This window comes from Lontra canadensis, unplaced genomic scaffold (genome assembly GCF_010015895.1).
Source record: "Lontra canadensis isolate GAN:19392208 unplaced genomic scaffold, GSC_riverotter_1.0 scaffold29, whole genome shotgun sequence".
Classification (NCBI taxonomy): Eukaryota; Metazoa; Chordata; class Mammalia; order Carnivora; family Mustelidae; genus Lontra; species Lontra canadensis.
The window spans coordinates 2,185,217-2,294,343 of NW_022631023.1; the positions used below are offsets into that span (position 1 = coordinate 2,185,217).

The 109,127-nt window shown below is 58.6% G+C and overlaps 1 protein-coding gene across 3 annotated transcripts; it reads right to left on the bottom strand.

Annotated features, from left to right (window-relative positions):
* Positions 1-15,350: 15,350 nt before the first annotated feature.
* On the bottom strand, positions 15,351-96,145 carry AGPAT3 (1-acylglycerol-3-phosphate O-acyltransferase 3). Of its 3 annotated transcripts, none has more exons than XM_032865224.1 (9): positions 96,017-96,145; positions 31,929-32,155; positions 25,646-25,815; positions 24,716-24,877; positions 23,718-23,871; positions 23,105-23,207; positions 20,649-20,724; positions 16,339-16,537; positions 15,351-15,808 (listed from the first exon to the last, which is right to left on the bottom strand). In XM_032865224.1, the coding sequence occupies exons 2-9, from the start codon at positions 32,104-32,106 to the stop codon at positions 15,720-15,722; spliced, it is 1,131 nt and encodes a 376-aa protein (XP_032721115.1). In that variant the 5' UTR covers positions 32,107-32,155; positions 96,017-96,145; the 3' UTR covers positions 15,351-15,719. The 3 variants fall into 3 exon arrangements, with proteins under 3 accessions (XP_032721115.1, XP_032721117.1, XP_032721116.1); XM_032865226.1 differs by lacking the exon at positions 96,017-96,145 and adding an exon at positions 59,893-59,911; XM_032865225.1 differs by lacking the exon at positions 96,017-96,145 and adding an exon at positions 37,881-38,034.
* Positions 96,146-109,127: the final 12,982 nt, after the last annotated feature.

Genomic DNA, 109,127 nt, shown 5'->3' on the forward strand with positions numbered 1-109,127 from the left:
ATGCTCTGGGCTGGGTTTGGACGGTCAACTCCCCCACCCTGGATTCTAAGTTTAATGCAATCCTTACAATCATTACTATCAACAGGCTAAGTCTTCCTCTGCCTAGAATGGCTAATTTCAGATATGATATTAGAAATAAAGAAAGTGTAGCCAGGAAAATTCTGGGAAGGAGGAGTCATGCTCACACTCTACAAGGCAGCTCTCGCTGAGAGCTGAACAAGTTGGGGGTCGTGTGGACAGTGTCCTGCCCACAGGCCAGCAGAATGACATCATGAGTGAGAAACAGGCCTGAGTACATGTGGGAATTTAGATCAGGTTGGAACTTAGGTCGAAGGTGAACGGGGACCTAAATGAAAGTCTTTGGGAAGTGTTAGGAAAGCCCAGCACTGAGACGTTGAATAAAGAAGTAGAAGTTTTTTTCTGTTCTTTCTCGACTGTTTTCAGGAGTAGGGCCACATTAGTTCAACAGGACAAGACCTTTCTGCCCATTTATCCCCACCACCGCCCAGGCTCCCCGCGTAGCAGGACGCTTCTGTTTCAGCCCAGCGGTGTACCCGCCGGATCGAGTAGTGTTTCCACGTGCTTGAGGGTTTACACGTGTGTAGTTCGTTGAATCCCAGCTTGTCCCCCACTTTACTGCTGTGGATCTCCTTATCAAACGGAATTGATGCTCATCTCATAGGGCTTTGGTGAGGCTTATCAGATATTTGAAAACAAGTCAACACCAAGACAGGCATTAAATACATTCTGTTGGGACAACTCAGTATCCAACTGGAAGAAGATCCCGTTAAATCCACGCTCCTAACTCTGCCCCAGAGTACGGTCCAGGGAGATCAAACATTTGCATGTAGAAAGCAAAGCCATGAAATTATTAGAAGAAAATACGGTGAACTCTTCTACCCCTGGAGTGGAGAAGGCCTTCCTATGATATGTCAAAATCCAGAGACCAAAACATAAAAGAAGGACAAGTCTGACCATAAAAATAGAAACATATGCCAGGAGAAAAACATCATAAACAAAGTCAAAAAATAAACAGGTAAAAAAAAAGGGGGGGGAATATACATCACAAAGAATGAAATCTTCATAATAAACAATATATAAAGAGTTACTGCAAATCAAGAAGAAAAAAACCAACCCAATAAGAATAGGTAAAGACGTGAGTCCCCCCACCTGCGGCTTCAGGTCAGATGCCAATCACCATCAGCAGGTTCCAGGGTTTCCTCCACTTCCAACCACCCGCTACAAATCAGGGCTCCCAGGACCCTCCTCTGGTCGGACTAATCTGCTAGAGCAACTCACAGATCTCAAGGAAACACATTTGTGGGTTCATCATACACTAAAGGATGTGATAAAGGGTGCAGGTGAACATCCAGATGGAGAGGTATATGGGGTGGGGCTGGGAGGGTCCCGAACACAGGAGCTTCTGTCCGGTGGAGTTGAGGTTCATCACCCTCTCCATGGGGACCTGTGCAAGTTGCAGTGTGCCGCTGCTGAACGCATGCGTATCCCTGGGGGAGAGAGGAGTGGGACACCTGCAGACAGGCCGGATGTTGGAGCTTCTCCCAGTGTCCAGGGCTATGGGGTGAGTGTGTTAAGTACTCAAAGAAATGAAATGGGCTGTTGAACTCCTCCTGTCATTTGAGAACGCTCCTGGGAAAGGGGTGACTGTTCTCATCGGAACTTTATGCGGAGATATTGGAACTAAATAAAACCAGCTGAGTCTGAGGGTCTTTACAGTAAAGAGGTGCCTTCAGGACTTTCTTAAAACCAGGTAGGCCCTTTCCCTGGAGGTTGGGCCCCTGTGTCCCTGGGGGACGAGGCCTGAGGCTTGGTAATCATGGGAAGGGCTGCAAGCTGAGTCTTCTCAGGCCACAGTCCCTTGCACTTGGGGGTCCTGGGCCGTGGAAGCCCCTCGACTCCCTTGCGAGCCTGTTTGCTCTGGCCTCGGTTCCGCCACCTGAGGTCCAGCCCTGCGGGGCAGCGGGGTGGGGGGGGTGGGGGGGGGGGGGGGGGGGGGGGGTGGGGGGGCGGGTGCTGTAGCATGTTCCGGAGTCAGCCTGCAGACAACCCTACGCGGCCCTGGCCAGGGCCTCCCAGGGGCCGCAGGAAAGCAGGCGCACACATTCCCATCCCCCGAGAGCCCGCGCTGTTTGCAGGACCACGTGCAGGCCCATGAGATGCAGGTGGCCGGCTCCGGGGCCAGACGGTGGCCGTGACCTTGTCAGCCTGCTGAGCCAGGTCGGAGTGGACTCCTGTCGCAGGAGAACACGACCCCCTACTCATCTGGGCCTCCGTTCCCAGAGTCTGCTGTGCGTTGCCCCGGCTGGACACCCAGACCCCGGAGAGTGGGCGTGGCTGGGAGCGGAGGGAGGCCCCGCCCTCCTGGGGGTCCAGGCTCTGCGCCAGGCACTGGGGTGCCCACAGCGAGCGCTTCTGCGCGGGTCCCAGCGAAGTCCTGCGGGAGAGCAGACCCCGGGCAGCTGGGGCAGCCGGAGAACTCTCCTCCTGGGAGCTGTGGCCCCAAGTGCGCTCAGCGTCCCACACTCCGGGGCCCCTCGGGGTTGCAGGAGCCCAGTCCCGCGGTCCGAGCTGAGGCCGGCGCTCACCGGGAGCCCGCTGGAGAGCGGGAGGCGGGACGCGCCCCCGCGTGGGTTACTGATGAGCAGAAAATGGGCAAACAGAGACCTGGGCCTTCCCAGCCGCAGGATTCGTCCTGATGCCAAAGGCCGGGTGCAGACCCAGCCTGCGACAAAGCCCCCCGCGCGGGGGAGGGGCAGACTGAAGGAGAAACTGACTCCAGGCCTCCCTGAGCCCTTCCAGAGAGATCTTGGGGATCCATCCTCCCAAGGACGCTGAGGAGCTGGCAGGAGCCGTGGTTATGCATTTTTAAGTGGCCATTAGTTGGGGCCACCTTCTAAGTGGGTTATGTGGTCTTGGAAGCTCCGCCTGGGGGGCAGGAAGGCCCTGGGGTGGCGGGAGGTGGTTAGACCTCCACTGAGGATGGCCTCGTGGGCCGGATCCCCAGGTCCCTGCCAAGAACAGGACACTCTGCTTGCCTCACTCTGATACACGGTGTCCCCAAATGACTTCTCAGGCCCGGCTGGGGAACTAGCCTGAGCGTCTCCATGAGCTGCGCTCGCGGCCTGGTGCCCTTGGGCCCCTAAACGGGATTTGACCTGGGGCCCCAAATGAACTGATCTCACTCCCTACACACTTGTGAATCTTAATTCTGCAATTTGAAAGTAAATTTCTAAAGTAAATTCTGCAAATTTAAAGTAAAGTAAATTTTAAAGATGCTACCGGTTGCTTTGTCTTGGGGTCCTCAAGTTCCCCTTATTTTAACAGAATTTTAATTACAAGATGTTTCTCGGATGTGAACGAAAATGTCTTCAGCCAGTGAAGGGTTCCAGGCCCAACACTGACAGGTGTGCCCTCGGCCCTCTCTCGGAGCCTGTCGCTGGGGCCTGTGTCACCCCGCAGCCGCTGTGCTGGAAGTCACGCCCAGGACCTGGCTGTAAACGTGAGGGTCTCCCGGTTCGCCCATGAGTAAGGGGTTTTGGGATGTGGGGACTCCAGGGCTAACACAGAGACGGTCTCGGGAAAACTGGATGATTGTTTACCTTAATCGAAAGGGAAGTAAGGGCGCCTGGGTGGCTCAGTGGGTTAAGCCTCTGCCTTCAGCTCAGGTCATGATCTCAGGGTCCTGGGATCGAGCCCTGCATCGAGCTCCCTGCTCAGTGGGAGCCTGCTTCCTCCTCTCTCTCCCTGCCTGCCCCTCCTCCTGCTCATGCTCTCTCTCTTTCTCTCTCTCTCTGACAAATAAATAAATAAAACCTTAGAAAATAAAATCGAAAGGGAAGGAGAGCTGCGATGGGCAGGCATCTTGTGCTATGGACAAGCCCTAATTAGAATCAAACGGGACCTGAGACTCAGGGCGGTGGTGAAGTTTACTAGACAAGCCCGAGGGTCTTGAACTCCACAGCCCCCCGACCTGGGGGCCAACAGGAGCAGCCTCCCTCCCCCCCATAAGGGAAAGCATCCCCTCTTCCCTGGAGAGCCACAGAGACCTTCAGCTGGTCAGGCGTCTCACGAGGCCCCCCATCCCACTGGCCTCCACGCTCACAGAACTGTTGGGAGGAGAGTCGGGGCACAGGGTCCTGGGATTTTGGAGTGACGCTTCAGAGAGCTTAACGGCATGTGAAAGCAGCCCCTGCGTGCTCCTGGCTCTGGGTAGCTGCCGCGGGCCTTGCCAGGGAGTAGCAAGTGCGATCGGAACCGGCGACCCTGGGCGAGGTACGACAAAGCCTGGGTTGCAGTTGGGCAGGAGTGTGTCATGTGAGGGCAGCGGGGCATCTGCGATCAAGCAGGGACAGGCTGGAGACCCACAGACGGAGGTCCACACCCTTCCATCGCCTGTGCCGCCCTCATGCCTGCCCCCCAGCGCACACCTTGGCCTCATGGCGTGCCCGGCGCACCTGTCCGCAGAAAGAGCCTCACAGGTCTGATTCACAAGAGGCTCCACTTCATAGGGTGGTGCCAGCCACGGGTCCCCTGCGTTGTACCCCAGCCCGATCCACGTGTGTCCCCAGAGGCCCCTGGAGCGAGGAGGCCCTCCCGTGGGCAGGGCTGGAGGGGACGGATATGGGGGAGAGCCACATGCGTGGTTTGGCTTACTGGTCACGTGTCTGGAAGCAGCAACACTGGAAGACTTTGGGGGAAAGGAGTGGCAGGACGTCTTTGGGGACGTGAATCGCTCTAGGGGGTGGGGAAATGCAAATCAGAAGCACAGTGAGACCCCACCTCACTCCAGTCAGAACGGCTGAAAGTGACCAGTCGGGAAACGGCAGGTGCTGGCGAGGACGTGGAGGAAGGGGAGCCTCCTGCACTGCTGGTGGGAACGCAGGCTGCGGCGGCCGCTCTGGAGGACAGCGTGAGGGTCCTCAGAAAGTTGAGACTAGAGCTGCCCTACGACCCAGCCATCGCACTACTGGGTATTTACCCTGAAGATACAAACGTAGTGATCCGAAGGGGCACGTGCACCCAAATGTTTATAGCAGCAATGTCTACAATAGCCAAACTATGGAAAGACCCTAGGTGTCCAACAACAGATGAATGGATAAAGAAGATGTGATATATATATACACAATGGAGTACTATGCAGCCATCAAAAGAAATGAAATATTGCCATTTGCGACAACGTGGATGGAACTAGAGGGTATCATGCTGAGAGTAAGTCAATCAGAGAAAGACAACTATCATATGATCTCCCTGATATGAGGAAGTGGAGATGCAACATGGGGGGCTTGGGAGGGTAGGGAGGGAAAAATGAAACAAGATGCGATCAGGAGGGAGATAAAACATCAGAGACTCTTAATCTCACAAAACAAACTGAGGGTTGCCAAGGGGAGGGGGGTAGGAAGGATGGGGTGTCTGGGGGATGGACACTGGGGAGGGTATATGCTATGGAGAGTGCTGTGAAGTGTGTAAGCCTGACGACTCCCACACCTGTACCCCTGGGGCAAATAATACATTTTATGTTATTTTTTAAAAAAGAAGAAAGAAAAAAAATTTTTTTTTTTTAAGATTTTGATTTTAAGGTTTTTTTTTTTTTAAGATTTAAGAGAGAGAGAGATCACAAGTAGGCAGAGAGAGAGGCAGAGAGAGGAGGAAGCAGGCTCCCAGCCTAGCAGAGAGCCCAATGTGGGGCTCGATCCCAGGACCCTGGGATCATGACCTGAGCCGAAGGCAGAGGCTTTAACCCACTGAGCTACCCAGGTGCCCTGAAAAAAATTTTCTTAAGAGAATTCTTATGAAGCAATAAGAAAAAGGCCACCACCACAGTGGGAAGCAGAGGGAAGCTACAGAGCATCTCCCAGAGGGGACCCCAACACTCACATGCACCTGTCACCCTCCTGTCCCCCAGAGCAGACAAGGAGGTGAGGGCTGAAGCCACGTCCGCACTCAGTTTGGACATGGGAATGGCACACACATTTGAGGAAACAGAGGTAGGATCTGGGAGGCCCCCAGACCCCGGCCCTAAGCTCCCACACAGAGCACTTCGGATACAAGGTTCCCGGCTGCATGGCCCAGAGTGGCAGGCGTCCGGCAGGACTAGGGATGGACTCCGCCACCATCATACCAAGAAACTCTATGGCAGCAGGATGACATGCAGCTCCCTGTGTGAGTCCCACGGCGACTCTGGATGAGCCGAGGGCGGCGGGACGACCGGTCCACGTGCTTCCGTGTGTATCCCGGGACACGATCCAGGAGGATGGACTGAGGCTGCCGGGTGCCAGGCTGACCGGGGAAACTGAGTGCTCAGGCTTTCCTCCCGGGTTGTGATGACACTGAGGTAAAGCCCAGAAGTTCCCAGAACGGCACGGGGCCAGCGACGTCACTGCTGTCACTGCCCTTCAGGGATAAACACACCGTGGGAGGGAGGATGGAGAGACGCGTGCGCATGTCACATGGCAGGGCAGGGCGTGTGAGGCTGCAATGGCCTTGGGGATGGGCCCCTGGGGGTTTCTCTTACTATTTTTGTTTGAGACTTTATTCATTCAAGAGAGATGCACAGATAGAGACAGAGAGCAGGGGGAGAGGCAGAGGGAGAGGGAGAAGCAGGCTCCCCACCGAGCCAGGAGCCCGACATGGGGCTCGATCCCAGGACCTGGAGACCATGACCTGAGCGGAAGGTAGACACCATCTGAGCCCCAGCCGCCCCCTCACTAGCTGGACATCTCTGTGACTGCTCCAGGCACCGGAGTCCGTGGTCGCTCACGTGTGCTGCATCGTTTTCACTTTTTCCTTCTGAATGTTCCTCTTGGGGCTTCTTTCCAGCACCATCCCTGCCGCCCCACCTCGGCCTGGCCCTCTAGTCTTTAGGGGGACAGAACCCTCCCCAGTGGGGGGGACGGCCCAGGTTGAGTGTGCTGTCTAGGGACTTGGGTTTCACCGCGACATTCCCCGCCCTTCCCTGTGCCGTGAACTTCCTAAGCCTGTTCTGGCAGCTTCCATGCAGGTCGCCTTCCCTCCGTCCTCCAGTCCCCAGCTCGGAGTCCTGCACACGGACCACGCCATGGGCACTCAGGGGACACTGGAGGCAGAGAGCCCTGGGCCTTGTCCCCCTTGCCCCTAGGTGCCGGCCTGGGAGAACTTGCAGAAGGCTCCCGGGCATCGGGGACCCGTCCAGACACCGCGCTGAGACGTTGCCAGACACAAGCTCAAGGCTGTGTGTCCGGGATGACCCAGCTCCTCCGGAAATGCTCAGGGCTGCACGGAGACTTACTGTGGGGCCCGCCGAAACCTGGGGTAGGCAGAGGGGGCCCTGGAGCCCCTCTCGGACCAGTTCCCCAGAAAACTCTGTGTGTGAGAGAGAGAGGGAGGGAGGGAGGGAGGGAGGGAGATGGAAGCGTGAACGGAGAACAACTGTCCTTCCGGGCGTTCTACAGGTGACCACCCGCTCGCAGGCGGAGTCTGGACAGTCAGATAAGGACTGGAGTTTACACCACCCGCAGGTCCTGCTCTGGCTTTCCTGGGCACGTTTTAAAATGACCACTCAGGCCCCCGGGGGCTCCGTTGGATGAGCGTCCGTATCTTGGTTGCAGCCCAGGTCGTGTCTCGGGCTGGAGGACGGAGCCCCACGCGGGGGCCCCGCGCTCAGGGGACCGGCTGGAGATTTCCTTTCCCTCTCCCCCCCCCCGCCCCCCACCTGCTGGGTAAGAGGTGCTGGTCCTCTGCTGTCTGCCTCCTGCCCACGCGTGACCTGGGACCGAGGCGAGCCCTCCCCGGTTCATCCAGCAAATGCGGCGAGGCTCTGTTTCAGGAATAAACCTGTGGCTCCACTTCCTTCGTGGGGCTGGACTGAAAGCGCCCATCCGGACAGTGGCCCGTGGGTCTCAGGTCCCCGAGGGCTGCCGAGGTCAGGGTCTGTGCTGCTCCTTCCGCAGATCATAATTCAACAGACCAGCTGCAGCCTCATGACACACCTTGCGATTCTAAATGCTTCTCTGCTCTTCGAGACGCCCTCCGTTCCCCGCCCAGAACCGGCCCCTCGAGGACGAGGACCCGGGAGCAGCTGTGCCTCCCACAGCCGGGGCTCCTGCGCTCTCTTCCGGCACCCCTGGGAGCGCAGGCCGGACCCCGTGGGCGCCTTGCTCCCAGTGCACCACGGCCTCTGCCCTAGGGGCCCAGAGCTTGCTTTCTCCTCTGGGGGGTGGCAGGTAGCCAAGCCAGGTGGCCTGGTGGCACGGACCCCCCGCCCCGGCCCACACGCCGCCGTCTGTGCCTCTCCTCTGCACGCCCGCCCCAGAGAGTCTCTGCCTCTGTTCCAGGGAGGCGGGGCTCGGGTCACCCTGGGGCTCCCCACTCCCGCGGCAGCTCTCCAGGACCAGCCTTCACCGCCTCAACTGCCGGCCAGCTCTGCGGCTCTCCAGCAGTGGCCCCGGCTGGCTGCTCCTTGCCTCCTCCCTCTGCCGCCCCCCCTCCACCAGCCTGCCCTGTCCTGCGGGGAGCCCCTGCGTTGACTCTCTCCTGCTGGGAAGGGGCTAGAACCACAGCAGCCAGGGTGCCTCCCGCATGGCCAACTCCCTGCTTCTCTCTGAGCTGGGGGATGTGGGACAATGACCGGCTAGGCCGGGCGGCCTCAGCAGGCGCGCAGCACACAGGACCCAGGACCTGCTTGACGGCTGTCACCTGAGGTCCGTCTCCCATCCCTGGCTTCCCACAGCCCAAGACAGACATCCCAGCTCAGCTGTGCTCTGAGGAAAGGGCGGCCTTTGCCCTTGGACTGTTTGCGTGCAGGGGTGGGAGTGGGGAGCGGCAGGGGCGCGGCGTGTTCGGCTCACCCGTATTCCCTCCATGACAGGAGCCCCTTTGGGATTCTTCCAGGCTAAGACCAAGCCATGATCTGTTTCCGCGGTTGTAAACAGAGGAAGAAACGCCTGCGCCAAGCCCCAGGAAAGGGGGCTCCCAAAAGTCAAAGCAGGGGACGCCTAGTGGCTCAGGCCATGCTCTCAGGTCCGGGGATCCAGACGCTTGTGGGGCCTCAGCCGGGAGTCTGCTTGTCTGTCCCTCATGGCTGGAGTCCTTCACCGGGACACTGCGCACATCTGAGGGCGGTGCCTGGGGCTAGGGTCCCCGGAGGCTCTCCGGTCCCGCACGGTGGTTGAGAGCCTGGCCAGGCCGGGTGCGCTCCGGCCGTGCAGCTCCCGGGAGTCCTTACGGGTCTCTGGGCCCGGTGTATGCGCTCCCCGCCCCTTCCCGTGATGGAAGGAGAATCCCTCTCCCAAGATGCCCCCGAGGGACCCTTAGATCCTCAGTGGTCTCGCAAACAGCGTGGAGCAGGCTATCCTCGCCCCCAACTCTAGTCTCGGTGTAAGGTCACTTAGCATGTGCTTGTCTGTAAGGATCCCCCCAGGCTCCCGCACACAGCAGCCAGCTCCGGGCGCTCTGGGACCTCAGGGAGCCCCTCCTGTGCCCGTCTAGGGCCTCCCCTGCCACACTCATCCCTCGGGAAGGCCGTGTGCAGGACTTACCGGACCCCGCAGGTGTGATCGTAGGGGGTCGGGCCCCCCTCCAGACAGTGGAGGGGATCCCTTCAACCACCTGCCAGATTCTCCCGGGGGCAGAGCTGAGAACGCCGTGCCCCTAACCCCCAGTCGTCCCACCTGCCGGACACCCCATGCATTCCTTCCGCCCGCTGTCCCCAAAACGTGCTCCTCCTGGGGGTGTTCCCATAGCTGCAGGGTTCTGCCCTGGACTGGACAGGGCTGGAGCCGGACCTGATGATGTCACCCACTTCCTCGGAGACGCCCTAGGACCGCTGGGGCTCTTCCCTGGGTTTTTAGCCTCCGGGGAGCACTTTTGTCAAGAGGAGCTTCTGTTTCCGGAAACTCCCCTGCTGCGCAGGTTACCTGGACGGCTCAGCCGTCCTGGGCGTTCTGTGAAACATGAGACGACGTGAAAAGAAGGATGATTTCCAGAGCATAAAGTTGTGATTTCCTACCATTTCCTAGTGGGGTTGCTCCTAGAGCAGCACCCCTGCTTCCTCTTACAGCCTGGGGTGTGTGTTGGTGTGTGGACATGTGTGCACCCTGGTGTGTCCATGCACACACAGATGTGCATGAGCAAACACACGCGTGTACCTGTGTCTGCGTGTGCTGGTGTGTTGCACGTGTGTGTGTGTGTGTGTGTGTGTACATACGCCCCCCCCAGCTTCTTACGTCAGGTGGCCAGGAGCTGGTGCCGACGAACGGGGTTTCCTCCGCAGAGCCAAAGCAGAGGTGGGGTGTGTCCCCAGAGCAGGTGCGCCTCCTGATGAAGCATGGCCCACCCCCGGGTGACCCGGATGTGAGCGAGACTCTGTGGAGTCTGAGGGTGCCTTCCACAGCTGCCCGTTTCTGCCAGCGGACAGTCGTGCTGCACCAGGACCCAGCACACGTGCGGAGGGGACGAGGGCCTGGCCCAAGCCTGCCATTCCCAAGCACCAAGAGGTACAGGGCCCTCGGGTTTTGTCTCCTGGGAAAAGAGCATCCCCTCACCCCAGATCCCACCCTCTGTGTGTGTGTGTGTGCGTGTGTGCTGGCACACGTGTGCTCTGAGGACCAATGTTTTTATTTTTTAGAGGTTTATTTATTATTTGAGAGAGAGCGAGCATGCGGGGGAGGTGGGCAGAGAAAGAATCTCCAGCTGAGCGTGGAGCCCAACGCGGGGCTCGATCTCACGGCCTTGAGCTCATGACCTGAGCCGACACCTGGAGTCGGAGGCTCAACCGACCGAGCCCCCCAAGTGCCCCTCTGAGGACAACATTTTTAAAAACGAGTCTAGACGTGGGACTTGAGGGAGAGCCTCTCTGAGCCTGGTCTCAGGTGGCCTGAGCGGAGCGTGGACGTGGCCCTGTCCCCGCGGCCACGGCCACACGGGAGCAGAGCAGGAGGCACATCACGGGCGCTGCTCCCTGAGCACAGGTGACACCAGGGTTCTTTCAGCTCAATTTATTTCCACAAGACAGAAGTGAGAGCCTGGGTAGCTCTCGGTTCTAACAAGAGTTCTTTTCTTTATAAAGAAGAAAAATTGTTCCTTGATTTTCTCCACAGAATGAATTTGTTGTTACAAAAAAATAATTTTTGATATATACATGCCTACTTTGGAAAACCTTTTTGTTCTTGATGGCTTTTAAGACCCATGTTTAGGCAGAGGGCCACTGGGCACGTTCCCCGGCTGATTCTCCCCTTGCCCTTGCCGGATGGCCTCTCTCCTTTCCGATTTCCCCTTCCTAAAGCATCTTACATGAAATGGAGAAGCTTGGGAAGCGTGACCTGCAGGAGGCCCCCCCGAGGGGGCGGTCCCTGTGGGCGGGTGGCCCGGGGGCCCCCGCTTCCCGGGGGGACACGGGCACGCTGGAGACAATGTTTACCCTGTGGATGTTTCCTCCCTCTCGGCGACAGCAGCAATGTTAAGAGACACACATGGCGCCTGCAGCATTTTATCTAGAAAGTACCACCGTCAGGGCAGGTGCAGACACGCCCACGTACAAAGCGATCGCCACAGAGCATGGCGGACACAGCCGGTTGTTCAGGACGCAGACTGGTAAAGTCTCAGGTAGCTCGCCCATCCCCACCCCACCCCCACAGGCTCCCATAGGCCAAAAATACCTCTATCCTGGACTACATAAAGCTTGTGAGTAGCAAAACTTGTAAAAATGAAGTGTACAAAAGGAAACGCCCATATAATACATTTGCACCCTGTAGAGAATTCATCACTCTTTGAAACGGGCCAACAGGCAGGCAGGACCAATCTGTCAGTTTGGGAACAGAGCCCCGACGTCCATCACACGCACCGAGCCGGAGGTCCGCGTGGTTTTCCAAAGAGAGAGGCTCATTCACAGTTACAGTACTTGGAGACCGTTTCCGTGGTTCAGAAGCCAGTGGCATTTCCCGGCATCTAGGTGAGTCACATTTGATTGTCACAACGTACAAATCTCACGGGTCTGAGACAATACATACAGGCAGACCAGAGGCATTTCTTCGTGGCCTCAAGTAGCTCAGTTTAACTTAACACGGCTTAGTGCATTTCAGGGCCTTATCGTTCGACGTCTGTCCCATCACTTTTGAAACAGGAAGTTAAGAAACTGAAAAGTTGATGAGAAAAGAAAACTCCAGGAGGACGTGTCATTACAGAGCTTAAAAATGTTAAGCAATGCCATTGTCTTTGAAAGGAACATTTGGTTGCTGACCGGGCTGGCTGGTGTCCACTTCTCTGGCCATCTCCTAGGTCCCCTAAAAGTACTCTTTTCCTTAACGTCCCTGAGCAGCTCATGGGGATGCCACCAATTTCACGGAATTGGATGGCAGCAAATGCTCATGTTAAGACTGAGTTCATGTGTGTCCACCCCTCGGCCAAGCAGAACACAGCGTGCCATGTTCTACCCCCACCCCTTCCCTGCGCTGGGGTGTCCCGGCCCTGACAGGCGAGGGTGTGGAACCCGCCCCGGGGCCCCGGGCGCTCACAGAGGCTCACTTTCCATCAAGAGCTCACTCGCTGGAGAAAGGAGTGGGCACCTGGGCCACGGACACGCCGTGTCCAGAGAGGAAGCGGGTAGGCACGCCAGGCCCACTGCTGTCACCCCAAGCCTGGTTAGACTGGGGAAGTGTGAGAAGCCACGGGACGCCACAGGATGCCACGGGATGCCACGGGACACCGAGCGCTGCATGCCGGGAGAGCATGCAGGGGTCGGTGAGAACTTGGAAGCGTGAGCTGACGTACAAGGTTGGACAGCTCGGCTGAAGATGAGCGGGCTGGAAAGATTCTGTGTGGCTTGTCCTGTCCGTGTCCCAGCAGAGGAAGCGACATGGGAGTGTCACAGCCCGGAGATCGCCCCGAACGGCGTGCCCCACTCTTGGCTCAGCTCAACTGCGATGCTAACTAAACGCGGGGAAGGAAAGGTTCCTGTGCCTTGGAGGGGGCGTAGGAGGGACAGACGAGGGGAGACTCTAGGTGGATCGGGGACCGCACGTGCGTTGTTTACAACTAAGTGTAGTTTACATTGTTGTTTTATGTTGCTGTTTGTGGTTTGTACATTCGGAACTCCTCTCTTCCGCTAGACTCTGTGCTTCTTGAGGACAGGGACTGTGGGGACACCTCAAGGTGGGCTGTGCTGCCACCAAGCACCGGATGGCCAGGGTCACTTCTTGCTTTGGATGAACTGCAAACGAGGACATGCTTTCTGACCGGCTAAGCCCTTCCCCAACACCTCCTGGCCTGCCGGCAGTGGGGACGGTCACTTACACTGCTCTCTCGGAGTCCCCAGGTGCTGGTAGTGGCCACAGGCAGCTTTGAAGTCCCTGGAACTCCCCAGAGGGAGATACACAAGCTGGGGCCCTCCGCCCCAGGGGTAGTGACGACCTGAACTGCACTGGCTGGGCAGGTCCCAGGTGCATGCGTGGGAGGTGTCTGGGGGCCCAGCATGGGTCTGAGCCGAGACATGAGCCACCAGCAGCCCCCAGGCTCTGAGCTCAGCCTATGGGGCACCCGCAGGGGATGCCCAGGGCCCGGTGCCTGAGTGCGCCCCAACCACGGCCAGCCCGCATGATCCAAGCACTCGGCCTTAATTTGGACATTGACATCAGCAACAGAGAAGGCTCAGTTGTGGGGCATAAGGAGAAAAGAAAAGCACTATTCTGATTGATTTAAAAAAATTAAAGGAGTTCCCCTCTCCGTTTCCCTTCTGAGGTGGATGAAAAGAAACCCATCCCCCTCCAAAAACAAACAAAACCCCCAAGCATTCATGGTGTAGACTTTATTGCTCTCGAGGTCTTGGCACTAAGTGCGCAAGCTCATCTGTTAGATGGGAAGGGAATCGCTGAGATTTCACACCCACGGGCCCTGGTCTCCATGCCGGCGGGACTCTGCGCGGCTCGCTCAGCGACTCCGGCGGGCTCACCGGGCGCGCAGCAACCCCGAGGGCAGAGAACTCATCGAGAGCTAGGGGTTAACGGGTGGGAGATCTGAATCTGCGTCTTGCAGGTGACGCGTCTGGGCTCCGGGACATCCGGGAGTTAGTGACACACACAGACGGGCACACTGTGGAAGGGAAAGCAGCCTAAGGCAGTCCCTCCCTGCAGTGTGGGGTCTGAGCTGGGAAGGAGGGGAGCTGTGCTTGAACACAGGGGGGGCTGTCCTGCCTCTGCCTCGTGGGGGCGGAGCCCCACCACGCCCTTCACCACAGTGACCACCCAGAATCCAGCAGTGCCCCCCTAGAGCGCGTGTGCTGTCTCCAGAAACCCTCCCAAAACACAGACTTTGGCCCAATGCATAGGTACTCGCCCAATTTCGTTTCTATCGTTCCCACGCCTCTTTCCTCCACCTCCTCTCCTAGAAAATTCCACCCGCCTCTCTTGGGAATGCTGGTTCCAGGCCACCAGAGCCAACACCGCTAGTGTTCCTTCCCTTGCTAAACAGGGCAAGGGGAGTGTGACTTGGAAACAGCACGCCTGAGGCTTAGGAAGGAAGTCCCACGCGGGCAGGGCGGGCAGCCCTGGGATGCTTGAGCTGAGCCCGGGGAGCCGGCTGCGGGGGGCCCCCCACGCTCCTTCTTCCACCAGCCCAGCGGCCCTCGCCCCACGCCTCCGTCTGTGGAACACGCAGCTCCCCTGGGGCAGCAGACCCACGACAGGTACGGGGAGACACCCCACGGAGGGGGTGGGGCAGCTGAGGGTGAGCAGTACCCCCAGGCCCCCGGGGTGACGCCGGCCACACGGGAGCAGGCCACCCCTGGGACCGGGGCCTGCTTGGGAAAGGGAGGCAGGCAGAGTGCAGGCGAGGCTCCCCACGGCTACTTCTCATCAGGGAGCCGAGAGCCGCCACCGATGGGCCTGGGCCGACTAAAAACAAAACCTCCAGAAGCTGAGGAGCTCCCGGTGAGCAGTCCGCAGCCAGAAGAGGTTTGCTGGTGGCCACCCTGTACACCAGCATCCAAGGGCCCTGTGGGTGCCGGGGTGCAGCCCCGTGGAGGCCACATGGGGAAAGAGGGACGGGGCTCCAGCAACCAGGGGAAGGGGCCCCTTAACTATAAAAACAGACGCAAGGTACCTGCGCACGGGGTTAGGGAGGAGACGGGAAAGCAGGGGTCTGACCGTGAAATGGGGCTACCCGTCCATCCGACACTCGGTGTGCTCAGCCCCCGGAGCGCTCTGCGCGCCCAGCTCACGGGCGAGCGTGGACCAGCCGCGCTGGGCGCTCTGGGGGCCTGGGACCTGCATGTCCCCCTTCCTGAGAGGACAGGGAAAGTTCTTCGAGGGGACGGGAGGCGGCGAAGGGCCAGGGTGAGTTCCCGAAATAACCGATTGAAACAAAAATGGGATCTAAGTTTAAGCAGAGAAAGCGTCCAAAGGCCCCCTCTGGCAGCAGAATTCTCTGGAGATGACATCGGGGTGGGACCCGTGACCCGGGCGTGGCCACCCTCCGCCCCCGCACACACACGGCCCCTGCGCCCGGCTCCGTGGTGGACTCGGCCCCCACGCAGGGGTGCGGCCAGAGTCTTCCTCTGCAGGGGCCTCTGTCGGCTTCGCTCTTGGCTCAAGGTTTCCTGGTCAATATTAGTCACCAGTTATTAAGAAAAATCATTTCTAAGGGTCTTTTGTTCCGATGTGTGTGTTGTTCTGTGTCTAATCGAGTTAATGGACACCACCGTCAGGTTACGTGTGCGCCATCACCGCCGGCAATTACTCCTTTTTCTTAAATTCCTGGTTTCCGTAGCTAGAGCCTTTTTCAATTTCAGTTACTCCTATCAGCCGGCGGACTCCAAAGGACGCTTTAAGACAGGAGAAAGGCAAGGTTAGACCGGCCGCTTGGCCGTCCAGTCAGAAAACCTGACGGTGGGGTAGGGCGGTCCTGACCTTTTGCCTCTGACCTTCCATGGGGTGGGCAAGCCAGCCCTCTCCCTGCTCCCTCCCCACTCCCACGCAGGGCCAGCCTGGTCTGGGGGGCACAGGGGGTGGGCCTGATGGGAGAGAGCCTGAGTGCCCGACCATCGACCATCGACTAAGGCTCCGGGGGCATCCTGAGGGCCCAGAACTGTGCACAGGACTGTCAAGTAATGGCCTTGTCCTCGGAGACCCCCAGACCATCTTGTAGACCCAGGAGCCGGCCCCCAGCAGCAGCACACGATGCAACAAGAGCCGGTAGGCAGATGGCCCTGGGACGCATGACCCTGCGACATAGCAGACAGAGGCCAGAAAGACTCTGGGGGGACCCCGCTCCCAATGGGCCGGCCACCTCGACGGCTCCCAGGCTCCAGCACAGAAGACCCCCAGCCGGAGCCGCGTCATTCACATTCGTTACCTGCCCCGACAAACCCCAGGAACGTCAGGATCAGGAGGGGCGAGCCACTTGCAAAGACGCCCAAGACACAACTGAAGAGAGGAGACAGGAGGACGGTGGCCCAGGACAGGAAGTTCAGGAGCGTCCAGGGCCGGCGCGGGGGCTTGAACTGCTGTCCTGGGAACGTGCCCTTCTGGTTGTACATCTCTTGCAAGGCGTCCTGGAAGAGTCGGGAGAACGAGCTGCCACTGGCTCAGCCCCACGTCTACACCTGGGAGTGGCGGAAGGATCCTGCTCACAGGTGCTGGGGAGGGTCCGGGAGGTGAGATCAGCTCGCCCCCTGCCTTGAGGATGGACCCGCCACAGTGCCCATGTGGGCTGTGGCTTCTTCCAGGCAGCAGCTCCGTACCCTTCAGAGCTGGGACCCAGGCCGGGAAGCGTAGCTGGTACACACACATGCGTCCACCCGGGGCACACGGGGCTCGCGCACGCTCGGTCTGGCTCGCTGAGAGGACACGCTGGGCCCAGCCTGCCGAGAGGCTCTCCCGGTTCTCAGAGCTCATGTCCTCTCCTTCTCCCGACTCCCCACCTGACCCACCTCCCCCCTCCCCTTGCAGGGTTCTGCTGGGACAGACAGGATCTCAGCCCCCAGCCTCATCTAGCCGGTGCCCCTCCCTGAAGCCTGCCAGGCACTCTGTCACCATGGCCCAGACTCACATGGCCAGGGAGGAAGAGCCCTGGAGTGAGGACTCCATCCCGCTTCCCTCCCTGCCCCACTGCCCGCCACTCCCTGATTGTGCAGCGGGACAGAGGGCAAGAGGCCGGGAGGCCCGGGACCCCCCCACTGCCCGGCCCACACCCCCCACGGGTCCACTCCCACATCTGCGGAACAGGGGAACCAGAAGGCACGATCTCTGTGGTCCAGTTCCAGGTTATGCCTGGCGCTAACGGGAGCTGTCGATGCGTCTCAGAAGCTGTCGCATCCGCTCAAAGCACTGAGTCTGGTCACAGCTGGGTCTGCACCTTGCCTGAGCCTGAGCACGAGCCCCGAGTTGGGGGTAGACTTTAGATTAAAATATTAAGTTAAAAAACGTCTGGGGGGCTCAGTCGGTTAAGTGTCCAACTCCTGGTTTCAGCTCAGGTCATGGTCTCAGGGTGCTGGGATCGAGCCCCGCGTCGCGCTCCTTGCTGAGTGTGGAGCCTGCTTAATATTCTCTCTCGCCCGCTGCCCCTCCCTCCCTCCCTCCCTCTAAAATAAATAAATAAATAAAATTTTAAAAAAGACCTTCTTAAAAAAACCTGAAAGGAGTGAATTAAACCTATTTATGTCCGTGTTGACAGATATAAACACGATAGTGACTGACAAAAGAAAAAATAGAGCACCTTAACGTCCTTAACGTAAATTAGACCATAAGTGACACAAAAAACGACTAAAACTGTTACCGTGTATTTCAATAGTATAGAAAAACATGGCAAATAATAGAAAAACACGCCCCAGAAGTCATCTATGTCAAAGCTTGTCCCTTGCTACATCTGTGTTAGACGATTCTAGAAGGTGAACCTTAGGGACAGAGATGAGCCTCCTACTCCGGCACCTCCAGAGGCTGCTGGGTCCCGGCTGGGCCCTCTGTCCTCCCTCCCCCGACACGTTGCAGGTGCACCCAACAGGCGTGTGCGTGGGAACACAGTCCCCACGTGGCCCGCACGCGCACCACTGCCCGCCGTGTCGGCACACTGCGTCCGCACGATCTGGTTCTGCGGACGAAATGCGGTTGTTATTAGGAAACACTGTCCTGTTTCCTAATAAGCGGTTACGTTACTTCTCCCTTCTGTTGAACAACACTGTTGCACACAATTGTCTATCGTAAGCGTTTTAAACCCTCATAAGCTGCCTGGCTTTGGAGATGGACAGTCTTCTGCAGCCTCCTGTGTTCAAGATCTGTCTGCCTTTCTCTCTACCTACACGCGAATGCTTAATTTCTTTCCCAATAGGCTTTATTTCTTTTCTGGAGAGACTCATCTTCTTGGAAATCAGACATTTTATCTGAGATTTCAGATGCAGGAACATGGAGTTAGTGATAGTCCTCCCATGTCCCTCGCTCCTTGGCTGGCTTATCTTTTCATTTCTGTGGATGCCGTCCCTCTTCTAATGGGACAGCCTTGCCCACCGTTTTCTACTTTGTTAGTATTTTTATTTTTATGTTCTTAATTTATTTTACTTTTTTTTATTTTGTTAGTATTTTTAAAGGAAAAACATTTGGTACAGTTGATAAACGCTTTAGTAGCTTTGCTTTCTGTTCAAATGATGAATGCTATGTTTATTATCTTCTTTGTTCTATTCTCTCTGGGTTTACTCTCTTTTTTTTTTTTTTAAAGATTTTATTTATTTATTTGACAGACAGAGATCACAGGTAGGCAGAGAGACAGGCAGAGAGAGAGGAAGGGAAGCAGACTCCCTGCTGAGCAGAGAGCCCGACACGGGGCTCGATCCCAGGACCCCGGGATCACGACCTGAGCCGAAGGCAGAGGCTTTAACCCACTGAGCCACCCAGGCACCCCGGTTTACTCTATTTTTAATATGTGTATGCAATGCATACGTGCATGTCAGTGTGTGTGTGTGTGTGTGTGTGACTATTAGGATAAAACGTGTGTAAGGCGTTTACAAGAGGTCCCAGCACATAGTAAGGTGTGTCTAATGTCAACTTCACGGTCATTCCGTCGTGGGAATGACTTCTCTTCTCTCTGGTTATTCTAAGATCTCACGGTCTTTTGTGTTCTGCAATTTCACTGATAAGTAGGGGGATGGATTTCTCTTTATTTCCCCCGTTCCAGACCCGTGTTTCTGGAGCCCGATGGATTCCAGGAGCTCGAAGTTGTCATCTCTGACACCTGCACTCCACCACTCTTGTCCCTTTCTGAACCTGTCAGTAGTCACAGAGCAGACCTCTCGGTCTATGCTCAGCATCTGCTAAACTTCCTTTCCTGTTTGTGCTTCTGCTGTGCTACCTTCTGAGTAATCTCTCAGTCTTCCAGGTCACTCTCTCTTCCGCTGTATCCAATCTGTCATTTAACCTACTAACACTTCACCGTCAGTGACTTGGTTTTTGCTGCCTGTAAATTCTACTTGGTTCTTCTCAAATCTTTTTCTCCGTGGGCGTTACTCTTTTCAGGTCCTTCTTCATCCTCAGTCACTTCAAACGTACTGATTTTAGTCTCCGCGGATCCACTGACTCACGCTTTTGGGGACTTTACGTCCTCCGTTCTGTGTCTGCGGCGCTGCACACGCGCTCTGGCTCTGTGCTCATCTCCCATGGGATTTCACCCGCGGAAACCTGTGTTTACCTGCGTTTCTCCAGCCCTTTGTGTGCTTTTCTCGGGAACTCTGGAGTGGTTTGTCTAGAACCACTTGTTGACATTTTGGCTCTTCTCTCCCTGAACTATGTCGCTGGGATAAATTCAAACCCCAAACCCCTCTGAGCACCGACCTGTGATTACGAGTTATCGGGGAGACCTTGTTGAGACCAAGAGGAGAAAGGGGTGCGTCAAAGTCTTTTTCCTGTGCGGGCAGGTAGGTTTCTTTTAATTCACTGTGCGAGGGCAACACTCTCGAAAGTTCCTGCCTGGAACGAGGTCAACCTTTATCTTCTGTTTCCGGGTGGGCATTCAAACTCAAGACTCCAGGGTAAGGGTAAGGGGACCAGCAAACGCCATTGGAGGGGTGGGACATTCCCAAGTTCACAGGCTCACCACCTGGTTTTCAGCTCTACATTCTTTTTGGACTCTTAGAGATGTCCCTTATTTTCTTAAAAGCTCACCCGTGCCTTTAAAAGGGTATCTGTTGTATGTAGAAAGGACCTTGTCATTCTCTAAGCGCAACCAACGCTGAAGATGAAGATACTGTGTCATGTGTGTTCGTGTGTATAAAACAAGCTGGTGCAAGTTTCAGGGCAGGGCGAGCTGCGGGGGGGCGGAGAAGGGTCGTGCTTGGCACACGGATCTCTTCACGTTACCTACACTGCGTCTCCTGCATAAATCACACACACACCATGTCAGGCTGTAGATCTATCCACTATTACGAGAAAACACGAAACCATCTGATAAAGTGTTGCCAGCCACAGTTGTACGTCATCCTTTCTACTTTTCTCTAGTGTGCTGAGTTCTCACAAGTCAAGAAACATGCAAGATGCTGGAAAGAAGGTGGAAAGTGGTTGAGAGCCGCATGGTTCTCCCTCTCCAGATGTCTGCGTGCACGCCCCGCCTGCCCCGGGAGCCGCCCCTCCGAAACCTCTTCCTGAGACCCCCGGGAGAAGAGGAGAGCCGCATGCCTTTACCTTCTCCTGGTACAGTTTATGAAGCCACTGGGCCGCTTCCTTCTCATCCAGTGGGATCTCTTCCAGAGGAAACCGCCTGTTTGGGGAAGAAGATTGAAAGCCAAGTGGCCTACCCGTGGAGGGCATCAAACAGGAGAGGGGGGTCGTCGCTGGATGGGGGGGTGGTATGCTGGCCCCGCCTTTCCTGGTCGTGCCTCACTCTCAAGTTCCAAGGTCACACAGACAGCAAAGACATCCACCCTGGGCACAGAGGAACCAGGCCCTGCAGGACCATGGGGGCCACGGAGGGAGGGGTGTTCGTGAGCACTGTAAGGGAACAGATCACACCCCCATTTCCACTGAGAAGGGTGCACATTTGTAAGCTGTGGCAGGAGTTTTGGTCTTTCTTAATAGTTCATTCTTAGGAAATAATCAAATCTGACAGTGTCTTCCATCAGGCCAAGAGGATTGTGTATTTCACCAATGAGATCTACTTGCTCTGAATATGAAAAGCAAGAGAGATTCAGAACTTTAATCTGAACTCACAAACAGCTGACTCCGGAGAAGACACAATTTATTTATAACCCTAATCACCAGGGGATTACCGGCCCAGGAGCGCAGGTGTCTTCCTGGGGGACAAGCAGGGCAAGGGCAGGAAGGGCTGTCCACGGCAGCCGCAGTCCCTGAGGCCGCCAGCAGGGGGCGCGGGGGACATGTGTGAGGGGGAATGACCTTGGCGGTGTTCTTCCCCCAGGGCGGCCCACCCCTGGGAGCAAGGCTGGTGCCGCTCTCACGCAGCCTCTGGAGAGTGCTGGACGTCCACGGGGAGTGAGGGAAAGGCGGAACCCTCGTACACAAAAGTGCTCTAACTCCGCAGACCCACGGGCGAGGAGACCAAGTCTGGAAGGGTGGTCTGCTGAGGGACGCTGCCCACAGGCTTCCCACCCACCTGACCACACTCCTCTGGTTCTGGTCTATGTCCCGTCCTGGCCACACCCAGGCTCTAGTGTCAGTCAGCTACGCGCAGTACGAAGGGTATAAATTAAGAATTTAAAAGCATGATGCAAAACTAAACTATGAGCGTCTGTCTCCCGGAGCGGACTCAAGTCCCTTGAAGGATGCTGACCCCACCCGAACTCGGGAAGCCTCAGGCCACCACCCCCGGATGCCCCTGGCCTTGCCCCCAGCTCAACTTCACCAGCAGGGGAATAGGAAAAGGACTCCAAAGAGGAAACTTCCATGAGCCCAAGAAAACTTTGGCTTGTTTGATGAAAAGCATGTTCTGGACTCTCCGGAATATTGCTTTCCTCAAAATTTCCCAAATGGTAAGTATCACAAAATGGCACATTGACACTTTTAGACATTCTAAGAACATGTCTGTTAAAATAAGTTTAGGTAAAGTATAGTTTCGGGCTTTCCGCAACAAAGGGGGAAATGAACAGTAAGGCTCAGGTCTTCTCCTGCCGGAGGTGACGGTCCCTTGGAGGGGCAGTGCCACCATTGGGGTGGCCGTGAACACAGGCCTGGAGCCGGATCAGGAGGGTTCCCCCAACCCTGCTACCTGCCGGCTAGGACCTGGGCCCCCCATCCCCCGAACACCCCGGGACCAGGGAGGGTGAGCACCGGCACAGAGCCCACCACAGCTGTCACTGTCCTGGACCACAGCACACACTCTCGTCCGAACCACAGCCAGGGCTGGAGGCCGCCAGGACCAGCAGGTCCCAGGGAAGCTGCCCGGTCCCTGCTGGCTCCAGAGAGCTAAGGGCAAGGACCCCGGCTCTGTCCCTCCTCTAAGCCAATCCACTGCAAGCTGCAGGAGGAAAAAGCCCCCTGGCTCATTCTTAACATTCACAAAATCACTCCTGCATTGGGGGGCGAAACTGCTTTAGATGGGGTCACGTGAGGAGGGCCTCTGAGAGCTCTGGGGGCCAGGCTGAGTGGGGCAGAGACCCAGTCAGAGCTGGTGGGTGACAGACAGGGGAGCTGACCCCACACGTGGCTTAGGCACACACCGGCCAGTCCTGCCTTCCTGCACACAGTGAAGGAACCTGGAGGGGTGGGGCTGGCAAGTTCAACTGAGCCGATCCGGACCAGAGGAGGACCTGGAGGGGCTGCCCACCATTATGCTTTGAGCTGAGGTCAAAGTCAAAACCCCCTACTATTAAGAACCCCAGGCGCAGGGCTGGGACAGCTCCCCCAGCTCCCACTTCTGCCTGTGGGAATCTGAGTTGTGGTCCAAGCTGGAGCCAAGCCCCTTTTAAGGGGCCTCTGTGCTCCCTGCGGCAAGAGAGGCTGCCCCTCCCTCGGGGCTTCCAGAACATTCTGCCTTCACCCCGCACCCACCCCTTCACCTTGTAGGAGAGCTAGTGCTTGTCGTGTCTGTCCCCGCGTGTGCAGTCCTGGGGTGCAGGCTGTCTCCAGGCTGCATGGCAAGGGGCCGGTGCCAGGGGCTGCGGACGTGGGGAGGGTCGGCTCACCTCACACACATGTCGGCCTCGTACTTCTTCCCGTAGAGGATTCCCAGCAAAGACGGGTTCTTATTTCCTCGGAAGTTCAGCGTGACGTCATAGACCGCTGCAACTGCAGGGATGGGGGGCGTGAGACCGGGGCCTGCGCCCGCACCCATGCCCACACCTGCACCCCGCTCAGCCCCGCAGCCCGCTGGGCCCCGCAGGCTCCTGTCTGCAAACATGGGGGCGCTCAGTACTGCATTTACTGACATCTGTGTTCAGCTTTAGGGTCTGGCTGCTTTCTGTTTGTTTGCCGTGTTTTGTGTCCTATCTCTGACCTTGCCCCCTCTGACATTCATTAGATGGACGTATTATTTCCCTTTATAATAAGGTTTTCACTTACTTAACTTTTTCACCCCATTAATCTGTCACCTGTTCCATCAACCAGCCTTCTGTTGCCTCAGAGACGCCAGGGCCAGCCGACACATGGTCACTGTGCTCACCGGCTCCCCGTCCCAGCCCCTGCTGCCCTCACTCTACACGGCCCGGCCGTCTCTTGCGTAGCTTTGGACCCATGACTTCCTGGTCTCGCTGCCCGCAGAGCCCAGAGCACGCACGGCCATCCCCGGCTCGCCCTCACCTGTCCCTCGCAGGCACTGGACCGCCGTGGTGAAGCCCTTGGTACGAGGCAGCAGGTGGTACTTGAGGACGGGGAGCCCCTTGGACAGGGCCACCTCCATGCTGACGCGGTGCTTCTTCTCCGTGAAGCGTGTGCCCTCACAGTACAGGAGAAACTGCCACACGAGAGGGGACAGGGTCACCGCAGGCCACGGGCTCACAGAGCGCGTGCTGCTCAATTCGCAGCGAGGACGGAACACTCCAGTGACTGGTGGGGCATCATGTACAACGAGACTTTATTTCGGGTGCGACCCACGCTCCAGCCACGCACCGCCCCTCGGGGAACAGCTGAGCTGTGACACTGATTCTCGAGGACCGAGAAAGACCACTCTCCGGAAGGAACGCAAACAGGAAGGCGCCCCGGGAGAGGAAAATCGGAAGTCTCTCATCCCTCTGCCTCCCCGTGGGGATTAGAAATGCCACTAAGTAGCCAGTTCTCAAAGACCTCCTGCCAGAGACCAGAAAGCTCAGAAAGAGAAACAATGTTCAAACCAACCTACTGCCATTGTTTCCGATGGGGGGGTGCGTCAGACTCCTGGAAGGGCCTGGAAACACAGGCGGAAGCCCCCGCCCCAGGGGCCTGAGGGGTGCTTGTTCTGAAGGGCAGGCTAAGTCTTCTTTGAAGTACAAGTTGATCCCCAGAACCAGAGGGTCCCTGGAGTCTGCTCTGCAGCCTGGCTCCCGAGAAGCCCCCCCCCACCCAGCCAGGAGCCGGGCAGGTGTCCCGGGGCAGCGGATGCAGGAAGGGGGGCTCGCTCCCTCTCCAGGTGCCTTCAGTGGGGCTCTGGGTCTGCACTGGGGCAGAGAGAAGCGGGTGAGCCGGGAGGGGCCCCCCAGCCTGCAAGCTCCGAGGGGGAGGGCCCGGCCCCACTGTGGCCTTGCTCCCGGGGTCGGGTTCTCATGGGCTGCGGCGCGTGCGCATCACGGAGGCTTGCGGGGTCGGGAGGCCAGAGCACTCACCCACATGTACTCCGGGTAGTCGGACAAGCGCATCAGCCCCTCGATGACGGTGTCCCGGTCCTCCTCCCATTTCCGCTTGCAGAACACGATCTCCAGGAAGTACCACGTCCAGCCGATGAGGGGCACGTAAAGCAGCTCCCTCTTTGCGAGGACTTTGGAACTCTGGAGGGAGGAGGCAGGTGGGAGTCAAGACCCTCGCAGGCACCCCTGGGACTGGCTTGGTGTTTGGTGACTTCGTCGTCAATGAGGCGGCCCTGCTCTGAACGTGCCTGCTGATTTCCGCATGACCCCAAGGGGCAGGCATGCCATCTGACAGACAAGGAAACTGAGGCACAGGCCTGGCGGAGGGAGGGGTTGCCCGCTCTGGCCGTGAGGACCGGGGCTCCCCGAGGGTGACCTGGGATGGCCCAGTACGGCTGCTTTGTCTGCAGTGCCTGCTTGGCCAGCCTCAGGCAGCCCTGCCATTTCCCTGCGACCGCTCGTCTGGCCAAGGGAGCTCTGGGCTCTCGATACGCAAGGTTCGCTGGAGGCAGAGCAATAAGCCTGAGCTCAGGACAAGCTCTGGAGAGCTGAGGGCTGACCTGACCTCAGACTCTGGGCTCAGAGGACTCAAGGGCTACACCGGAAGGGAAGAAAACCCCAGACCCCATGTTACTCACCCCCAAAATCCCCCGGGACTCCACACTGTTCACCCCTCGCACCTCCCCAGGGCCCCCATGTGCCTCACCCCGAGCACCCCCCAGGACCCTGCATTGCTCATCCACAGAAACCCCCGGAACCCCCGTGTGGCCCACCCCCAGCACCTTCCCAGGACCCCACACTGCTCACCCCCAGCACCTTCCCGGGGCCCCGCGCTGCTCACCCCCAGCACCTTCCCGGGGCCCCGCGCTGCTCACCCCCAACACCTTCCCGGGGCCCCACACTGCTCACCCCCAGCACGCCAAAGCGCTCACACATGGTCCACCCGCAGAGGAAGTCAATTTCGAAGTTGTGGTTGAGGATGATGACCACGTGCTCCTTGCCGAAACGGTCGACCGTGGCCTGGTCCGTGAACAGCGTGCATTCCGTACAGGACCACCACTCCAGCAGCATAACCAGCTCTGCAGACACAGGGGAGTGGGGTCAGCAGGTGCGGGGGGGCTGGGCTCGGCTCCAGGCCCCCCGCTGTAGGAGGCGCCAGCCAAGCCCGTGCTCAGGGGACTTTACAGGACGTTCATCAGGGTGGGACTTCCGGCCCAAATGAGTTTTGATGGTTTATATTTCATAAATTTAATTTTCCAAAGTTATAATGATCTTTTCTAAGCCCAAGTCAGGGAGAACACAAATGGAAAGCAGAAGTGGAGGAAAACCATCATCTTAGATGGACGCCTTCCTGTCCTATTATGATTCCCACAGGTGCTGTGATTCGAGTGACAATCACATTTTATCCACAGAATGGGAGGACAAAGGTGGGTGCACATACACAGCCAGCCCCAGGGCCACTGTAGTCGGCAGTGTGGCAGTGCCCACCGTGGCCAGGCATCCCCAGAAAGGTGACCCCACAGACCGGGAAGCATGACCTTCAGGCTCAGGATCACTGCAGGGAAGCCCTGTTGTTTTTGTGCTGGACACCAGTCTACCCATCTTCTGATGGGACCGGCCCTCAGGGATGGAGGCCAGGACCTGAAGAGTGGGTTCCACGCCTGACTACCTGGGCCTCAGTTTCCCCATTTACAGAAAGGAGGAAATAGTGCTTCCTTACAGGGCCTCTGGACTGCACGGGCCACAGCTTGTGACGTTAACATCCAAGAACCGGAGGACTGGGGCGGGTCTCTCTTTCCCGGTGGGCACCCCCACCAGCCCGGGCTGAGGACCAGCCCGGGCCCAGGTGAGGGCTGCCTGGGCTCTGTTCCCGACATGCTGCTGATCAAGGCTCCCACCTTTCTTGTCTGTGAGATGGGAGAGGGACGGAAGGTCTGTCCCAGACAGAAGGTCTGCCTCTCGATGATACCTTGACACTCACCAGTCCCTTCCACCCAGGGGAAGGCAGGGTCAGCAGAAAAGACCACCTGTCTGAGGCAAACTTGGCACCAATGACTCTGCTTAGCCTTGGATGATTTTATCCCACGTTCTTGAGCCTGAAGAAAGGCTCAGGCGTGGGAGACAAACGCCCCTAACGGACACTTGTCCCACAAGCCCCGAGAAGATGCTCGGTACCATCAGTCATCAGGATGGGACCAAACCACAGCGGGACACCCCTCCCTGCCCCTCGGGAGGGCAGTCCCTGGCCACGGATGGGGGAGATGGCACACCGCCCGGCACCACTGGGAATGCACGGTGGGATGGCTGCTGGGCACTTTCTCGGTACTGGGGGTCCACATGGTGCTTCTGGACAACCCAGCGATTCTACCCCAGATCCCTGTGGGAATCCATGTGGCCCGGAGCCATGCGGCAGCCAAACAGAAGAAACCACCCAAGTGTCCACAGAGTGATGCATGGCTGGGTGACCACTGTCTGGCCACACCGCACTATGTGACCCAGCCACGACCTGGGCCGGCCCAGAAAACAGCGTGCTCAGGGAGAGGCCGTCCTGAAGGACTGACCTCTAGGGACCGTATACTGTGAAGGGGTGAATTTACTCTCAGGAAAGCTGTTGAAAAGAAGAGGAAGGAAAGCAGAGGCCACAAGGCCGCTTGTGCGTGTAGAAGTGCCCCCTGCTGACAGGGCCCCCGGCCACCTGTCCCAGCGAGACACGGAGACACGGAGACATGGCCAGCAAGGAGCCCCGCTCCCGCTCTCCCCGCCCCCACTCTGGCTCTGGTTTAATTCGATGGCAGCAGCCGGGGCAGGGCCTGGGCAAAGTCACAGGGTCACAGGGGACCATGGGGGAGGCTGTTGCTCTGAAAGCGATTTGTGGGGAACGGGCCAAGGTTTTTTCCATTATTCTAGTACGAACACTTGTGACGCACCCTCTTAACACGCCCTCAGTGCACAATCCTGTGCCGTTTCCGCTGGGCACAGGGCTGGACGGCATCACAAACCCTGTGGCTCTCCAGGTGTGGCCCATTTCAGGTCTCTTGGATGCGGAACAGGGCAGGACATGTCCTGGGACCGGCTCACCCACACAACATCCTGAGGTCTCGCCTGCATGGTCCCACGAGGCAGGAGTCCCCGTGTAAAGGCGGGATATTGCCCGCTGCAGGCTCAGACCACGCTGTCTCTACGTGTTCATCCACTGCCGGACAGGTGTCCCCACCACGGGCTCTTGGGAATGATGCTGCCACGGACAAGGGGAAACTCTGCTTCCTTATCCCTTGTCTGAGAGGCCCCAGTAGGGCCTTGGCCTCCTGACTCAGGGCCACCAGGGGCAGGGGTACAGGCTGCTCGGCGGCCCCTCGCCCGCTGTGCAGCCCCACCTGGAAGAGGGACGTCTTGGCTCCCACCCCGCAGGAGCTCCGGGGCCCGTTGGCCTCGCGGGCAATGCTGAGTGAACACGGGCTCTCCCAGCTGTCCTGGTGTCTCACCGAGGTGCCCAGAGACCACAGATGGAGGGAGGGAGAGACAGACAGACACCCTAGATCCCCTACAGACATTTTCACGAGGATGAGCCTGAGGGTCACCTGTGGGGAAGCTTGGTCTCCACTCGCAGAGGGGAGGATGGGCCAGGGGTGGCCCTGCCCATCTCACCAGAAGACCAGCAGCCTCCCTGTCCGTGGAGTGCGGTGACATGCAGCCGCCGACCTGTCTTCCATGCCTAGGGTCCTGGCCCAGCGGGGGGACATTCTGAACAAGGGGTTTGGCTGGCTCCTGGGCCCAGCACTCATTTTCCCGTGGGGCTTCCTTCTTTCCGAATGAGCCAGTGCTCTCTCGCAGCCTCTCACCCGCTGCCCGCCACCACTCTCAAACGCCCCACATTGACTCGGTCTGGACAGTGCGGCTGCGAGGGAGGCGATGCTCTTTTCCAGCCCGGAAGGTTCGGCGTGGCCGGGTCAGTGGGAGCCCGGGGCCAGACGGGGGTCACACTGGGGATGCACTCAGGGCGCCAGCGGGGGCAAGGGGGGGGACGCGCCAGACCTCACACCGTGGGAGCAGGAGCACGTGTCCCACTAGACATGGGACGCTGGCTCAGGGTCACTGAAACGCTGCTGTGATTGTCGCCTCTCGGCCATCTGGGGAGCCTTCCCCTCCGTCCTGGCCAGAGGGGATGCCTGTGCAGCACCCCCACTCCAGCGGGCCCCTGGGGGCTCCCCCAGCCTTGCGCTCAGCAAGGCCGGTGCTGCTTGGGCTCGGGGCCACTCCCCGCACGAGGGCCGTGCTCCGGGCTGCTCGCCGACCGCAAGTGCCTTTCCGTGCTTTCACCCAGTTCGTTGTCTTTTTTACAAAAATGGATTTGTCTTTGCTTTTTTAACCCATCTTCCTCCAAGAGTTCTCCCGTCGGGCTGGTGCGTGTTTCCTACCCAGCTGTAGTCAGTGACATCTAACGGCGCGACAGTCGCTCTCCTGGCCACACCGGAAGGAGAATAGGGACCAGTGGGGCTGGAACTCTCGCTCGCCCCCCCTCCCCCGCCCCCACCCCACGCACCAGGCCTCCCCCGCTTCCGCCTCACAGGCCGGCTCGGCTGTCACTTCACAGGCTCGTGTGGACGTAGCTGCTCCCGCTTCCCCGACGACCGTCCTCCCGGCACCTCAGACCCTGCCTTGATGACGCAGCTTCTGCTCTTCCTGAAGAACATTCTCGGGGCGGGAATGTCGGGTGTGCGTCTGTGGGCCGTGAGCGCCACCACTCTGGGCCGGTGTCGGACTGCTCCTATGTCACCCTCGCTTGAAGGACCGCCGTCGGTCCATCTGTCCGTCCCACCGGCACTCGGGCTTTCCTGTCTGGGCACTTCTCACCTGCTCTTTGTCTCCGCAGTTTGTGGCCTCGTGGGGCGGGTCTGAGCGTGCGTATCGCTTGCTTTCCCTGCTGGGGACCCGCTGTCCTCTGGGAGTCACGGCATCACCACCTCGTCCCCCAGGGGGACCCTCTCCTGGTGCCACCTACCATATCCCCTCCGCAGACCTGGCCGCTCCCCCTTCCTCCTTTCAGCCCCACGTCACCCTCCCCTCCTGGGTCTTGGCCGCACACTCGCATCCGCTGTGCCCGGTCTCCTGCCACGCCACGTTCATCCACGTTCAGCAACTACAATTCTCCCTTACGGAAGTGTCACTTGATTCTTCTTGTTGCCGTCCAGCAGTCTTTCGTCTATGTCTCCTGCATGTTCCTGTCCCCCATAGCCAAGGGGACAGGAAGACATTGCTCTGTCTTCATCCGTGAGAGTCTCTGAGCCGAACATGGGAGGCATCTCCCCCAGATCTGCAGACCTCAGGGGGTGCTGCTAACCTGCTCCCCCCCAGCCACGGCTCCGGGTCTGGGTTTCCATCTGGTCCCCCACCCCGCAGCTGGTCCAGCCGGGCCCTGGAAGTCAAGCTCAAGGTTCTGTGCCAGTGCCCGGCTCTCTGCTGGGGGATGGGGCAGGGCTGGGAGGCCCCCGTTATGAGCTGAGCCCCCAGCCAGGCGCTAACAAGCCGGCCTCACCCAGGACTGAGCCGGCTGGAGTTTTCCCCTTACGACCCTGCTGCACGCGGAGGCCACAGTTTAGTTTTTGTTCATGAGTGTTGGCCCTTTTGGTGAGGTTTCATTTGACTCCGCTGTACTCATGAGCAGCTCATCGGATGTTCCACGCGACAGGAGTTTCAATTCTCCCTCCCCCACCCCTACAAAATCCTCTTTTATCTAAAACAGAAACCAGACCCTGGGAACTGAAGCTACTGAGTGAGCGTGTGAGACAAGCTGAAGCCCCGGGCCAGCTCGCCGCTCTGGGCCGAGGCCACGGGGAGTCATGGTGTCCAGCCTCCACGGCCATCCTCCCGTCTCCACCCCCGAAGCTGGGAGGCTAAGAGAGCCCCGTTTCCCGTAGGCTCTAAAATGGGTGTTGTTTTCTCTTTATGATAAGGGAAACATGGTCTTATGCTAAGAAATGTAAACAGCACAAAGTCAGACATAATCATAAGTAAATGTAAATAATGAAAAGAATAAGAACCAAACAAGGAGTAAATTAGTGAAAGTAAAACATAAAAAAGTGAGAAGTAGAAGTCCCTTGTTCCTCCACTCCCCGGGACTTTCAGTTTCCTGGCGACCCCTGGGGACCCTCCGGGCACAACCGGCCACAGACGGGTGCACGCGTTGTCCGCAGAGAAAACAGGAGTGTGCCGCGCGCTCTGCTGTGCTCCTTGTCTTTCCACTTAGGAACATACTTGTGGGCAGTTCTGTGTCAGTACGGAGAGGCCCTGGCTCGTCCCGGCTGCGGGGCCGCTGTCCCCTCACCGTACTTGGTCTCCGCTAAGGGGCGCCACGGTGGCTGCTGGTTTCGTGCTAACATGGAAGTGACAGGATGAGAACGTCCGTGCAGATAGGCACTTCCACGGTAACCGTCCAGGTACACTCTCGCTCTGTAGAATGACGGTTGACACGGATGGTGGGCTCTGGTGTGGAGAGCGGCTGGCAGGGGCCCTCCTCCTACAATGGCCCTGGAGCCCTGCGGGTGCGCCATAGCGGCAGTCTTCAGCTCTGGTGACAGCGGGCTTTGCCGTCAGCCGCCGGCATCTCTGTCTACCTGGCAGGTGGAGACCGATTTCGTGTGCACACACACACCCGGGGGCGTATTGGCCACAGACACGCACGTCTACACACGTATGCAAAGGTGGGCGAGTCCTTGTCATTCACAGACGGTCATGTGCACACAGAGCGGACAGGCGCCTGCCGCTTCCTCGCCATGCTCTGGCCCCCGGCTGGCCTGAGGGCTGGCAGCCGGCAAACCGACTTTACGTCTGTCCTCAAACTCCCGAAATACCCCAAATATACACCCTCAAACTCCCGAAACATGCCAACCACGTGAAACCGCGTCCTCCGGGTTCCAGGTGGCCAACTGTCAGAACGTCACCTGGCTCAACCCAGAGGACAGCCTGGGGTTAGGCATCTAGCGGCACGTCTGCCGGCCACTCCCGAGCAGCCCCTCTGGTCCCGGGGCGCGGGGAGGGGGCGGGGGGGTCCCCTGCTGGACCCCGCCTGCCGGTCACACCCTCAGGGACACGCCTACCCCCGGGGGCCCCGCTCAGCAGGGAGCTGGTTCCTGGGGCACAAAGGACGTCCTCCCCACCTGCGACCCTCCCCCGCCCTGTGCACGGCGACACTCACGGCTCCACAGCGAGTAGGCGAGGCGGCAGTTCAGCCGGCGGTAGAGCTGCTTGTTGACGGGCCAGAGGACCAGCGTGCACAGCTGGACAAAGTTGATGACCAGCCCGCTGACCACGAACACGAACCCGATGAGCAGGTGCACCGCGAACTGGGTCTTCAGGTAGGCGAGCAGGCCCATGGCCGCTGCTCAGGAGCGGGCGCAGGGTCCTTCACTGAGAACAGCAGTCCTGGGGAGGACAGGGGCAGCGGTCAGCACGGGGCAGGACGGGCACCCGGGCCCTGGTGGCCACACACGGACAGTCCTCCTCGCGGCTCGCGGCACAGCCCGCCCGCGGCTCACCCGCGCCACGCTCTGCGGTCCTCCTGGGAGTGACATGCAGGTCATGCGTGCGGCACTCACGCTCAGACCACACGCACACACACAGCCCTGGGCACACGAGGAAGGAAGAAAAGTCTAGAACTAATGCCCCCCAATATTACTGGTGACCGATCACCTCTAGGAAAAAATATATAGATCGTTTTTATTTTAGCCTTTTTTAGCATCATTTAAAAGACCAAACTGCACATGAACTCCACGGAAACAGACGCACAATCTACTATTCCACTCCCAAACCATGGCAGCCCTGGAAACCAACAGCTTCTGACTGGCTCTAACACAGCACGGTGACTCACCCAGGGCCCTAACTGGTTTTTCTCCCCTTCTCACGGGCGTGTCTTACTTCCAACAGTGATGCCCGAGGCTCAGCTCACATTTCTCAGTTACACTTGTCCCCTGAGCTGCCCGTCACAACACTCGTGGCAGAGAGCCAAGCAGGGAGCTGCGATCCCAACTCAGGGCCGCGCATGGCCGGAGCACATGCAGACCCGGTCCCAGGAGGGGCGCCCACGCTCTCTGCGGAATGGGGCGTGGGGCTGGCTGAGACCGGCTCCCTGGCTCTCTGGGGCGGGGCCTGCTTCACTTCACAAGCTGAGCACCCCTGGGGGCAGCAGGGGCCAGCTGCCCCGGTCCGGGGACCACACCAACTGTGCTGGAAACACAAAGCTGTGACTTCTGAGGCTGAGTTGCAAAACACAGTTTTTGCCCAGACCCCGGTCCTCACGGGGTCAGCTCTGCAGGGAGCCAGCCGCCGTGGCTGGAGGACGGTTGAGCCGCAGGTCCTGGACGTGAAAGCTGGGTGTCCAGGCCTGGTCAGGCCTTTGGGGGCCCACAGCCCCGCAAGCAGCCCCGACCCACCAGCCCGTTGTGGCTTTAGTACCAATCCCGAGACCTGGAGGGTAAGGACGGGCAGTGTTTGTAGCACACCAGCACTGGGACAGTTTGTTACTAACTCATTACCCCACGGTTACTGTAACTGGCCCTCCGGACGTAAAGGACAGAAAACACAGCAAAGATACTTCCTCCTGCGTTGTTGGGTACACCGCAGACACCGCCCTCCAAGCAAACAGAAGCATGACAGGTGACTTGGCGCGGTCCCACTGTGAGTAGCAGGAGGACCAGATTCCACCGCAGGTGGGGACACTGCATCCACACTCCCTTCACGGGCAGGGATGCTTCTAGAAAGCAGAGTCCCGAACATGCCAGGCTTGACGACGTCCTTCTTCCATGTACGAGAGGTAACGGCACTGTCCGACCCAGCATCGCTGCCCATCCCCCGGCACCTCACTGGCACGCGGCACGCTCTCTGCTCCCCACCGCCTGCCACACGGGCCAGAACCACCAGGGTCCCCAGAAGCCAGCGCAAAAATTGCCGTATCAGCCACGATCCTTTTAAAAGCAGATCCCCCAGGTCCTGGCCAGCCACTGATTCCATCCCTGGGGCACGAGGTCCAGGTCCCACAAGGTACAGCTCACCCCCAGCTCAGACGCGCTCACTGGCACGCAGCGTGATGGCACCTGGAAAGCCACAGCCATGGTCAAGGCCATGGTCACGTCAGGGTGCTTCCCATCACCCCTGCCCAGGCAGCGCCCGGCCCCTGGCAAGGCCACCGGGCTCTGGCACCGCAGATCCAGCTTCCTCTCCTCTAGGCTCACATGAGCAGAAATACACAGGACCTGACGTGCAGCTCAGCATGCGTGTCCACCACCGTTCAGCCTGAACGTGGAGGGACATTCCACGGCACACGTTCCGTCTGCCGACCCGCCCGCCGATGGCTTCCAGCCCCGTGCAGGCTTTGCCGACCACACACGTCCGAGCACCGGTCTCTGTGTGAACACAGGCTCTCACCCGGGAATCTATTTCAGCCCCGAGGTGACAGAGTAGCCAGTCCTGGGCGCCTGAGCCTGATCTACGGGTCGGTCGCCAGGATGCCCTGCCGAGCTGCACCCGCCCCAGACACGTGTTGCTCGCACCCTTGCCACCAACACCGCACCCTCCTGTCGGGAATGAGATGCCCACGGTCCAGCTGGTTTCCCCGTCCCAGGCCCCGGGACTCATCTTCCCTGACGACAGCTGACGGACGTGGCCTGGGGCTGGTCTTGGCCCGGAGTGTAGTTCCGCCTGCTAGCCTCCTTTATGACTCACATTCACGACCTGTCCTGCCCTCCCACGGCCACTGTGGGGGGTGGGAATCCCACCTGCTGTCTGCCAGGCTCTCCTGAGACCGGCATCATCTGACCTGCCTGATCGGCCCTGCCGCTGGTCGCCTGCCGGGCTGTCAGTCCTTCGCCCAGACGAACCAGAAGTGGGGTCCAAACACGACTTCATCGCTCCGTGTGGGCCACGCCCGCCCTAAGGAACGTCAGCCACGGCAGTTCAGGGCTCCTCCCCGATGCCCACCTCACAGGAGCACCCTGTGCCGACCCTCTGCTTGGACGCTGCCCGGCTCGGCCCGCACACCCCCAGCCTTGGTGGGCACAGCAGGAGTGTGGCAGGGGAGGCAGGTCTCGGGGTGCGGAGCGTGCTTGCAAACGTCTTACCTCTTACCAGACCAGTTCGAGTCGGGCTCTGCGTGTTTGTGCACACGCCGGCACACTGTCAAGTTTTACTTTTCAAACAGAGCCCCGTTCTGCTGCACGCAGCCCATGAGTCTGAAGCCCGCAGTGCCCGCCGGCCGCCTCCGCCGCCCCCGTCTGTGTCAGAGACATGCAGCTTGGCTGTAAAGTCAGGGAACGCCTCGTTCTATGCCCTGCGGTCCCCCTGCGGGACCTTATCCTGACGTCATCGACGAGGCTCCGGCCTCCGACTCGCTAACAGGAATCCCTGTGAACACCCAAGCTCGCATGTCCGCCCAGCTCCGTCCTTGGTGACGCTCCAACCCCATTACCCCGTCTGTACGTCGTCTCTTGTTTCTGCCCCTTACAACCACACGTGGGGCCTCCCGGGGCTGCTGCCCAATGTCAGGAGCTCAGGGACGCCCCGGGATCAGGACCCGCTGCACTGGGGCGTGCACATCTGACTTCTCCGGATGGTCCCACCCTGTGCCCGCGTGGATGTCCCTTATGGCTGTTTCCTGACAGCACATGACACTTCCGTGGGACAGCGCCCATGCAGGCCAATCCCAGGAGTCACAGTATCACACAGCAATCTCCACTTGCATCTTCCGGATGGCTGGGAGGTTATGGTAAACTCCAGAAGGTGGGTTCCTAGAATCTAGACCTACCTCCACGTTACAGGGGAGGAAACTGAGGCCCAGAGGCTTCAAGACCGGCTGCTCGGGACGGGGAAGCCACAGCCAAGCCCCTGGCCGAGCCCTCGGCCACATGTGTGCGTCTGACACATTGACAGGAGGAAAGCCCACAGCATAGTCCCATTGCGCTGCCCAGATGACACCCAGAAGAGCCCCTGCACCCCGGCCTCGGAGACGCCAGCTGCTCACAAGGGCCTGTCCCCCTCACGTGGCACTTTCTCATCAATGCTCAGAGGCCGTTGCCGAACAGTGGGGAAGCCTGGGCCTGCCTCCATGCATCAGAGAACAGTCAGGTTGCTCAAGAAGCTAGCATCTGCACAACTAGGTCCTGACGGTGAGGTGGCCGCCTCCTGGGTTTGTGGCCCTGGATGAGCATCTCGGGGCAGGGATGTGCTGTGTGCTCAGCCTCTTGAAGTGGGGGTACGGGGTGTGCCACCCCTCAGGGCTAGAAGGCACAGGACTGATAGCTGGCCAGTCGGAGAGGGCAGTGAGCAGCCCGCTGGGCCGGGCTGAGCTAAAGCTGTTCACAGAGCAGTAACACAGCCCCACGTGGTCCCCCAGCCATGGCAGGGACGCAGGCCCGGGCCTCTGCAGAAGCCAGCCAGCCTTCCGGTGGGGCCAGACCCTGCTCCCCGCACTAGCTCCCTGCCCGCTAAGAAGTGGGACCCTGTCCCTCCTGGGGCTCTCACTGCTGATCCCGAGCCCGTGGCCCCTGCCACTGAGCTGTCTGTGGCTCGGGGCATGAGAGAGGCCTGGCCCCTCAGACCCCGCGGGGCACCTCTCATTGTGGCTGAACTGGGTCCCCCAAAAGCTATGTTGGGTTCCTAACCGCCAGCCCCTGAGGAAGCGGCCATACCCAGAGGCAGGGCTGACGGTGTTACATGAGGCCATCGGGTCCTGACGCCGTCTGCCCGGTGTCCTCAGGAGAGAGACTGGGACACAACCTCCCATGAGGGAGCCCGCGAAGACACAGGCTGAGATGTGGTCGGCAAACAGGTCCCTCCCCCGCGGCCCCCTCAAGGAACCAAGCCTGGCCCGACCTTGATCTCGGACATCAGTCCCGGCCGGGGAACGGCTGCTGCTGAAGCCGCTGGGCGTGAGGCGCTCTGGCTGGATAGTCCCGCGCTGCGCCAGCGGCTGTCCCCGTGGAGGGACCAGCTCTTACAAAGACTTCGGCCTTGTTCTGGTCCCAGAATTCGGGAAGAGTGCGGACCAGCTCCCCTGTCCTGCCGTCCACTTGGCACTGCCGCCCAGGGCCTCCCCGAGCTCAAGGGCAGACCCGTCCCCAGACGCCCGCAGACCCTCTCTCCTGGCACTGGTGCCTCTGTCCATCTGCTTCATGAACTAGCCAGTCCAGGGGTCTGACCTCCAGATACCCTCCCAGGCGCCCCCCAGCCCCCGTCTTGGTGGAAACCCCCATATTTCCAACAAAGCATTTGCATGGGAATAGAAACCGAGGTCACCCATCTGCCACCCTCTACACCGTCAGGGTGATGGCCAGTGACCGTGTGCAGAGGGGCTGCCTTTGGTGCCTCGGCCCCTCTCCCCGCCAGTGTCCACGTCACAGTGGGAAAGCAGCAGGGGACCCTTCGATGGCGTCCAGTAGCCCCATGGCCAAGTCTCCTGCATGGCTCCGTACTGGTCTCTGTGGGTGACCCGTGCCCCCCCGCCCCGAGAGCCCGGGACGAGCTACCGCCACGGGTCGGCCACTCCAACCGCTGCCCAGTCCAAGCCGAGCTCCCAGCCCGTGGCCTCACCTGGCCCGTCCGAGGACTCTCTGAGTGCGAGTGTAACCACGGCCAGATGGGGGCTGGTGACGGCAGAAGACGCTTGGTAACACCAGAAACGTATCGTTCTTAACGCTCCGGGCGCGTGCTTTCCGCCACAGGGCGTGGACCGCCGCGCTCCGTGCAGATGTCGGCCGTCCACACCCAAAGTCCATCGTGTGGCCGAGCCAAGAGGTGGCCGCTAGCTTCCCGCCATCCCACCTCCCCGTCCGCTCCGCTGGCCCGTGTGGCATACAGAATGGCCCTGGCCTGCTCAGAGGCAGAAGAGGAAGGCCTGGCTGGTGGCACTTGGGCTTTACTGGGCCCGAGCCCCGGTGCTGGGTCTGCGTGCGGAGCCCCGAGGCCACACAGTGTAAACCAGACAGACTGCTGGAAACCAGGAAGGAGACGGAGGGGATTTTCTCAAATATTCTTAAACTACCTCCCACAATGCAGGTGGGGACACAAACCATCTGAAACGCAGCCCAGAACCAGGACCAGGCCTCCTGCCCCCGAGCCACCAGCCTGGGCGTCCCAGAAGCAAACACGTCTCACTCACACTAGGACTCCCCGCTCCCCCGGGCTCCCGCTGTAGACGCGGCCTGGACGAGCGTGTCTGGGTGGTTCCCCGGCCCGCGGCCGATCTGATGTGAGCAGGGGCCCCAGGGGCGCTGGCGGCAGACATCCTGCTGACGGCGACACGGCAGGACGGAGCCAGCACCTCCGAGGGCGCCCGCTGCAGGGAGTGGTGGGCACATCCTGCAGCCCCACGATGACATCATGGATGAGAACACAATGTGGCCACTGTTGTCTTCCTGGAGCTCACCACAATGACAGGGGAAAGGACTGTCTCCCGTCCACTTGTTACTGAACGAGGCTGAGAAGTAGCAAAGGTATTTTGACGTGTTCCGCTACAATTTCAGACTAGACAGACACGATCGTATTGTTGAGGCTTTAAGGGGCTACTTTTAGTGCCTGAGTAAGTCCACGTACAGAGACCACCTTATCCTCCTATCGGCCGAAAAACAGGACATATTTCTTGGCTAATAATCCTCTGTGGCCAGTTCTACCTCTTCCACATTGGGAACCGCCGAGGGAGGGAACTCCTCTAAGAGGAGGCGTAGAATCACGGCTGTCTGCGGGTGACAGGTCTGGATCCTGTAGACCCCGGAGAAGCCACCAGAACTGAAGCAGGACCATGACCAGGAATGGGTCGGTGGAGAGAGGAAACGCCGCGGACAGAGATCTGCATTCTCGGAACGTCCGGTAGCGAGTTCTAACGGACGTCACCCGAGGCACCAAGATGACAGAGAGGCAGGGTTGTTTCTCACTTGGTGGTTCCAGGACCCTGGCCCCTGGGGGTCATCCGAGACCCTGAGGCAACCTAGGAAGCCAGGCACTGACAACAGGGGCTCCCAGCCGCTGGCAGCTCCGCAGTTCTAATTCTTGGTGTCCCAGGTCGTCCCACGGTCTCGCCAGCCGGCAGAACCGGCAAAGTCAAAGTCCAGGCAGGACTCGGGACGGCCCTAAAGCCAGTGGGTAGCCTGCTCACGGTCTAACACTCCGTGATGGCCCCGGGCCGTGTCCAGGCAGCCCAGTGGGCACACATCCACAGGAACGCGCACACGCAGACGGCCCGGCAGAAGACAAGCCCTGAGGATGCTGGCAGTGGAAGTGACAAGACGCCCAGGGACGGCTCAGAAGAAAGAGACAGAGCCCGACAAGGAAAGCTCCGCGCAGCTGGAAAGGTGGGAAGTGGAGCTAAACACACTGAAAACTCGGTGTGGCAGATGCCGCCGTCGGCCTCCCGTGAGTGCCCCCTCACAAGGCCGCCCACGGAGGTGGGGTCCGCTCCCTGGCTCTGGCGCCCAGGCTAGCCTTGGGGCTCCCCTGACAGCTGAGGCCTCGCAGCCTCCCCACTGAGTGAGGGTGGATGGTGGAAGGTGGGCCCCACAGCTGCGGACCCCCAGCACTGGGTGCCAGCTGGCTGCACCCACACCAATGACCCCAGCGGAGACCGGCAGTGGGACTGTCCCCCGGACCAGGGTGCGGAGCCACGGAACTACGGGCCAGTAAGGTGGCGGCCACTCCGAGGGCTACATCCAGGCGGTTTCTTAGCGATGCCTGGATACCACGTGAACCATTCTTTCTAAGCTCATTTATAAACGCACCTGAAGCCGAGTCAAAATACCAACAGGTTCCCCCACCCCTGCCGGGAGCCAGACAGCAGATCCCGCAGCTCCAGTGGAAAAGGAAACAGGAAGGAGAAGCCGAGGAACCCATGAGAAAGAACCAGGGAGGAGCCTGCAGGGGACCCAGCGAGCACAGAGCCCCCACACGCAGGGCCCGAAGGCGGGCAGACCTGGCGGCCCACGCACCCCACAGCCAGCGGCTGGCCCCGCGTGTGGACAGCCCGTCTCACACGGGCACCCGACGTCCTGCTGTGCTTGTACTCGGGCCCGTCTGTCTTGTCACTGCATGCGAGGCTGTTACAAAGGACAGACCACAAAAGTAACTTAAAGCCATTACCGGGCTCATGAGAATCTTAGCATCACGTAACTTCGCAATCAGTGGGTAAAAATGACCCAATTAAACGACATATGAAAACCCCCCTCAGGGCCCATGTGTAGCACGCAGCCTCTGTGGGCTCCCCCCACTGCATGACGCCTGGTGGGAATCGAACCCCCAGAGGGCACCCCAGCCCCAGATCTAAGCCCTAAAGGAACCCATCTTTGACGGGCTGGTCTGGGGATGGTCGAGGGGCCCTGTTCCAGGTGGGGCATGTGGGAGGAGTCCACAAGAACTTTCAGGAAGGTGCCTGCTTTTGTCAGCTAAGGGATCCCTCTGGCAATGCTCTCTGGCCTCTGGCCTCTTTAGGCGAGGAAGAGTGTCCTGGGGCAGCAGCCTCCTTGGGAGCCAGAAGACTCACAGCGTGGGCAGCAGGAGGAAGCCCCCAGTCCTCCGAGGCCCGAGCCTGCCTGGGCAGCTGCGCGCCGAGAGAGGCAGAGAGGACAGACTGGCAGGGTTTAAGTCCCGCCAGTGATTTAAGGATTTAAGTGACCGCCACGTCCGTCACCGTGACTTGTGCCGGCCTGCAGGGGCTCCGTTGCTGCTCCGTCCCGGCTTGCTACAGACGGCGCGTGCTGCCTGTGCACATCTGTGACCAGCACGGCTTCTTCATCTCGAGCCCCTCACACCCCATCATGCCGTGTCCGTGCAAAGGTTCCTGGAAGGACAGAGCGACCAGAACCTCTGGAGTGCGTCCACCCAATGGTCACCACTGAGAGCCTCAAACCCTGGCCTGACCCGGACCAGCCGCAGGTCTCTGGGGAGCAGGTCCACAAAGCTCGCAGGAGAAGCGGCTTGGGGCTCAGATGAAAGGGAGCCGCCAATGTCCCTGCAGGCACGGAGACCCTCTGGGTAGGAGGTTTCCAGAAGAGCCACATGGGTCAAAGGGACCCAGGCCCCCAGACCACCCCCCAGTGTGGTGAGAGGTGTCCCAGCAGGTGCCGTCTGAGAAGGGGATGGGAGCCCCAGACCAAGGACAAGGACAGTAGGGCCGTCATTACCCCAGTGGAGGCAGCCGGGTCTGTTCCCGTGATGTCCGCAGGAGCCTGGCATGTCGGGGAGCCTGGAGCTGAGCGTGCACCGCGGGTGCAGAGAGGGCAGCTGCCGAAGGACCTGGGGGGCCCCGCCCTGCCCACCCACCCTCCCCAGCTCTGCAAGCTCCAGCCTCTTCCGTCCCTCTGAGGTGGTTTGGCTTGTTCTGCCGGCTAGAGCGGTGATGTCGGCTGCGAGGCGGGAGGGATGGAGAAGCTCCCACGGCCGAGCCTGGTGATGGCACAAGAGACTGTGGCAGGTCCCAGGGCCTGCGGGACACTGCAGTGCTCCTCACACCAAGGTGGTCAGCGGCACTGGTGCAGAATTTTCTCCAGTGGGGACAGACTGTCAACTGAGTTCCCGAACACGTGTGCACGCGCACACACAAGGCTCCTGGAGACACATGTGTACGTGTGCACATGCGTTTTCATGCATGCACAACCACACATGCGCTGTCACGCACACGTGCTGTGGTGCACAGTGCTCTTGCACACATATGTGCGCACACAATGCTCATACACAAAGGCGCACACGCTCTTATACACATGCACATGTGCATGTGTGCGACACTCCTTGTTCAGGCACACGTGTGCACATGTATGCACAGCATCTCACAACACAACACACACATGCATGCAAGTACATGCTCTTGCACACATGTGCCTGCGCACACACATGCACACCCACGTGTATACACGTGCTCACACGTCCAAAAACAGTCATAGCGATGCTGACTTGTAATCTTGTGACCACGAACCACCCCTCATAACAACGGCATTTTACTTTTAGAGAAAGACAAGGGTTCACTCCGGAATTACTCAGGGGCTCGGTTGTTAATGCACTTTCCTACGAGTACAACACATTTCACAAGGTGAAAACTTATACGGGGGCTCTGGTTTTCCCTGGGATGCAAAGAGCTCATCACTCCCGCCCTTACGACAAGACGAAAGCCAGACGAGTGGCACGTTCATGGCTTTCTTGGCCCCACCAGGGACTGGAGGTCACAGGACAGCCAACTGACAGGAAACCTAAGGCAAGATACAGACATGACTCCTCGGTTCCCTGAGGGTTCCCTGGGGCTTCCCTGGGGCAGATGTGGGTTTCAGAAGAGGAGTTCAGCTGGAAAAGCAGACCTGGCGAGGCCGGGGACAGCATGAGGTCCCAGAGCTGCGGGGGGACGGGGGCGCAGGGGGGAGCCTGCCCTTTCTCTGACCTCATCGCATTCCTAGCAGATGGCACAGGGGTGCCTGGGCAGAGTCCTGGGAAAGCTTTTCCAGTATGAACCCCAGAACACACGGGCATTTACGAGAGTTTACTACCTAAGAACGCAAACCTTAAAGGATAAACAAAACCATTGACAAAGATGAAAAAAATGTCACATTAGCCATGAAAGAGTCACCGTGTTTAAAAATTAGATTTAAGAGAGGTAGGGATTCTAAATGAGATAAGCGAAGTGGGTTTCAAATGACCACCCTCCGCTCCCCTCACAGCTGTGGGAGAGCCCGCGGGTCCCTTCCGTCCCCAGACACAGGCGCGGTTTGGAGAAGAGCCCCCATCACCCAGCCACGGGCTCCCACTTGAGCTTCCTGTCTGCGTGTAAACCCAGAACATCTCCTATCTGCATGTTCTGTAGCGGTCTCCAAAACCATCACTGACGCTTATGAAACATGCGAAGTAGAAGGTGGCACGAAGACGTCCTCCGCCAAGTCCAGCATCCCGCCTTCCGGGGCGGCAGCGGACACGGAGAGCAGGAGACGCAAAGAGCGACATGCCCAGAGCTCGCGTGGCCAGCACTGGGAGCCGCGCCCTGCCCTTTCCTCCTCCCCTGCTGTCACCGTCCCCCAGACAGCAAAGCAGGAAGGGTCTGTGCCTTGGGGGCTCGCACACCGCCTGCTCCGGCCCTCAGCTGCCCCGCCCCCACCGAGTTTCGGGGACTGCACTCGCGAGGATGCGAGCCGAGCTTGTGCTTGACGTGGGCAACGAGGTTCCACATCCCCTTCAAGTGCTGGGAGCGGGCCTGGGCTCAGCTTCCCCAGCAGCCGGTGGACCCCGAGAGAAGCAGACGCTGCTCCCCTTTGTGCCACACCCCCGGGAAAGCGTCCCAGTGTGAGGTCAGGTTTTCCAGGACAAACTGGGAGCTGCATGGGGTCCGGGGACATATTATGGGCAGTCACACCCTGTGGCCCTACTGGCCCTCCCACCATTCCTAAGTAGGCATGGAAACTGAATTCTAGAGTTTTCTCCCTTGCTCTCTCTGAACACAGCGTCTTTCCCACACATTCTCTTTTCTTCTGCTTTCCCCGGGCCCCCAACCGTTGATTCAACACGTTGATTCAACACGTCAACACGTTGACACCCAACCTGATTCATCCCCCACTTCTCCGTAGTGGCAGCCAAGGCCCACAGCAGCACCCATTCTTACGTGAATCCCAAATGACCGGTGCCTCCTGGGGCCAGTCCCCTCCCCATGGCCCTGCAGAGGGAGGCTGGGGGTTGTAGGCATGGGAGCCAGAGAGGTTTCAACCCCAGGACGGGACAGCTACAGGGTCGGGAGAAAGGTCTCTAACTGTCCCCCTGTCCCAGGGGGCCAGCCCCTCACCAGGCTCCCTCCCATCCTTCTGAACTGCTGCAAGAGCCGTTTTCCTACATGCACAGAGGGGCCCCGATCCTACTTCCTCACGGAGAGAGAGCAGAGAGCACTCCGGGTCTGGGACCCACCACCAAGCAATGGCACTCAGCGGCAGCAACCCCCACTGGGGAACCACAGCTCCCCGCGCCAGATCTTCCTTCTCACCCAGCTCCTTGCCACTACACTGATGGCTCTACACTGTAACATCTCCAGCCACGGGCCTGCTGATGGGACCAGGAGACACTGGGCGTGCCTACCAGAAATCCCGTGTCAGCACTGCGGACAGCACCACCGCGGCCCCCCAGGTCACGGGGGACATTCCGGGAAGAACCTGTGGGTCACGAGCCATAGAACGCCACAGACTTTCCCCAGAACCTGATGCTTCCGCACAGTCTGAAATGTGGCCACTGTACAAATTTCGCAGAATTTTGATCCTGGAACCAAGAAAAGTCAACTTGGATTCCGTGATCCTTCTGCTCCTCCGGGACCTCCCCGTCCCCACACAGCGCTGCTGAGACTGGGCCACTCGCGGTTTTCACCTTCTCGCCGCCGTCCCAACCTCCGCCGGCACCTCTCTAAGTGGATCCTTTATCCACTCCTCCTCCCTCCGAACCCCGTTTCTTCTCTTCCAGAACCAGAGAGACACAAAGAATGAAGACAGAAACTACAGTGGCCTTGAACCAGGCAGTTTTCCGAAAACGTGACTCCTGTTTGTCCTTTGTGAAAAGATCACTTGAGGGCACAGTCCAGCAAGACGAGAAGGAATCTAACAGAGAAAGAACTCACCCGGTTATACAGTGCCGGGAAATGTCACGATAACCACCCTGTGGGTGTGGCCCAGAAGGAGACTCTGCCCCAAGCCAGAATGGGAACTCTTCTGAGAAGAAAGAATTTGTTCAACAAAGTATATGACTATGGGGGCGCCTGGGTGGCTCAGTCAGTGAAGCCTCTGCCTTTGGCTCAGGTCATGATCTCACAGTCCCAGGATGGAGCCCCGCATCCGGCTCCCTGCTCAGTGGGGAGCCTGCTTCTCCCTCTCCCCCTGCGCCTCCCCCACCCGGCTTGCTCTTTCTCACACACGTGCTCTCTGTCTCAACTAAAATATTTAAAAATACATAATTAAGGGAAGATTTTTGGTATTGAACAAGGAATACGTTTCCTTTCTCAAATATAAAAAGCAAAGCAACTGATACTTAAAAAAAAAAAATGCTATTCTGGGAAACTGTTCTGAACGTAGATCACGCTAACGTGGGGCATGAGTTTCTACCGCTGGTTTCACAGGGGACTTGGTCTTCCTCCTCCAAGCTTGCAAAGACTCACTGACAGTAACGGAAAATCTAGAGCAGGGCCTGCACAGGGCTGCAGCTCAGTGGACACCAGCCAGAGACCCGAGCGCGATTCATAAATCGAGGAACAGAGCACAACCCAACGGTGCAGGCCTGGAAGCAGGACGGCTTCTGAGCAGCTCTGCCTCGGGGAGCAGCGGTGTGCACAGGGGAGAGGTGGGAGCTCGCGTTCCTGGAAACCAGGGCATATTACTACTCTAGAAAAATAAAAATATAAATATATGTATATAAATATAAATATAAATATAAAAACATTTCAACACCTGGGTTAATGTTGATTATGAAATATCAACTTGAAAGATGAACACAGATGTCACAAAAGTGACTTTTGTCACTTAGTCAAGTGACAACACTGATCTGGAGAAAGCTCGGCTAACATGCCAGCTGCCAGGAGGGTCCCCCACACCCGCCACGTCTTCCCCACTGGCAGGAGGAGCTGGAAGAGAGCACATTGGGCCTGGGGCTCAGGAAACCATCCTTGTCCCCGGTCTGTGGCCTCCGCACGTGACGTGATCATTCTGAATTTCAGTTTCTTCTTTGAAACTGAGGCTGACATACCTTTCTTACCAGGACCACAGGGTGGCTCTGTTCGACAGTTCTTGAAAAATCTCCAAGTTATAGGGTCCCTCCCTATTTTGCAAACACACCAACGTCTAAAAGGACTTTGATAAGCCAACTTTTAATGGGTGTTTGGGTTCCCAAGCCAGCAAACCTGGGTGCCGTTTTCTGCATAACTGATACTCGAATCTTTCTGAGCATCTGTAAAACCCCATAATTCAGACACCAATGCCGAGAAATGTCTCGCTGCAAGAGGGTCTCCCGGTCCGTTAGTTTGGGAAATCCCACATCCCACATGCCCCACTCCGTGCTGGGATCCACAGGGAAGACAGGGAAGACACGGTCTGACCCGTCACCTTCCAGAACTGTGTTCAGTGACGCTGTTATCTGACTTGTAAGTTCACGAATTCAGACCCACTTTCCCTCAGGCAGGCAATGTCAGTGAGATTTTAACCCTCTGCACGCACATACATCTAGTTAGAAGTCACTACCTTTAAAATCAGCCACGGTGACAATTTCAAAGGGGGGCTTTGGCACTGGTTTTTCTTTCCAGAAAGAACCCAAGGCGGTACCCAGACTTCAGCCACGGGAACGGGGAACTTGTCAACAAAGCAGCTTGGGGCTGCTGACAGGTGTTCATGGTGAGGGGACCCGCGGGTGCCGACAGCGCCCTGGGAGGGCGAGCGCCCCAGGCCTTTGCCAAATGTCTTCTTACTCTGCAGACAAGCTGCCAAAATGTGATTCTCCGACGAGGGTTGTGCTTAGCGGAGGAATTTTTACTCTAAAAATGAGGAAAATGCCTCAGCTGCCGTGTCCAGTGGCATTTAGGCCAATGCCCTCGTGAGATAGTTGAGACCTGAGGGGAGAGCTGCAGAGCTCTCCCCGATTCCTCCCCAGAGGCCACGGGGCTCCCGGACCACCCGCCCGCGCCCAGCCTCCCACACGCGACACCCCTCCTCAGGAGTACAAAGATGCCAAGTGGGTTTTACCAGGTTGTGCCCCGTGATGGGCATCCACAGGCGCCCCGAGACCATTCAACAGCTTAATGGAGCCCCAACAGGTCCACGTGCATTTCGTAGTGAGGCTTAGGAAGCTGTGACGTCTGAAGGCAGGTGCGTGTTGGGGGCGGGAGCCCACATGCCCCCAGCCCTGACCGTGGGTCCTGGAGGTCCTGCATCCAAATGTGACGGACCCCGCACTCCCCACTCGCCGGCCCGGGGCTCCGCGCAAAGTCTTCTGGGACCCCACCGCTCCCCACCCTTCCGCACTCCAGCTCGGGGCGGCGACAGCCACTCCCCTGGCCACACTCTGGCCCCTTCCGGCCCTCTGGCTCCTGACGGGCTCAGCCCTGGGCCTGCGGAGAAGCCTGGTTTGGACCAAGTCCTCCCTTGCAGGAGGGCAGCCGACAAAAAGGCCTCGTCCTGGACCCGGGGATGGCGAGGGGAGGGGCCGCGCAGCAGAGCCAAGCAGAGAACATGGGTCTCCGATGGCGTCCTGGGGCAAGAGTTACAGTGTCTGCAGCGCAAACTCCTCACCAGAGGCCATGAGCCTTCTGGGTGTGCTTCCCAGTGCACGAGGCCAGAGGCCTCCTGGAAAGAAGGGCGGCTCCTCTCCCGGCCCTCCCCTGGGCCGTGGGGGCGGCCACGCTAGGGAGGCCTCCTGCCACGCGGCCAAGCACTCGCCAGTCTGCAGCGGGACCCAGAGAAGGAAAAGCTCAATGTTTCCTCCCAGTTCTGAATGTGGGGGACAAGGACAGGACAAGGGCCACCAAGCTCCTCCAGATAGGTCACAACGAGCTGCAGAAGTGTCCTTCAGTCTGGATTCTAGCCACGTGCGGATGGAGTGTTGAGTGGCTGGGACATGCGTGGGCACCTGGCGGGGTGGGTGGTCCGTGTGCGCGGTAGGTCAAGCCTGACGCCCCATGTGGCCCGCGGGCGGCCAGTCCTCAGAGTCACACAAGCTGCCTCCCCACTCCTGACCTGCACTCACCATCCACTATGGGGGTTCAGGGGGTAGGGGGACTTTTGCTCCTGCACACCGGAGCTGGCCGTCCCCCCACTCTCCAAAGCATCCTGAAGTTTATGCCAAGTGTTGGTGATGGCTCCTCCCGGGGGGGGGGGGGGTGTCCACGGGGTCCAGAGAAACGCCTCACCCTCCCTGAGGCCCAGAACTACTCTAATGAGGGACAAAAGTCCTTCTATCCCTCCCCGAGCTCATTCTTCCCTTAAATCACGCATGTGTTTGTCTCTCTAAGTTCTATGATATTCACGTAAGAGCTAAAATGCAAACACCCGCGGGCAGAAATTCATCCTAGAACGGAGCAGAGTTTGGGAGGGAGGAGCTTGCAGCTCCCTGGGGCAGGAAAGGGCCGCCAGGGCCTGAGGACATGTCGTGCCCCGTCCGTGGCCGTGCTCCCTCCTCCTCCTGTGACACCGGTGAGGTGTTAATCGGATCCCGAGGAGAGGAAGCCTCCAGAGAGAATGCCGGAGCAGACGGCATGCGCGCTCAAGAGAACAGAACCTTCACGAGAGCCTCCGTCTCCTCACCGCAAATCAGCCCCTCTCAGCTCTGAGACATGAAGCTCTCCCCGGGCCTGGGCTTCTGGGTTTTCCCAGAGCCACCGGGTGGGAGAAACGCCAGGCTGTGAGGCTCAGGCCATCACCTGGTGCGGCTGGTGTAGACGGTCTTGTGCAGACTAGGGAGACACGGTACCCACTTTACAGATGGGAACGGGTGGCCCGGAGCCCACGCCCCCTCCGCTATCACACGCCCATGTGGGTCGGGCTGGAGAAGCCCAGGCTCGTGTGGTCCACACCAGCAAGAACCTGTGCGCACGCAGGTCCTGACGGCCAGAAAGGGTCGCTGCTGATTCACGGTAAACCAGCTCGACATGTACGGGCACAACAGGGTGGCATCCCTCCGCTGGGAACGAGCGCCTTCTGCTTCCTTCACAGACCCCCGTACATCCCCAGACACCTCTGCGCAGGGGCGGGGTGGTGAGGGCGGTCAGGGGCAAACTCCGCTCCCCCGTCAGGAGCCACTCCTCCCCTGAAGCCCCCCCCCCAACCCAGAGCACCTGCTGGTGAGAGGTGTGTCCCCTGGAGCCACCTTCTCCAGGAACGTCCCAAACAGAGGAGCATTTCCTGGAGGGCGGATACCCCTCCTGGCGAGGTGGGGATCACGCGGGCCAGGCTCGGCACACAACGTCCCCGCTGACCGCAAGGCCCCCGTCCCCAGCAGGGACGTCTGTGGCACATGGGGCACAGGGAACAGGAGGGCACAAGTGTGGCAGCCCCGGTGCTGGGATGGCCCAGCGCCTGCCAGCGGACTCACCAGTAGAAGTAGTAGGTCAGGGCCACGGCCAGCAGGGCGGCGCAGAGCCCTGAGAAAAGGCAGGTGGAGTGGCCAGACAGCATCTTCGGGCAGGACGTGCGCGAGGAGACCGGCGGCCTGAGCGGCTGTCAGCCTCCGGCCGGTGGGCAAGCAGGACAGATCACGTCCAGAGCGGTGCGGCCTGCGTCCAACAAGACCGTCTGCTCGGCGGAAAGGGGAGCACACACTTCCGGGGTGCCGCCTTCCGACGCAGCAGAGACCAGCTCGGACAGAACCAGGCTTCCCTGAAGCAGCCCCAACAGGTCAGCGTCCCCCCTCCCGCCGCGGGGCCGGCCGGGCACCCACTAATCCAATAAGCTGCTTTGCCGGGAGCTGTAAACAGGCCACATCACGGGGCCCGGCCGGGCACCTGACCCGGGGACCGCAGACGCCACAGTGCGCACCCCGTCTCTCCCAGACCTCTCAGAAGCCAACAACAGCACAGCGACCCCAACACAGCATGGCCGGGGGCAGGGCCAGGGGGTCAGCTAGTGGGGTGGGGCCCAGGCTTGGCCGTGGGGCATCCAAGTGGTGGACGGACAGCCTGTCCTTCGGGCCAGGACACAGGCTCATGGGTCCCAGCTGTGACACACAAGGGCTCCAGAACCACACGTACAACACCCGGGTCCCAGCTCCAGCCCCTTGCTTCCTGGTAAAGGACCGTGGGGGAGAGTTGCACGTTGTAGTCTTGGGGAAGACAGTGCTGGAGAAACTGAGGCCATGAGCCAAGGAGGGAGGGGTATCCGTCTTCCCAGTCTCCTTGCCCGAGACTGCTGAGATGAGATCAGGTGACCCAGGGACAGAAGGGCTACCTGCCAAACCTGCAGGCAGGGGGAGGGGAGATGTGATCGGGAGAGCACCCTGAGGGCCCCTCTGGCCAGCATACCTCCCTTTGGGGCTGTCACACTATCTCGGGACAGAGTGAAGTTGCTGCTTGGGCATCGAGCATGACACCTGACCCAGGAGATGGCCCCGAGCTCCTGTTCCACCTGGCGCAGCCGGCAAGGCACTACCCACCCCCAGGGCCCCGCAAGGAGTCTGCAGCGTGGGCACATCCCAGGGGACCCTGAGGGGGTGGTCCTGGTGGCCTCTGGACAGGCGATCACAAGGCTCCTTCTAGATGCTTCCGTCATCTGGCTTCTGGCCTGAGAAGCATCAGGAGAGAAGGCAGTGGCCCGCCCTCTGCTCTGTCCACAGGCAGGGGCTCCGGGGGATCGCCGTGAACGCCGTGCTGCTGGCCACGGCTTTCCGAGGTCTTACTCCCCACAGTGGCCAGAGGAGCTGCTGGCCGAGGAGGACCAGCTCCACAGTGTCTGTCCCCGTCCTCCCAGGAACGGCAGTGCCGCTGGAGGGGCCGAGAGCCTGGGCAGCAATCCCGCCCCAGCCAGGCGTCCGGATGGCTGCCTTTCTAACGAACCATGAAGAGAAGACTGTCCTCTCGCAGAGGGCCACCCCATGGGGCGCCTGTGTTGGTAATGTGTGCAGACCCCAGCCCAGGAGCCTGTGAAGCCCCATGGTCAAGCCGGGGTCCCCTGGCATGTCTTGCGAGGTGGCACTTGGAACCGACCTTTGCCCAGGGTCTTGTCCCACATGCAGACACCTGTGCAGGCTATCTGAGACCAGGCTAGCTGTGCCCTCCCCGGAGCGGCTTTCTGGGGGCCGCTGGCTCCTGTCCGTACTCCAGCCCCCTCCTCCACAGCGTTGCCAGAAGGACATGTCGACACCAGTTCCAACCCACCCCCAGCTGCCTCTGCCAGCCCCCCAACACTCCTGCCCAATTCCAGGCCCCTGTCCTGTCCTGTCCCCAGGCTCCTGCAATGCTCACAGCGTGGGCCGTGGGTTCCCAGACACCCCTGCACAGTTGCGGGGGCCTGGCGAGAGGGCGTGCAGCACAGCCTGGATTCCGATCACAGCCGAGCCTCAGTTTCCCCTACCGTGAGGCATGAGTGACAGTAACTCTGAGGGCGGGATGGACATTTAAGAGATGAGCACAGGGAAAGCACTGGGTCCTTCCCGGCCCCCTTCCTGGGGACAACAAAGGCCACAGAGACAAAAAGAATTACCCAAAATTTCTCTCCAGGCTCCGAGCCAAACCAGAGCAAAGCCTCAAACCTGTTCCCGGTTATGCCCACTGCAGGGGACGCTGGACTAGGAACCAATCTTATCACGCTCTTTACATTATTTGTGTGAAATCAAGAACGTTTCGATCTTGGCTGCGTTTGTTTTGAAATAATGATGTCCCTGCGGCTGTGTTTCTTCCGGAGGAAGCCCCCACCGGGCAGGCTCCTGACCCCTGAGCCTGGCCGCAGCGACCTGGGCCGAGGGCCGCCCCCTGCTCCCGCCAGACGCGCGGCTCCCACTCCGCACGCCGTGTTGTCAAAGGCACAGGGAATGAGAGCAAACGGGGACATATTGCACAGGAAAACGTCACAGGAATATGACCTCTGGATTATTTCCCAGGGCCTGAAAATGAGTGACTTATACCAAAATAGAAGAGAAGACCAGAGACGGTGTTGATAGAAATTCTTTGCAGGGTCCTCAGAGCAGCAACATAAAAGGAGTCTTTCAAAGCGATCTGACACTGTTTCTTCAGACTGAAGAGTATCTCCCCAGGGGACTTCCCGCTCCCTCTCCCACCACTGACTGGGGGGGTCTCACGGTGACACCGGTGCGTCTTGCTTACCAAGCGGACGTCATCACCACCAGAGACACGGGCCAATGTGCGGTGACAAATGTGTCGTGGCCATTACTGTAGAGCTCCGAAGACAAGTTCTCAGTTTTCCCTGCTGACCCCCGCATCCCGTGGGGAGCCCCGTGATGACGACGGGTCCCCTAACGAGGGGCAGACACTTGCCTGTCCTGGGAAGCAAGGTGCCGACAAACACCCAGATATAAAGGAGCCTCTCAGAGTCACCCTCCAGAAAGTTCGTGGCGTGCCGCCATGGGGAGGGAGGGGGCAGGAGTGCGTGAGGGCGAGGGGTGCAGAGAAAGTCCCTGTGGGCCGCGGGCTGCGTTGGCCGCCAGTACCTCCAGGGTCTACAGAGTGAACAGCGTCTCTCCAGCCTTCAGGATGACGCCTCCAGGGGAGGGGCCCCGGGCTCCCTGCTCCCTCTGCCCGTCGCCTGGCCTCATGAGACCCGGTTCCCAGCCTGTTCTCCGTGCTCACCTCCGGTCCTGCGGCGGCTCCACAGAGCTCCGACCGTCCCTAGCCAGCCTGGCCCCACACAGACACGCCTGCCCTGACACCCGCTTCTCCTGCGGTCCTGGCCCTCGGGGTGGACCCCCCCACACCATCCCCGAGTCGGGGCCGATGACCTGAGTCAAGGCGGAGGGCTGGCTAACACCTCCGTGCAAGAGACGGGAAGCAGAGACAGACCACGTGGGCCACGCCCGGACACGCGGGTGGGAGGTTCTGGGGGCTTGTCCACACCCAGGAGGCCGCAGGGAGACACACCGGTGACAGAACACGGTGGTCACATCCAGACACGTGGGTGAGCGATGGGGGGGGGGTGACGCCAAGGCCACGCGAAGTGACAGATGCAACATCCAAATTACACATTTAATGGTCACAGCGGCTCATAGGGAGCACCGCCAGCTCCAAGTCCCCAGATAAGGGGCAGCCCCAGCCTCTGAAACTAGATGTGGCTGACAGGGCCTCCGGGTTGCTGACCCCAGGGGGCCGGTTCCAGCCCAGGCCCCTAGGGGCAAATCCAGCCCCTCCCCAGGGCGGGGGTCCCGGAGCTCCTCCTACATCTCCGGGCCTCAGATGCTTGCGACATCCCAGCCCGGCCCGGTTCTGCAGGTTCCTCAGAGACACTGTGACTCCGATGGGCTCAGAACTCGCTGCTAACCCGCAGCCGTGGGCCGGGCGGCTGGCGGGGGCGGAGCCTCCAGGAGGGGAGCCGCGCTGGGAGCTGTTGCTCCGCGGCGAGCCTCTGGCTGCCGGACTCACAGACGCACGTGTCCTAGCAGCGAGGCGCTCGCCCCACAAAGTCTCCCTGCACCTAGGAGGTTAACGAGACGCTGCCAGCCCACTGGGGACGCCCGTGTCGCAGCCTGTTTATCCAGATTCAGCTCAGCCTCAGGACCGGGGACAGCCTCCAGGGGCCGCACGCGGCAGGACGAGCAGCGCGGAGGGAAGGGCCCGAAGCCGCCCTAACCCTCCCGGGAAGCCTCCCTGGGCCCCTTGGGTGGGCAGGGGCAGGACCCACACCTCGTCCTAGGCCCGGGGCCTCCCGCACTCACCACTCGGAGCGGAGCTCCTGGCGCTTGTCAGGGCCCTTCTCTGCACAGGCGAGGAGCTTCCCGAGCGCCTCCGTGGGTCCGAGGAAGGAGCAGGGAGGGGCAGGGAGAGGCCAGAGCCCAGGGGAGGCGTCCTCCCGTCCCAGGCACGTCTAGGCTGCTCCGAGGACACGCTGAAGGTGCACCCCGCTCTACAGGGACCTGGCCACCAATGCACGACGCACCTGTGGGAGGCGGGCGGGTCGGTGACCCAGCCGGCAGCGTCGGCGTCGACGGCTCGCCAAGTCAGGGAGGAACAGAAACCAAGCCGCACTCCGGGAAGGCTCACTGCTCGGACTCACTCTGGGGTAAACGAGACGGTGCTGGAGGCTGCAGGGCTGAGGCCGGTGCTCTCGGGGACGGCTGACACGATGCCCTTCCGACCCACACCGGGATGCGCGGAGACACGGGTTACCATGCAAACCAAACACGGGTAAACAGCCTGAGGTATGAGCTCAGGAAAACCAGCGGCCAAATCTCAAGTGCCTTGAAGCATCTTCGGAAACTCTCAGTGCCAGACGTTGTTTGTGTGGCTTGTCATTACCACGCGGCACAGACGCATGCCGGTCCGGACTACTGTACACCGTGGGGGTGAGGACGTCACAGTGGCAGGTGTCTGGGGAGAATGCTGCTACCCCGGGGCAGGGCCTCACGTGCTCAGGGGGGCTGGAGATGACCGGCCACTCTCAGACACGAGGCCCACCTGCCACACTTCCCACGGACAGGTGACCCAGCTCTCCAGCCCATGGCCGCCTCGGGAACTGTGCAGCAGGGTAACAGGACACACTCATTTTTCAAGACTCCACACTTAGGACTGGCTGGCACCCGCGTGTCGCACCTACAGCTGCCATCGGGTGTGGACGGGAGGAGGACGTGCGCCATCCAAGTCAGGCGGCCCGGCGGCGTGTCCGGAGCTGACCCTCCGGCACTCCCCCCCCCCTGCAAGGAAGCCTGACACTGTGGCCAGGGCCCAGCGCCACCCGAGTGACGCTTGTCCCCAAACACACTCCTACCTGGAAAGCACTCTGTAAATTCTGTAAATGAAACAGTGTCAGACCTGGGCTCTGAACATTAAATTCATTTCAATCAGCTGGTTCCTCATCATTTCAACTAAAAACCACGGTTCAAAGTTCTACCGAGGCTTCCAGCCTAGTGCCTGGCGTGCGGACAGCTGGGGGCTCCTGCTCCTGGGCAGGGGTATATCTGACCCCCCCAGAGGTCCCCACCCTGCTCTTCCCAATGTCTCCATGAGAGCCATGGCACAGCCAGTGCTCAGCCGGAAGGCAGCCCCAGAGCACAGAACCGGGAGATGTGCTGGCAGCAGAGAGTGCCTAGGCGGGGGGCTCCATCTGCCCCCCCGACCGGCTGGTTGGTCTGACGTGCAGACAGCACGCGGCACCCGGGAGCAGGTGGACAGAGCCCTGTTGTACTCGGTGACAGTGGCAGTGAGAACATGGTTGCGGTGAGGACCCCTGCTATTCCTCACGGCAGCATGCCTGGTGGGTTGTGTCTCCCAGGGTGGGGACAGGAGGAAAAGCTGGGCTGCACCCCCCCCCACAGGTGGCCAGGGGCTGGACAGGTGCAGAGCGAGCTGTGGGCCCTCCCTCCCCCGCTTGCTCTGGGCCGCAGGCTGCAGGTTCAGGAGGGGCTGCCGCCCAGGGGAGTGGGGGAGGCTGCCGTGCCGCATGCCCAGTGGTGGACCTCTAGTCTCCTGCGTGAGCTCCTGTGTGTCCTCCCCCCTTCCACACACGTATTCTCAGACAGGTGCGCTTTGCTGCAGTCCCGTGTCCCTCCCTGGAGTGTGGAGCCGCCAGGGGAACGCTGTGGAGGGTCTGAGCCCGAGCCACCCCTCTCCTGCAAAGGGCCCTCCTCAAAGCTTCCTCAAAGCGCCCCACTAGCTGGATGGCTGCCCCCCATCCCCGACGGGAGCCTGAGTTCAAGAGCCACGGTCGAGAGGCTCTAACAGCTGGAGTTGGCGGCCCCACGCGGGCGACCACTGTCTGACCCGCCGCGACATGATCACGGTCCCCCGCCATCCTGGAGGCCCCGTGTGCATTGCTGGTGCAGCCCGAAGTCCCACGGCAGGAAAGAGCAGAGCCAGGACTCTCACCCGGGCCGTCTACCTGCAAAACCACCGCTGCCCTGAGCACGAGCTGGCTCCTGAGCGAGCAGGACGCCCAGCCAGGCGGAATCGCCCGCTTTCTTGTCCCACCGGAAGGCAGGTTCCCACGACGGCTGACCCGGGGCCTCCAGCTCACCAAGGCAGCAGAGGAGGCGCGCCCGCAGGGACACTGCTCCAAGGCCCGTTCTCCGGCCAGCTTCCCAAGTCAGGTCTGCCCGTGGGAAAAACACGGAAGACCCGCCCTTCAGTCTGGGACGCGGGGATGTCACAGCCACCCCCGGGCGCCCAGTTCTCCTGCTCAAAGAAGACATTCAAAGTAAAAATACCCCAGCTTTTGAGCCGTAATGAGATTTTGTAAATTAGTTGGGAGTACGACATTCTTGCTCTAAAAACGTGAAACGGTGCCGAAGCAGGGCAGGGAACGAAAGGTCAGCCATTGTCCTCACGATGCCCAGGCTGACCGCTGTTCCGTCTGCGGCTGCCAGACACTGGCGCACACCGGACACCGAGTGGTTTTCTCACTCCGAGCCACCTGCCAGGGACTGAAAGTCTGCGCCCGCCAAGTTCACGTGCTGGAACCTGATCCCTGAGTGACAGCATTAGGAGGCGGGGCCTCTGGAGGTGATTAGAGGTCACGAGAGGGGAGCCCCCACGTGGGACCAGTGCCCTTAGGGAAGAGACCCCAAGAGCACCCTTGCCCTTCCCCCACATGAGGACCCAGTGAGAAGCCACCAGCTGTGAAGTAGGAAGGGGCCTCCCCGACCCCGAATCCGCCGGCACCTTGATCCTGGTCTCCCGGCCCCATGAAGCATTAAGAACTCCATGTGCATTGTCGCCAGGCCTGTGGGATTCTGCCAGGGGGGCTCCAGCGGTAGGTGTCACTGTCTGCTTTGTACCCAGAGTCTGCCAGCGTGGTGGGTGATGGCACAGATCATGGTGTAACAGCTGGCAGAGGACAGGGACTCGCCGCTGCCCAGGTCCGCAGTGGCTGGTGCCCTACCCCTAGGGCCCCTGCTGGGCACCCCGACGCCCACAGCCATGGCAAGTGCGACTCCGGCCCCTCCCTGCTTCAGCAGCCCCGCTTGGGACGCTGAGATGCAGCAGGGAACCAGGGAAAGAAATCTAACATCCTTTATTTTTTAAAACAAGTAGGGTTGATCTTATAATCTGTACAAGAGGTTAACAGCCTGGCCTGGTCCGCCAAGCCCAGCAGCGCCCACCACCTAGTCCTTCTACAGGCCCCACACCTGGATTGACATAAAATGTGCCCACAGATGCCATCTGACTCAAACACACCAGCTGTGGACATGCAGACTGGGGCACAGCGCAAGGACCCTGGCGGTCTCGCCCGACCCCACCACCGCCACACTCCATCACGGCCACCTCTGCAGGCACGGAGCTCAGGGGCTTTCTGGGGAGTGCCCTGACGGGGTCAGCTCTCCTCACCCACCTTGCCAGGACACAAGACGATCAGGAACCTTCTCTTGGGCACCAGGCACGTTCCTGCTGACCTGTGCTTAAAAGACGTCCTCACGCACCCATGCACCAGACACAGCCCAAGTACAGCTCCGTGATCCCATCGCTGGGGCTGACGGACAAGCCTTCCAGCTCCCTCCTGACTGGGGGCCCTCAGCCCACGCTGGCGCTTGCGGGTCTGACACCCCAGCCTGTGAAGACGTCCGGGAGATGGCACCTGGCCCTCTTGTCCCCTCCCAGGGCTGCCGGTCGCCACCATCCCCGGAGCCCTCAGTGGTCCTGCGCCCACCCCTCCTTCCTGGGACTGGCCCGCGGGGCGCCTGTGCTCTGACACTCCTGCCAAGGGCCTGGGGGGCTGCAGTTGCCCACGCCGGCAGGCAAGCCTATCTGACGCTGGGGTTTCAGATCAAGAAGCCACATGCTGCAGCAGGCCGGTGGCAAATCTTACTCTGTACCCCCATCTCTTGACACTGGACTCGCCTCTCCAACCCCCAACCCCCCCCAGAGAGGGTAATGAGGGGCCACCATGAGCCCCTCACCCCCGGCCAGGGTCGTGTCACGGCGGCAGCTGCGCCTGGCTTGGACACCCCAAACAGCCTCCCCGACGGGGTTGTTCCTAACGGCTCCGGAGACCAGCGTCATCTGGAGAGATGCACGGCTCTGGCTGCCATGTGCCTGGCCGGGTGTCAGACCTCTCGGGACCCTGACATTGACGGGGCATCCATGCTGCTCTGTGGAGTCCCCAGGCAGCTGCCCCGCTGGCCGTTGGAGGGTTGGGGCTCTGCCAGGCACGGGACGCCACTCGGGATTCCGGCTGTGTTGCAATGTTGGGGATCGGGCTCAGACGGACGGCCCGCCAAGGCCCAGTGGTTCTCAACGGCCAGAGGCTGTATCCTTCTCGTCCATTGGCTCCCCTCAGCAGCGGACACCTGCACCAGCCCCTGGTTTCCAGCAGGGGCTGGCCATCGGGTCCGGTCTACCCCTCCCCACCCTCGGGACCCCCGGCCTCAGCCCTCCTGGGGGCTGCGGTCCGTTCCAGGCCCCGGGGCTCTCTGCGACAGTCTGGCCTCACTCTGTTGCTTTGGTTTCCTCGGGCCGCCAGCCGAGTGTCTGGGCGCCCACGTCACTAACGCACCCCCTCCTGGGACCCCGGGGGCCGCCCTCCGGCAGCAGCGCATTTGGGAAGAGACGGGTGTTAGCGCTCAGGCTCACTTGGGGCCACTGCTGGTGCTGCTGTACAGGCGAGCCGTGGAGGTGTCCCTGCAAAATAGGGAGCTCGAAGGGGTTGTTCTGACGGCCCCAGGCGGACTCCTCTGGACATGCCGGCAAGTGCAAGCCGCTGGCGGTCGGATCGCGGAGGGGAAGGGTCAGCGTGGGGCGGGAAGGAACCGAAGGTGCTGAGGCTCTGCTCCTAGTCCCCGGGCGCCGGGAGCGCTCACTCCGCAGACAGGCCGGAGCTGGGGGCCAGGGGCGCTGCCGGGCGGAGCGTGGGGCGGGTGACACGGACAACAGCTCCTCCATCGAGGGGGCCCCAGGGCAGATGCACGCTGACCGCCACAGGCCAGCCCCACACACCCCGGGGTCCCTGCTCTGCTAACTCCGCCCCCCACTTCCCAAGGACCCGCCCATGCGGGGAGCGGGTGGCAACGGTCCTTGAACGTCCGATTGTGAAATGGACAGATCGATGGAAGGGAGCAACTTAATTCAGGAGCAAATGTTTCTGTCTCCCGCCTCCTGTGCCCAGCCGGGTCCTAGGCCAGAGCCTCTGCACCCCGAGCCGGGCTGTTCATCCGCCCGCCCCCGCCTGGCGTGCGACTGCTGGCCGAGCTCCGGCCGGCTCCCGACACACCCACCTGGTCCCAGTCCATTTCCCCTCGCAGAGACTCACCCCAGGAAGACCACAGACACCCCTTCCCTCCTGACCGTCTGGGTACTTCTCTTGCAGCAAAGCCCTCCCCACCACCACCTAAGAACTCACTGTCCCCGTTTGTCTCCGTGCACACATGGTCCCTGTGCCAGTGCCCGTCCCCTGACAGACGGCAGCAGAGCCCAGCCTCAGGCATCCCCAATAGAGTCGTGCCCCTGGCCATCCCCCCAGAGCCGCATGTGCCCCCACAAAGCCGCGTGTGCCCCCCTAGAGCCACGGGCTCCTGTCCTGCACGTGGAACCTGTTGGTTAAAGAATCAGCTTGCCCAGCCAAGGAAAGCAGGACTCATAGCTGATCAGCCGTCTCTCCATCGGGAGCATGTAAGAATTCCCCAGATCTCACAACCGGTGGAGGGGGGAGTGAAGACGCAAGGGCGTCACAGGCTAGCCCTCCGCGGGCCGGCCGAGGGCAGGGACGTGAGCCGCGCAGGGACTTTACACATTCTCGTAGCTGCATTAACTTAATGATGTATTTAACCCAATGTGACCAAAACAGCATCCTTTCACCGTACGGCATTAACGAGGTGAGCTGGGCACCTGGGGGTCTCTGTCGGTGAAGCATCTGCTGTGGGTGGGGTGATGGTCCCGGAGTCCTCAGATCGAGTCCCACATCAGGGTCTCTGCTCATCAGAGAGCCTGGTTCTCCCTCTCCCCCTGCCGCTCCCCTGCTTGTGCTCTCTCTCCCTCAAATAAATAAATAAAATCTTAAAGAAAAAAACAGGCGCAGAGGACCCACTCATGCTGCTTTTCCCACAGGTCCGTGGACACCAGGCACTAAGTCCCACCGCCCGACACAGCCGCTCCCTTCCAAGGCCTCAACAGCCGAGTGTGGCCGTGGCCTCGGACATTGGACCCCCTGGACCGTCGGGTTCTACCGGAGGTTACTCAAGTGACTCAGGCAGACAGCAGCCTTGGGCCCCAGAGCGGGGAGACTGTACAGACCCAGAACACACAGATTCCAGCGAGGAGTTCCTAGCCCCGGAGATGGCCCTGGGACAGGTCCAAACACCATCTTATTGACCCAGAGGCTTCGCCTTCGCTTTGGGGCCAGGGTGAGGATGCACGAGCCATGAGGGCTTTCCTGCAGGCGGAGCAAATGTGGGGGCTCCCTGGAAAGTGACCCAGCCCCTGCCTGCTCTCTGGGGAGCGCAGACGGTGGGGCCCCACATGCCCAGCCCGGCCGGCAGCTGCATGGGGCCTCCCGCTCACCCGGGAAGGCGGAAGGTTCTGCTGGAGAGACAGCGGCACGCCCTGCCCTTACCTGGGGGTTCCCTGGGCCAGGCGAGCCAGGCAGTCCCTTGAAAGCAACTAAGGGCACAGGACCTGCTGGCTTTTATCCTGCCCTCAGCTCCTCCCTGTAGGAGCAGTGAGGAGGCGGGTCCGGAGGTGTCCTTTTCACCCTTGACCTAAACCCTCTGCAACCAGGAGGCAGAAACAACCAGCAGTATGGCCCGGGGCCACCGCCGCCCACGTCCAGCTGCACCGGTTCTGGTTGGGGCTGGTGAGCGACGGGGAAACGGCCCTGGCAGAGACGGAGGTGGTGGCCCTTCTCCTCTTTATTTCCACAGAGGCTGAAAGCCAGGACCCGACATGCCCCCTGCCCTGACAAACAGAAATGCAAGTCACCACTGGTAGAGCCACCCCTATGTGTGGGGCAGAGGGTGGCGGGAGACCCAAGGAGACGGGACAGGACGTGCCTTCTAACACACTCGGGTCAGAGGTTCTGGAATACAGACCCGTCTGCAACACGGTGGGAAGCGGGGGGCTGCCCACCCAGAGGCCACCGTCCCTCGCTTCTGTACCAACAGGACAGACGTCCTGTCAGGCAGGCCACTGCCACCCAAGCAGGGAAGGTCGCAGTCCCTGTGACCGGAGCAGCAGTGTCTGGCCTGGGAGACAAAAGCCACTAGGAAGTGGCCCAGACATGCCCTTCTCCTTCCTGCCTGGAATGCAGATGAAAGGGCCGGGGGGAAGCAGCCTTCCTGAGACCAGCAAGCCATAGTCAGGGGGCAGAAGCTGCAGGCAGAGGAGGAGGTCAGAGGGAGCCTGGCCCCTGTGGTCCACGGAGCTGCTGCCCAGCCTAGCCCCAGGCTTGCTGGTAACGGGAGAGAACCGGCTCCTTACAGACACGGAACCCTGCGGCATGTGTGTCTTGCGTCAGAGAAAACGGTCCTGAGCCGTGTAGCCCCCACCTCGGTCCATGACACAGATGCGCCCAGTCCCAGGTCTCATCCTTGGCCGCAAGAGGATGAGGTTCACCCCGGCACAGGTCCCAGAGGGGAGCTTCTCTCCACAGACAGTCCAGGGCGCGGCGCCCCATCCCTCCTCAAAGCTCCGTGCTCTCCTGGCCCCTGTCTCCTTGCGCCAGTGGAAGGCCACCGGGCTGCCTGCCGGCTTTCTCGGGAACGCACCCCTGCATGCTGGGAGGCTGAGCGGGGGTTCCCTCCCCGAGCAGGGCCCGGCTCAGAGGACCCTGAGTCTCGAGCCATGGGCCCCGCTGACAAGGGACAGGTTCCTCCACGTACGGCCCCCAAGGGCTGCACTCACCCTCCCGCACCCCTGCTGGTCACACCAGAGCCCCCGCAGCCCCTTCCCCCACACAGAGGGCTCTGCCCCCGGGACAGAGCGCTTAGTGACGCCTTATAACGCCGTCTGCGGCACGGCTGCGTATTTTTACTTCGGAAAGTCACACAGAAACCAACACGCCCCACACCCGTGCACCTACCGCAGAGCTGAAACACGTGCCAAATTGTTTCTGATCTTTGTGTCTAAAGAAAGCTCTGTGTGTGTGTCGGTAGGTGTGCATGTGTATGGTGGGTGTGTGAGAGCGTGCACACACATGTGTGTGCATGTGGGTGCACGCGTGAGTATGTACACATACATGTGCGTCTCCGTGTGCACGCATGTGTGTGCTGTGTGTACGCACGTGTCCACATACCTGTGCGCGTCTCCATGTGCACACACGTGGGTTCACTGTGTGTAATGTGCACATGTGTTGTGCACAGGAGTGTGTCACGTGTGATTACAGGTGTGTGTAGGTGTGGCGCATGTACCGTGGGCACATCCAGGAGGCACAGGAAGTGCGCGTGGCAGCTCCCCTTCCTCCTGGATCTTCCCCGGAGCTCAGGACATCCTGGAGCTCCCACCGACACCTCTGAAGCCGGGGCCACCCCCATGTCTGTCTGTCCACAGGAAAGGGGGCTCCGGCACTGCCTCCTGCTTTTGGCCTCAGGTCACACAGTGTCCAACTGGCCCCAGCCTGCAGGGACACGTGCCACCTACCTGTGCCCATCACCCCGAGCCTTGTGCCAGACTGCAGCTGTCCACACCACGTCGTGGGGAGGTTAAGCCTAAACACCCCACTGGCCACAGTGGCACCCTGTGGACAAGTGAGTCAGGGCCGGCAGCAGGGCCTCTCACTGCCGCAGAAACGCCGCCGTGTGCCCACCGGGCTCTCACGTACCCACCTGCTGGGCTCCCCCACCTCAGCCTCCCACTCCTCCTCCTCCTCCTCCCTGTCTTCCCAGCACCAGATGTGCACACGACCCAGCCTCGGCCATCCCTCCTCTGGCCGCTAGGACCTGTCGACTCTGCCGTGCTAGGCAGTCGGGTGCTGGCACGCCCACTGTGGCCCCCGCGGACTGGCCCCTCCGCCCTCCCTGCAGCCGGGGGCACCCCCAGGAGTCCAGGGATGACAGTCCTGATTCCTTCCACATGCACATGTGCACGTCACACACATCACACACATGCCTCCCGCACACTCCCGGTCACACGTGCAAGCACGTACCTGCACTCAGACCATGGCCGTCCCCTGCAATCCGCCAGGCTCTCTCCGCACCGGGAAGATCGCGGAAATTTTGTTCACACCCATCACCTCCCCAACCACCTGCTGTAACACAGCCCTCACGTGTGTCGGGGTCACAACCCCCACAGCCTGTGTCCTCCAGGCAGAGACCCTCTGCCCAAAGTGTCACCTCTGCCCAGAGGGGCGCCTGGCACATGGCAGACCCTCCGCCCAAGTAAGCAGATTATTAAATGAGACGCACGCTACCTGATGGCGGGATGGGGTGGCCTGTCCTCTTCCCGACCATCTGGAGGCCTGACCTCCTGGGGTCGCTTCCTGGGGGGTCCTTGGCAAGTCCACGACCGTGGTGATCCAGGTCCCCTCACCAACAGACCACACCGGACACCACGGCTTCAAACCCCGAGATCAACAGAAACTTTCCAGCAAAGTCTCTTCACTTCAAAGCTCTCTGGGTCTTCAAAGCCTTAAGAGGCACAGTTCTTTATAAGCAGTTTGAGCTCCGCAAAAGCCAGCACACGCCACTGGCTGTGTCCTTACCACGTGCGTCACTGAGTCACCCGACAGAGAGGACTCCCCAGCGCTTCCTGGACGTCTTACCGGAACCAACAGTCAAAGCCTCCGCCACCTGAGGGTCCCTCTCCTGCCACTGACATCACCGCATTAAAGGGTTTAATTTACAAAAGGGGAAATCGTCATCGACAGAATTTAGCCCAAATAAAGAAGGCTACGTTCTCTCATAAACCTTTACAAAATAGCGTTGCAACCCAGGGAGATCTGGGTGTCCTACGCCCGCACGTGCTGCAGGTTAGCCATGAGCTCCCTGTCCCCGTGGCGCGCCCTCCAGCACGCTCATCCCATGTGTGGGCCCAGCCCACCCCGACACTGGTGACACGGTGATGAACACGGCCCCAGAACACTTAGCTCCGAGAAGCAGGGGGAGTAATTACCGATCATCAACGGGACCGCCGTCATCCCCCGGTGTCGCTTATCACTGAAAACAGTGGGTCAAGGGCAAGAATAAGGCTTCTGAACTGGCTCGTTGACCAGACGAAGCCCAGCGCATCCTCAAGTTCTTGGCATCCCTGTGCCGGGGCCAGCCCGCTGCTCAGCCTGGGTCCTGCGCTCATGCGGGGGGAGCTCGTGCACGCGAGCACCGAGTCTCCACGGTGCAGCTGCCCACCAGGGGAAGGCTCCCCGCGCTCGGGGGTGCTGGTGGGGGGCGTGGTGAGGCGGCAATCGGTGTGGACTCAGCACACCCGCCGGGCCATCTGTGGTCACAGCCACGTAACGGGATGCACACGTGTGGCCGTGCGTCCTGGGAGAGGCGGGATCACCAGGCATGAGCGCCCAGGAAATGAGGGTCGGAAAACACCGTGGACCAAAGTACTGGTTCTCAGGTCTGTACACAATTTAGGAAGAAAGTAGGGACACCGATGAGCCTGAGCAAGACCAGCCACATGTCCTGACGCAGCAAGGACGTCATCGCAACAGCAGGGAGACAGAGCCAACCGACGTCAGCTCAGCGGAACGCAGTACAGTGAGGGGCGAGGACGAGGGAGGTGGTGACGGCGGTGCAGGATGCCCGTGCGTCTCCGCAGTCATGACAAGGACGAACAGCAGGGGAGCCCAGCATCTGCGAGATGTGGAGACAGACGCGCGCAGACACTGAGTCACAGAAAAGACAGAAACTCAAGGCCGCGGAAAGGACGCCCAGACAAGCACCCGCACGAGAAGGCCACGGTAACGAAGCAAGAGGGTAAAGCGGGCCTGAGGTGGGAGGTCCTGGAGAGACGGGCAGGGGCTGTGCCCGAGCCACCAGGAAGGATGACCGCACACCAGGACAGGCAGGTAGCTGGGCAAAGGCAGCCAGGAGGTGGAAGCGCACCTTCCCGGTGCTCAGGTCAGCACCAGCTAAACCAGAAACAAAACCAAACAGAAAACCCAACAAAGTAAAAAAACAGGGACCACAGACAAAAAAGATGTGTGTTTTGTGCACATGCCCACATTTTATCCGTAACTCTCGAAATACAACCCAAATAACAACAGTACTGACCCAAACACGTGGGGACAGGACGAGACCACCCGCTGGAGGGGACGGTCTTCACGCCGGCTTACGAAATGAGACCCGCCTCTGCTGCATGGAGAGAGACGCCCCAGCCCAAGCAATCCAGCGGGGCTGAGAATAACGAATCTGAATGCAAAACATTAAAATCGGATTCAAAATTGTAGCGCTGGACCGCAGACGGTCACCCCGGTGAGATGAAACGAGATGAAGTGGAATATTTATGATGCTCGGAACTCAGATTCCTCAAGAAGCTTAAACGGTCTCGTCTCCGTGCACCAAGCAGCCCACAGCACTTTCCATAAAGCAGAAGTCCCAGGGGTGCGGAAGAACGAGTCCCAGCAAGCTAGTGCCGGGACACACGGACCCGTCTCTTCCAGTCCAAGGACAGAGGTCGAGGGACCCATGAGGCGGCAGGAGGTGGGTCTGAGGCTGCGGCGCTGATCCTGTCCCTGGTGACAAGCGCCACGCCTCCGTTCACCTGCCCGCGGGGACACAGACATATCGAGCAACAAAGAAATAATCGACAAATGCAAAATCATATTTGAAGTGCAGACCATATTTGCTAGAAACTACTAACAAGATCAGGAAACATGGCCTTTTCCCAGACGGGGGACCACCCTCCTCTCAGACGGTCCTCTCCAGGGGACGTAGAAACCAAAACGCACAATGAAACTGCCACCATACTTAGAAGAAAAGTGATCACTTTAGATATTTAAGTCTTTAGGAACAAAGGCATGAAAACAAGAGAACCAAGCTTCTAACTGGAAAAGCTAAAAGAGAATTAGGGAGTCAGGAAGGAATTAATAAAAGTAAAAGCAAACTGAGTTTAAAAATTGTAATGTATAACTAAACTTGAAAGAAAATCAATAAAACAGTTAAGTCACCCAGAGCAATAAAAACTGAGAAAAAGCAGAACAAAAAACACATGAAATAAGAAAAGAGGGAACAACCATCAAAAGAAAACATTTTTTTTAAATCATGGAAATAGTTGCACATGTCTGTGCAAAGAAATCGGAAAGCCTAGATGAAATGCATATTTTCTAGAAGGAAAATTTTACAAAGAAAGTCACCACGAAAAAGAAACTTTAAGCAGACCTATTTTTTTCTAAAGATTTATTCATTTACTAGAGAGAGAGAGAGAGAGAAAGGATGCAAGCAGGAGGGGTAGAGAGAGGGAAAAATCCCAAGCAGAGTCCCCACTAAGCACAGAACCTGAGATGCACTTGATCTCACGACCCTAAGACCATGACCTGAGCTGAAACCAGGACTCAGACCCTTAACCCACGGAGCCATTTAAGCACCCCAGAGCAGATCTATTTTTATAGAATGAAAAGAGATCTGTTGGTTACTTCTCACAAAAGATGCCATACTCAGATGATTTTGGAAAGGAATTCTACCAACCCTCTCAGAGCAGATTATCTTCATAACACTTAACCTTTTCCAGAACGTAGAGGAGGATGGAAAAAGTCCAAGTGCCTCTTATGAAGACAGCACAGCTCTGACTGCACATGGGAGAAGGAACGCAGCAGAAGGAAGCCCGTCACATCGATGGCTCCCATGTGTGTTGAGAGGACCCTGGGGTCCCCAAGCCTCCAGCAGGGGACACGGAAGTCCCCTGTCTTTCCAGGATGTCTCGAGGAGGCACAATTGTCTTTTTATATTTCAACCCAATGACACAGACTGAATTCGGAAGCAGGGGACTCCGGCCGCCTCCTCTGCTGCCAGACATAAAAGAGACTCATAAAAATACAAAACTGTGTCACTCTCCTCACTCCCTGGGTTCAGTTGTGGAAGACGTAGCTTTTCTTCATAAAAAAGAGTATTTATGTTAATATGAAATCAGCTTATTGTTTCTATTTAAATAGACTATTAAATAAATACTTTTAAATGTTCTTGGGGTTAGTTTCTAAAGCAGCCTACACGGACAGTAGGATTTCTTGACCGTGGCACTGCTGAGATTCCAGAAGCCAGCCCGGGCACGGCAGGCTCTCTGCCAGCATCCCTGCCTGCCCACTGCTTGTCAGGAACAACGCCCTGCACCCACAGCTGTGCTAACCAAAAACATCTCCTGACGTGCCCGAGTGTCCCCTTGCTGGTGACAGGGCAATTGCCCCCAGCTGAGACCCACAATAGATAGGACTCACGCAGATGCACAAAGATCTCTCTGCGACCCTCAGTACGTCAAAGGTGTAAAGAGAACAGAAGTTTGAGAACCACTGCTCTTTGCTTACAAATAGGAGTACAAAAATGGGTTAAAAAAATATTAGCAAACCAAATCTAATAGAGTGTTAAAAAGACAATACATCATGACCAAGTGGGGTTTGGTCCGTGAATGCAAGGATGGTTTGATATCAGGAAATCTATCCATAAAATTCTATCTCTTCAACAAGAAGGGTAACAAAATTCAACCTCACTTTCAGACAAAAACACTCCATAAAGTAAGAGTCAATTTGAAATATCCTATGTACACATCACGTGCTTCCCCGCACGCTGATACTCTCTCCACTCCAAAGCCAGCACCTGACGCAGTGGAGAAACACGTAGCAGCATCCCAGCCAATGCCAGGAACGCAACATGTGGCCATGACCTCCCGGGTCAGATGTGTGGATGTGGACAGGATGCTCACTACAGACGCACAGCAGCAAACCAGTTCTCACCACAATAGCACGAAAGCACAGAAACCATTGTGACCAAATCTGGTTTAGATCAGGACTCAGGAACGGCTTGCTCTAGAAAACCAGGGGCTCTAACTATTGACAATAAGAAGGAAAGGAAGAAACAATGTGAGTATTCCATGAGCTGGGACATGCTTCTGGGCCCTGGCACCCTTGCTTCCACATCTAGGGCTGGAGAGGGAAGCCCGGCCACCCAGCCTTGGTGCCTGAGTGTCTGTGGGCACGCCTCCTGAGTTCGGTTCACGTGGAGGTGAGCAGGAGAAGCACTCAGGCAATGCCAGGAGCCACGCCTGAGAAGGTGGCTTGTGTGACCCCCGGGCCACAGGTGACATTTCTCCTGGGCACCCTGCCCTCTACCCTTCTGTCTCAACTTGAAGCCGTAGGGTAAAGCTGAACCACTGGCCAGACCTGCCGGTGTTCCCAGACTGCGGTTCTATTCCGCAAGGGGTGGGAGCGGCCCCGCAGAAAGTGCCCCCCCAACACGGCGGCCGGGCAGTCAGCAGAGTCACCCAGAAGCCCCAGCCCTGTTCGGTCTGTGGGCACTGCCCTTCCCACGCAGCTCCACTAATGAACACCGTGAGCCCATGTACACATGCACGTGAGGGTGCACACCATTCCTTACGTGTGTTCCAGCAGGAGGCATACAGCACGGAATGTTCCAGAAAATAGACACCTGCTCCGTGGAAAGGGAATCGCCCAGGTCACTGTCCATCTACAGCCTCCCATCATCTTTGCAACTTACATACAGCACCAGCCACAACGGACACGGAGTGCCTGAGCCAAAGCTGTGGGCGGTGGGGTCTACGGTCAAGGGGCTGGGGGGGGCATGGACACTGCAGAGCCCCGAGGCCCATCGTCCCCCTCCACGGACCCCCAGCCAGCCCCTCGACAGGGGAACGAGCACTATGAGGATTCTGGAGCTGTGCACCTCCAGTCTGGAAAGCTCTGGCTCTAATACACAGAAAATGGGGTGACTGTGCTCGGAAACGGTAACGCAGACATTCCGCACAGCGTGTGGGCGCGGGTACAGGTCTGTGTACACGCGTGCTCCTGAGCCTGCATGAACAAGGAAGTCTTCAAAATGAAGCCCAGCCGTGTGGCGTAAAAACTTCCGGACCAAGTTACAATCATCGGCACAGACGCAGGCTACGACATAGAAATGTGTTTTTAAAAACTCTGCGTGCGGGCATGTCTTTATGTGTATTTTTACCAGTTCTGGAAGGATCAACCACCGCCAGGGAAGAGAGGGGAAGTCTGTTATGTCTTACGTTCGGTTCTGTGTTCCATTTTCACAAGCGTGCATTATTTTATAATTAAAATTAAAATGTTAAGGAAAAAGAATTATCTTGCTTGCTTCTTAAATTCTAACCTTTTGCCCCTGCGGGGGTGACAATGGCGGACCCAATTACCCTGAGCACTGGTAAGATTTGTTTTTTCAGGAGAAAAGCTTCCCTTACAGGATAACTGCCTTCCCGAGACACACCCTGGCCGGGCAAAGTCTGGGCCCTTTGCTTGGCCCCTCATACCGCCTGCAGGGTCCAGAGAACTCCTCGCGCAGCAGGAACCACACCCTGAGCCCCAGGTGCCCGGAGCCACAGGGACCCTGTCCTTCCACACCACTGGCTTTCTTGGACAGCCGTGTGCGGGCTCAGCTAGGGAGGCGCCTCCCCGCCTTACCACCTTGGGTAAGGTTCACAGGACACGCAGGCCACAGCGGGTTGGAGGGACCAGTGAGGCCCTTTGCCCTCTCTGGGGCACCCATCACGCTCCGTGGTAGACCAGCGCCCTGCGGCGGCCTGGTGTCTGCAGCCCCGACTCTGGGCAGACAGCACATCGGTGGCCTTTACTCCTCAGTTCTCTGATGACGGAACAAGTGGCACGCCTGCTTCCCTGTGTTTACTGGGTATTGGGACATCGTTTAGAGGGGCCAGTCAAGTCACAAATGAATGCAATGCCTTATTTCGACCCTGAGGGTTATCAGTGTGGATGGGGACACGGGGGTCGCCGTTACACGCCGCCTGTACTGTCTGTCTGGTTTTGCTCGGCCCTTCCCGTCTGTGGAACTTAAGAAACCAAGAGAAGAATGGAGGGAAGGGAAAATAAAGTTAAGAAGAAAGCAGAGAGGGAGACAAACCATGAGACACTCTTAATCACAGGAGACAAACAGGGTCGCTGCGGGGGCGGGGTGGGGGATGGGGTGACTGGGGGACGGGCATTCAGGAGGGCACGTGATGGGACGAGAAGCCGGTATTGTACGCAGCTGGTGACTCCCTGACCTCCACCCCTGAAACTTAAAAAAAGACCAAAGTGGTACTGTCGTGTGTATACACACAGCCAAACGACTCCGAGGTGGGAACGTTAATTGAATCCTCTGGGACGCTCGGTCATAAATCAGATCCGGGAAGGGCCCCGCAGCTACGACCAGTCCTGCAAAGCACCGTGCCGCCAGCCTGCCACTCCTCCTCCCCGTCCTCCTGCCGGCCCTCAAGAGCAACTTTGCAGTCCCTGTCCCCAGAAATGAGGGAGATCAAACCAATGTCCAGCTTCGATCTCCCCAAATCCCATGTTGCCAGGAGAGTTCTGGCTGATGGCCGGTGAGCCTTGGCTGCTGTCCCCCAGCAACAAGCCATCATCGGGGACACACGCCTGCCATGCACGAGACACCACGCTTCCTGGACCAAAAGGCTCTCGGCTGCACGCGGGAGTCCCGCACCACTGGCCGGAGCCCCGAGGAGGGAGAGAAGCTCCCAGGCCTGAGCGAAGGACCCCGCGGCCAGACAGTAACCAGAGGGAAGGCACGCCCGGGAGCGGCTCAGGAGGTCACGGTGTGGTTTGGTTTTCTTCTGCGGACACCAGGAGCTCGCAACAATTTCGCAGTCAGACCACAAGCACTGTCAACAAATCAATGGCGAGTCACGAAAGGCAAATGACCTTTTGTCGATTTGGAGCGCTGGGGACGAGCTGCTCAGAGCAGCAGTTAGCGGTACGCCCCGTTTAGAGTGGCGCTGAGCCGAGAGGGGACCATCGAGGGATACATCACTCTACGGAGACCGTCGACAAAGTGACTTGAGTTCAACACCTGAAGTGAGGACCGGTCAGCGTGCGCTATAGCATCTGTATTTCGTACGAGCCGCGACTCCCAGCGTGGAAAGTATGCGGCCAACCCGGGCTCCATCAGCCCCGTTCAAACCCTAAAGATTGTTTTTACCAAACGGTGGCTGTCAGCACACCGTTTGCTGTCATTACCACTGAGGCGGGTCAACTCCGTGCCCGCAATGTCCAGGCCTCATCTCTGCGGAAAGTTCTCGTAAAGGTAGCGGAGGCCATGTGCTCACGGCTCGACTGATAGGGAGGGAACCGGTCACTCGTCACCCAGTGGCGGCGGAGCCCAGGAAGGAGCGAGGGCACAGGAAGGAACCCGAGAGGAGGGTCCCCACGAGCTGGGAGTTGGGACACGAAGGATGGGACGGAGGCCTGGGTCGCCGGGGGCCACCCTGACGCTCTGTCCTCAGACCCAGACGAACCAGCGCCCACCAGACCGGGTGCTCTCCACCAGCGCCGCTGGTTATCACCGGGGCTGCTTATCCTCGGGGGAGGCCCACAGGGGCAGACCGGCCCATGCAAACACGGGCTCCCCTCCCGGCAAACACAGCCCCTGGCCTCCAGGTCGCCCGCCCGCCCACCCCTGGACGTCGAAGCCACACGACCACCCCCGTCTCCTGATAAACAGACTCCTGGCCTCTCAGGTCTGCTACCGAAGTCCGGGTCTGGCCCTGCGAGGGACTGCGGCTACTACGCCCCGATGGAAGGTCCTGGGCCGGGCCCTGTTCTCAGCCTGGCCCCGTTTCTCACTCCATTCAGCTCTCCCACGAAAGAACAGAAGGGGAAAGCCCGTTACCAGGTCACCAAAATCACTGGATTTGGGACAGAGACTTGTCACAGGAAACCTTTAAGGTATATGCCTCCTCGAGAAAATCAGCCGACGATGCAGTGAGGCCTGCCTGGGTCCCCCACGGTTCCCCCCGCACCGCCGAGGCTAGACCGGCAGGTGTGTGCTCGCAGGTGGGCGCCCACGTCTGCCAGCGAGAGCCCGCTCCAGGGCCCAGGTGGACCCACTCCAGCACTCCTGTGGGGAACGGGGTCACCACACCCTCGCACACACGCGTGCACACACACACCCGCACCTCCGTCTCCTGACTCACCGAGGCCCGGGGCAGCAGAGCCAGCGGGACAATCGTCCTCACGGTCTCCAAGGTGAAGGTCTACAAGTGAGAGGTACAAACACGACTCCTTACACCGGATGGGAAACCCCCCCGCCGGCCAGAGCACCTGCGGTCGGCGCCGCACGGAACGGAGCGCACCCAGAGCAGCCGAGGGCCGCGCGAGCACACGGCACGGACTCAGGCCCAACCGGGAATGCGGCCTATTTGGGGCCTCTCGAGGGCCAGTCCTCCCTCCCCACTACCTGGGATGGAGGCCCAACAGACGGCTCCGGAATGAGCAAACCCACAGAGACCCAGAGGTCACACGCTGGGAAAGACCAAAGCAATTTCCCCTCCCTTGCAGGTGCGGGGCAGCCGAAGGTGGGCGCCGCCGTGGAGTGGAGCAGAACAGCCTCCGGCCTCCGGCTCCCCCACACGCGCAGCCCCACTCGTGGCACCCCTGCCGACCCCACGGGCGCAGCCCCTCTCTGGCCCCATGCTGGCCTGGGACCCACAAAGCGAAAAGGACAGGCTTACGGGCTAATCATGGCTCTTGTTTCCATTGGTTTTAAACCGTGGCAAAACCTACACAAATTTCACATCTTCACCATGTCTAAGTGTCCAGGTCAGTGGTGCTTGGTACGTCCATACTGCTGTGCCACCGTCCCCACCGTCCACGCGCAGGGCTCCTTCCACCTCCCTGGACAGGAGCTCCGTCCTCAGGCAACGCGGACGCCCCCTCCCCAGCCACCCCACTGTGTCCCTGGGGCTCTCAGCGCCCCGGGGACGGCGTGTCAGTGCACTGACGCAGGCTTCGTCCTCCCGTGTCTGGTTCCCGTCACCGAGCATGACATCATCAAGGCTCATCCGTGCCGTAGCGTGGGTCAGAACGTTGTTCCCAAGGCTGAACAACATTCCACTCTGTGCGGAGACCATACTCTCCTGTCGACCTTACAGCTTCACACTCAGGTCTGTGATCCGCTTTGAGTTCATTTGTCCAAATGGGATAAAGGAGGGTGCAGACTTGTTTCTGCATTTGGGGGTCCCAGAGTCCTGGCTCTGCCCCCATTGGGTCACGTTGGCACTTTCGTTGGAAATCGGCAGACTAGGAAGCTGTGGGGTCGCTTCTGGAGGCTTCTCTGTCCCGCTGATCTTCAGGTGTACGGTTTGGCCAGTTCCACGATGTCCGTAACGCTCAAGCAGGGGAGGAAGTCTCAAAATGGGTCGTCTTTTGTCTCTTCAAAATCATTCTGGCCCTTCTAGGTCACTGGATTTGTGTCTGACTTTTAGAATAGGCTTGGAGGGATGCCCGGGGGGCTCAGTGGGTTAAGCATCTGCCTTCGGCTCAGGTCACGATCTCAGGGTCCTGGGATCGAGCCCCGCATCAGGCTCTCCGCTCAGCAGGGAGCCTGCTTCCACCACCCTCTCTGCCTGCCTCTCTGCCTACTTGTGATCTCTGTCTGTCAAATAAATAATTAAAAATCTTTAAAAAAAATAGAATAGGCTTGCAAGTTTCTACAAAATCCCTCGCCAGGATTTTGATTGTGATCGCGCTGAATCTATGGGTCAATTTTGGTAGAATTAACATTTCGATAACGTTGGCCTCCTGGCCAGTAACGGACGATGGGCCACCTTGTTTAGTCTTTAATTTCTCAGCACATTTTTTGCTTATATCTATCCCTAAGAATTTCATATTTTTGAAGCTCTATCTAATAAACGGTGTTTTATTGCAGTTTGAGTTGTTCGATGCTAGTATACAGAAATAATATTAATTTTGTCAGACTGAACTGTACCCTGTAAATTCACTAAATGCACCTATTCTAGTAGCTTTTTAAATAAATTTTTAAAGGATTTTCCACATAAGCCATCATGCCGCCTGTGAATAAGGACAATTTTACTTCTTTTCCATTTTGTACATCCTTTATCTGTTTTTCTTGCCATACTTTTCTAGCATAATGTTGAGCAGAAGTGGTGAGAGAGACACCCTTGCCTTTCTCCCAATACGAGAAGGAAAACGCTGGTCTCCCACCATTACATATGGTATTAGCTGCAGGTCTGCGCAGACGCCCTCCCTCAGACTTCGATGCCCACTTGTTAGACTGCTGAGAGCTTGTGGGGTTTTTTAGCATAATGAGTATTAAAGTTTGTCGAAGGCTTTTTTTTTTTCCTTATTAGAATAGTTACATGGTTTTCTTTTAGTCTGTTAATGCAGCGGATTACAGGAATTCATTTTAAATGTTAAACCAACCTTGCATTCCTGGGGAAACTCACCCTTGGTCACGATGCAGTGTCCATTTTACATGTTGTTGGACTTGACTTGTTAAGATGTTCCAACTCATTCGCTCACAAGGGATACTGGTCCACAGTGTTTGCCTGGTTACGTACCACGGCAATGCTGGCCTCATGGAGTGGGCTGAGCACTCACCCTCTTCCAATGACTGGAGGACCTTGTGCAGCATTATTATTATTTCTTCCTTCAGTGTCTAATAGAATTCAATAGAAAACATCTGGACCAAGGGTTTTCTCTGTTGACAGACTTTTATATATAAATTCAATTTTTCAATAGATACAAGGTTATTTGGGTTATCGACTTGACCTGAGTACGTTTTAGTGATTTGCATCTTTCCAGGGATTTGCCCATTTCATCCATGTTCTAAAATTTCCCCACACAAAGCTTTTCAGAATGTTCCCTTGCCATCATTTTAACACCTATGACATACGTAGTGATTTCTCATCTCTCATTTCTGATTTTGGCAATTTTTTTCTCTTTCTTTTCTGATCAGTCTAACTAGGAGTTTATCAATTTTAATGATCATTTCAAAGAACCAACTTTAGCGGTTTCTCTCCTATTGTTTTCTATTTCATGGATTTCAGCTCTTTGCTATATCTTTCCTGTATTTGCTTTTTCTTAAGGTTGAAGCTTAAATCATTGACTTGAGAACTGTTTTATGTTCTAACATATTTAACGCTATAAATCTCCCTCTGAGCACAGTTTTATCTGCACCCCACAAATTCTGATACAGGATGTGTCGACTTTCGCTAAGTTCAAAATGGTGCCTAGTTTCCTTTGTGATCTCCTCTTTGAACTGGGAATAACTATGCTTATTTTGTTCCCAAATATTTTGGGATTTTTCCAGATATCACTGAGACTTGTTCTATCGTCCAGAACATGGTCTGTCTCGGTGGACATTCTGCATGTGAGTTCCATTGTTGCCGCGAGCTGGGGTGCTGGTCTACAGACACAAGCAACACAAGCGGGGAGGCAGCATGGCTCAAGACTTCTACATCTTTACTGATGTTGTGTCTACTTGTCCTATCAGTTATTGGGACAGGAGTGCTTAAGTCTCCAACGGTAACAGATCTGGAGGTCTCCTTTCAGTAGATCATTTTGTGCCACTTGTATTTTGAGGCTCTGTTATTAAGTGCATACCTATTCAATAGGTTATGCTTTCTTGATGAGCTTCCTGCCTTTACCAGGATAACGTATATTCCTGGAAATACTTCTGGTCCTGAAATCTAACTTATGTGACTCAACCATCTTTAGACCAGTATTTGTGCAATACATGCCTTTCCAACGCTTTCCTTTAAACCACATCTTTAGGGACACCTGGGTGGCTCAGTCGGTTAAGCATCCAACTCTTGGTACATGTCTTTCCAACATTTTCCTTTAAACTGTGTCTTCAGGGGCACCTGGGTGGCTCAGTCGGTTAAGCACCCAACTCTTGGTTTTGGCTCAGGTCATGATCTCAGAGTACTGGGATCAAGTCCTGTGTTGGGCTCCCTGCTCAGCAGGGCGTCTGCTTCTCCCTCTCCCTCTGCCCCTCCCACCCCCACTTGTGCCTACACATGCACAATCTCTCAAATAAATAAATAATGTTTTAAAAAATAAACTGTGTTTGATATTTAATGCAAATAGCACTTTTATTGAATCTTTTTGATCTGGCAACCTCTGACAAAATGTCTCTTTTTTGGAGTTTTCAGGTCATTTGCATTTGATGAAACTGTCAGTATGGTTGGGTTTAAATCCATCATCTTTCTATTTGTCCAAATTTCTTGGCTTCTTTTTTTTTTTTTTTTACTGTCTTCTTCTGGACTCGTGGTTTTTTAAACAACTCAATTTGATCTTTACTACAGCTTGTTACCAGCCCTCCCTGCCGTTTTGTAGGGGCTGTCCCAGGGTTTACAGCAAACCCTCAGTACATCACTGCCTACCTTCCAATATTTTAACACTTCCCGTTCATTTGAAGAACTTTATAACAGTTTCCATTTTGTTCCTCCTGGACTTTGCGCTACATTGTTGCAGACCTTTTTCCACTGACATTGCGAACTCTACAAATGTCATTATTATCTTCAAACGGTAAATCATCTGTTTGTTTTTTTAACACGAGGGGACACATGGCTTTTCTACTTGTCTGCACTTCTGCGCTCCGTTCCTTCAGATCCAGATTTCTGGCTCCTCCCTGAAGAAGGCCCTTCATAGTCCCGGGGAGAGTCCTCTGGAGAGACATTCTTGCAGCTTTTAAACACCGAAAAGTCTTTCTTTTGTCTCCACTTCGGATCGATATTCTGTTGTCTGTAGGACTGTAGCTGGAAGATTTCCTCCGCTCAGGAGCTGGAGGAGGCTCCATCCTCGGGATCGCGCGGCTTCGGACGGGAAGTGAGCTCTCCTTTCATCTTCGTTCCTCCGTGCATTGTAGGGTTTTGCCTCTGGCTCTTCTAGGATTTTTCTACTGTTAAAATTTCCAGAAAGTTGATTACGATGTGCCCTTGTGTGGTTTTCTTCCCATTTCTTCTGCCTAGAGTTTGCTGATCTTCCTAGAAATGAGCTTTCATCAGATGCAGAGAATTCTAACTACTATTTTCTTCAAATATCTCCCACCACACACACCTCTTCTCTGAATTCAACTTCACATGCGCTTCCACCCCATATGGTCCCCCCGCCCCAACTCTGTTCCTTTTTTCCATCCCTGCTGTTTTCCAAGTTTCACTGGAAGAAGCTTCTAGGGTTATCTCTTCACAAATACCAATCTTGTCTCTACAAAGTCTGACCTAGTCTAAAGCCCATCCAGTGCACTTTCTGGAAGACTCAGTGGGTCTTTCCCAAACCTTCCGCGTTCTCCTTGTTCACGTTTTTCCTGTGTCACCGACACAAGGCGTGTTTCTGTAACTGACATTTCAACACCCTCGCCTGCTGATCCCACCGTCTGGACGGATGCGGCCCCACCCGGATCTCTCCTCTCCAGGGTTACATTGTCTCCCTTGCAGGGCTAGTGATTTTTGATCGGCTCCAGACGTCTCAAACTTGCTGTTGTCAGCCCATTTTTGCTGCGGTCATCCTGGTGAGGCCTTTCTCGAGGATGCAGTTCAATCACTCAGAATCAGTTGGACGCTTCAAGGCTTGCTATCAGCTTTGTCAGCTGGGTCCTGAACCGGCTGCGTCCGGGGCGAAGGCAATGAGCTCGGAGGACTCTACCCCATGCCTTTTGGACCGTGAGGTCTTCCCACGTGTCTGGTGAGAACACAGACTTCATTCCCTGGGTCAACCACAAAAACCTACTCACTCCGGCGCCTTCTGCCCTCATCTTGGTGGTACCTGCACACATATGCACGGACCAGCACTCACCCAGAGATCAGGAAGACCCCCTGGAGGTCCTCTCTAAAGCCCTGTCCCCACACAATCCCCTCAACTCCACTGTTTCCCCCACAAATTCTAGCCTCAGTGGAAACCCTTTGACGCCAAATTGTCTCCAGCTGGTCCTGGGCTCCCGCCCCTGGGCTCAGCTAGACACTGTGGGCAAGATTTCGGGAGGCCAGGGGCCCCCCTCGTAGGGACAGCTGCCCCGTGCCCAGCTGTGCAGCCTCTGACACCTACAGCCTTGCACACCTGTTGGCTTTCCTGCTGTTTCAGGCAGGATCTGAAACCCAGTCCCTGTCTCCCCATCTTGGCTACAAGTCGGGGATGAAACCTTGTAACCTTTTTTTTGAAACCTTGTGTTTTTAATTCAATTTCCCACTGATCCCTCGTGCATGACTCTGGTGGACTTAAACGGTGTATCCCATCGGAGCCGCACCGAGCTGTACGTCAGCCTAAAGCAGGGCTTCCGTCACCAGGACGGGCCCGACCACCGCGCAGCTCACTACAGCCAGCCCTTGGAAAGAACGAAAGCATTTACCTCTCTCTCTGGTCTCAGCTCTCCCCTCTCAATGGAAGCAGCTCATCAGAAGCCCATCTGCTATTTCAGAAGAAACGCTGGGATTGCGCGCTGCTCTTGGGAACCGGGAACGGCGAGCCTGCGGCCAGTTAGCCTAAAGAGAAGCCCGGGCCCGAAGACACACTGAGCGCTGAAAACACCTGGACCCACTCAAGGCCCTTCTCCTCAATCCACGATCGCTTCCCGATTTATTCACTGAGGTCAGGGGCATCGCTGACGTCCTGTCCCGAGTAGCACCACCCAAGGTCACCTTCCTCCTGACAACGCGCTGGGGCTGAGGCAGACGCTCCGGAGGCCAGGAGGTGTCTGAGAAGTCTTCAGACCAGCAGCTGAAGCTCCGGGGTGTGGGGCTGGGGGGGCGCGGGAGCCGCAGCTCAGGGGAAGGTGTGTCTTGGGGCGCTGGCGGGGCCTCGCTGCAGGGGCAGTGGGACACCCTCCTCCTCACCCCTTCCCAGCGTTCACAAAGCCAAGAGCCCAGTCCTGGACTCGTCAGAGGCGGGCAAGTCCTTTGTCAGGCATGTGATTTGGAAATATTTTCTCCTAGCCCATGGGTCATCTTTTTGCTTTCTTGATGGCATCCTGTGAAGCACAAAGGTTTTTCATTTTGATCTTAAAAGCAGCCCCAGAAAAGACAGATTACCTTTAAGAAGAGGAAGACTGGCAATGGTTTCTTAGCGTACAAAGGATGGCAAAGGCCGGTGCACAGATCCCCAACGTGCAAGAAAGGCCCCCCACGACCCAAGAAGCCCCCGGAGGAGCAGGGAAGCCTTTCAGGGACACAGAAGCAGGAAGCATCGGACGGAAGGAGTCGCTAACACACACGTGCTTCGAGCGGGAGAAGGGTTCTCACGTGGAAAACCGGAGACGCAAATCGGAATAAAAAGCCAAGAAAGTGGCAAATACGTCTACAAACCTGAACCAAGAAGTAACACAGCAGAGTGTCTGGTGAGGTTAAAAAACCACTAAACACACAACACGTGGGTCGGGAAGGGCACGAGCCGAGTCCCTGGACCAGCCCCGAGAGTAAAGAACGGCTTAACGTCGGATAACGGACAGCTACGGATGTTCTAAATTCCGGAAAAACCATCAAAAGCAGAGTCTTTAACTTCCAAACTGCTAGAGGGCGTAAAGATGAAAAGATCAGTAATTATCTTAAAAAAAAAAAAAAAAAGCAGGAGGGAGAAGGATGGGGGAAACACGGCACAGATAAAACAGTGAGCAAAATGCAAGGTCACAGGAGTACCTGGGTGGCTCAGAGGGTTAAGCCTCTGCCTTCAGCTCCTGTCATGATCCCAGGGTCCTGGGATTGAGCCCCGCATCGGGCTCTCCGCTCAGCGGGGAGCCTGCTTCCCCCTCTCTCTCTGCCTGCCTCTCTGCCTGCTTGTGATCTCTGTCTATCAAATAAAATAAAATAAAATCTTTTTTAAAAAATGCGAGGTGACAGACTGAAACTCTGTGCATCAGTAATCACGTTTAAAGGAGCCTGTATAAAGGCTCCAGTTAAAAAAATATTTTTTGATTGATCATCAGACTTTGAAAAAACAAATGCCAAACTTTAAAAGAACTTTAATCATATGCTACTTCTGAGGCACATCTATGACACGAAGAGACAGAAAGGTTAAAAGCAGGAGGAGCATGGAGGCACGTGCTAAGCCGTGGTCGCTGGTTCCGCGTGTGATTTCAGAGCAGCGTAAAGCCCAGAGCATCACAGCGGGAAAGGCCGCGTCTTCGTCCTCGTAGCAGACGCTCCAGCCACGAGGAGGATACAATAATTCAGAAACTGTCTCGCTAATAAAAATGCCCCCGAACACATAAAGCAAGTGGGTGTCAGTGCAAGGATAAGGTAAATCCGAGGATGTGACGGGACTGGTTCTCCGACAGAGCAGGGACACCTAAGAAAGAAACCAACAAGGACAAGGACTCATAGGCATGTTCTGGGAGGGGCCAGACCAGAAACACCGGTCTCTACCACAACCGCTCAACTCTGTCCTCCTGCAAAGCAGCCACGAACGACACGGAGACCAGTGAGTGTCTCTGGGATCCCATAAAACTTTATTTATAGAAACAGGTGCTGGGCGCCTGGGTGGCTCAGTTAGTTAAACTCCTGCCCTCGGTTCAGGTCATGATCCCAAGGTCCTGGGATTGAGCCCCGCATCGGGCTCTCTGCTCAGCACAAACCCTGCTTCTCCTTCTCCTTCTCCTTCTGCCCCTCCGCGCTGTTCTGCTCTCTCTCTCTCGAATAAATAAAATCCTAAAAAAAAAAAAGAAGAAGGAAAGAAGCAGGTGTCAAGCCAGATTTGGCCAATGGGCTTTAGTTTGCCAACCTGACATAGGTTTGAATACCGGGATGCATAAACTTTATGCACCTATACAGAACACGCCCCCACCAATGGCAGAATGTCATCTTTTCAAGGACACAGAGGACATTTCCAAAACTGAACCAGATGCTGGGCCATAAAGCAAGTCTCAACAAATTTCCAAAGACAAGCATCAGTCAGAGCATAATCTTTGACCACAGTTCCCTGAAGCTAAAAATAATAATAATTTCATTTGTTTTTTTAAAAGATTTTACTTATTTGACAGACGGAGATCACAAGCAGGCAGAGAGGCAGGCAGAGCGGAGGAGGGAAGCAGGCTCCCCGCTGAGCAGAGAGCCCAATGCGGACCTCGATCCCAGGACCCTGAGATCATGACCTGAGCCGAAGGCAGAGGCTTAACCCACTGAGCCCCCAGGCGCCCCAAAATAATAATAATTTTAAAAAGGCAACAAAAAGATGTTTGGGAAAATCTCCATATGTTTAGAAATGCAAAACAGTTATCAATGGTGAAAAAAATTTACGTATTTAAAAATCCACTGAATGGAACAGTAACAAAGGATTTCCTGTCACAACTTATAAAGGCTTAAACAGTCCAGATCATCGATCATCACGGAGGGGTGACACCTAAGTGCACGGCAGGAAATTTTAAGAGGCTGAAAACAAAGGAGACAGAATACAACTCACGAAGTTAGAGAAACAAAAAGCACAGGAAAAAGGAAATAATTTAAAAAGCAGAAATTAATGAACTAAAAACTGTACAGAAAGCCAGGAAGTTGGCTCTTTGAAAGGATCGATGAAACTGACAGAGTTTTGACAAGAGGAACAAGACTGAGGAAGAGACGCATGAATAATGTTGGGAAAAGAGCCCAGTGCTGCGGGGTTTCTGAGACCCCGGGGCTTGAGAAGCAGCGGTCAGGGAACAGACTTCCAACGAAGCCGAAAGGACAAAGTCCTGGGAAGAGTAATTGACAAGAAGCTTAAGGAGACGAAAACCCAAACAGCCACAGCCAGGACGGCCACCTCTGCACGCGGCGGGCGACTGGGCAGCGGCTGTGGAACCGGACGACACGTCTCCATCCAAAGCAGTGGCACCAGACAGCAGCCCGCGAGCGTGGGAGAGACACGGGGCAGGATGTTAGTGATTCTGCAGGTGCCCGGCAGTTGGGGGCCGCTGCTCCTGCTCAGAGGCCACCCACCGGGGACATTGGCACCCCCGTGCCAGGCTCTGGTGATTTGGGTTGTGAAGGGGACAGGGGAGGGGACGGCAGATGCGGGAACGAGAGAGACGGCGCACACGGTCAGCGCAGCGGGGTGTCCACGGTCCAGGTGGGACCTCAGCCGGGGGCAGTGACCGCACAGGACACGTGGCCACACAGGCTCGCTTAGACCAGGAAGCGCAGGTGCTTCTCCCAGAGGGGCAGCAAGAATGCAGGGGCAGCCGGAGGGGCCGGGGTCCCGCACCACTGTGTGTTCTCCATCTGGAAGCGTAATTGCTGACAAAGGCCACTACCTACATCACCTGCCCTCAAACGTTCCCATGACAGAGAGAGAGGGGGGATGGACAGGGTGGGGGAGGGGAAGGAGGGACGGAGGGGGTCACCGACTGCACTTGGGGCCTGGTCCCCAGCCCTGGAGACTATTTGGGGAGGTTCATGAAGGCTCTGATCAGGGTCACAGATGCCTGGGGACAGTGGTGACCAATGAGTCAGAGGTGCCTCTTCTAGGAGACAGAGCCAAAGGCTGCTGCGGGGAAGTCCCCAGGACCCAGCTGGCCCTCCTGCAGGTGGCTTGCAGAGACTCCAAAACCAGGCCAGCGGGGTCCCAGGGACTTCCGACCATCAGCTTGCGGTCTGCTGGCCATGCTGTCCTGGGGCCGTCTGCCCAGGGACGCCCAGGACTCCAGGGTCCCAGCACCTGCAGGAGGCAGAGCCACCGGCCAGGAGGGAAGAAGATACGACCTCCTTTGTGTCACGGCTGCCCAGTCCAGTGCAAGTCAGGGCTTCTCCCCACAGATCCCACCACAGCGGGGGGCCGGCTGGCCCTTCATGCCTCTGGGGCCTTCGTGCGGGTGTGGCTCCTGGGGCCAGCGTCAGCCCCTAGCTGGCCCAGGGCCACTCGGTGTCTGCTCCCGTGGCACAGACACACATGGTCTGTGCGACAAGGGAGAGCCTGTGTCCAGGGCCCGGGCCTGGGAGGCAGCTTGGCGGCCGGTCTGCTGTCCCCAAGGCCCCAAGGCTAGAGGTGACAGGAGGAGCTGGGGGGCAGCTTCCCACAGCCCAGCCGGAGCACGGGCAGAGGCGGCTTGGACCACCGCACACTTGTGGCCGGAGAAACCCGCTGGCCCTCCGCGAAGGAGGTGCCCACACAGAACATTACGGGAGCGCAGCCGCCCATGAGAGGCACCCGGGAAGACTCGGTCTGCCTTGTCAACCCAGCGCAACCCCGGGGAGGCGTGGGGCTCCCACCCCCGCCTCTCTCAGGCGCACCTGCCACAGGCAAGCACGGCCCCCTGTCTCCTAGTGTAGACGCATCCCCAGCATTTCCACAGTGGAAGACAGACATAGCCTTTAAAATTCTGGGTGTGGACTCGCTCCACGGTCCCCGTCTACACGGTGTGGGAGCCGCTACAGGATACTTTACTAAGAAGAGCAAACCCACTGGGCGGTCGGTATCGGCCAGACCCGCCGTGAGCATTTCCCGTGGAACAGGCCCGCTTGCACGGGGACGCACAGGGTCCGGCGGGCCGACACACACGAGCCTCGCCCCCCTCGCTCTGGGGCTGCGGGTCTCAGAGACGAGGGGCCGCCCGCCCCCGCCCTGTGCAGCTCCCGGGAACCAGGACCAGCGCCGTCTAGCGGGAACAGGACGTGCGCCGCAGAGGCAAGGCCCTCCAATTTCACATTCTCCCGCGGCCACATTAAGAAAGCCACAAGAAACAGGCAAAAATCATGTAGTCATAGTTTATTTAACCCAAATAGTCCAAAATAGTGTCATTTCAACCTCTGATCAATATAAAAGAACATGACGGAGACATTTCACATCCCTTTTTTTTGTACTGTCTTCAAGTGGATGCACCTTTCACCGTGAGAACACATCGAAATCAGAGTGGGCCGCCTCCAGCGTGACCCCGTGGGACGTGACCCCCGTGGGATGTGGCCCCCAGGGGACGTGGCCTCGGGCACTACCTCAGGCAGCATGAGGTCAGATATGACACACGCTTAGGATTGTCTTCCGCCCACTTCCCTTTTCCATGTACATGGTTTTTAGAAGCTTTTAGTTTCACTAGTTTTCTTGCTTCGACTGTGTCTGTGATGAGTTCTTTCCTCCGCTGGTTCACAGGCTCAGGGGTTCGATGTTTTATGTGTTTTCTTTTCCTAATCATTGCCTAATTTAAAAAAAAAGCAACTCATTCTTGGAAATACAATATAATCACACGTTACGGAATTAGATAAAATTATTAAACACTTCCGATTTCCTTGTTCTTCTATAAAACTTGGGAGAAGAGAAAACCAACCTCTTACTGGAAATAAATGCGTAATAAACAACAAAGAATAAAGGACGAGTAATCGTCATTGGTCCCTTTTCAAGTTCCTTCTTTTCCTAAAACTGTTCCTGTTTCGGCCGGGCGTCCCGCCGCTGGCCATGGCCTGGACCCTGCGAGGCGCCACTGCCCAGGGAGCGTGTCCCCAGGGATGCGGCATTCAGTGACTTCCGTGGGAGGTGGGACGCAAGGAGGTGAACCAAGGCAGGATCCCACGTGGACGGCAGGCTCGGCGGTAGCCTGTCTGACCCCGCAGGGTCCATGGCCCCCACCAGCACGGACACCGCCGCTGAGGGAGGAGGGACACGCGCTTTCCAGGATTACGCTCCCGCATGAGCTCAGAGGCTGGGGGCCACGAACAGGCCGCCCCAGCACGTGCGCCCGGCACGACAGGTCTCGTCCAGAACGCGCCTCGCTGCACACGGCCGAACGGTTCCCTCCTAATCCACCCAAATCCCGGCAGTAATCAGGGCTTTCCAAGAGCTCCTGGCAAATAAAGATAGCTCGTGCTTACAGGTGCAATCGCGTCCTCCCCGGATTCACACACAGAGGACCTGCCCCCCAGGGCCTCGGAAGGATCCACATCCAGAAACAGGGTCAGAGCAGACGTCGCTGTGAAGATGAGGTCACCAGGGTGGGCCCTGATCTCAGGACACAGAAACACACTTGTGGGAAGGGCACCACGTGGACAGAAATGGGGAAGACGGTCGCCAGCCACACAAGGACAGACACCGGGACACAACCTCCCTCCTGGCCCCCAGAGGAAACCGACCCCACAAACGTCTTGGTTTTGGACTTCCAGCCTCCAGAACTGTGACCAAATACTGCTGTCACTTGAGCCACTCGGTTACACAGCCCTCAACAGGCCAGCAGGCCTACGTGACAAACCATAGCATTTACAAGCAGCCTCTTTCTCGTTTCCGTTCTCTCTCCCTGTGTGCCCCCCACTACCCCAACAGCCCCGGAACAACCTTTCCAGCTGCGCACAGACAACACCCTGCTAAGTGTCACGCGGGTCACACCTAACATGTGTGGGTGGCCGCCACCTGCTCCCCGTGTCTGCACACGAGGGAGGCCTGGTGCCTCTTGCTCCCACGGGCCCGCTGCCCCCCTTCCCTGGTGCAGGTTTGAGCGGGAATTAAAGCCCCAGTGTTCCATAAACTGTCCTGCCATCTGCATGATTGCGAATTTCGAGGTTCGTCTTCAAAAGGCCACAGGCGTAGGTGTGACCCCCACACACCCACAATAAGCAAACTGTGACAAAAGGGAACCATGCACACGGCAAGAAGGCTGCAGCCCCAGAGGCTTGGGGTCCACACGGCCTCACAGCTCCCACTCGCACCCGAGAGGCAGCAACAGAACCACTCAAGCGCAGAGGGACAGGTGCCCTACCTGTCCCCTCCCAGCAGCCATGCAGCTGCCCCATGGGAGCTCGTCCACGCGTAGGCCAGGCCACTACGGTCTGGCCACTGGCTTTCCGAGAGAAGAGACACTGCTCTGGGATGTGCTGAGCCAGGAAATGATCCCGCAGCAGGGAAAATCAGAAGTTGGCACGGCCACGTCGCCCTGCTCTGGGGTGACATGCAGACACCCCGTTTTGGTGCGGGCTGGGGGAACAGCTCTGCCGTGCTCCAGAGACCTGCCAGGCCCGGGCGAGACATGCGTGGCAATGCCAACACACTCCCCCAGCCACGGACAAAAGCCACCCTCATCCCCCACTCCACCGGGGGCAAAGCAGGGAGAAGCCGGCGCCGGGGGACAGACACGCTGGGGTGCTGGTGACCCGGCCCGGCTGGAACGCGCCCGTGCGGAGCTCAGGCCTGGCTTCTAGGTTCTACTTTCATTCCCCCTTCCCGACGAGGCACCCACCAGCCTGAGTCACCTTCCACGTGCTCTGGTCCAGGGGCAGCCCAGCCACGACCACGGCACAACGCCCTCGGTGACGCTGCTTCTCCGACACACGTGTGGTGACGCAGGGACATCTCTTCAGCAGCGCGTGCCCGCGGCACAGCCCGTGGGGTCAAGGCCAGCCCTCGCCGTCTTCACCAGCGACAAGGGCAAACGGCACGGTCAGCGGCCCAGTGTGAGCTAGAGACGGGGCCACAGAGACCGTGTGCAGGGTGTGACCGTGTGTTAGAAGCGCGTGTGTGTGCGTCCTAACTCAGACGCGGGTCGGGGAGCCACCGCGAGGACGGGAGCAGAGCGCAGCAGGGAGGCCTTTGGGCTACGGGAGTGAATCCGGCAGCGCCTGGAGGGGGTTGGCAGCGGGGGTTCCCCAGTGAGTGGCTGGGGGAGGGCGAGGTTCGCAGGGGAAAGCGGGTCCCCAGCAGGGCCTGGGGGGACGGAGGGAGGGCCGGGGGTGCCGGTGGAACGGACCTGAAAGGGCCCGCTAAGCCCCGGCGCACACCGGAGAGGCCATGTGGAAAGTGCGGGGCTGAGAACCAGAGCCGGGCGGGGTCTCCACACAGCGCGAAGACAGCCTCAGAAGAGCCTGGAAATAACCCTGTTCTAGGTGCCGAACAGGCTTTCCTCTCTCTTCGATTCCAGTCCCCAAACCCACGCGAGGGATCCACCCCCGCCCCCGTGGACGTCGGCGTCGTCTGTCTTAAAACGCCAGCTGTCCCCATGGGCACCACGTCCCGCGTCCGGACGGCAGCCCTCAGCGGGCCTACACGCCCCGCCCCCCGGATCACAGCCGTCCACCGGGGACTCTGCTGGCTCTCGGACAGCGGAGATCACCTCAGCCGCGTGGATGGCACAGGCGCCAACAGAAAGCTGGTCACCGAGGACAGATTCTGTCACATTTTGCAGCTGCGTCTGAAACGCGTCATAGCGCTTGACAAGGGTGAGTTGGTGGGGGGTGGGGTCGTCTCGGCTTAGACCCCGGAGAGCACAGGGGTCTTCCCGGGTGATCTCAGTCTTCAGGCGCACCTAAGTCTGCCACGTTCTCTCCCGTCCCGCTGTTGGCGAACCTTCTCCTTGGTCAGTGACACCTTTAGAAGTCCCTGCTTGAGTCCAGAAAATTAACCCAGGGGCACCTGGGGGCCTCCGTTGGTTGAGCGTCTGACTCCTGGTTTCGGCTCAGGTCAGGATTTCAGGGTCCTGAGCTCGAACCCACTGTCAGGCTCCACAGGGAGCCTGCCTGACCCCCCAGCTCTGGTTCTGATTCTCTCTCTGCCTGCTGCTTCCCCGGCGGCGCACTCCCTCTCCCTCGCTCTCGAATAAATAAATAAGTCTTTTATTTATTATTTTTTTTAGACTTTTATTTATTTATTTGACAGACAGAGATCACAAGCAGGCAGAGAGGCAGGCAGAGAGACAGAGGAGGAAGCAGGCTCCCCGCTGAGCAGAGAGCCCGATGTGGGGCTCGATCCCAGGACCCTGAGATCATGACCTGAGCCGAAGGCAGAGGCTTAATCCACTGAGCCACCCAGGTGCCCCAATAAATAAGTCTTTTAAAAGAAAGAAAAATTGACCTCACACAGCGCCCCCAGATCAGTCCCACTCCGGGGCTCTGGCCAGCCAAGCCTCCCCAGGGAGATTTGCAGGAACCCACAGACACAGCCCCCCAGAACTATCCAAATTTGCACACGAGACGGCAGGAAAGCGGTGAGATTCAACCCTCCAGAAATGCAGACTTTGGTATCCATGCAACTGTCACGATCGTATCGTCGCTACTGTTGGTTGGTGCTGTTAGTGGCCGTGTGCAAAGTGTTTGGCAATAACAGAGGACACTGAAGTCCACGCAAGCAACAGACACTGAGCGAGAAAGCGGCAGATTTGGAAGGAACAGAGAATGTTCTTTTTTAAAGATTTACTTATCGGAGCGAGAGAGAGCGTGTGCACACGTCACACGAGTGGGGGGAGGCAGGAGGGGGGGGAGGGAGAAAGACGATCCCCGGCAGACTCCGCACCCAGCGCAGAGCCGGACGTGGGGCTCGTTCTCACGACCCCGAGATCACGACCTGGGCCGAAACAAGGAGTCGGGTGCTTGACCGACCAAACCACCCAGATGCCCCGAAGAAAATGAAAAGTTCCAGGAGCTGGTGCCACAGCAGACAAGGCGGGGACAAGGGCAGGAGGCAGCACAAAATGACAGAGAGAGAAGCGGCTCGAGCAAGGACGAAGGGGCTGGAGGCTGGGGGGGTCATCGGGCAGCGCTCGACGAACCAACAGCTGGAATTTCTCCCAAATTCTAGAAGGACACAACCCTTTATCTCCAGGAAGCAGGATGAGTGAGAAGAAAGCCCCTGCGGGTTGGCTGGAAGGGGGCCAGAGGGAGGGAGCACAGAGCGGCTGGAGAGAACCGGACAGGGGCATGGGAGGCCAGCTGGCATGACGGCCATCTCCCTGGGGCGCCACTGCGTCAGCCAGGGCACAGCGACGTGACACCATCCAAGTGTCAGAAACGGCCGCACACTCAGCGCACACTCAGCGCCTCTGCCCACAGCAGCCAGAGCCAAGGTCGGTAACACAAAGGTGACCTGAAATCGCCGCGCTCAGAAGTGAAAGCCCTTCTGCTTCACTCATGGGTGTCACTCCCGGGTCACAGGAGAACCAGGACCCTGGAAAGCGCTCAGACTGGGCAGGGACAGGACCGCAGCCCAAACACACGGCACACGACACAGCAGAGCTGGGGAGCCTGAAGTCTGAGGACAGAAATCAAGAAGCTATGCTCGGAGAAGTAATAAAGACTTGTAAAAAGTAATAACGAGACAACTCAGTAACCTGGAAAGAGACACTGGATGAACCCCAAGGAGCACGTCAGACAGGAAGGCACAGCACCCAGGGACCGGAGCCGCCGGACCCGCCCGGGCTCCTCACCAACCGCAGGACAGGACCAGAGAGAAACCTGTGCTACGAGGAGGCAAGGAAACAGAAAAGCGAAAATAGCTTTAAAAGTGAAAGGGAACTTCACATCCCATCGAGATCTGAAAACCGAGAAAATACCAGGACCTTTGCACCAAGAAGCAGAGAACATGAATGAAACAAACCACGTTCAGGCGGGATTGGAAACTGACGGATCCGGGGCTCGTGAAGACAAAGAACCAGGACGTCACCACGGGTCCACACAGACGCCCTGCGGGGACCAGAAGCGACATAAAACACACACGATCTCGGTCTCACGGAAGCTCCACCACACAGCACGGAGAGAGGCCACACCACCCGACTCAACGTCAGGAGACGGGCATCGTCCAGACGCCAGAGCTCTCGGGGACAGGGTGTGATAAAGGACGATCATGAGCCAAAGCCACTTTGGACACAGGAGCAGACAATTCCCCACAAATTAGCACAAACCGACCCAACGCAGTAACGTAGCAAGAAATAACAGAGCCCGGCCACGCTGGGATATCTCCAGGGAGGCAGGGAAGGACCCACGTACCTCACCGAGTTAACAGACAAATGGAAAAACCGTGCATGATCCACTCAATACATGTGGAAAAAAAGGCTTCGTAAAACATTTTCAGCAAAATATTCTTAGAAACAAGACAACTGGGGCGCCTGGGTGGCTCCGTGGGTTAAGCTTCTGCCTTCGGCTCAGGTCATGACCCCAGGGTCCTGGGATCGGGCCCCGCATCGGGCTCTCTGCTCAGCGGGCAGCCTGCTTCCCCCTCTCTCTCTGTCTGCCTCTCTGCCTCCTTGTGATCTCTGTCAAATTAATTAATCAATTAAAAAAAAAAAAGAAAAGAAAGAAAATCCTAAACGTCTACAAATAAATGACAGAAAATGGAGACTGGTAAGGTGACCAACGAGCAAAGCGATACCCAAAACCAAATACATTTCTCCTCAATGCTGACAAGGAGTTAAAAAATAAATTTTCAGTAAAAAATAAAACTTAAAAACGTCACTTAGAAAAGGGACAGAAGTCGTTAAGGCAGGCTGAGGGACATGGGGGAGCCCGCCGGGAGGCCAGGGGTGGCCTGCAGCGACAGAGACTCAGGCCAGAGCCACAGCAGGAAGACCAGCCCCTGATGGTGGAAAAGTCCTCCCAGCTCCTCTCCACGGTCGTGCGCTTTCTGTCGAAATCCAGACAGTTTTCCACCAGGCCTCAGTGGCCGGCTTTAAGCCCTAACCCAGAGCCGCGACCGGCAGGGCTGGCCAGCTGCTCCCGAGGCCCTGCGGGGAGGCCAAGCAGACGCAGCGACCAGAGGGACGGAGAACCAGACAGAAGAGGCCCGGACACGCGGCCGCAGTGCCACCAGGTGGGCCAGGAAAGACGGCCGCGCTGAGGATGGTGTGGACAAGCGGGGCTCCCGGGGGGACAGAAGAGCACTGGGCTCCCCGCTTCTCACCTACAAAGTCAGCTCTGGGGGAGGCAGGGCCTCCGGGTGGAAGGCACAGCTCAGGCTTCCACAAGAGAGTGCGGGGGAGTGCCCCAGGGTGGGGAAGGACTGCTCAGCACCTTGGGAAAGCCCCCGCCTGTGGGCGGGGCCCCAGGAGAGCCGGCCTTTCTAGTCATCCGGAAGGGAGAAGGCCCGAGGCACGCACGCGCACGTGAGCGCGAGAAAACAATGGGAGGTGCAGGACCCCAGGTAAGGCACAGGTAAGGTCTGCAGGGAAGGACCTCAGAGGGGAACGCGGGCGGGTGGTCTGTGCAGGGAGGTGCTCAGCGGCATCTAGCAGGAAATGCAAACAAGGTCACGACCAGACAGGACATGGTGCATCCGTTCCCTCTGCGAGAGCTCAGGACAGCCTCAAGAGTTCGAGAGCAGGAGGGTCCCTGTCCCGCGGCTGGTGCAGCATGGGACATGCATGGGGGAAACAGCCAGGGCTGAGGGGAGGGCTCCAGTGCCAGAGCCTCACCTCCTGGTGGCTGCACCTGCAGCCGGAGGCTGGTCGGCCAACACGGGTCGGGGTCAAGAGTGCCATCTGGCCTCGGGGCACATTCTGTAAACATCCTTCGCAGACATCTCCGCACAGACTTGAGGCGCCCCCCCCCCCCACGCACGTGTAGACGCTCGGAGTTCCCGTCTTTCCCCTGACACGGACTCTCGGTGCCGTCTTCTCTCCCCTTCCCTGCGCCGTCAGAGAACCCCCACCCTGTTTCCAGCAGCCGTGCCTGAGATGGACAACAATATCTGGGGTTTTCATCGGCACGTGATGGATTTCCGTCACCCGGCGTTTTTGCTTCTCGTGCATTTTGTCCTCGTTTCATGAGCTCAGTTACTTTATGTCAAAAATTAAACCAATGTCTTAGACCAGATGTCGTAAGAATTGCCGCCTGTGAGCTGAATTCGGGCGCAACATTTTTTATTCAGCGTGCACTTTGTTAGAAATAAATAACTGCATATAAAAACCCAGATTCCTGCCTCGTCCTAGCAGAACAAAAATCTGCTTCCACGTCCTGCATCTACCTGGCCATGTCGGCTGGGGGTCATGCTGACTGGGGGTCAATGGCCGGGGTGAGTGCTCAGCGCTGGGGGTCAGCACTGGGGGGGTCAGTGCCAGGGTCCAGCGAGCACGCCCAAGAGAAGAGGCCTTGGCCGTCACTCTTGTCCCCGTAGCTGTCCCCCTCTGTCTCACACCTGCCCTTCCCCTGGCTCTCCTTGCTGCCTGGCCTGTCAGACTCTATATTCACAACTTTATGCAGTTTTATTTACCGAAAAAGAAATGTTTGTACCCAAGAACTCCCTGCACTATAAGGAAAAGCAGTGAGGGGCACACAGCTGTTGGAGCCCTGGGAAAACGCCGCACTCGCCCAGGCCAGGGTGACCTGCGGCTGTCACTGCGTTTTCGAACACGTTTGCTAGAACCTGTTGACAGCCCGCCGCCCCTTGACTCACTCCTGAAAACAGTGATTAACGTGTGCCAACGTGCGTGTGCTCAGACCTCCACGACCATCTGGAAGCCCCTGGTTCTTTCCTAGCCCCGGACACTGCGTTGCCGGGTCCCAGCTCACCGCCAGGCCTGGTGGAGAAGACCCGAGGTAGCCACGTGGCTTTTTCTAAAACTAAAACAATCACCACCCAGCCGAGCGTTATCAACGCTGGAGGACTGTTCACCGCGTCCTTCCACTTTTGTGGAAGTCACTGAACGCTGCCTGGGAGACAGTCATGGGGCCCGGACACTCGGACCCCTTCAAGGGAGAACCTGCCAGACGGCAGCAATGGGTCCTCCACGGGGGGCTGGGCCTGAGGGACCCCGGGCTCCCGGGTGGGGGCAGTCCCGGCTGGAGGACCCCGGCAAGACTTTCTCAGCGCGGCAGGAGAGGTCCCGCCTCGCCAGGCCTCCGCCATCTGGTCTCCTCTCACCGCATCAGACCAGCATGGTGGCCCCAGGACCCCCCAGCGTCCCCCCTGTGCCCCTCAGTCCCCACAGCCTCTCTCCCAGCCAGCCTCCTGCACCTCTCTTTTTGGCACCTGCTTTCTACATCCCCAAACCAATGCACTCCCCACGTAAGAATTGCCTCTGGCTCGTTTCGGCAAAAACGGCTTCGCCAGGTAGACCAGCTGCCGGACCTCACTGAACGTGGGGGTTACGTCTCTTCCTAGGAAAAGGCACGTTCATTCAACAGCTCTCGTCAGACTTGGACAGTGGTCTCCAGTCGAAACCAGTCCACGGGACGCCGGACCAACACCGGTGCACTCCCGACGCGCGACCCAGCACAGCCCTTCATCTCGCTCCCACCAAGCGCACAAGGCAGCGGAGTTCGCACGGATTTACGTGACCTGACCCTCCCCCGTGCAACATCATATCTAGCATGTATCTGTTTCCACCCTCTCAGATGGGGATTTCTGGTCCCTGCTCCACCGAGGGCAGCCTCCCAGAAGTAAGAAAGGTTTTAAGTGACTACTTACGTGACACCAGCCACTTAGTTTCAGAAATGTACACTTTTCACACACTGAGTTTTCTGAGCGTCCAAGTGCTCTGGGTTCCAGCAGCCCTTTGAAGTCTACATTGGTCACCTGCTAGCCGAGGGGCCTCAGCAAGCCCTTCCCCCGCTCAGTTTCTTCATCCGTGTAACGGGGAGAGGCCGCTGTCCTCACAGGGCTTTTCCCAGAAGCGAACAAGCTAATCTGCTCGTGAAACCCCTCACAGAGTGGCCATCACTGTAGCTGCTGTCACAGGACCATCTGCAAAGCCTCAGTGAGGAGGCAGGGGACACTTTTAAAGACCGCGTACGATTATAAAGTCTTCGGGTCAGCCAACAACGCGAGGAAGGAAAGGCTCCAGAGCCCAGCAGGCGCTCACCACGCGGGCACCCAAGTCGCCGCTGAGCACCACGTCCGGCTGAAGGTACTTCTCGCAGCATGCGGCGTTTTACTACTGGTCGCGGCAGGATTCATTACCATGGCTCGCTATTACTGATCTCACCCCCCACCCACTTTCAGAAAGGAATCGAGAAGGTGCACATTAATAATGCATGGCCTCCCCGAGTCGCCTGGGGACAGGCCTCTTGGCCACTGGCACGCTGCTCCCACCACGCACGCGCCCAGCCTCGGTGCTGAGTCCTATGGAAGAATGCCGCCTGTCACACATCCATCCGCCCACACCAGCATCCAGGACGTACCCTACCTGCGACCCCTCCAGCTACGCTCGGGAAGGGACAGCGATCAGATCACAGCGTCCACAGCCAGTGAGACTTTACCCTGCAGGGGAACGGGGGCCGGCCTCCCCCAACCCCTCCCGCCACCTCCCAAACGGTCACACAGATGCCCTCCCAAGATGACCACCTCTCAGACTTTGCTCCACAAAGATAATCCAAACACGGCAAATCCTGATAACTAAAAGGAAGGCTGGCCAAGGACGAACCACTCACGTGTTTGCAGTAACTGGCGATTAATGTTAAGATCATTCTGAAGGAGTTTTAGGAAGGACAGATTAAGTCACAGACATTTTGCTTTATAACTCGCAACAACTCACTTAAAGCCTCAGACATTCTTGGGTTAACCAAAAGTAAAACCCAAAAAATTTTTGAGAAATTGCTTTACAAAGTTCAGCCCAACCTTACTGTAACAGCAATTTCTCAGTAAGACTGAGCAACTGAAGTTCTTACCTTCTACAAATCATTTAAAAGGAAACAGACAAATGTAGCCACTCAGGTCCTTTGCTCTATAAATATTAATCAGCCACAACTTCTACCACTAAACTCTCAGTTCTGACAAGGCCAGGGAGGGAGGAGAGGACTGGAGGTGGACGCTACTGCTTTTGCCAGATTTTGACGGTGACAGGGGGCTGCCGCTACCCGGTGAGGGGCTCCTGGTCTACCCCTTAAGCACGCCCTCGCCTGTCTCCTGAGTAAAGTCAGGCTGGAAGTCAACAGAAGGTGTGCAATTCAAGTTAACCAGACAAGTTAACCGGACCCCTCCCCAGCACCACAAAAAAAAAAAAGAAAAAAAAATAAATAAATCTGGCTCTTCTCAACATAACTTCTGTTTTTTTATTTTCCCTGTTTACAAGGATTTCAATATTTCCCTCCTCCCTCTGATCTGACCCCAGATGAAAACGTCCGGACTTTTAGCAGATGGTGGGGTCTCAGAAGATGGGAGCCTCCGGTTCTCAGCCGTTATCTGGCCCCACCACTCTGTGACCTAACCTACAGCAGGCAGCCAGACCTCTCTTCTCCCAGGCCACTCTTTCCCAAGTTTGCAGCGTGATCAGAGAGAACACAGGCCATGGCTACGTATCAGGGTGAACTCAGTTAACATGGGAAGCAGGAGTAAAAACGGACACACCAGATCACCTTGGTGGATACACATTTTCTACCTTTCAAAATATAACACCTGCTTTGTCTGTTTCCTGGGCGCTGGCCCCACAGACCTGTGTTTGGGCGGGGAGGGGGGGGCACTCATGTAGGCGCTGAGCCCACCACGTGGGCCAGCCCAGGCCCGAGGGCACCGGCGGCACCGGCTGAAGGATCCTTCCTGTGCCTTCCCTGACCATCATACAACCCTGTCTCTCCCCCTGCTCTCGCACATGCCTCAGTTTATTGCGAAGACACAAACCTCTTGGTAGAGATTTCCCAGCTGGGCCCCCCCGCCCCCGAGTGGCATGAACAGCAAACTCTGGCCAAACATGGCCACTATGCATGCACAATGCACCAAGGCGGCTACCTCCCAGGGCCAAGAAAAGGCCCTTCCCATCCTGACTGTCAACCCCACAAGACTCTCTTTCAAACAATGTAGTCATGGAGATCCCTCCGGGTGACAGAAATGGATACAGAAGTGAGCCATAACAATCTGATTGTAAAACCTTGAGAGGGGCCCGTAGTCATGATGCTTGAGTGGGGGGAGGGGGCAACAGGAAGTGATCAAATTAGAGAATGTTCAGAACCTCACTGAGAACCCCTATGAAGCTTTGCAACAGGGAATCGTGGACCAGTAACCCCTAAAGGAGTCTGGGCCTGCAGGGGGGCAACCGGGAGCATGGGGGGGTGGGACCTTTGGGTGTGGTCCCCACACCGGTGCCCTGAGCACCAGACCAGCAGTGGTGGACTTGGGCTCCCTGGAGCAGCAGTGGTGGACTTGGGCTGCCTGGGATGACTGTCACTTCTTGGGTGGGTGGCTGCTTCCCATCCCAGACTCTCCGAAGGCCGGCGGTCCTCATTTCTCCTTCTGTTAAGATCATATTTCCTACAAAAAGGAACTTACCTGCTCAAGTGTTCCCTTAGACAAGACTGTTAATATTGTGCATTAAAAAAAAAAAAAAAAAAGGCCCAGGAAGCCATTTATAACAGCATTTTCCCTACTGCACTGAACTTCTCTCAAAGTTAAAAAAAAAACCAAAAAAAAAAACCTGCCCAATTTTTCAAGGTAGCTTCGAGTGCTAATAATAACCCTTCTTTCCGGGGTCCTGCGGTGGGTCGCGGGGGTGAGGGGGGCTCTGCCGCGGAGAGCGCTGCGATCACCGACTGACCCCATCCCTCCACCAGCGGTGGAAATTCACAGTCGGCCTTGGTCCAAACGCCAAAGTCAAATCCGAAAACTCGGCGCCCGCCGCCCCCGGCGCGCCCCACCCGCAGCCCCCCACTCCCTCGGACCGGCAAAAAGTGAAACTAAGCCTGGGCCCCGGCCTGAGCGGTCAGGGGCGAAGCACGGGGTCCCCAGCGCCCCCAGGCCAGGCAGGGGGCCCGTCGCGTCCGCGGGGTGGGGGGGAGCAGAGGGGCCCCCACAGCAGAGTCCGCGGCGGGAGGGTCGTGCCCTCCCTCAGCCCCGGCCCCGGCCCCTGCCCCGGCCCCTCCAGGGGCTCCCCCTCCCCTGGCGGCGCCCCCTCCTCCCCGCACCCCGGGCCCCCTCCCCTGGAGGCTGCAGCGGCCTGAGCAGTGCGGACGGGGAGGTATCCTGGGCCTCGGCCCGGACCGGGCACCGGGGAGGATGGGGGTTGCGGGAGGACCCGGGCCCGCGGACCACCCCCAGCGCCCACCACCCGGGTCCTCCCGCAGGCCCCGCGCCGGGCGGAGCGCAGCCGGCCCACTGCGGCGCGGAGCCAGCGGGGCCCGGGCCGGCCTCGGGTGGGGGCAGACCTCGGGCGGAGGAGCGACCTCGGGCGGCGGGGGGCGGGGGAGGGGGGAAGCGACCTCGGGCGGCAGGAGGGGGGCCCGACCTCGGCGGGGGCCGCGCCGCTCACCTGCAGCCGCCGCCACCTGCTCGTCGCGCGCGCGGCCTCGGCGTCGCCTCCGCGGCCACTCCGGCCGCTGCGCTCCGGCCCTGGGCGCGCCCGGCCCTGCGTCGGGCCTCAGCGAGTGCGGCGCCCGCCGCCCCCGGCCCCCATCCCGCCCCGCCCGGCCCGCCGCCCTCCGCCCTCGGCCGCGCCGCCCCGCCACTTCCTGTGCGCGGCGATCCCACAGTTCCGCCGGCGCGCGGGGAGGGGGGGACACGCGGGGGGGACACGCGGGGACACGCGGGGGGGCGCGCGGGGGGGCGCGGGGGGCCCGGGGGGACACGCGGGGTTGACTCGGGGGGACACGTGGGGGATGGGGGCACGTGGGGGGTGCGCGGGACAACGGGGGTCCTGGCCGGGGGAGGTGGGGACACGTGGGGGCGCCGGCGGGGAAGGGGCCCTGGCAGAGGTCGCGGAACGGACGCGCGTGAATCCGGGGCGGGGACCGGAGCCGGCGGGGCACGTGGGTTGCGGGACCAGCCAGGCAGGTCAGGGGGCGGGACTGACGCGGGGAGGGGATGGGGGGCGCAGTAGGTGGGGGGGCGGGGAGACAGCACCGTGGGTCCCGCGACCCTCGAGCCCCCCCATCTCCCCCGCGCCCCCCCACCCCCACGGGCACTGGCTCGTTTCCGGGCGTGAGCTCCTCCCCTAGTCCGGGTCACAGCTTGGGGGGGGCGGGTTGCCGCCGCCGCAGGGGGTGGTGGGTCGCGCGCGCGTGGCGGTCACCGGGGACCCTCCTGGGTCCTGAGAGCCGGGGCTCTGCGGGAGGATAGATTTCAGACCCACGTGCGGCGCCCTTTGACTTATTTATGGTTGGCACCGGGCTGGCAACGTTGTATCGATTTGACCGTGAAGGAAGCTTCCCGGAACTTGGTGGGGCGGGGGGTCTCCTGGAACCCGCCTCGCTGGTGTGCCCGCGCTCCCGGGTCACTGACCGCTCTCCCCACTTGCCTGAGGAGCGCCTGAGCTGACCAGGGTTGCCTGAGTTCCCCGGGAGCACCAGCTGGTGGCTGGAGCCTGGAAACCGCCCCAGGGAGCGCAGCCAGGCCAGTGGACGTCACCATCCTCCTTTCCCCACCGGGTGTTCGCCTGACCCGCTGCCTGCTCAGGTCCTCCGGTCAAGCCAGACCTCCTGAACTCCGACTGGTTTCACTGGAAACTATTTAAAACTGCAGACGCTCTTACAGTCAGCTGCGTCTTATTTTAAACCTCCTCCCATTATTTCAGAAAACACTTGGGCTAAAGTAAACTAAAATACACATTCATGCACCTGTTCTACTCACAACTCCCTTATCCCTGAGAAAGAAGTTGGGGTTTGCAGTGGTGGTGGAAACGCCCCTGGTGAAACCCGGCAGCCCGCGCCGCCTCACCTGGCAGTCGGTCCTACATAGGTAAATTCCCACGGGCGCCTGCGGACCCGCACAGAAGCGTGTCCTGACCTACGGCCCGTAATTAACAAAAATCTGAAGACAACGCACAGACACCTGGTTCCAGCGTATTCATTTAATAATATTTTTAATTTAGAACATTAAAAAAATTAACGTGGTGGGTCTGCACAGGCTGATAGTACACAATCTCCTAGATCTGTTCAGTTAGAACAAATAGCGAGTAAAGCCGCAGGGCCGGGCGGACACAAGGTTCCCCTCCTGTACTGAGAAGCAGCCTGCGCGTCTGTGCGTCCAGAAAACCTCTGGACGGATAAACGGGAGGTGTTTGTCTGAGGCTGTGATGGGCTGGGCGGGGGTAAGCAACTTTATGGTTTCTAGGTAGTAACCTTTAAATCTATCGAATCCACACATTTTATAAATACTTCTGAAAAAGAATGAAATGTACCTCCTCCTTTAGACACTTGACAGCCACTTAATAGTTATGTTGAACTTTTAGATCAGCTCAAAATACCGTGTTTGTCCCAGCGGAGTGACGCATCATCGATGTAATCTAATCTATATTCAGATAGAATCTGTGATCCTTCCCATCTAAGCCGGCAGGAATTTGCGTCTGGAAAAGCTCAGCGGAGCCCAGGAGCAGAGCAAACATTTAAACAGAACTTGGAAGTCAGCCAACCAGCCCTTAGCTCCGTACTGGGCCCTGGGCAGAGCCCGTGCTCCGGTGGCTGGGAAACGTGGTCCGCACTAAGATTTACCGAGTTGATGACCCGTGTGCATCATGTCACCTGCTTCTCCAAACGGCCGGGAACTGGACGGCGCCGGCATCTATTTCCCATTTGGAGAGACTGAGGCCCTGCGAAGCTCGGGTCTCAGCTGCTGGTCCTGTCTGCAGCCGAGCGGCAGCCTGGCCCCCAACCTTGACTCAGCCACGGTGTGGGGCTTCCACGTGGCCCCAAGAATGATGGTTTCTGAGTCGGAAGAAGGACACGGGGCCCCAGCCGCCTAAGTTAAACTGAGGAAAGGACAAGTCTTACCCAGAGCGTTAGCGGGCGCACATATGCAGAGAGAGGGCCTTTCTGCGTGACTAAGGAGAGGGGAGTGGTGTCTGAGTGCCCTCCGGAGTGTGAGGTAGGTCCTGGGAGAGAACCCCCATTCCTTATTCGCTCTTCATCTCCCAACCAACTTGCTTGGTCCCATTCCACAGGTAAGTAAACCGCAGCCAGGAGGCGGTCCTGAGATCAAAGGGCAGACGCTGCCTGGAACCAGTCTTTCCAGTTTGGAGATTCTCATTAGGTCAAGCCCTGCCCAAGGCCAGCTCAGTGCTCAAGGGCACGGAGGGGCAGTGTGGGCTCCAGATGGCTCCCTGCTGAGGAAGGCTTCCCAGGGCAGTCAGGTTGTTGTCACTCCCCGGGGAACTGAGAGCCAAGGCTGGGAGCTCAGCCTGTGACCTTGGTCAAGGACATGACCCATTTGGGTCTTGATTCCCTTTCCTATAAAGCAAGGAGGCTCCCATCCCAGATTTCCCTGATCCCTGGGAGAGTGTCAGGAGAGCCGTGGCTGGGGGGCTAACTCAGGCATTTCTGAAAGTCTAAAGTTTATAATTACCAAAAATGTAAACACTTACCAAAAGTAAAGATCGTGACTTTCCTGGAAATTATCTCCAGCACGCTAGCCCTAGCCTCAAACGGAGAGATTGTCTTAATACATAGCAGGAAAACAAGGGTTACACAAGCAAGTTTTACAGAGACAAATTATTATCATTGTTGTTGACTTAAGTGAGCTCCACGCTGGGCATGGACCCCAACACAGGGCTTGAACTCACAACCCGAGATCCAGACCTGAACTGAGATCAGGAAGTCATGACGACGCTTAACTAGCAGAGCCACCCAGGAGCCCCGCAGGAGACAAATTATTTTAAAAATGGGCTTCTCGGGGTGCCTGGGTGGCTCAGTGGGTTAAGCCTCTGCCTTCAGCTCAGGTCATGATCTCAGCGTCCTGGGATCGAGCCCCGCATCGGGCTCTCTACTCACAGGGAGCCTGCTTCCCCCTCTCTCTCTGCCTGCCTCTCTGCCCACTTGTGATCTCTGTCTGTCAAATAAATAAATAAAATCTTAAAAAAAAAAAAATGGGCTTTTCCAGGGGCAAGCACCCTAAAAGGGAATTTCCATGACAGAGAGACTGGGAACCCCAGTGCACACTATGACCCCTCCCCAAAGTGGTGTCGTGACTGTTGAGAAACGGCCTTCAGCCCGGAGGGCCAGTCACACGAGACATCTAGTGTCAGTGGAGAATGTTACGTGGAGGCCCGCCCTGGGTGGGGGCAGCCTGGCCGGAGCAGCCTGGAGGTCAGAGTCAAGGTCACAGGAGTGGGGGAAGCCAGTGCCTTGTGAGGACAGACCTCCGGCAAACATGCCTCCCATGGGGAGGCCCTCAGTGCAGGGATAAGGCCCGGGTTTGAATCCGGGCTCATCGTAGCTATGAAAGTGGGTGTCCCACTCCACCATGTGGGGATAAAAGTGACTGAGCTGTGCGCACCGAGGACCTGTGACCGGGGCCTGTTCTGATGAGAGCCGCCCAGCGGGGAGCCACGGAATGTCCACAGCATCGCTTAGTGAGTCCCTGGATAGAGTCACGGCACAGAGAGGGAGGGCAGCGGGGGGCAGGGAGCAAAGGCAGCTCAGCCCGTGGGAACGGGTGGGGTCCTGCTGGAGCGGGTGGGGTACCCCAGTGCGTCCGCCAGGGCCTGGTGCCTCCAGCAGGAGCTCTGGGCTCCGAGCCTTGGGCAGCTGTTTGGAGGTCTGAGACTCTGGCTGCCCAGTCCTGGCCCCTTTATCTTTTGCAGGCATCACCACACTCCTCGAGCCCCTTGTGCCCTAAACCGGGAGGCCCCACCTGCTGACACAGACCAGCACCTACAGGAGACCTCCCAGCCCCTCAGAAATGCTGCCTGACCAGGGCACGCCCAGCCCTAGAGGCTGCAGCCACTCGGCCTGCAAGGAGGGGGGTGCTTTTGTGCACGTGCAGATCCTGCCCCGAAGGCCCCCAGGTCTCTATCTCGGTAACGTGACCCAGACTCCTAGAAAGGCAGGAGCCACCGCCCTGGGCTCGCCCTGTCCACAGGGTGGGTGGGCATGAAACACACAGTAAGTGTGATCTCGCCCAAAGGAAGCTCTCCCTCCCATCCCCACCGCGACACACAAAAACTGTCCTTTTTTGCTTTGCACCAAATCAGCTTTCAGATTGTTCTTTGGCATTTGGAAAAAAAAAAAAAAAAAAGTACATGCTATTTACCTGTTTGAGACACAGCATTTCTGGTGCCAGTGGGAGAGCCTGGGCCAGCTCACAGACTGGCCGCGCCTCCTAATTCCTGCGGAGTGGGAAGGGGAGCCAGCGAGCACTGAGCCGTGGGCCCCAGGAAACGCTTCCAGAATAAGCCGGCCAGTGTGTCAGCACAGAAGGAACAGAACCTCCAGCGGTCATCTCCTGCCTTAGGCACGGGCACAGAGGATGACACGGTGTGATGTGGATAAAATGCTCTAGAAACCCACACACTTGGAATAACGGAGGAAGGGTTGTTTCTGGACGAAGGGGCCTGGGGCTGTTCCCCCAGACCGCACTTTGCTGGCCCCAGGAGGGACTGGCCTGCACGGCGGCGGGGGCATTAAGCACAAGTGCACAGGGGGCAGAGGGACGTGACGGCCACGATGTGACAGGGGACGGCTGTGGATGTGAACGCTGTAGTCCGAAGCAAGCGTGTGCACTGCCACGTCCTAGGGGCGGGCTGAGCTTTGGGGTGGAGGCCGGGCTGGCAGGTGCCTCCCGCCTGTGCAACAGAATGACTTTCAGCGTCTGGACCCAGAACTGGCGGGAGTGGTCGTCCCTGACAGAGGGACCCTTGGACTTGCTGTCACTGGGCTGGTTCAGTGGGGAGCGGGGGCAGGGTTCTGGCCTGCCTCAGCAGATCTTCTCCCTGATCTGAGCCTCTGCTCCCCGTGCGGTCCTGGGGGCGTGATGTGCCCCCACCTGCCACGCGAGGCCTGTGGGAGGACAAGCTGAGGCGCGTGGGGAAAGCCACGCTGGAGGTTTCTCTGACATCCCTCCCAGGGGCCCTCCCTGCCTGCCGCCTCCCAGTATCCCCGCAGCATCCTTCAGTGTCCTCATGGCTACTGTTGCTGTCTGACCTCACCAGCTTGTTTCCACCCTGGAACCCCCCAGGGCCCGGGCCCGGTTGCTTTGTGAAAACAGTGCCCCACCCGGCCCCACGGCCCCCGGCCCCTGGACGCTGTTGGCAGGAACGACGGCGCAGACCCGCTTTCACACCCAGAGGCTCAGCTGCCCCCAGGCCATCCCTGGAGACGCTGGAGGGTCCCCAGGGACAAGCAGTCTCCTCGAGGCCCACAGGGAAGGAGTCTGGGGGGCCACACGGGCACAGCCCCACAGGGCGCCCAGCTCAGATCACAGCCCCCTCTCATCTGGAGGCTGGGAGTCCAAGGTCACCGTGTCTGCAGCACTGGCTCCTGCCGAGGCCTCTTTCCTGGACGTGCTGACGCCACCTTCTCCTGCGTCCTCACATGGTCGTCCCCGGGGTGTGTGTCTGTCCTTATCTCCTCTTTTTTTTTTTTTTTAAGATTTTATTTATTTATTTGACAGGCAGAGATCACAAGTAGGCAGAGAGGCAGGCAGAGAGGGAGGGGGAAGCAGGCTCCCCACTGAGCAGAGAGGTCGATGCGGGGCTTGATCCCAGGACCCTGAGATCATGACCTGAGCCGAAGGCAGAGGCTTTAACCCACTGAGCCACCCAGTCGCCCCTCATCTCCTCTTCTTACAAGGACACCAGTTCTGCTACATTGGGCCACCTAGTGACCTCCTGAAAGACCCCTCCCCAAATACAGTACATTTAACACACATCGATTACAAACCTTAACATGAATTTGGGGGTGACAGTCCCCAAACGCTCAGCCCATTCATACGTAGTCTCTCTCCTTATGTTTATTTTTTGCAATAAATATGTCTTACTTACGTGACGCTGGAAAGTGTTCTGAAGTGCTCTGAGTCTTACCCATTCAAGGGTGCCTGGCGGGAGAGCTATGAGTGCGGTTGGGGACAGCGCAGCGGGCCCTCACAGGCTCTCACCGGCTCTCACGGGCTCTCGGGGTGGGACGGAGCTGCCCTCGGGTCGGGGGGCGCCTCTGCTCTGCTCCTTCTGTCCCTGCCTCCCCACTCGGCCGCGGCTCAGCCGGGACTCCCAGCTTTGGGGAACCCGTTCTAAAGGGGACCTGTAATCCGGCAGGAAAGAGAAGCATGAGCAAAAGTCACGGCCGACCCGGAATCTTCCTCAGGACGGAGTCTCGGCACCCGCGACCCAGCAATCAGAACTGGGGCCAGGAAGAGCGAGGGAGCGGTAACAGGATGATGATGGCGGTGACAGGAGCCAGCACCTGCAGCCCCCGTCCATGCACCATGCTGTTCTAACAGCTCTGTGACCGAGGGATCGTCGTCCCGCCACCGAGGGAGGAAACTGAGGCACAGAGAGGCTTAGTAACTTGCCCGAGGTCACATAGCCTGGGAGTATGAAGCCCCAGTCCCTCTGGCCGGAGAGCGTCTTTGCCCAACTCCTCGGGAGGAACTTGAGTAAAGTAGGAGGTGCGGACCCTCCATCCCTTGGCGGATAAGACGTCCCCTGGACGCTGGCCAGGCACTTGTCATTCACGGGGAATTTGGGCAGAAAGCCGCTGCGGAATTGGGGACAGGAGCAGGCGCTCCCAGCAGGTAGGAGGGTGGCCTGGTGGTCTGCACCCCCGGGCCTCGCAGCTGCGACTCTGACTCTTTCCTGGGGTGTCGGCACAAAGCCTACTTGGGGCGCGGGGCTGACCCACCTCTGACCCTCGTTCCTGGCCACATATAGGTTTCTGGCCCTTTCTGCAGCACCCCAGACTCCCCAGCATGACCAGATCCCTGCCGACTCCCACCTTCACAGCTCGTGACCTTGGCCCGTGTGACCTCTGGAACAACACGGGGACCAGAATTCCCGGTGCAAAGTTGTCTTCTGGGTGAAATGAGAGGTTAGGTGCGACACAAACGCCGCGGTCCCTACCGAGAGACCTGAGCACACACAGTGCCCCTCCCCTGCCCTCTCTGCCTTGGGGGGTTCCCGTGCCCTCCTCAAATGGAGGTGGACTGGCTGTCTGCAAAGGAAGCTCCCTTGCGGGGCCCCACCAGCCCTGGGCGCACACCAGGGCCCCGCGGGCCCCGCTCCAACCGCAGACAACCCGGAATCACAGTCCTGCACACCGACTAGCGGGTGGGTGGCTGAGAGCTGGGCCTTCTCGCGGCAAAGCCATAGTCCTTGCTTCTGCAGCCCGGGTCAGGGACGCGTTGTGGTCCCAAGGACATTTGTGCCCTGTTGAAGACCGGGTTTGAATTTGTAAGATCTCCCCGTGCCCCAGGGAGTGTGAACTGCCCACGAGGTAGGACTCTTAAGTCCACGGCGGAGGACACACTCAACCCCCACTCTGACCCCTGCCTGACTCCCGGGGGTATCTGCTCAGCGGCCGTCTTCTGCCCACCGCCTTCCACTCACTCAGCCCTTCCTGGGCTTTTGCGATCAGCTTTGACCGTCATTATTTACGAAAGCACCAGATGAACAGACATTTCTCCGAAGAAGACCTCCAGATGGCGAAAGGACACAGGAAAAGCGGCTCAAAGTCCCTCGTTCTCAGGGAAATGGGGATCCAGACCGTAGCAACGTACAACCTCACACCTGTCAGGACGGCTGAAATCACACACGCGCACACACACGCACACACAGGAAACGACAGGTGTCGGCGAGGATGCGGAGAGAAAGGGGAGCCTCGTGCACTGCTGGTGGGAACGCATGCTGGGGCAGCTGCTCTGGAGAACAGCACGGAGGGTCCTCAAAGAATTAAAATATTTTTAGTTCTTTTTTTTTTTTTATTTGCCCAAAGAAAAAGCAAACACTAATTTGCAAAGACACGCGACGTTTCCAGTGGCAGTGTCAGCGGCCGCCGGGATACGGAAGCTGAGGGAGTGTCCACGGAGCGATGAAGGCATAAGGGACATGCGGTTCACACACCAAATGGACCGTTACGCAGCCATCAAAAGAACGACATCTTGCCGTTTGCGAGGACGTGGACGGGACTGGAGGGGATTGCGCTGAGCGAAATAAGTCAATCAGAGAAACAATTACATGTGGTCTCACTCCTACGGAAAATGTGAAAAACGAGCAAAACCAGGACCAGACACACACACAGAGGACGAAGCGGCTGGCGGAAGGGATGGGGACAGGGGAAGAGGAGAGGGGTGAGGAGGCCCAGACTCCGGGGGTAAAACAAGCCACGGGGATGAGCAGGGCAGCGAGGGGAGCTCGGTCAACAGCCCCGCACCGACGTGTGCCGGCCAGGCCCTGGCCGGTGCGGACGGTGAGCTCAGCTCACGGTGCCGTGCCCGGGAACGACATGGCACGGTGGCTCAGCGGCGGCAGCAGCGGCCGGCGTCCATCCAGGGTCAAGGAAGTGTCTGCTCCCAGACGGCCCGGGGCGCCCCTCCGAGCTCCAGGCCCCTACCCTCGCCTGGATGGGCCGGTTCCCGGGACGCGGGCACAGGGTCCGGGCCTCCAGACGCTGGCTGAAGCCCCCATGGCCGAGTGCCTGCCGGCCCCTGCCCGCAGCACCCCTGCCTGCAGCACCCCTGCCTCTGCTGCCTGGGCCCTGCACACACACACATTCACTCACAGGCCACACGTCTCACGCACACACAAATCAGACACTGACACATCTCACACACACACACACACACACACAGAGAGCTCCTGCAGAAGGCAAGAAACAGACCCAGAGCCAAAGCCGTAGGCACTGTCTGGTCACCGTCAAGGTGGGTCCTAGACCGTCACAACCCCAGCGGTAGCGGCCGTGCTGGGTGCAGGTGATACCCCGGGTCCCCCGCCAGCTCCCGGCCCTGCCCACCCCTCCCCCGTGCCCATCTCACAGGTGGGAGGCCAACAAGCACGTTCCCGAACCCACAGCCAAGAGCCGGGCTGGAGACCTCCCTGGAGGCGTGTGCTCTCTGACGCGCCGGCAGGAAACCCCCATGAGTCCCGCCGTCTGAGCCGAGAGTCCCAGGCGGCCACCAGCCGCCTGACTGTGCACACGCCACGGTGGGCTCGGGGACCCATGGGATCCTTCCCGCCCCTTCACCAGCCCCACCCTGGCGGCTGCCACCTCGAGTCTCCCTCCTGTCTCTGCACACGGGCTCTCGGCGCTCATGACCCGCCACCCGGAGGAACCACCTCCCTTCCCACCCTCTCTGGTCCACGTGGGGGCCTCGCTCACCAGCTCTTGGGGCCGCACAGCCAAGAAGTGACCGGTGACCATGGGAAGGCAGGGAGCCTGTGCCCCACCGCCTGCTGAGCTGCCCGGGCTTCGTGAGCACACCCGAGCTCTGCAGCCCCCGTGGTCAAGCCAAGTTCTCTTGGCGGCAGTGGTCTGGGGACTGTGGGGGTCTGTGTCCAGACCACGGGGAGGACTTCAAGGGCGTGGGACAGAGGAGGCCGGCTGTCTCTCCTAAGCACCTCCCCGCGGCTGACATGGCTCCAAGGGACACCCAGTCAGTGTGGGTCCACTTCCCCCCACTGCCTCTTTAGGCCAGAGGACAGCAGCTTCGACCCCGTCCCCTGCACACAGCTGGACGAAGGAGGAGGCAGTGTGAGCAGGTTGGTCTGCTGGGAACTTCTCTAAAGATGAGCTTCCCCAGCTGATGCTGGCCCTCGAGGTGCACCAGAGGCTGTCCCGGTCCGAGGGCCACCGAGCACGGAGCGGCCCCAGGACTCCCCGGTGCCCCACACATTCTGAGATTAGCACAGGCCCTTCCTCCTGCTCACGTGGTAGATCCCAGGCTCCCCCCGCACAGCGCCTCCCACCCGCCCTCTGTCCCCTCCCGGTGGCCAGCGCTCCCACCTGGTTTCTGTAAAGGCCATCAGGTCCCCCTGTGCCGTGCACTCCAATGGTCAGTGTCCCCCCCGTGCGCTGGCTGTGTCTGCGGACCTCAACAGTGACCCCACGGCCTGCCGGAGGGGAAGCCCCCAGCCCGGGCACCGGAGCTCGTCCCGGTCATGCCGGAGGCCCCGGAAGGTGAAAGCTGGGGGAGGCTTGAGCCCCAGGTTTATCCGGGAGTTTCCATCCCAGGGCAGCTGGAAGGAGGGAAGAGACAGGCCAGGAGGGGTGGGGAGTGGGGGTGGCAGGGAGTGGGGACGGGAGGACAAGGCAAAGGGGAAGGGGTAGGAGGACAGGAGGGACAGGGGGACAGGGAACAAACAGGTGGGACAGAAGGGCTGGAGGGTGGGGGGGACAAGAGAGATGGGGCCGGGGAGACAGGAAGGGCAGGGGGGCAGGGAGCGGGAGCAGGAAGAACATGGGGTATAGCCCACGCTGGGTGCTCTGTTCCAGCTCCTGGCTGTCCGTGAGGCCGGGAGCAGAGGAATTTGCTCCCCAGGCTCCTCCCTGTTCCCCAAAGCCACGGGGGTCACCTCAGCCACAGACAAGAGTCCCTCCATGGGGGGCGAACGCAGGAGGCAGCCATCCCAAGGGCGGGGGGAGGTGGTGGCGTCTGCACATCCAGGAGTCCATGCATCCTGGCCAGGCTCCGTCTCCAACTTTAGCCCCCAGAGCGCGAGGGCAAAATGTCCGCTGTCGGGCCCAGCGGCGGGATTCCGGTCGGCACAAGTCTGTGGGGCCGTCCGTCCTCCGCCCTGGCAGCCCCGCGGGTCCTGCATCCTGGCTCTGCCCAAAGCCGCACAGCCCCCCTTCCCTCCACAGCCGCGCGTGGTGATGCCCCCACGGCCTGTCCCTCCCGACTCCTCTGAGCTCCTGCGTCCTGGGTGGCTCCCGGGAGCCGGACCCTCTCAGGCTCTGCGGGTCCCCGGCCCGGCTTGCTGGGCCCGGTCACCGGACGGTGCAGCAGGTGCGGATTAATAGAGAACAGCAGCGGAGGGAATCCTGGGGCCACTCAAGGCCTATTTTCAAGCAACTTAGAAGCAGTCGTCCCCCAGAGACTGAACTGCTGATTATAAATAATAACGATGTATTTACTAGGACGATCAACACCATTACACCTGTCCGAGCTTCCGCTGGCGTCTGAAGTAAGAAATCCACGTTCTTCAGAAGCCCGCGGAGCACAGAGCCACCCCGGCTCCCTGCTGACCCGCCCGGCTCACAAGCTCTTCCCATGCCTGGGCCCTGTCTCCTCCGCCCTCCCGGCTGGGCCCCCCCGGAATGAACGTGTACCCCTCTGACCCTGCGCAGACACGTCTGGCAACCCGCCTCCATCCTCGCGGGGCCCCCTCCTGGGCTCCAATCCCCGGCTCTGCCGCTCTCAGCTGTGTGACCTTAGGCAGGTTTCTTAACCTCGCTGGGCCTCCGTTTCCCCATGTCAAGGACCACCCCTGGGAGTGTTGGGAGGATGGGTAGGTATCAGCTCACGGGGCCTGGCGCGGTGCCAGGCGTGGGTGCTAGACACAGCCAGCGGCGAAGCAGGCTCCTGGCAGGCGGGGCGGGGTGGGGCCCGACGATCACCTGATCAGCTCCCCCCTCCTCCTTTAGGGAAAGCTGGGGATTAATCTTTATGATTCAAACTACTTACGCAGTTACCTGTTAGCTCCAGAGGCAGTCACCCTAGGACGGTGACCGAGGACCTGCCCCGGGTGATGGAGCGTCAGGAAGGCAGTTTCCTGAGCTCACCCCAAACCTGCCAAATCATCACCTCGGGGACGGACCCCGAGATCTGGGTCCTAACAAGCTCCCGGGGGACTCAGACACACGCTGAGTCTGAGAACGCTGCTAGAGGGGCTTGTCTTTAAAAATCAATCAGAATAAATCCACCAACCCAGGCTGCAGGGGCGCCCGAGGACAGGAGCCTTCTCTGCCCGCACCGAACACGGTCCCGTATTTCTTACCCCGAGCGCGCGCTCAGCCCTGCTCGGATGCCGAGCCCCAACCCACCCGGGGTGCATGTCCGGGGGACGTCACCGCCGAGTACAGACGAGGTGGGGGGCAGGGGCCAGGAGTCCGAGGTCGAGGCACTGGTGGCCGTGGTCTCCCCTGGGGATGACTGCGGGTGATTCAGCCCAGGCCCCTCCTAGCTCCTGGGGTTGCCCGCAATCCGTGGCCTTCCTCGGCCGGTTGTCCAGACTCTCGGGCCCCGTTGCTCAGCGCGACGCTCATACTGCCCCACGGAATAGGGCTCCCGCTCCCGGGCCTGGGGTCAGGCCCCGCGTGCTGCCCCCTGGCCTCACCCAGGCACGGGGCCCGGAGCGTGCTGCCCTCCGTCCCCTCTCGGCTGTCCCGGGAGCAGGTCACCGCACACACACCCACCTTGTGGGGCCACCCCCTAACTCAGGGCACACCTGCCCCTGGCTCCTGTCCCCGGGCCTCCCTCAGCCCACGGGGAGAGGATGCCGTCCCTGCGGGAGGACACGTCTCTTTCCATCAGGGAGTCGGATAGGAAAATGGGGTTGGTTCTCTAGGACTTCGAATCCAAACAGTTTACTCACTGCCTTTGGCAAAATAAAATCGTAGCAAATAAAATCATATTTGCTCTCGCCAACATCGTTGTCTTTAAAGGGACGAATGCCGCTTGTGGAATCCAGTACGGAAGAAACTCGCCCACGTCCCCCCACG

Bases quoted from the DNA above. Each gene is read 5' to 3' on its own strand.
- AGPAT3 (XM_032865224.1), bottom strand. From the start codon at position 32,106: ATGGGCCTGCTCGCCTACCTGAAGACCCAGTTCGCGGTGCACCTGCTC. The intron at 23,208-23,717 runs GTGAGGGCGAGC...CCATCCCTGCAG, and splicing joins CCAGTGCCTGCGAGGGACAG to TTGCAGCGGTCTATGACGTC. The intron at 20,725-23,104 runs GTGAGCCGACCC...TTCCCCAAACAG, and splicing joins GAGGCCGACATGTGTGTGAG to GCGGTTTCCTCTGGAAGAGA.